At 39.1% G+C, this 113,388-nt stretch overlaps 2 protein-coding genes and 1 long non-coding RNA gene across 4 annotated transcripts; all 3 read left to right on the forward strand.

The window, feature by feature from the left end:
• The first annotated feature begins 31,773 nt into the window (after positions 1-31,773).
• PSMD14 (proteasome 26S subunit, non-ATPase 14) lies at positions 31,774-80,232 on the forward strand. The gene is made up of 12 exons (XM_054830321.1): positions 31,774-31,903; positions 37,069-37,159; positions 40,118-40,169; positions 54,908-54,979; positions 55,297-55,416; positions 56,520-56,590; positions 57,550-57,700; positions 70,286-70,393; positions 73,747-73,821; positions 76,118-76,243; positions 77,557-77,619; positions 79,811-80,232. The coding sequence occupies exons 3-12, from the start codon at positions 40,122-40,124 to the stop codon at positions 79,907-79,909; spliced, it is 933 nt and encodes a 310-aa protein (XP_054686296.1). The 5' UTR covers positions 31,774-31,903; positions 37,069-37,159; positions 40,118-40,121; the 3' UTR covers positions 79,910-80,232.
• Positions 80,233-84,401: 4,169 nt separating this feature from the next.
• Positions 84,402-92,085, forward strand: TBR1 (T-box brain transcription factor 1). 2 transcript variants are annotated; one of them, XM_054830170.1, is made up of 7 exons: positions 84,402-85,195; positions 85,599-85,753; positions 86,075-86,196; positions 86,552-86,710; positions 87,575-87,636; positions 89,751-89,868; positions 89,974-92,085. In XM_054830170.1, exons 1-7 carry the CDS (start codon positions 84,504-84,506, stop codon positions 90,592-90,594), a joined length of 1,929 nt encoding a protein of 642 aa, XP_054686145.1. In that variant the 5' UTR covers positions 84,402-84,503; the 3' UTR covers positions 90,595-92,085. The 2 variants fall into 2 exon arrangements, with proteins under 2 accessions (XP_054686145.1, XP_054686144.1); XM_054830169.1 differs by having other exon boundaries at positions 89,751-92,085.
• Positions 92,086-101,296: 9,211 nt separating this feature from the next.
• LOC129208267 (uncharacterized) lies at positions 101,297-109,273 on the forward strand. Its single transcript, XR_008577750.1, has 3 exons — positions 101,297-101,398; positions 104,658-104,821; positions 109,151-109,273. It is a non-coding gene; the product is annotated as an uncharacterized LOC129208267 (long non-coding RNA).
• The last annotated feature ends 4,115 nt before the right edge of the window (positions 109,274-113,388 follow it).

Here is a 113,388-nt window from a genome sequence, read left to right on the forward strand (position 1 = left end):
GCAAAACCGACTTGTCCTCTCAACCGTGAAATTCGAGCTCAGGAGCTCACGTTATTAAGAGCTGAACAAACTGCGAATCACCTTTAAAGAAAATAAAGTCATCTGTCCCCCGTTCCCCCCCCTCCCCTCCATGCACGGAGGCGTTTTCCTCCTGAGCTCTTCTGCTGGCAGGGAAGGGAGCCCTGCGCCGAGCCCCAGTCCCCGCGCTGGGCCACGCTTCTTTGTTGCTGGAGGCAGCTTGGCACCCCCGCTCCACCTGCAGAGCTGCGGCCTCCCCTGCAGCCGGGGCAGAGCGGGCAAGGCGGGGGCGGAGAAAATGGGGGGCGCACGGTTGTCCAAAGCTTCGTCCACCAGCAGAATCCATCCATCTCCCGCTATGAGAGCTCCTGCCCAGTGCGGCGTCTTAGCAAGCTGTTTAATTTTGTGTGCTTATAACTATTGCTGCCTGAGGGCGTCCAGATAGGCTCACCGATCAGACCACTGCGAGGGGCAGCAGTCTGGTTTTAAAATAAATAAATAAATCTCACACTAAGCTGTTGTGAGTGACTTGAAGTGGGAGGCGAGTGCGGTCCCCGAGTGGGCCCCACTCATGCAGCTTTCCTGGAGGAGGCTGCTGCTGCCAGCAGGGACATCTGCTTTATTACACTCACCAGAGGAGGCTCAGTATTCCTCCCCTCCGCTCCCCCTTCCACACAAGCTCAACTCAGCAGAGGAGGTTGAATCCAAATGGGAAGTGGGATTTCAATACTAATACTAATAATAATAATTCTGGAAGAAGGAAATGGAACTTGAGAGGAAAGCAAGCAGCAGGCTCGTGCCAAGGTGTACTACCAAATTCCTCCTCTACCAGGGGTAGCCCCGGGGCTGAAGCTGCTTTCCAGGCTCCCGCCGGGATTCGCTTGTCCTGCTGCCCCGCACTGACGGTACGTGGCGTGAACCCCCATGCTTACAGCCAGTATTCGCGGGAATTCTAGTTCTGACTTGAAAGCGAGGGAGCAAACGGCTCCCCTTTCGATTTGGGAGGTTTCTGAGGGGCATGCTGTGGTGTTACGGCTGCCTCAGCCTGGTGCAAGGGCTCAGTGCCGGCGGCCGGGTAGAACACATGTAGCTCCTCTGTCTCTCCGGCTAACTCGACAGCTGCTCGTAGCTCCAGTAATTAGACTGTCAGTGCTTGTTAGAGGAGAGAGAAACGCTTCTATGACAGATTCCACGAGTCCTCTGTTTTTTAAGATCTCACAGAAATCACCAGAGCATTAACTGAGATCTCTTATTTCTCTGGAATCAGAAGGGAAGAAGTTCCCTCTGCCATCTCGCACTCCAATCAGAGCTCTCCTCCGACTCCCATGAAACACAGTGAATTCACTCTAAGAGGCTCCGGAGAAGTTACCTTCCTTCCCTGCCTACCCGGGAGGAAGAGAGAGCTTCCTGGCCATGTGAACTTACTTTTAAAATCCCTTCCTCATACTGCTGAATTTAACTAAACGGATAACTCAATAGAAATGCAGTCTTTTCTCCATTAACTGAGCGGAGGAGTAACTCCACACACGATCCTTCCCCATCCGAGATAATATTAATTCAGAGGACGCTCAGGAGAGGCTGTTCCCCCGTTACGAACAAAAGCACTGGAGGATCAAGCCGAGATGCTCCTACCCCCACCCATGGTTCACTCAGCAGATGAGACTCAGAGGAGGCGATTTCTTTTCCTCCCTACCGTACATTCCCCTTTCCCCCGCAATCATACAAGGTTAACTCAACAGAGGAGTCTCAATCCAAATGGCAACTGGGATTGCATTTAAAAAAAAAAAAAAAAAAAACACCACACCACTGAAGGAAGGGGGAGAAAAAATCAGAAATAGGGAAAGAAAAGAGAAAAAGCAGCAGGCTGATTACGAGGTGTCAAAACTGCCAGGAGCAAGAAGGTGATAGCAATCAGGGGTGAGAAGAGTGCGCCATTCGTGCGGGGCAGCTAATTATCCGTCTCATTTGAGAAGAGCAGCATTCGAGGCAGCAGCGTTCGCCTGCTGAACGGTGACAGATTGGCGCGGAGGAGAGGGGAGGTGTTAAAACAATGGAGCCGGGCTTGCGAGCGCTGCTGCATGCTAATCAGCCCGGCCTCCTTCCTTCCTTCCTTCCTTCCCTCCTTCCCTCCCTCCCTCCGCCTGCCTGCCGCGATCCCTCCTTCTCGCTGGCCGCATGGCAAGCTCAACGCAATCAGGCCCCTCCGCAGCAGACAGCACCACACCTGCCATAGGTGGTAACCCAGAGAGAGTCCCGGTGGGACCGCGCGGCGGGGCGGGCAGCACCCGGGGGATCTGGCAGGCTGGCGGCTATCAGTGGTAGATTTCAGAACTCGCCCTTGGTGCCCAGGCTTCCAGGAGCCCGTCAGTATACGTCCTCGCAAGGGGCAGAGGCGAGGAGCTCTTTGTACAAGTCCTGTGGGTTCTTTATGCTGACATTCCGGCTCCCCCTTCCCCGCAAGAGGACAGACGATAGCCGGCAGCGCGGCAGTGTTCCCTAGTAAGAGACAACCTACCGCCGAAGACCCAGACCAGGCCCGCAAAGGTGAGGGAAATGCAGGGCTGTGCCAACTACTCATGGACGCCAGGGGCTCCGTTGCCCCCTTATCTCTGCAGAGTCACTAGACTCCGGAATGCTAAACATGTTGTAACCAAGTTGTACAGCCTCTCTTCTGCCGCTGCCTTTTGCCTCTCGGATTGCTTGGCCTTGCAAGCCTGAATGACCGCACGTACCCAGTTTGCACCCCGTGAGGAGGTACAAAAAGGGCTGGCCTTCCCTCGGACCAAGAACAACCGTTCCCATTTACAAACAGTGCAACAGGGTCTGCAGCGAGCGAGAAATGCTTTGCGTGGGATCACTCTGGCCCTAGCTTTCCCAGAAAGCCCACGCTCCAGGGCACTCGCAGGGCAAAGCCTAGCAGAGGAGCGTTAGCAGCCCAGCTACAGCGAGTGCTCCACTCTGCCAGGGAGAAGCAGAGGAATGAGCGTTGGAATGTTTACTCTCCAATATTTCTCAGTTTCCATTCCATCCTGCCCTGAAAGATTTCTGATTACTATACACTTCAAAATAGTATTTATTACAGATTTACATAATCTGTATGTTTTATGTTAAGGGAATAACACATTGATGCTGTACTACTGAAAGGAGTTAATCTAAACTATGTAGTGTCTGCTATAACAGAGTTCCAACTAAAACATATCCTTGTTTCCTGGCACTGAGAAGTAACACATATCCAGAAGGACACTGCCCGGCACGTTAGGTAAACTGCCAGGTGAAGCCATTGCTCAGCTCCTGAACCTTCACTGGGTTGTGGATCAGCACTCGGCAAAATTAAATGATATGCATCTCTGTGTAACCTCCCATTTAATTTAACAAGTGTTATTTCAAATAGCATGTGCCTGTTTTATGACAGGATTCATGCGGGTAAGCAAACACTGGAAGGGATTAAACTGGTTTAGGCCTGAGGTAAGCAGCATGATAACTCAGGTTGAATGCTATTTAAAGTAGATTTGAGTGCATGTATGGCTAGGCGGTAGTAATAGCGTTTAAATTTTGTTATTCTAAGTCTGTCGTTGAGTGTACTTGATGAGATTGTCCATGAGCATACAGATGGTGAGATTTTCATGCTTCTGTGGCATGCTGACATCTCAGGCTGTAAAAATAAATTCCCAGATCGCTGCAATACCTAAGAAGTAGAAAAATGCAGTCCACCTTAATGCTCAACATTCGAGTGCGTTATGTTTTAAGAGATTTTATAACACTAGATATACAAGTTTGTGCAAATCGGGAATATTGAATTAATGGATTTACAATATAAAGCAAAATTCAAGATAACCTCCGTGCCCCTTTTTTAAGGAGATTAATTTTTCTGTGCTTCTGAATTTAGAGATATGGGGGATGGAGACAAAAACTTGCCTTTCCTTCCTATTAGCTGTAATTTATTTTTTTTTAAACTGTGTAAAGGATGAAAGGAGGAACTGACTTTCCATTAGGTCAAGTTTACTTTACATTAAAAGATTCTTGGATTGTTTATTTATTTCACATAATTCTCCAAACTACTAACAAATTATGTCTATTTTGATGATTTATGCTACACTGAAAAGGTATTTGTGTGAAAGACGAATGCTGAGATATCTTCTCGACTATAATAATCACTTTTTTCCCTGCCTAAGAAGCCATAGTGTGGACTGATCCATGCATCAGCCCGTTCAGCCTGGAAACCAACACTGATATTGCTCATAAATAGCTGGGGTAGGGCACCCCTATTGGTTAATGTCTGGCCGCAGACAAGGTGCTGTGCTTATCAAGGTCCCTGAGCTGACCGAATTAAGAATTTTTAATAGATACATATAGCAGGGTGATATGGTGAAAATGAGCTAAAAGAAAAACATTTTGCAGCGACAAATACATACTTCAAAAAGGTTTAAAATATTCAATTGGTGAAAAAAATAACTACTTGTAAAAACGTGTGTATTTTCATTATGCTTAATTTGCCATTCAAAACAAGTTTTTCTTAATAAGCTCTATTGTTTCTATCTGTTTTGTGAAATGTAATACGTGTGAGACAGAAAGCAGACTCGGAATGTGAATGAGTTGTTTTCTCTTTCTTTCTTTCTTTCTTTCTTTCTTTCTATCCTTTTTAAAAATACGACTTTATTCATATTCACAGGCATCTTTAAGTTGAGAAAAGGATTAATGGAAGTGGCATGGCATTCCTGAGGTCATGATCTGAAAAGATGAAACACGAAATCTTATCTGCTAGTCTTTTCCTATATCTTATTTCTGTGCAATATAAAAGTCTCCCATAAGCAAAACACTCTGTGGTTAATAGTTATGTTTTCGCTCTCAGCAGTGACACAAGCTTTGTCAGGTTTTCGCTGTTTGCATAGTTCATGAAAATACTTTAATAAATGACTCGTTGTTTTTTAAAATCACCACACTATCACCCTAGTAAAAACATCTATATCCTCCCAATCCTGCAGTGTCAAAAAGTATAGTCTCTCAGGGCAAAAGGTTACGGAGCCTTCATAAAGGTTTCCCATCTGTCATCAAGCGCGACATCAAGCCCTCTAGGTGCTGTGAAAAATGATTTTCTCCGGAATTCTCCAGCCCAAAGATGCCATCCTCTTAATTACAAGCATTTGAGATCAGGAACGCCACTGAATTCTCTGGAGATTCACAGAAGATATGCAAAAATAATCTCTTCTCTTGCTTGCCTGCCAGGGCTTCTGTACCTGCCCACAAGCTAGTCGGCTCATTTGCTAGGTAATGATGGATGAACCAAGGCAGCCCGCACAGCTGCACTGCCACCCCTCCTGGCATTACTGATATGCTGCCATTGAAGTTGCTTCTTTATAATTGACCGTCAGCAAAGGCGTGACAAATAATGTTCTATTTATTTTTTTTATTGATTATCTGCCCTTCTCGCCATCACAAGGCTCCCGTACACGGGTTACTCACGCACATGGGATAACGGAATGAAACAAGTCGCTGAGATCGCGGACTGTGAGACTGTCAGAACATCCGCTTACAACAGGTGCCCTGAAAAAACACATAGACTGTTCCTGGGGTCAGTGTGCGTGCAAAAGAGTGCATGTACTGACGGGGTGCGGAGTCGAGTCTTTGCGTGACAAGACCGTGCCTGCACAGCAGAAACTGAGCCTCCGGTCGGGCGAGAATCCTATCTACAAATGTCCATTAGCACTTTTTCCAGGGGTGACAACCGGGTGAAAGGCCATTCGACCCATCAATTTATCAACAGTCGGGAGTTCGAGGTTTCTGTTGGGTTAAAGGGATTACTGTAGCTGTAGGAGGAGGTACAGAATGTGAAGTAAGCAGGAGAAAAATATCATTGTAGTCTTATGCAAGTTCTCTTCCAGTACAGAACCATACCAACGGAACTATCTGGCTTGAGTAATACTGTTCAAAGCGCACATAGACCTGGTGATGGATACGTCTGGAGAGCCTCTGATAGTGTTGTCAATTCGAGCAGTGTAGACTACATTTTTAATATGTGGAGACATGTACATAACTCCGGCCATAAGGGTGGGGGCGTAAAAAAGCCACGTCCAAGCTCAATAGGAGCACGGGAGAGAAACCTCGGGCTTCATGCCATCCGAGATGTGAAAGCCCACGGACACTCAGCAGCCAAAATCGCATATACTCATTTTTTTAATAGAGTTCTCATCCATGTGTCCATTTAACTGCAGTTGATACAGATCAAATAAGCTTGTTACTTATAGATTCCCAGTTGCCTCAAGTGATGCAAGACAGTAGCAACAGGAATATCCCTAATTAGAACGGATTCATCTGATTTCTTTATTCAGGGAGTTTAGTGTCCCTAAGTATTCAAAGAGTGATAAAAGCCTTCCAGAATAAAGTCGCCAGGTTTAGTCCTCCTTCTGCCTAGGGAACACGAACAACAGGTTTCCTTCTACCATTAAAACTTTGTATCATTTCTGAAATCTCCTTCAGCATACAATTCCTTTCTCCGAAGTTTTTATTTCATCTAATTTTGTGTATGTACACATACACATGCATTTCAGGCAAGACAAATCTGAGAAGAATACGTAGCTGGAAAGTAATACGAAATAGTCTATCAGTTGGTCATGAAAAGCTTTCTACGCCTTAGCGAGGTTTTAAGAATCGTCATTTTTAAATTTACTTTGTGTAATGATAACTTAGCATTATATGCCATGACTGCAATTCCAACTATTTGAAGACACGTGTAGTAATCCGTGAATGCGTCTTCTAAGAAAACAAAATACCGTAAGCTTTACAAATTCTTTTAAAGTTAGTTTAGTTTTACATGTGGTGTGGTTTTGGGGGGTTTGGGGTTTTTTGGTGGTGGTGGTTTGGGGGTTTTTTTTCCAATTATTTAAACGCGTGCGTCTTGCTCCTTCATATAAGTCTTACCGACCTAGGCACAAAAGAGGCAATATAAGCCATACCCGTATAGAGAACGCGATGCTATATACCTTGTGCGCTCGAAGTTTTACGCAAAGCTCTGTCGTGGCGGGCGTGTACGGGGATCGACAGTGAAGTGTGAAAAAAGACCAATATAGATCTTATTACCAGAAAGCCTAGAGTCATGCATTCCAGATCACAAGCCCATTAAAATGTAATGGGGGTAACTGCAGTAAGTATTTATAACCTAGCCTTGCTTTTTATTTCACCAGGAGTGCCAAGAAATGCCCGCCCGGCCCGAAGACGCTACAAACACCGAAAGAAAAGACAGTCCCTTCAGCCTTTTTCGACCCCACCGGCGATGGATGCAAGACCTGGAACGTAATGCGATTCTCAGAACTGTCAAACCGCTTATGGACTTCAAGGGAATCGCACGGCCAACAAATCCAGCTTCACTTTGATTTTAGTCAGTCTATCAAAGAGAAGAGATTACCAGAATGGCCCAACAGCAATTACCTAGCCCTTTGCGTGAGGGTAACAAGATTATAAGGATGATAAGACTCCCACAGCATTTCGGAAGGTCCATATTTCCCACTGGGCCTAAGTGACTTTTCCATTAAAGGGTGAAGAAAATGGCTATTATAAGAAAATGCCGGTGAAGAAAATGTTACTATATAACAGGCTGGTTGCATCTTTTGATGAAGAGTTTTTCGGAAATAACACCGAGAGTGGATTTACTGGCTTGCTGTCCTCAAAAACAGTCCTTTTCCTTTTGTGATGTTTCCAACAAGAAGCTAAGAGGGCATTAACTTTCTTTTAAACAAAAAGTTCGTGCCGTGTGTGGGTGTGTTTATGTTGGGAGGGGAAGTTTCTTTCTTTTAAAATAAAACTCTTCCTTGGACTTTTTTTTTTTTTTTTCCTTTTACGCCAGGGTGAAAGGGACACGTCCCCTTCTTTGTCTTCCGAAGAAATGGCAGAAAGTTCGAATCTTCTCGCTTTCTCTTCCCAAAATAAACGCCTTGTTACGATTAGATGTGTGGTGCCCTAAAAAAAATGAGCAACAGCTTCCAGGTCCAAGCATGCACAAAAAACCCATTCAAAATCTTTTTGAAGAAACAGACTTATCTCAACCTTTATATTTACAGTAGCAAAACTGCAGTAAAATACCGTTAAACTGGGATCTTAACGTTTTATTCAGTGGCATTTTCTTAGGTTAACTGTGTTCGCGATGATGAAATGCTGTGAGCAATAACGCAACTCCCATAGGGACCCGTGCCTGAGAGCGCTGGTGATTAGTTGAGCTGCCATGTCTAGTGTACCAGGGGCTGGGATGTACACTGGACTGACTTTACCGTCTTATTTAAATGTGATGATTTTCTCATTTGTTGCATTGTTTGTATTAATACGAATATCTTGTTATGTTTGTTTTGTCTCCTGGGAGCCAATAAAGCTGTGAAGTTTTTCTTTACACCAAATGCAGCTCTACGGGCGATCAATCAATGGGTAGTTTTTGGATAATCTGCGAGAGTGAGAAATCTAATAAAGCAAGCAACTAAAAAAGGAAAACAAAGTCTATTTTCTGTTAGGTTAGCTACGTCAGAAGTCAGGCTTTCCACCATGCCTTTATAAGATACTTAAACAGCTACATTTAACTACCAGGGCAGCACCTCGCTAAATTAACTCGCTGGCATATAAAGGAAAAAGTTTAGGCATCGTGACCTCGGCAGCAATGTGGGTGACTTTTACAATTAAATTTACTTTGACACTTGCATTTCTCCCCACCTCCTTCTCCGCAGTGATATATGAAAACACACTAAGGCGGAATAGGACCAGTCATGAAGTGAGAGAACAAATAAGTGAAATTTTCAAATTACTATTGCTTTGCTATACCAGGTATAATGTTAAGAAATAGGTAGACAAAGACGATGTAGTTAGCTTCTAGGTCGCAACAAGGTCCATAGGAAATCGCGCCATTTAATTTCAAGGCAGCAGTTCTCTTATCACAACAAAATGAATTATAAACAGATCAAAATAACAATCTGAATTATCTAGCATTAGTGGCTGAACTGAACAGCCCCAGATTACGTGATGAATTGTTAAATTGCAGTAGCATTGTTTTGGAATTGCTAATTAAAAAATAAGTAAACCCCCATGACTCTGGATATGACAACTGAAAATACCCACAAATTATTTAATAAATGAAGCGTCTAACAACTCTAACACTTCCTGCTCGCCTTGTTAATAAATGTAATTTGAGGTAGATTTAAAAAATCTCCCATCTAAACAGTGAATTCATTACGCGACGTTCAGATCTCCAGATGCCTATGGACTCCTCGGAATTAGGTGTTAAATAGACAAAAGTGAACCAAACTGCCTTTAAAAGCACAGCATGACCATGTAATTCTTTTTCCAGTTTGTGGTAAAAAATGATGAAACTTCTTTCCAAGTAGCTATCACCCAGATTTAGTGTGAAAAGTAGTGTAATTGTAATTCACGCCATCAGGGTCTATCACTGATAGACTATCAGCTGTTCTGTAGTTAGGAAGGCTTTCTTTTCAAATAGGAAAGCTGCCAAGTGCTCTGTGATACCTCCAGCAAGCTTATCGGATGGGAGATCGGAGCCAAAACAGCAGCTGCACACATATGCAAATTGGCAATTAATAGTATAACATTCTGGGGAGGATTTTTTTTTTTTTAATATAGGAAAGTATATCGGAGCTACCTTAATATTAACCTTAACAGTGACAGGGAACTTCCTGCCTGAGCGGCCAAAGAATAATTACCCTCTGGAGAGACTTTCACTCTATTACTTTCTTCCTTCACACAAAGATCAAAGCTTTGTTGTCCTGCCGAGTTTGTCTCCATCATGAAAGTTAACTTCAGGCGATAAAAAAAAGGGGATACCTTGTAGCTTCAGCTCTCGAAAGTAGGGAATCGTGGCAATTCGCGCTTCCCTCCGCCTCCTCTCCCCCCAAAATGAGAAAAAAAAATTGTTTTATAATTTTGTTTTAGTTTAGGATGCTTATCCTGTTCCCTGAAAAGATGTTGTGTGCATGGAACTCTTAGGACTGTGCATTTGTTATGGATACTCTAATCAACGACAAAGTAATTGAAAGGATTAGTTTTATATATTTTCCCCAGCCTGCTGCAGCAAACCAGCTTGCTTTATTTAGCCCAGCATGTATGAATACAAGACTCCCAATTAATGCAGTTGCTTGCTTTAGTCAGAACATTGCCTTTCAAAGGATCCTCACATGATCTTTTTCTTGTAATAGCAGGCTGGAGCTGGAAAAGCTTTACAAGGCTGCTGCATTTCACACCAGCCCGTCCCCAGCGCTTTCCCCAATGTCTGTCTGTCTCTTCTAGGACAGGCGTGGGGTGATTAGCTAATGTTTTCTATAATCTGTGAATCCTTAATAGTCTTATTTTCACGAATAAGGATCTCAGCGTGTTTAGGTTTAGGAAGAAAAAGCGGATTCACTACGAAGGCAGGGCAGGAAGTTTGCTCCTCTCCGGGGGCAGGTGCCTCAGGAAGGCATTTGCGTGGCACTGCTTGTGCTGTAGCCCGCCGTGCGGCGGGAGCTTGCCTGGGACCACCGCCACTTCTGCCGTCTTTTCCCGCTGTCACTTACACTCCCGTACTAATCCTTTCCCATTTTATTACTCAGTAATTGCATTTTTATTTGAAACACCTTTGTGTTCCTATACTTGAGTCATATTTCGGTTCCAAACAGAGGCTGTTTCGGGACGTGATACAGACGAGTAGCGAGGTGTCACCCTCCGACGCCGCTCGAATCCGCCGGCAGCGCGCAGCAGCGCAGCGCAGAGCAGAGCAGTGCAGACCGCAACAGCCTACCGCCGCACCGGCGGGCAGCCCCGGCGGGCGAACCAGCCCTGCGTTTCTGAACAGCATCTGCTACCACACAAGCCAAGGATTTTTCTGCATTACTCCATCCTCATTCACGCAATAGCCTTAAATCTGACTGCCCCTCTCCTCTACCTTCAAACAAGGCTTTCTCTACCCAGGTCCAACGGAGGCTTTCTAAGTAGCACCCGATAACTCAAAGAAAATATATTTTAGATTTGGAACATAATTCTTCACTGTCATCAAATCAATATCGCACACAAGTTACAGAAAAGTGGGGATATAAACAGATCCATACGTTCTGCTTTTCAGCTGGAACTAGAATATATATACATTTATCTTCACAGATCCTTAAAAAGCCACATCTTTGAGAGAGGCAATTTATCTTGAAATACCAGGGTCTCAAAGGCAGAATGATATGAATCCTCACCTAAAGTCGACTACAACAAAAGGAAGACTAGCTTGACCAAAATATTAATTCGACCCAGCACTCACAGGAAAATCTGTTTGTAGGATATACGACAAGCAGCATTTACATTCAGATGAGTTCCCCATCTCCATGTTTGTCTGGATTATTATTTGTGATGCCTTTTTTCAGATTGTGAACACTTTTTCAACACCTTTGTTGATCCACTCTTTTATTTTTTCCAGTGTTTCATAAACACATAGAACGTAACCGGTCTTTAAAAATGTTGTAATTTAAGTGTTTTAAAGTTTCATACTATTTACCCATGTCAGTATTGCAATGTTTATATAAAATATCATAGGATCTGATAATTTCTCCCATTAAAAAAATTGTTTTTCGAGTTTTAATTTGGACAAAGAATGGCCTTCAAGCCTTCTCATGAATATATCTACATGTGTATATATAAATAAAATATTTTGCTTTCACACAACTCCTTTGTTGCTTCTGTTCTAATGATGACATAAGTCTCCTTAATAACCTAAGTTTAAAGAATAGGCTTACATAATATTGAACATATAATCTCAAACAATGTAAGGCACAATCTAATAAAAATAATTCTGATGTTTACAGTTTCATGCAAATCATCTGTATCCAGGAAATTCAGAACAAAAATAATAGGATTATTTTCATGATTAAGGAGAATAGGGTTTGGGCCTTCATTCTCGGTTCCTTAATTAAAACTACATACCGGAAAACATGTGGTGCTATATAACTGCACACACTGCTTGGAGAGTTCTGTGACATCTGGAGATGTAGAACACAATCTCTCTCAACTTTGGGTATGGTTTCCATATAATTGTTACATAGGAACCTTTGCATCAGGTATAGGTATATATACAACTGTGCAAATAGTATATTCTTCTTTTTTCTTTTTTTTTTTTTTCTGAGCATTATGCTACTCAGACATTTTAATGTGTTCACTCATCCTGCTTTGGAAGATAACGTGGTGTTGTTTTTTTAAATTGTCTTCAGAGAAAATAAGGAAAAAAGGGGGTTTAGGGGTTTCTGGCCTATCTCCTAACAATTTTTAAATCTGTTGGTAAAGTTCAACCAAGTTTGACTGAGAAATATATATTAAAATATTGATTTTAAAAAAAAATGTTATGAATAAGAATAAACCTGTTAATACTAGGGGAAAAGGCACAAAGAAGCCAATTATTATTTCCTCTATTTGGCAGCAGTTGGTTGACCAAAAAAAATCTACATGAGCCTCTGGACCAGTTTCACCATATGATATCCGTTACCTAGCTGGCAGGCCAGAACTCCAAACTGGGGGTTATGGGAAAAGCCAGAAATATTCTGGGGATGTCCCATTAAAGGAACAGAGGATGTCTTGGACGTTCTAAGATATAGAGGCAATCTAAGTATTTCTTGGGATACTGAGGGGATGGGAGTAGAGTCAAGTAAAGGATATAGGGGGATATAGGAAACAGAACTATAATACATCAATTCTAATGTGAACAGCTTTACACTTTGAGTAGTCTATTTCATCATTGGACTCTTCTCCATGGTCCTGAGACAACAGATCAGAATGATAAATCACTCACAGTGAATTTCAGAACATTGTCCGTCAATCCAGTACCAATTTTTGTGTCGTAGAAAGCAATCCTTCAACTTTTACAGCAATACTTTGGGGCAGAAGATAATTGGATGTAGTTTTACAAATACATTCTCCTGACATTACTAAAAAGAAGCTGTGAACAGCGAAGGTTGAAGAAAACAAGTCAGTTAAATGTGATGGTAATAGAAGAGTCATAGTGCCACTAGGCTACCTATGTTGGTTATTACCATTTGATTCATGAAAACAATTAAAGGCTTTGTTTCCATCCTTTTGTTTTCCTTACAGTATTTAAGCATTTTAGTGATATGGAGTCTTCCAATGTTAAAAGGTGATGCTATATTGTTGGATTTGAAGGATGCGATTTGAAGATTGTAGACCAAATTGCTTATGAAAGTTCAAAATAAAAAGAAGGGAGAATTCCAGAAGAGAAGAGCGACAAGAAGATTCTCTAGAATATTGCCTCCTTGGAAGACAGAGTTGCTCCTCAATGAGAGAGAGTCAACTTCAGAACTGGATTTTTCTTGAGAAAGAAAGGAAGAACTATACAGGAAAGTAGTATAAGCTGGGACTGAATCAATATTCCTAGATAATATCTGCAAAACCTTAATAACCCTGGCTAATCCATGGCTATTCCAGCAACTGTAGCCATTCCACTGGAGATGTTTTTGCAAAAAGTGAAGAGATAAGAGCAGAGATTGATAACTTCCATATCCACGAGCTGGAGAAAGCAACGTGCCTATGGATATAAACTACTACAGAAAAAAAAGTCTTGTTCTGAATAGTACATAACTTAGATTACATTAAAAAAAATTACTTCACTTGGTTTAAAGAAGCAATTTAAAATATTATTCACTTATACAGAACATTTTCAACAATAATTCTGAGAAAATTTTGAATGTATAATTCAATATATAAACCCACATCATCCATACATACCTGACAATGAATCATCTCTTGAAGAGTAGAATATGGAAAATGAGGTAAAGGCATAATAAACATACAGTATTTAGTAACTGAAAGGCAGAGACAATATTGTATTAGTTTTAGGACTGCTACTGTATGTCTCTGCCAGATTTAAAGGGACAGTTCCCTAGACAGTATGAATAAAAAGGCCTATAAACATTTAATCTCAAGGAGACTTGAACTGATGGGGAAAGGTCACAATAGGAAAAAAACCACTTTTGTATGATCTGCAATGATCTGCTGGTGAGATGTTCACAATATATTGCTCACCAAGAAACCGAGCCCAAGAATTATTAAGTTTTTTGGTGAATAACTTTGAATAATTAATCCTTCTGAGAAAATCACAATCTGTTCACCAAGAGTTCATGAAAAAAACAAGGTGAATAATTCATTATGAATTATTTGACCAGTTTTAGCAATGAGATTCTAAATCTGTCTTATGGATATTAACCTCATTAGTACTATTTAGATACAATGCTTCAAGATAATTATAATGATGCAATACTGCACATCTAATATGACACAATTTAAGCTACTGAGTTTCTTTTTATAAATACTTTGGAAATAAGTCTTTGTTTATTATATTTTTAAAAGGCTCTGTGTAGCACTTTAGAAATACTGGTAGTCTTGGAACAATTAATGCAATAAGAGGACATTCTTACATAAGAAGAAGCCTTGATGGCAGACAGATCTAAATGTTTAAAATCTGCTGGGCTCTACTGCTATAACACATAGCTGAGTGACCAATTTTGTAGTAAGATGTTGTCACTCATGAATTTTAGGGAATTTGAGAGTATGTCTAATCCTGCACTGAGAAACAGAGCTTCCATGGATGTGAAAGAAATCAAGTTCAGATTCCCATTCTTAAATATTTACAAAACATTAATTATAATAATTACAAAACATTATTATAAAACAATTATTATGCAATAATTTAATAACTGCATGTTACAAGATTAATTTCAAACTGTTCCAACATGCCACATTTAAACTGCATTTAACTCATTACTACACTATTTCTGTTTAAATATAAACATGACATTGTTTTAAATTAAAAGCTAACATATTCTGTCAATCCCTAAGCAACACATAGCCAATTATCCAATTTCATTAGTTAAAGTTGCAGTTTCATGACACTTTGAACTGCTCTACATCAGAGCTGCTAGTATGCTTTCTGCCAAGTGTTTCTGCCTACTCCCTTGCATCAGCAGTAGTGTTCGGATGACGCTGTCCCCCCGCTGCCTTCCCACAGAGGTGAGTTGTTTCATGGCAGAATACTATTCAGGGTGCAGCTTGACAATACAACTAGGCTGGTCTAAAAACAAGTCCTTATCAAAAGAGATTATCTTGCTTCTTTTTTGTTCCTGAACCTGGCTGCATGTCTCCCTGGCATAGGTATTGATCTGACCCCATAGGGAAGCCAAAGAGACAGAAAACCAGTCTTATAAAATACACTTCTCTGGGTTAGTAGCAGGCCATTGAGCTACAAGAGGTTCAGTTTAAAGTCAGATGAATGAAGGTGCCAGTGAAAATGCTGGAGAAGAGCACAGCAAAGAGAGCTCAAGGGAAAGCAGTGGTAACATATGGACAAAAGTAGGGTTTGCAGCAATCAACATTTAGATTGGCTTCAGCTTCAGTGGAACCACAGCCTTGGATTTACTGTAAATAAGATCTAATTCTGAAGGAACTTCCTCAAAACAAACATAAGGCAAGTCATTCCATACTCCTCCCCCAACAAAAAAAACCAACTAGCACATCAATTACAGTGATAGTAATAGTAACTCACTTAATCTAATGTATTATCAGCCACTTGGCATACCACATGTGAGTGTACCAGTTGATTGTACTTGATGCTGAACTGAGTTTTACCTATGCAAGACTTAATCTGATCCTTCAAAGAATATTTTAAAAACATTTAATTGTAAATGTAATGCCATGCATTTTAAAGTGGTTTACTGTTTACTATTTGCAAATATACATCACATTACTTTGAAATGTCAGTAAAAGCCTTTTAAAAGAATAGCTCTTGCAGAAGAAGTTTTCCAGTTAAATAATTCTGAAAGTAATCCTCTATCAGGTGCTATGCTGTTAAAATCAGTTTATACATTATGAAACTATTTACTATATACTATTTATACATTTGTGAATATTTTCAGTACTACTTCTAAATTTGAATATAAAATCTGAAATTATGTAAAGAGATATAACTTCAAACTACTTTTCTTCTATGTACTGCTTTAAAACATATGCAATATATACACAGTAAATATGAAAGACAATCCACAGTTTCACAGTTAAAAATTGTACTAATAATTATTTCTATGAATACATAAAGCTAAAGTGTCATAGTAGCATGTCAGCAGAAGGCAAAAGTGTGTACAGGTGGGTTTTGGCTACATGGATCCTATTCACACCAATCGTTCAATTTCATACCAGCTCTAGGAATTTTCTTCTTATTAGTAGTTCAGTATTAGTTTTTTTATTTTTTGTGCATTTGAAACTGGAATTAAAGAGTGACTGATCTCTGCCAATTCCCTCAGCTGTGGCATTCAGAAATACAGTCTTCCAAATTTTATTTTTTTCTGCTCTGTATTAAAGAAGGAACTGATATTAAAAAATATAAAGCTGTAGCTTTATATCACTAATACCTATACAGCTATAGTTACTACCGCAGCTTACTATTTTTACTGGTTAGTCTAATGTTCATTCGTATGACACCATAATAATTCTGTAAGAATTCTATAAGAAAAAAATTATGAACCCACAAATCAGAAGATTATGGACAAGATTTCATAGAAACACAACATTTTAGAGTAACATGTAGTAAAAAAGCTACTAGTAGAAAACATGCATATGAGAGAAACATTAGCAAGATTCACATTCATCACTTCTTACTAACTAGTTTTCTCTAAGCAAATCTCCTACAACTACATCTCTTTGCAGAACTGATGGGTTGCTTGGTGGATATCTGTTGCTCTGCCCTACCAGAGAAGAACCTTTTAATCTTAAGGCTAGGTAAGTCTTTGAAAAGTTAGTTCTTTCTTGCTGTTGGATGGGTTCCTTGGCCATGAATAGAGATCAGAGTGAGATGAAAGGTCCACAGAAATAAGTAGCAAGCCTAGATGGATGGAAGTCACCCCTAAAACGGGGCACATCTTATTGCCTATCAGTGTGAAAGAAAGGGGATCTAAATTTCAAAAATATGACAGACAAGAAACTTGCTAAAACCATTTATTTAGATGAGAGTGTGAGATGGGACTTCCCACCAACTACCAACTCATTCTACTACAGCTTTAGTTTGCTAAGCTTTCAGCAGTTTGCTCTCATGATTTTACTGAAAATCTGTGTGATGGATTACACTGAGAATCTCAGCTTCCATTAAATCAAATCAAAACATGATTTTTCACACAAATAACTCAAAGCTTACTTGTAAAAAATATCCGTGATTTAATAGCACAAATATGACAGCAGTAAGAAGGAAAATGTATCCCTTTGTGGCACTTTCTCTAATCTCTCTCTGATATTCTATGATCTACATAAAGGTGCAGATGAAAATATCTTGGTTTCAGACTTACTTAATTACATTAAGCAGCCTGATCTTGATTTTTTGTAAAGCTTTGTGGTATCTTTTCAGACCTTGTGGTTGAATTACAGTATTCTGAATATTATTGTTCCAAAAGGATCACAATAATTATAAGGATAAGCAATTATTATATTTAGCCTCTTCTAGTTAATAATTCCAAATGCTCAAAATATATACATATCAAATTTTCTTTAAGTCCTTTAAGTGCAGGCAAACAGCCTTCTTCACTCTATTTAACCAGACATGTACTAAGAACTAAGATGTTATGTAATTTCCATAAAGTGTAGACAGTTCACAACAATGCCTATGGGTTGGGGTTTTTTTGAGTCCTGTGCTCCCTCTAACATATAGAATTTTTTAAAAAAGGATCAGGTAAATATGGGCAATATGTGCTGAGTAATCAAACTTGCAACTAATAAAATGCATTTACAGTTTTTAAGGAAAAAATATTATATCTGCATTTTATTATTTTAAAGGTTATTTATTTTTAATTAATTTATAAAGCAGCTATTTCAGTATCTATAAGCTGATTTATTTTGCAGTGCTTTAAAATGTCTGCTATGGAACTCAGAACAACATATAGCATTTAAAGGAGTGAGCTAAGAAATGCTGTTAACACAACATGCTAATATGATAGCAGGACTGAAAATTAGGACATGCTGCTCTCACCCTAGGAGAAGCTATCAGACTAGTTAGATTTTAGAGGGAAGCTATTTTCCTTCTGAAGACAGCAGCCTCCTTTTGTTCATGCCTCTGTTCTGTTCCTTAAAGCCATGGCTTGATCATGCATTCCAGTGTTCTGTTCTCTCAAAATAGCAATGTATCTCTTCTTCCAGCAATAGTCCTCTTTCTTCTTCCTCTTCTTGGAAAAGGTAAGATAAAATGGCTACAAATGGTCAGTAAGGAACTTAATCATCTTCAGATAGCTACAAATATGAGATTTCCATAAAGATTAATGGCAACAGCTGATCTGAGCAGCAAAACCAAGTCTTCTCCAGATAAAAGCTTTGTTCAGGCACTCCAGCTTTAGTTAAATAATACTATTTCATTGATTAAAAAAGAATAGAGACTTGAAGGCATATTTAAATTAAGCAACAGATAACATGAAGAAGTTCTTAGAGATATCTAATTAAATACATTTAATTTCTTCAGTCTACCCATCAAGTGCTCTCTATACCTTAAGAGTTTATATTCAAATATATATCTTAGATTCTCCAAATTTAAAGATATTCACTTCTCTCTCAACATATTATTTTTAACAACTTTGTTAGTATTTAGTTTAATATCACACAAGATGATTTGCTAGATAGTTCAGCAAAGAATTCCATAGCAGGTAAAAACTGTGAGATCATTCTTGCTCACCCTGCACTCGTGCAAGCAGAACTGCCTGCAATATAGTTTATAATTCATTGTCTAGTTTAAGTATGTCAAGTATTAGTGCTTTCATCCATCTTCTTTCAAGACTGAATACATAGTTTAATGAAACTAGGCCCTACTCTTTTAAAACTAAACATTTCAGTTTGAAAAGCAGCTACTGTGCAAGCAGCTGACTTAAAGAGAAAAATAGAAGGAAATTCTGGATCCATAATTCACCCTCCACCTTCCGACCCCACCAACCGCCATATTAGTGTGCCCCCACCAAAATACCAGCTTGTGTTTACAGTTTCGTTTCTCCTGATGGTGGATGGGCGCGTGTACACGCACTCGCTCTATGTGCACTCAATAGGATCATGATCTGGAGAGCTGAAAATGTAAACACAAGCTGGTATTGTGGTGTGACTAGCGGTTTGTGGTTTCTTTGTTTGAATATTTCAGAAATGGCACACTGGCCAGAACTAAAGAGGAGAAAAGCAGAGCTGCTATTTATATGAAAATTTGATGGTTCCAATATTCACGTTTCAGGTAGATAAAAAGGGCTACACAACTGGAATCTATTTTTCAATACTTTATTTTTTACACAGTTGACTACACTTCAGTGCAGGTATTCTGTTTTCAGGGATAGATAAAATATACTTTGCCCTTAATTTCACATAATGAGGAGTACCTTGCTTGTTTAGGTGCCCATTGAGCAATTTTTTACAGATTAGGATTGCTCTATTCATCCAAAGGTGTCCATAACCATGTGACTAAAGTAGGGAATATGGTTAAGCATTCACAGAACTAGCTCAGTTTAGGTGACTACAGCTCATTCTGGATCGTGAAGCTGGCCATTTTCCTTATTCAAGTTTAAACATGGATTCATATGTGGACCAAACATCCCAGGCAGAGCTACAAAATGGCATATCCATACAGTTATAAGAGCACAAGCTTAAATTGGTGTCATTTCAGAAATATTTTTTTTCTTTTTGCTTCACTGCCAGTAAATGAAGCAGAATGACTCTACAAAAAGACCATGAGTCCAAAACCTCATCCATTTTTTTCTAAGTATATCAGCCAGTCTTAATAAAAACTCTTAATATAAGCATTGTTTTGCTACTATTCTGAACATGGGAGGAAGGAGAGGGGAGGACTGAAATTCAGTTTATAAAATACTGGGTTATATCCTGTTATATTATCATATTATACTTTAAAACTTTTTTCTTAATAAGCCCATCAAAAGTATATAGTTGAAGTAAGGTATTTCATTTTTTTTCAATCATTTATGTTAATCAGAGTTGCAGACTAGTTCTAACACCTATACACATACTATACATGCTCATCACTGCAAATTTAAACAACAGCTGAAAGTACAATTTCAGAAAAGATTGAAAAAAGCAGAGTAGTCTTCTCAAAACAGTGAAAAAAGTCCAGAAATTCTATTGATATTAATGCAACAACTCTTTATTCAAGAAAGACGGACAGTTCTTCAACAAATACCAGTGTTGTGTTCCATATAAGAACAGCAGTATTATTCTTATAGTAACTCACAGCTCATGAAAAGAGCATCTAGTTTATAAATACTTACCAGTTCCATTTGATTGAAACATATCTGTCATATAAAAAGCAGGAAATTCTTTCTTAAAGTATGGAGCATTACCTTACACACAAAATCATACAATAATACCACTCATTTTTTCTCTTCAAACACTTTTCATATGTATTTTAGAAACATTTGATCACTTTACACAAACTGCACAACTGCAATGCCATCATAAGGTAGAACATCTTGCTCCTTTTTAATGCATTACTCTATATAAGCACCCTCACAAAGACAGCTTGTGAGCATTTCACAAATTATAATAATGGAACCACCTACATGTATATCAGTGCTGACAGATCTGGATCATCTTATTTTCACCTGCAGTAAGTTCAGACTCAGCTGAAAACTAAATTATACAATGAACAGCTTTGTTGTAGGAATATGCATGGCCTTATTTTCCACCAAAATTTGCAGAACAAACACATGCAGCTAGTATGGATATTTAATATCAATTGTAATAAATACTAATGATCTTGTGAACTAACTTTTTTTTTAATCCAAATCAAAGATAAAGTTCATTACTTCATTTTTTTACATACTGCACTATAGAGAAATGGTTTTGTCTATACCGAGGTACACCTGTTCAATAGCCATTATCTGCAGTAGTTTAACGTACAAAAAGGAAAACGTATCCAAAAAGACCTTAGTGCTGTTAGCTGATACTACTAATAGCATTACCATTGACTGCAGTATCATGAATTAGATGAAGAATTAACTAAAGGAGAATTTAGCATTCAGCTATTACACAAAATACCATAGAATTCTGATGACCATTTGTAGTCAGGACCTTTACTATATGCTGTTCTTAAATGTAGTGGCAGTTCTGGTCTAAAATAAGAGGACTACCAACTGAGCTGATAATGCCACTCTGGATTTCTGAGCTTTAAAGACCAATATAGACCAATAAGACCAAATACTGATCTTATACCTTGGGCATTGTAAAACAGTTTATGCCAGGATGGCTTGAGTCATATAGAACATATTCGTAACTCTTAAAAGGAAAAGAACACATTATTCACAGTATTTCCTTGTGTTTGAAGACCTATATTAACCATTTTGTCTAAAGAAATATAAACATATACTCCATGCAAACATGAAATAAATTTGTGTGCAATACGACATAATAATACATGCCTTCCCCTCCTACTGGCATCAGTCGATGTAAAATAAAATAAACCCACCATTCTTTAGTAAGCTTTATGAAACAGCATATTTAGCACTCTTAGCTGCTTCTACAAAAAAAGCACCCTGCTTATTCAACTGGCAAAATGACAAAGACCTCAAAAGGCAATAGATCTGTATGCCCAAATTTAGGCAGAGTGGATTCTTCCTCCTTAAAAATACCACTTCATTCAAAATATATAAGGTATAGATGCTTTCTCTGTCATAAGAAAGACTTCATATTATTTAAGGGTTTTTTTCTATTTGTATAATAAAAAATAATGCTAGAAGCAAGACAGAACAAAACCTATCTACATTATAACAGCACATAATTATAACAACACTTGAGTAAGAAAAACCTTACTCTACTTCATTCATGACATGAATGTAATCCACATCAGTCATGTATATCTGAAGCTAGTTTTAAATTACAAGGGAAGTATCAAAACTAGCTAGAATTTTACTGATAAGCAGTGTAGAAAATTGAACAAATTTTCAGGAAATGAAGAGCTGAAAGAAGCACCATAAAATTAAAAGGTCACGTTAATATTGTAAATAGCTCACCAACTTTAAGGTTGTTTGAAAACTAACTGCACTATCAAAGGTGTTTTCAAATAATTAGAAGCATGATTACTTTTCATACAGTGGGCAGCCTATTCTTACGCTTCAAAACAGTAAGGGTGGTTTGCATTTACAAATTTCTTTGTTACTTAAGTATTTGTGTGTGTAACAGTACCGGTCACACAAAAGTACAGATCTAGATTGGACAACATCCACACTATCAACATGATAAAAAGTTACAATAGCTTCAAATTGTTTTCCCAAAAACTAAAACCAGAAAACATTTCTTTAAAAATTGTGTCCTGTGCAGAGGGTCAGAAGACATGGTTTCAAAGACCTGGGGTCTATACCCAATTATGATGATTATTTGAACAGATTATACGGTAGTCTACATGTGATGACCGCTACTGGGGATTATTTTTCTGTTACTTACTTGAGAAACAAAACCATAAAAGATTGTATAGAGAAAATCTGAATGAACTGATTTTGAAAGTTTTTCCATGGAATGGAGATCCTTAAGGTTACTGTTTATACATACCATTAAGAATACATTTTGCCATCTTCCATTACAAAAGAACTAAGCTAGTTTACCTACCACTCATATAAAGAATATTAACTATTCGTGTATTACTACTATTACAAAATCCTAGATCTATTACCAAGAACAAAGTCAATGGGTAAAGTACAGCACAAAATTTGACCTTTAAAAATATTTGTAAAGTTTCTTATTTTCAAGAGAGAGAGACATATTTTGCTGAGTGGTTAATGAATTCAGATAGTGACCATTTGACCTGGGTTTTTGAAAGTAATTAGCAGCTCTGGTTACCTGAAAGATGGAGCTAAGATGAGCAGGCAGTTTTAAATCAGCATGTTTCTAATTAAAAATGATGTTATTTACAGTCACTCAATAGAAGTTGTAAGCATCTGTGCTCATAAAGAAATATGCAACAAAGGATTGATGATTTTTTTTAGAGGCTATCCACAGTTGTTGAAAACAGTAAGTGAAGGATGTTGAATATAAAAGGTAATTGTTAGCTAGATGAGATTATTGCTTTTGCTTAAACTAATTTTTCAAGTAACCTCGAAGTATGTCATTTACTTAATTTCTATATCCAAGTTTTGTGGAGAAGGGAAACTTCTTCCCAATACTAAGCATAAAACTAAGCTGAAAGGAGCAAATAATTATATTATCCTGTTGGACAAATGCTGAGAAGGATAATATGGAAAGGCCAATGAGAGAGAGTTTTAAGTATACCAATATCAGTCAAAAATCCGAAGCTCCTAAAATACACAAAAATACAATTGTAAGGGTCTGATGCCATGAGGCAGTTTCTAGGGACTATAATTACTGTAAGAAAAAGATTCTTGAGACTAACAATTGCATTTATTCCACCCAAAATTCCCTATTGCACACATGCCATATGAATCATCATAATATATTTCAGATATTTTAAACATTGTAATTTCACGACCTATATATGAAAACTACTCAAAGACTCCAAAGCATTTTTAAAGCACTGATGTTAACTTTGTGATCTGCAGACTATGGAAAAATAGTGGACTAACTTTCAGTTCTCAAACTCTGCTTCTAAAGCAATCTGTGAAAGGCAATTCAGAACAACAAGTTTACATATGTTAGTATAATCAACATGTATGACGTATCTAAAGTCCACTGAAATTTTTTATGCCTTCACAAGTCAAAAGAGATTGAAAACTACTGCCATATACTGATATAAATAGTTTGTTGAAATAAAACAAGAGCCAAAGCAAACTTTAAGGTTTGGGCTAGTATCAACAAAGTTTGAATATTAATGAAACCAGGTAGCAGATACTGAAGTCTTTTCTCGGGCTTCAGCAACTGGCCATTTACATCTGCGCATGAAGTTCTCTGGGCTATTAAACCAGTTACATTGGTTTAATTGGGTAGATAGAAAAATCTGTGGTCTCAACACAAGTTAAGATGTTTCTCTAGTATATTAATTCAAATCCATTATCTTAAAAAAGGCTCCAAAGCACAATTATATATTGTATATTGTATCACACTTTAACAACCCAGCAACTCAGATACCAGCAATAGAATAATTTTTAAAACTTAATGAATATCCATTTTTCATTGTTTTCAATATTTTTATTTAATTACAACAAGCTTTTGTATTTACTTTTGCTTCAAACATTCCGCTTATCTGTGTGATACTTTGCTTATCTGGATTTAGACTCATTTTTATCAGTAAAACAAAATATAATCATTTAGACAGTGCTGTGACGACTATCACTTTAATAGCAAGAATTAACAAGGGAGTCCTATTTACTCTTTTTTAGCAGAGTAACTAAATCTGATATAATAAAATAAAGTTTACATTTAATTAGACTATTCACAGAACAGATCAATTATGCCTTAAGTACCTGATACTGAGAGTTGCCTCATCAGTTCTCAGGAACTCAAAAGACAAATATGCAAATATTTTTTATAAAAAATAGTATGTGCAAGTGTAATATTTGCATTTACCTTCTCTTCAAGTCTTACTGTTTGATTATCTTAGCAAATGATTATCTGAAATGTATCACATTTTCCACATCCTACCTTTGCAGACAAAAGGCTTAGGTTCAATTTGTGCATGGACTGAACTCTGGACCTGGCATAAGATAGGAAAAAAAAAAAAAGTGCTTAGTAGTTCAAGCTAAAAGAAGCAGGACTCCCTAAATTAAGAAAAAAATCTGGAGGCATATGAAGAAAAAAAAAAAAAAGAAAAAAAAGCTGAAATTAGAAATCTGGGCAGTATTAAGAGTTTCTTCAGATAATTTCTACCATTGAGATTCAAACTGCCACCACATGGTCCCAAATATTTAGGTTTCCAAATACCAACTGTTACAACATATAATTAAAGACAGGTTATAGCCTTTAATCAACTGAATCAAGATAGTTAGTGAGATGAGATAAATTGCTGCTGTATTCATTTATGGCACACAGCCAATAACTAAAATAAGGATCTTGCCTTACCTGAATAGGTTATTGCCAATTGCAAGTACTCTGCCTATCCAAATTACATTTCTATCAATGTTTGTAAGGAGCTTGCCTATTCAGTACAACAAAATCCTGAAAAATTGTATTTCTGACAATTTGGGTACTACAAGAATGAAACAAACCTTTTCTATGTACTTCTAGTGTCTTTACTGTGATCAACACAGAGAACAAGACATGATCACAATTGTAGAAATTGTGCATAGTCAAGAAACAATTATGCTATATTTTATTTTCCTTTTCCTTCTACCAGTGCCTCCTATTACAAAAAGCTGAACTGACTGAAGTATGATGTATACGTTTAATCAATAAAATAGCTATTTTCTAAACCAATCGAGAAGCAAAAATATCCAAGTTTAGCTAGCTAGCTGTTTATAATTTGTATTATCTCAGAAAATTTCCAAACACAGTAAGCATGCATCACACTTTAATGTTTATAAGCATAGTAGAGAATTCTACTAAGGAGGACATGGAAGATGGAGTCAGGGCAATGAAGGGGCAAAATGCCATGGGGTGTAACTTGGTGGACTGCAAGAACTGAAACCATCCTAAAGAGAAGAGTCAACATGATCCGTTCAGTAGCTTGCATAACTCTGAAAAGGAAGACAATGTGGAAGTCACAATTTTGATGTGTAAATTAGATACATTATTTTGTATTTAGCTCTAGTTTCTATTTAAATAGAAAGTACAGGTTCTTTCACTTCCTAAGTAACAGTGTCAATCACAAATGATGAACAGAACCTTGATCGGTAGACACAACAAGACTTCAAATACCTTATTGTCTGCTATATCACTGTGATTATTAATGTAATCTCTACAGATTTAATTCATTTATAGAGAGTACTGTGGAATAAAGCTATGTTGCAATCCTTTGTTACTTTTGTGTCATCAGAGAATTTCCAAACTCTACAAATTGCATCCCTGTTTGTGAGGCAATTTCAAAGGAAAAAGTTCTGGCTGAGCAGAAAATCTGTTTTTATAGAATAGTATCATCCCTACCATCACTTTAATAAGTCATTATAATTACTTTCACTGTTGTCACCATCATTATGTCCTCCAGCAGTATAGTCGTGGATAGCTTTTCTTTAGCATATCTTTACAAGTTGAGTTGAAAGCAATCTATTTTCTGCAAAATGGCTTCTTTCATTGTATACAGGACACTGAACCTCTTGTGCGAGACCTTTTCACCATGTTGTGATTGATTTTACATCTATTGAAAACAAGTCTGGTCTCTGCCATTTGTTTACCCTTGTATTCTCTCTTTATGCTTTGGTATGCATTTTTAATTAGATACACTCCAGTTCTTTCACCACTAGCTAACACTTTTATTTGGGAAGCAGTCTTTACTAGCCCTGCAAATATCCGCTGTTCTTTGCAATGTCAAGTCCTTTTCTCACCTTGCTTTGACTTGGTTATCACTTATATCACAAGTAATTCATCCATCTGTTAACTGCTCCAATTCACATTACTTGGCTTTATTTTAAAGATCTTAACAATGGTCAATGGTCTCATCTGGCAGCTGGTTTCTTGTAAAAAATGTGCCTTTCCCAAGTGACATTCTTGTGAGGATCAAAATATTCACTGAATGGGTTTTATCTAGCAGTTTACAGGTCCCTCAGGCTCTCCATAGAACATATTGTATATACCCAGTGCTTTGGGCACGCCATGTGTAGCAATGTGAAGGACTTAACCTTCTTCAATTTGACTTCTCTCTTCTTCAGCTCTCTGCTATGTTTTCTTCCCATACTGTGGGTTAATTCTTGCCACAAAAAAAATTATGACACATATTATGCATCTACATGAATGTTTAAGTTTGGATCCAGAGTATGCCTTCAAAGCAAAACTCTCTGTTCTGGCACACTTTGGTGCTGCGGTTTGCCCTGTGAAGCTGTCTGGGAGTGCAGGAAGTGGATTCATTCATATGAAAAATTGTTGACCAGGAAAATGCTTAATACACTTTGGTTGCAAATGGGCATTCACTCTATGGGACTCAATTAGAGCTATCCAAAGTGAAAAATGCTGAAAGAAATATAGCGTGGTTGCCTGTTTGGTCCTACAGATTTGTTCCTACTAGCCTATACTACTTCCCAACACAGACATAGCCACAGAAGTGATTGAAATAATTTCTTGGCTCTCACTATCTGACACTGGCGAAAAGCATTATACCAGTTACACAGCACTTTTGTAAAGGAATGTTTCAAACAGCAGTAAAGGAAGTGTAAAATTTATTTTTATTGTGTCACAAATAAGGGGGAAAACTCTGACTGAATAAATAAAAAAATAAGAATCAGGTGGAACATCATTCCATCCCACAGTAATCCAGGAAAAAACCACAGTATGTCCACTTTACGTACCAACTTCTTCTTAATTTACAGTCTTCAATTTACAGTCTTCTACAGAGTTATTTAAATAATCTGTCTCTCACGGAGTAGCACCTTTGCAATTGCCAGGGACACAAACCCACTTCTCTGTTTCCTCATAAAAATTTTCCATAGACACCCCCAACACAAGCATTTCCAGCAAGACTGATTTTTTCTTGGCCTTATCGTCTCCAGATGGTTTGTAGATAGTTCTCACGCTCAGCCACCACTTTAAATAGACATAAAAAGACAAAAGTCCAGTTTCCTTTAGGACTGTATATGAAACTTGTATTGGCTGGCAAATCCTGAAACTTTCAATATAAACAAGATCTTTTGGCTCCAGTTGGGGAGGGGGGAGTATTACCACTCACTGCAGGGAATGTTTGCTTTCTTAATATTCTCTCCCTTCTAAACTGGGATGGATTATATCCAAATACATTGTTACCATTCTTCTCACCCAAATTCATCTGGGTTTATACCTGTCATACTTTAATGGGCAGGTCTATGTTCTAGAAGAGATGAAAATAGTTTTGTTTGCAGGTTTTCAATAATCATATGCTTCATGATTAATGAAGTCTCTTTCAAACCTCTAACAGCCTTCTGCAGCTGATTGTAGAATTGTTGAGAAGACTAAAAAAAGTAATCTCGCTCTTACATACTACCTTTAACTAATCTTGTAAAATTTTATTCATTGTCTGTGACAAGACCTGTTATTAGCCTGTATGTAGCAAAGAGTTGATCAGCCATTTTACAAGCTGTTAGGGCTGTCACAGAGGTCATCGTAAGCACTTCTAACTGTTTTGAATGCTTGCCAAGTATGACAGAAGAAACCATTTTCCCATATACAGGTTTGCCAAGACAGAGCTCCAGTCCATTCCCAGGGTAAAAGGCTGCAGTTTAAGAAACTGCTATTCCTCTGTTACTTTTTCAGTGTTTGACTACCAAATGTAGTTCTAAGGAAAAAAAACCACAAACAACAAACAAAAACCAAAAAACAATAGTGTGCTTGCTGCTTCTTATTCTACTATCCCCTCACAAGGATGAAGTCAGCTCTTGTACTCCCCAACGTCTATGCATTCCCTAAGCTCTGTTCTACATGCTTAAACATTGAAAATACAACTGTCCACAACCCTAATGTTTTGTCCAATCCAGTGCATCGTGTATTCTAATCCCAGGCTTTCTAAAATTGTATCTTTTGTTGTTTTTTTGTTTTTTGTTTAATATTATAACAAACTCCTGGAGACTTCCTTCTGTCCTAGCACAAAAAACATTCTGTCTATATATATGATTTGCAACAAAATTGTGGCGAATGTCTCAGTGTATTCCTTGTGTTCCACATACAAGTCTTCAATTTCATCACTCAGCTCTGTAAAATTAAACTCATTAATTACAGAGCTGCAGCAATATTGCTGCTTTAACCCAATCACAAACAGACATGGGGGAAAATCATATACCAGATAAGCCAGGAGTTAGGAAAAAATGGTGTGATGTCTTAGCAAGTCTGATCCCTGTTGACCGTTTTGCTACAAGCAAGGATGGGTTAGTGTAGGGGAAACTGGAAGAATGTAAGGGTCCAATCAATAGAAGTTTTTATCACTTATGACAACCATCCAAGTAATACAAAAGGGAACAAATCTTCAATCACTACAGCAAAACAATAAATAGAAATCTTCTATGGGTTAGCGCTGGTTAGACCAAAACAATGAGGGATTCAGTAGCATGCAAGAGAGTGCCCTTCAGATTAAATGACAATTTGGAAGTGTTTAACAACATATGGTCTCTTTTCTTTGACATATACGATTAAGAATATATCTTTTTTATATCAAAATATAAAATACCATCTGTCATAAGTACCAACTATGATACTGCCTCTATATATCCAATTAATTCACTATACTTTCTAATGTAAATATTTCTCCTATTTTCTCCTTTTTTTCTTCTTCTGTAACTATATTTATTTATAAAATTTCAATAAATGTATATATTAAAAAAGTCAATACTATGACTTGAAATGTAATTAGAAATAACAATGAAAGTCTGTTTCACTTTGTATTTCAAAGGAGAAGGGCCAAATCTTCACATGGTTTGAAATTACATGGCTTATTTAAGTCAGTAGGTATAGGTAAATTACAAAGATTTAACTATGTTGCTTTGCCTTATTATACACATTAACCCAGAGGAATAGTCACTTTTCATAAAGATTTTTGTTTCTTTCTTTTTTCAGAAGTGCAGAGCTCCTTAAAGACACATGACTGCAGAGTCAGAATCGAAACATAATGAGTATTTCTCATTACGATGAGAATTCCAGTGAACATGATGGAATAAAAGGATTGGTCTCAAAACCACAGTACAATAGTAGGAAAATACATAATGCATTTCAGTTAATGAATACTTCACGTCATTAATGTGATCTCAAAAAGAAAAAAAAAAGACAAAAGAACCTTTGACCACATAATTATTGTAATGATTTTTGAGAACATTAAATATGCAAAAGTCTCAAAATACAGTCTCAAGAGGAGACTAAGTTTTGCCAAGTTAAAACAAGAAAGAATGTAACAGCCTGTTGGAAGCAGGGTGCAAGTTTTCTTTTGTATGAGACAAACAGACATAGGTAAACATACACACACAAACACGCATAAATCCTGGCTCTTTTCTGAATAATTTGGCTGTGGGTGCAGCAATAAACTGCACTAATAGGTTTTGCATTAGTAACATGAAAAAGAAATGACTGATCCACAATAGAAACTACATTTTAAGCCTTTAGCTTTTTAAGAATCTTTTGGAAATTTTAACTCTTGCGACTTCCTCAGCCTAGTAAAGATTTGAAAAGGGATGGAAGAGACGGTTATAGGAATATTGTTTTTCAAAAGGATTGCCCCCCTTAAAAAAGGAGAATAGCAGGTATCATCGTAATTGTCTTTCTCTTGCTTTTGATTAATTTTACATTTCATCACAGTATAAAAACCTAAGACTTCCAAGTCTGCTAAAGTGTCATGGAAGAGGTGACTATATCTGTCTGAGGTTATTTCAGTAAAATTTATAACATAGTACCTTTTCATTTGCTTCCATATAGTTGTCTGTAAGCAGAAAATGCTGACTGACCATCTTCTAATATTACATTCTCGATCCTTAAAGGAGCTTTCAAAAACCACCACCATAATGCTCTTAGTCATTCATGGCGGAAACTTTATACACAATCCTAAGAAAGTGCTTTTATAGGTTCTTAAGTTGTCTGATACTTTCTAAAATATTTGTAAGATTTCAGTGACTAGATATTAATGAACTTCTAAACAACAGTATTGGTTTAGCCATAGTAAGTTCCTGAGGCACTGAGTTCCACATGTTCACATATTGTCTGAAAAAGTATTTCCTCAGCCTTGTATTTTCCTCCAATTTACAAAAGTTTTTGCTCTTATGTTAACATAAGGATAACAGAAATTCCACTTTGCTTCTCTGCATCATTCATCAGCATTTATGCTTTTATCTGATTACCTATTTGTTCTTTGTATGGCAAAAATTCTCACTTTCCCACTTCTGCTTATGCTGGTTTTATACATATGACCATTCTCATTACAATTCTTTAAATCCTCTTATTTTCTGTAACACTGTTTTTGAGAGGAGTACATGTGGTATAGTTCCTGTTACAGTAATCATTCTTTTACTGATTTGATGACACATTCGCTGATTCTTCTGCCATCCTATTGTCTAGTTATTTGAGTGCAGGTGCCATTTGGCTGCAATTTGATTTTGAGCAATGGACAAAGTTTGAGGGGTTTTTTTTCTTTTTTTTTTAGAGCAAAGCAGTTTAAGCGCTTCAGTTCAGCATATGCCACTTTCCACTCAGTGTCACTTAGAGACCGCATCCCTCTGAAGGTCTCTGCGCCCGAAAGCTCCAAGTAACTATGACAGCTATGGATTTGTTAGTGCACAATACAGCAAGCACAATGGACAAGGTGGATGCGACCACAGCATCCCGCTGCCTTGGGCTTCTCAGGCCCCTCCTCAGGGGCGGCCAAGCCCTCAGTGGCCTCAGGCCCAGGCCGGCCACAACTCGCCCTCTAGTCTCAGCGTCCCTGCGCCTGGCCTGCACGGTAGTGCCGGGGACCATCGCGGATGGCTGCGGCCTACGCGCCCTGACGACATCCGAGCGAAGCCTCGTTTTCCCCTCCGCTCATCAGAGGAAGGCCAACGGCGGCAGCTACCGCTCGCGCCGGGGCAGAAGACAGTTTAACGGCCACAGCTGCTCCCGGGCGCGAGCGCCAACCGCGGGCCCGCCGGCGGCACGCGCCGTTGCCAGGCGGGCCGCGTTGCTATGGCTCCCAGCCCCCCTCCCCGGGCTGCGGGACCGGAAGCCCCCGCCGCGTGCCCTTTGAACCGGGAAGTCGTTGCGGAGGCCTGGGCGGACTCGGTTTGAATGAAATCCGGCTGATTCACGGCGGCTCGGGCTGAGGCGGTGCGGCCGGGGAGGGCTCTGCGTGGAGGTGAGGGCCCGGCGGGACGGGCACCCTCGTCATAGGCATCTTCGGGGGCCCGGCGCGGCCCGTGGGGGCCTCGCTGCAGCGTGGGGCGGCCTCTGTGTGGCGGCGGCGGGGCCCACAGGGACTGGGCCTGAGCGCCGGGCAGGGAGGCGGGCGGTGGGGACGGGACCGGAGCTGTCCTCTCCCCGCGGGGGAGGGGTGGACGGGACAGGTCCGGTAGCCACGAAAGGGCAGTTTTCTGCCCGGGGGGCCAGGGCAGGGAACACGCTGGGCCCCGTGAGGTCGACGGTGCCTGCCCGCGTTTGTGCCGCTTGCGCCCGGAGAAAGTTTGGGCACTTTCGGGCAGCGGCGGTGCCGGGGCGGCGCGCCTGTACGCAGGCGGAGCGAGGCGGCCGAGCCCTGAGGAGCGGAGCGGGGGGGGGGCCCGTCGCTGGAGCGGGCCGCCTGGGCGTCGGCGCCTCACGGGCCCGGGGCGGTCCTGCCTCCGTCCCGACCGAGAGCAGCTGTCGTGTTTCTCTTCGGCAGCGCCTGGGTTGCCGCCGCTGGCCGGTGTCTCGGGGCGCCCAGTGTCCCAGGCGGAGCCTCTGAGCGCGAGTTTCTTCTGCGGGCAGCAGCGAGCTGCTTCCCATCGGAGAGGCTTCGCGGAATGAACCGCTGCCGCTTCTGCGGGGAAGCACTGCGAGGATCCCCAGCGGTGCGCGGCCCTCGTGGGAGAGGGAGGGGGAGGCGAAGGCAAAGCACTGGCCGGGTGCGTGAAGGAGAAGAAATTTTTAGTCCGTGTCAGGAAAGATGAAGCAGGATTAAGTAGAAAAGGAGCGATAATAAAAAATGATAGTGCTGTTTCTAGTATGCAACACACTTAAATATCGTTTTAAGAACAAATATATGTGATATAGTTGGATACTTGTAAACAGTTGTCAAATCTGAATGTGTGCTGATGTCATCTCTTGAAGTTGTACTTGCTTCCGGTACGCTGTAGAAAACCAGAAAAACAATAAGGATTGAGATTGACTTTAAAAAAATAAAAGTTTTATGTAAATGTATTTGAAAGCTGTGTGTAGCTGAAAAGGTACTAAACAAGCTGAAAAGTCTGTCAGGTTGGTATTAACGTTAAAGCTTGCACCCCCTGTGAGTCCAAGGTGTAGTGTATGCCCCGGATATAGGGAGTACACTTGGAAGAAGATTCTGCTGAGAAGAGCACTGTTTGTGAGCTTGTGTTATGAAAACAAGGAAAAGATCTGTGTTTGTGAAGAAATCCAGAAATTGGCTTGCAAATGATTTGCTTCTGAATCACTTACTGTGACTTTGAGCAACAAGGTTTTGTCCATAGCTAAATGGAAAATTTGTGTGCTATCAGCTGTTATAACATGCTACATCAGGGATATTCATTTGATATCTATGGTTAAGAAAAAGAAGTTAGACCATACTTCAAAATTAACATTGAATAATACCGAAATATAAATTAGCTTGTAAACTTTCTTGGAAATGAGTCAATCTTGATAGGCGTTATGGAGTGTATACTGATAGTAGCTACAACTATCTCCTGACATCTAGGATGATGGGAAAGGACAGGTAGTTAGGATGCCTTGAATAGTAGAAAACCTGTGTGATGAGTACTTGCTACTTGCTGGAGTTGGTGGCAGGGAATGGTTCCACAGCAGTTGTGCGTCTACCCCCCTTTCTACATATTTCAGAGAAGCTCATTCCTTTATATATAGCATAAAATGAAAATTAATTTTGTGGGTTTCTGTGATGGTGTGATTTGTTAATGAATTTTCCCTTACCTGTAAGTTTGTTGTGGATGTACTTAAGTATCTTTAGAGTAGTCTGCTTGGGTCTGGGTTACTTCAGTAACTCCAGCTGACCAATGAATGTAATAGAATTAGGTTTGCTGTACTTCTGGAAGTCAGAAAGCAGAGTCCAAGAAGCTAACCTGCATGCTTTCTAGTCCAGTGGAGGTCTATTGAGATTCAGGTCTTATATAGTCCAGAAACATTGAGTTTACAGAGCTGAGCACGTTATAGAAGCAAAGTAGTCATGTAGCTCTGGACTTGCGCTTCTGAGACCATATTCCTCCATGGTGTGGTTAATGTTTAGCTTTAATGAACAGATTACTGAGAACTAATGTAATTTTTTTCCCCTCTTTTCATACAAAATGTATAGGAAGATAGATTTCCTCCCGCCCTGTCGTCACATGTGAATTCTCTGTTCTGGTTCAAGTTTCTTTCATTCAGTGTTTGGTGACTACCTGCAGTGAGTTTTTGTTCTTTTCTTGGTGAAATGATGTTTCTCTGCAAGATGCAATTCCTCCCTTTGCAGCCATTTATCATCCCTAGTGAGGCTGAAATTGTTATAGTTGCAGCAAAAAACTTAAACCACTCTTTTAGGTGCTGTTAATAAAATTGTTAATCCATCTGTTATGTGGAACTTCTCAACAGGAGATCTGGAAGTGCTCATGCAAAGCTTAGTATGTAGTCTCAGGTGGAGAAACTGACTTACCAAAGATGAAATGATTTGCATGAAGTCACTCAGTGTACAAATTGTACAAAGTGTGGAGTATATTGCTGTCACCTGAGTCTAGCCTGATATCCTCCCCACTAATAGAGCAGTTTAGTAGTCAGTGTTTTCTCTTCTATGTATGTTGAAGCTAATTTTGATTTTTTTGATTTATTTTTTTTTTACTAACTCAAAAGCTGTCAACCCAGGAGAACCCTCTTTCTTTGAGGGATCACATCGTGGAGTGTTAATGCTAGATAAAAATAGTGCATCATAGTGTGAAACTCATGTGTCTCATGTAAAGAGATACAGTAATTTAAGACTGTGTTTCAAGACTGTCCATTTCAAAATACTTGCTTAAACATGCCAAGTATAAGCACAGTACCTATTGGTTTATACCTATGTGAATATATACATTTGTGCATAATGCATTTATATAATTTCATCTCTGTTACCTAAGGAAGAGTATTTTCATTATTAAAAGTCAGCATTCAAGTCAACATTTAAGTGACTTGAAAGTAGTAACCAACAACTGAATGGTGAACCAGAGCTCTCTAAATGGACCGCTATTACCAGTTATTACAGTTACCTAACAGTAGTATTATGAACAAATATTAGACATGGGCTTTTAAAGAATTTCTGTTTTCAAACCAGTTTTGAGATGTTCTGTGTATAGTTCTACTGTGTTATTAATAACCACAGGTTTCTCCCTTTTGAGACCAGGACAGTTAAAAGAAAATTGCAGTAATGGAGGTTTGGGTGTTTTAAATACCATCCTATGACCAAGATTTTTTTAGCTGAGGTGTTTCAATTATGGGCACACACAAGCAGAGAAGCTCCTTAACTTTTTTTTAAAGCCATCAGTGACTGCATTGATCTCAATGATGAGTGCATGTCATCCAAATCCTGCAGTGCACTGAAATGCAAGTTTATTATGATGATAACTGGCTTTCTGCAATTTTCTGATATAGAACTATTTGATACGTGTACTTGCTTCCATAAAGCTTCACTTTAAACAGAGACTTAGCTCTTCCTTGCAGACAGAAGGAAATATCAAAATACCTTTTTGCTGACTTTGGAAGGAAAGGAGATGAGATTTACTGTGAACTGTTTGTTTACTTGTCTGTGGCTTATATAAATCTGTAAGAATATGTGTATGTGTGTATATAGGGAAAAAAAAGCAGGTAAGTGTGTAATCAAAAATAGCCTTTTCACTTTGCAGCAGAGAGGGGAAGAATTCTCAGCTATAGGTTACCATGTTGTGTGCCTCCCCCAGGGAACTGACTAAGCCCACAGAGATCTATTTCTTCAGTATCCTTGTAGGAAGTGGGGAAGGGAATGCAAGATTCCTGGGTGGCCAGCTGGCCAAAAGTCAATTGGGTTGTAACTCTGAAGCCCGCTTGTGAGCTGGTTGCAGTTCTGTTGCAGCATGTGCTAATGTAACTGCTGGCTGTTGTGCTCCTGTCTCATCTGATCTCTCCTGGATCGTTTCCTTCTGCAAAGCTGGCAGGGATGTAGCAACTTTTCTTTTGACTTGTTAGTGGAATTCCACCCCAGCCTGTCAGCACTGAGAAACTCTGACTTGTTCTTTCTTCTCTAACTTTCCAGGAAGATTAACACATCTTCCTTTGCTTTTGTACTTCTTTGAGATAAGGTTCAGAATGGTATCTGTTAAATTACCTCAGTTACTAAAAAACCCCAACAAAACAAACAACCACCCCCAAACCCAAAGACATTCTTTGGGCAGCTTTAGCTTAAAGAATGATTTGACATAAATGTCTTCTGGAGTCTGAATTAGCATTAGATGCAATCAGCTCTTCCAAGACCTCTTTTTCTGTTATGCCAAGACAACTGTTTCAGGGATGCAGCGTGAATCCTCTGTGAGAAGTGAACAGGGTTAAAACCAACGTTTTTGTTAGCCTATCAGTTTACTGCAAGGCTGCGCAAATGGCTGTCCTGGCAGTACTGAGAAAGCAGCATCAAGTTGGTAAGCAGCAGCAGCAGCTTCCCCACTGCTCCTTATGTTAACATTGACATTGGAAAAAAATGTCTATCAAATCATGGCCACAGATCTGTTTTAAAACACTGCACTACAAATGATTGAGTGGATGCAATTAGTGGGCAGTGTTTTCTGGGAGGAGGATACTGTGACTTTTAACTCCTTTACTGAATGGGAAGCAGCCTTTCTCAACCTGAATTCAGGCAAACCTAAAGGCCCCTGACTTTCCCAGTCACACCAGCTGCTCTTGCAGAAATAAACAAAACTGTCTGTACCTGCAGATTGCTCTTTACCTTTGTGCTTAGGTCATCCTAGCTATGGCAAAATCTTCTAAAATAGTAATAAAGAACCTTACCTTCAGTTTCTAACAGCATTTTAAATTATTGATTGCTTTAAATTGCCTAAATGGGTTATTAAAACACTCTTCCATGTAATTTTGAGAAACTTGGAAACTTATTTCAGTGTTATGGATACTTGGGCAAGACATGGCATGTACCGCTTTCAACGATTATATGGTACAAGAAGAAGAAAATAAAACATTCTCTGGGTTATTCTTCAATGATGCTTTGTCCTTTTGTAGGTCATCAATGTAACAATTGTTTTTACGTATGCTACTGTTTCTAAATTTTACTGGTTTTTCTGTCCTTCCCCTCCTTTCTATTTCCTGCTATAGGAAGGAGACCTACAGGCATCATCTTCCTAGTCAAAAAGTGGGAGCTGCTGCTGCTGAGTTTGTTCTGCGGTCACCTCTTGCTGAGCACCAGGTTAGAAATGCATATTTGCTTTATTTGTAAATGGTAAAGTTATCTTAATTAAGATCTAAAAATTTTGTTTGAGCTGTTTTAAGGTTTACAAAAGCATTATTTCATAAACAGAATTTATGGCTGAAATAATATTTGGGCAAAGTGGAATAACAAAAATTAGAATTTGTTTTAATTTGGATCACTAACCTAAATTCTTCAGGTGTTTATACAGAGTAAACAAATATGTTTAGGTCTAAATACACTATAACCTACTAAAACACCTTCAGTTACAAATAAGAAAGTAAAGAATTAGTTGCCAAAACTCTAACCAATGTCAGGCCACAGAGCTAGTGAAATAATTTGCAGTGCATCTAGAACTGATTTGTGGAGACTTTCTGTGTGAGTTATTGCCTTGGGAATTTGAACATCTTCAGTTCAGTGGCTGGTCTGTGATAGTTAGATGGGAAATGTTTCATTGTCTTACAGAACTGGAGGGGTGTGATTTTTGGTGTTCCAAAACCTGGAAAGTTATGCCGATAAATAATTGGTTTGTGTAATTGGTCTAATCTGACTTTAATCCCACAAAATAAGCTTCTATAAATGATGTACTATGCTGGGTTAGAGGAATAAATTATGTAAATAAAATATTAATGAGCTAGAAATAACTATTGCTTTCCACTTGCTAAAGTGAAATGTAAATAGGTGTAAGATTTGTTATTCAATATTATTTCTTAAATGTACTTAGGTAATACACCTCATCAGCTTATGGAAATTGCTGTAGTTATAGGAAAGATGAGTTTTATGGTTACCAGTTGTTGAGACTGAGAGTTTCTTAAAATAAATGTACAATGATGATTGATTAAAATCATAATTTTAGTAGCTTAGATCTACTTCTCAGCTACTCTTCAGCCCTCATTAGTGTCATGAAAGATGAATCATTGTGGATTTCAATGGAGGAGTATCTACCACAGAGGGGTAAAATGAAGTGTAGTTGGCGTTAATTTGTACTCGTGACTGTTTTATTGAAGCCATTTACCATGTGCTTACATAATAGCTTTAAACAGCAACTTAACCTTTCCATGGAAATCCTACAACTTGATGTGGAATTTATTGTAGTTCAGGAGGGTAGAACACACTGCGTGTGCAGCTTTTGCCTGTAATAAAGAAGCTTGGTTTCAACGACTGAAAGGAAAAGCATAACCATTGACCCTTTAATAAACTCCTCTTTAATTCATATAGTGCCAAGGTAGCTTTAAGAAAGCATTTATTGTTAGTTGAGGCTGCAGTTGTTGAGTTTGCATGTTCCACAAAATCAAGGGAGTGAATCAAATGAAGCTAATAGCTTGCTAGTGCATCAAACTAGGAAAGAGAAATTAGCAAATAGAGCAAATGTTATTGATCCATGCATCTTAGATATTGTTATTTGAAATGGGTGAAATTCCATACGTGATCAAAGTAGGAGTTAGATAATCTTGTCTAGTGGTAGGTTCAAATGCTGCTTCTTTGTGTGTTAACAAGAAGCTTAAGATATTTGTTTTAAACTTAACTGAAATAAAGCCTGTTAGTGTCTAGCCAGTAAAAATATTAGCAAATTTTAGAAGGGATGAGATGACATTCACCTTCAACATAAAGACTTTTTATTTTTAATGTATAAAGGAAACCTATTTTCCAGAAGTTCAAAGTTCTTTTGCATAATTAATTTTAAAGGAAGGCTCTCAGATTAGTATTGTTAATGCAGTCTGTTGGAATTATGTATATAATTCTCTTGTGTAGTGTAACATTGATTTGGAGGATGAATGTATTTTGGATATATCATTACTTGCTGTACTGAATTGCTCTTATATCACCTGAACAGGGTTTGTTGTGTTGTATTAAAACTTGTGCAATTAAGGTCATAGTTTCTGATGCTTTACTTTGTATCTTCTAGGTCACAAATTAAATAAGCCAGTAAAAATTAGTGATTTCTGTAAGCCTGGGAAGTGACTTAAGTTGCTGAAAGCAGATGTTTAAAAAGTAATGTTCAGTAGGTTTTGTTTATTTTATCACTGAGTTTTGTATAAAGCTAAGAAGTTGGAAAAGCAAGTAAGCAAGATAAAGGTCTGTTACAGCTGGGATAGAACCCTTAATTAGATATCCACAATTAAATAGTAGGTTGCTTTTCAACAATAAAAAGTGAATAAAATGCAGAGAAAGAAACATCAGTGTAATTTATTTTAGTTGGGCACCTTAACAATTCTTGGAGATCACTCCTTTCAAAGCTGCAAGATAAAAAAGCTTTTTTTTTTTAAAAAAAAAAGTAACAAGTTAGTTACATTGGTTGGAATAATCTTGCACTAAAGCAGTGGCACATGCAGCACTGGAAATGTATGAAACGACTGTACTGTCACTAGTGTTCTAACTATATACACATTAAATGTTTACTTTACAGTATTTCTTTTAGTGTAATGAGTTCATTAAAAAAAAAAGCTTTTGATGCTAATTCAGAGATCCATAATCTGCTCAGTGTCTTTCACATGTAGTTTTGATGATAACTGACAAGCTGTAAGTTAATTAGTGCAGAACTTACTAATGAGGATGCTAAAATCCTTACTTTCACATTTTTATTGATGCTTTCTGAACGAATTGGAGTAAACTTGATTGTATATCTAATATGTTTTAGGCACTTCCTGGATGTAGGTGCAACAAAAATCCTTCAATTAGTTGAATAATAAGAAAGTTTTGAAAAGTTTGACAAGAGTGCTCATCTTCAGAAATGGGGATAACCCAAAACCAAAGCAATAAAACAAGGTCTGTTAATTAGCATGGAAGACAGCTTCTTGAATTAATATGTGGTGTTAATTAACAGGAAGTCTGATGTTGTGTTGTAATTACCACCAATATTTTTGACATACTGAGTGACTGAAGGTGAATTGTATAGATAGCAATTTAGTAAACACTTCAGAGCTTGGGACCATTTTTCCTTTGTTTCTGTTTTTCTAGAAATATGGATAGACTTCTGCGACTTGGAGGAGGTATGCCTGGGCTGGGACAGGTTAGTACATAGCTTGTCAATATCTTCTCTTTAACATTAATCAAGTCTGGAATATTCCTTTTATTATATTTAAAAACAGCATTGAAAAAAACACAGTTCATAGTAATAATCTCTGACTCTGGAGATGCTATGTAGGTGTATGCAAATCATTGTTATAGCCTGACTGGGGTTCTTTGTCAGTATGAACTCTGGTGTTGGCACTGAGTTTACAGAATGTTTATAAACCTTTCATTTTGTGTCTGAACACTTTAAAGTTTGGATCGAGAAGCATTGGAAACACAGAATAAAACTTTAAAAAATCAGTTTCCAATAATACGGATTTTCAGAACATGAAGATTGTTCTAAATGGCTGAGCATACCCACTTGCTCCTTCATAAATGATATTTTTCAGTCCTTGGACAACATCGTGATGGGCATTATAAGATACTGAAGTATATGTAAATTTCAGGGGGTAATTTGAGTTGAATTTATCACTTGCAGGTAGTAGTAGCCACTTATATGTGTGTTATATTGTGTCTTCTCTTGTTCACTGTTGTCCTCACTTCTGTAACTCTACTCTCAGCAAAAAGGCCTCCCTGGCAGCTGTCTTGTTCCAATGGGAGACCTACACACATTGTATGGCTTCTCCTACCACTACAGCAAGTCCTAGTGCTTTTTACTTTGGTCAGCTGGTATGGCCAGCAGTCTACAAAAATAAAACCAAGCTGATCTTATTACATTGTTCTGATCTACTGTGGATACAGGAAAAAAATAATTAGGAACTTCTTTGTCTGAGGCTTGTAGCAAGAATTATTTCCTTAAGGAAAGGGTTCCAGTGTGATTTCCTTTTCAGTCTTGGCTGGTTGCAGTAGCTGGCCTTTCTCTGCTTTCATCATCTGCCTCCAGGGCTCTGTTCTAAATTGAGAATCCAAGTCTTGTTCTTCTGGAGGAATCAGTTCTGTTTGTCTTAGGTTTCATGATGTGTGTGTGAGTTTGCTTCTGGGATGATTGGAATTGCTAAACCCACAGCTTCTTTTGGTTGTGTGTAGTGTGTTTGTGTCCAGTGTAACTAGGAAAGGAGTGGTTTAGCGCTAAAGCATTTGGTTAAATATTCTAAGCTGATTTACAGCCTCTAGGTGTTTTGCCAAATAAGCTGTAACTTTTGGTGCATAATTTTTTTCCTTTTTATAGCTAAAATTCTATTCACGCTCTCTTAGTGAATCTTCAAGCAGCCCTCAGTTATTTTTAGTTTCACTTTCTTAAACAGTTATTTCTCTTGTTCCTCTGAGCTGCCAGCCTGCTTCATGACTCTTCATTTTTTTTAACATCTGCGCAGTCTAATCACTCAAGCTTTCACTTCTTAGTCCTCTCTGAACTTGACGCATATCAAAGCTGTTTTTCAAATTTACAGTTAACTCTCTGCTGCTTTCTGAATTTCTCAGCTTTAACTTAAAGCTTGCTAGAAAATTGTGGCAGACAATAGGACATAACATTCAGAAGCAGCTCGCTCAACTCCTCTGGCAGCTTTGGCCTGCAAAGCTGCTCTGTGTTTGTTTAAATATGGAATTGTCTCTTAAATGAATTGATGAGTATGTATTGGATAAAAAAAAACAAGCTGAATTGCTGTGTATGCAAGTTGCTGCTTGCACTGGTTATCTTGACTACTTTTGTAGTCTTTTGGTTTATTGAATCAGCAGGAAGGCTTTTCAAAAAGAATAATTTTATGTCCTTAAAATACAGTGTTGCAGTGGGCTTTGAAAGATCACTTCTGAATATTGATCGGTAATTAAAATTGAGACATAATCCAGAGTGAATCAGATGACTTTGAGGTGGAAGAGAGAAGTCAGGTCTTGGACATGCTTTGTCCTGCTAGAAAGCAAAATTATTACCATTTGTTTGCACTGGAGCATTTTAAATAACTGTACAATGCTCTTTGGTTTTCTTATTGCTGTGTTACAGTTGCTCTGGCTTTGGAGGTTTTGCTTTTAAGGTTGAACATAGTAAAAATATCTGTTGAGCAGGTCATTCTTGCTAACGTAAGAATCATCTGTGTGTATAGTCTCATCAAGAGAGAAGCATTTTCAAAGTAATTTTATAACACAATTTGGGAATTTTTTTTCTTGTAGCTAGGAGTTTGCTTAGGAAGAGGACTGCATCACATAAGGTCTGCCAATAGTCAGTTTGATTTGCTTTGTAACTGATGTTCAAGTAACAGCAAATGCTTGGTCAGCACAGTTCCTATTTGATCTCTGCCAAGGAATTCTTTGTCACTGACTTGCCTTAGCTTCTTCAACAGCAGTTACTTGGCTCTATCCCCTTGGTAAAACCACCTCTTCTGATTATTTTCTTGCTTGTTTGTTTTTCTTCATTTCCAAACTCCAATTGTTGTCCCAAGTGCTCTTTGTATTCATGTTTTTACAACTTTTCAAGTCTTGTATTCCATTTGAAAATTGCTTTCAGTGAATTAATGGTTCTTCTCTTCTTACTAGCTCCTTCAGCGTGCTATTGAGTGGCTGATTGGCCTTCAATGTTGAACTGTCCAGAGGTGGTGGGTGCTAAATTCCATTGACCCTAAGCCTGTTTTCATATGGCTAACTAAGATCACTTCCTTAAAGATTTGTTTAAGTGATATTTCAGCAATAAATTTTCCCTCCTTGTGGCTTAGAAAGCAATTTTCTCTCTTTTCGTCTTAGATGGACAAAGGACTGTCTTCATGGGGTGGGAGGTGGACAAAAGAGGAGGGAAGAGAATCCAATAGCTTTTGGCATCACATAAGCCATCCACAGTATTTTCTGGCAGTGAACTTGGTCATTAACTTTGTTCTTTGTGTGGGAAGGAAGGTACTGGTGTTTAGTTTTGAACTTGATACTAGAAATAAGACCACCTTTGCTACACTGCTTCATGCAGAAGTAGGTTTGTGTACAATACCATGCCTGGTATTGTAGGCATTTGAATTAGTGCTCTCATGATATATGCATAAGAAGAATGAGTGATTGAAGCTTTTTAAAAAAATATGTGGTGTAACAGTTAAAGTTTGAAAATGTTATGGTTTCCCAAACAAAATGCTTATTACTTTAATTTCCCTTCTGTAGTTCATGGGAGTTCAGATTTTGGCAGTGTCCTTGTTTTCCTTCTCTTGTGTCATCTCCTCTCTTCTTCATACTGCTCCTTGTTGAGTTGGTTTGGGTTTTTTTAGTTATCATCCCTTTCCTGGTTCATTCTTTTCTGTCTCTCCTTGTTTATCCTCCTGGAATACTACCTACCACATAATTTCACTAGTGATTTAATACTTCACTTTGCATTGTACATTTGCTGCAGACAAATTAACAGGCTTTGTGGGGTACGTAAAAAGCATTCTACTTATGTAGCAGGCAGGAATTTGGAGCAACACTCCTCTTCATTTTGTACGCTGAATTATTGTTTGCTAGTGAAATCAGTTCCACATATGCCTCTACTAGGCAGTCCTACTGGATACTATTTAAGAGTGTGAGCAAATTAAGTGCATTTTTAGCAGACCTCTCTCCCCAGTGCTTTGAGAACAATAATCAAGCTATACAAGTTCTTGTGCATGCTAACACATCCTGTCTATTTTTCTGAATCCAGATGTGATAGAAAGCAGTGACATAATTAATGACACTTTTTTAAAATGCTGTTGAAATAATTTTTCATTACTTGATGGGTTTTTGAAAATATTAATTTACATTGCTCTGTTGGTGCAGACAACTGTTCTAGTGAATAAATGGAAAATTAAACTGATTCTGTATTTCTGAATTAGCATATTTGATGGCAGAGGGGAAGGGAAAAATCCAAATGAGAAGGGAGGGAGAGAGAGTGACCTGTGTCTTATAAGGAGTGTTTACACCTTGACTTGGAATATAGAAAATAGAAGTGCAGATAGCTATTTTATTTGAATAATGGATTTGCCAATTAGCCATCAAGTGCTTCCATCTGTGAAACAGTTGATCAGATGGGTTAGCTGGGATGTTTCCAGATTAGGGCATTGTAAATGGCACTTGAAAACTGTCACTTTGATTATGAGGTTTCAAGCATTGCAGTGCTTGATGCTGTGGAACCTTTTTCCCCTCATATTATCATGGTTTTTTTAGAACATGCTGATCCCATTTAGTAAATTTATGGCACCGTGGGAACTTGGGAGACCTGCCACTGATCTAAAGTTCTGTTTCATTTGCTGATCTAGCCAGGATGGTTATTAGAAAAGAGCACTACTGGCTCAGTGTTCTGTGGGGCTTCAGAATTAAGAGTTGGTGATCTAGCAGGCAAAGGAGGGTCAGGGTCAGTGTAGATCATTCCCGATTAACAATTAAAGTTTCCTTGAGTTACTTCATTAAGCTGGTCTGTCTCTTGAAGTAAATGATGTGTTATAGCTGGCTAATCTGCATCCTAGATTCCCTATGGAAAAAAAACCCAAAACAACCACAACAACAACAACAATCTCAAAACCAAACCCAAACAAACACCCCCATCCCTCCCCTGAAAAAAACCCCCTGAAGTCCCAAAAACCCATCCAGAAAAAACCCAACACCTTAACATCATATTGAAAACTCTTTTGGTTAATTGATTCTTGAAACAGGTTGGGTTTTAGTTTGAAGGGTGCAAATGTCTTGAATGTAATGAAGTACTTTTTCTTTTGGAAAGTTGTAGAGTGTTTTGGCATCTCTGTATCTGTTGCACCTGCATGACTTTTTCCTTCCGGTGTCTCCTGGGTGTATATGCTTTATGTGGTTTTAATTGTGTGGATACACTATAGTCTGATTCTGACATGTATTTGAAGCTTCAGATACTCCTTTTGAGAATACTCTGCCAGGGAATAAATCTGAATTATAGCTCTTAAAATTGTGCATCATTTTTGTGCCATTGCTTCTGAGACATTTTCCAGCAAAGTTCTCAAGTGTTAAGAATGTTAGTATTTCTATAATTCCAATATACCTCCCAGTAGATAAGACCCATTTAAAGAGTGGAAAAATTTTCTCAGTGACAAACGCTTTTCATCCATTAAAAACATCCAACATCAACTCCCATAAAAAGTTCAAAAGACTTAATTGATTGCCTATGTTATCTCCTGTAGAAAGTCTCAGTGTCAGTTTATATATCCAAAATATAGGATTTTGTTTTAAGGAGGAAAAAAACCCTTAGATATAGGAAACTCTGCTGGTTTACTTTCATTGGCTGGGGTGAGTATTTTATTGCATTGGTTAGTGATTTAATACAGGGCTGTTAGTTGAAAGCTTCACATCAAATTTAGGGTACCAGTGTGACCTGGGTCTGCTTACACTGGAGATGATGATAGCTTCATGAGTAGTGTAGGCTTACTTGAAAGTTCTTGGGGATTGCTACAGGCTGGGTATAGCCTGTTTCCTACATTTGAAACATGGTTGAGTGATTGTAATGTGATATATATCCAAAAGTGCTAATGGGAGAGGGAGAGAGAAATGTGCTAGAATTGGTTCAGGAGCAGCCATATGATTGTACTTAGGACACAGTGCATACTTTGTGTTATAAAAACTGCCTTAAAGTATGATGGGCTGCACTTCAGTCTTACCTTACGTACGAATCACAGACAGACACAAAACTAAAAATAACAAAGCTAGTGGATTGTGCCTGAGCATTACGAGTTTCCTCTGATCTACTCTTCCTATAAACTCTGGAGACCATTTTTAGCTGCCTCCTCTTGGCCTCAGATCTTAAACTTCCTTATTTCTAATAATTAGGCAATTATCTTCTCCCTTCTTAATTTAATTGCCAGTGTAGTCCAGCTGACTTTCCCCAGAAAAGGCAAAAGAGCTTAGACAAGGAAATGAGTGTAGCCATAATGAGAAAGAATGGAGGGAAAGGACTAAACAAGAGCAGACATCTTTGTGCCTTTTGCATTACACCTGCTCACTTGTAATATTCCTTTCTGTAAGCAGGAAACAGCCCCCTTAGTGATTCATTTAATTTATTTCTCTTAGAAATTTTCTTCTTTCTGAAATCCCATGCTATTGAACATTAAGTTGCAATGCTACTGTGCAGCACCTTTGAACAAGGGCTTCTGTTTTCTTCTCGAGGTGTAGAAGAGTCCTCTTCAGTTTTCCCTGGAAGTTTGAAGTGGTGTTCTTGCATTAATAGTGGTTCTGATGGGGTTTTTTGTTTTGTTTTTAAAAAGTGTTCCAAACAACTAACCTTCCTACGTATTGCCACTGAGTCTCCCAGTTCACCTGGTTGTGTCCAGAGGACCAGCAGACCAGCTCTTCACAACAGAGAGCCTGTAGGCGTATAGAACTCAGTGCATTCTATTATTTATTGAGTAAATCCTGTTTAACTGCTCTGCTGCACAAGGCATACTTTAGGGCAACCTCAGACAGCACCTGCTGAGAGCTACCTTGCCTCCTTGGCAGAACTGTTTCTGGAATAAGGTAATTAAAAATCTGCATTAGAGCAAGACTTCTGGAGCAGACAAAAATCTACAAATGCTGACTTGTTATCTGCCTTGAGGCTCTCGCTTCTCAATCCCAATACCCTCTGTTAATGGCAATAGGAATAGATTACAGTTTCGTCCTGGGTTTATTCTGGAGTGAAACTGACCTTTGTATTTTCTGGATTTCCCCCCTCCCCGCCCCCCAGTAGCTTGAGGTTGTGAAAAATAGTTCTTCAAAAATGTATACAGTGTTACTGAGAATTTGTTTTGTGTCCCTGATCTTGTGGCTTTTCGCTAACCATAATGTCATAAAATCATAGAATGGTTTGGATTGGAAGGGACCTTTAAAGGTCATCTAGTCCAAATTGTCCTTATGCTCGATAATAAGGAATATTAGCTGCTGTGATGCAGCATACCTTCCCTTGCTTTTTTGTGTGGCTCATTGAATTTGGAGATTGTATGGGGTAAAGAGAGAGAGGAAATGCTAGAACCAGGAAAGTTTACACTTAAGCGGCCATTTTATGTAACAGTTGTGTTGGGAACATTGCAGAAAGTCTGACTATTGCAAATTGCATCAAGGTGATATATGTAAATAACTTTATATCATGAACACATGTTTATATTAGGTAATAAATATTTATTTCTAATAAAAAATAGACTAATTAGAATTACTTTCTGTAAAGTACATTGTAGTAAAATTAAACTTATCTGACCTCAAAATAAATTCAACTAGCATTATTTGATGCTGAATTCTGGTAATCTATTTTTTTTCTTTAGTAAGTTTTAAACCTCAGTCTTCAAGAATATTTTCAATTGTACTATTGGAAAACAGGAGTGCTGGGTTTTGTAAAAGACTTTTTAAAATATTGTCAGTTTGGGGCAATTAGATGAGCAAACTACATTACATTCTACAGGTATATGGGAAATCCTGCATGTGCAGTTGGTGGATTACTATACCTCTTCCATGAAACTGTTAGTAGTGCAAGAGGGATCACTGATAGATGGATAGGATAGAAACCACCTAAACTTTGCTGGCTTCCTTTCTTTCTTAAACTAAAATTCTGACCAGGTTCTCTGTGGAGTGTCCCAGTCAATGAGAGATTACGTTTGTTTGAAGTTCTGCTTAATTTAAAAAGAGAAAAGCCACAGAAACACAAAACCCAAACAAACAAAAAAGCTAAGTAGTAAAGTTTTGGCTTTGCATTGAAGAGGTGTTTGCAAACTGATGATCCCAAACCATTTAACCAACTGCTTAAAGCTATACAAAGTTCTGTGTTCTGTAATTTTCTTTTTTGAAGAGGAGGGGACATGGAAAATGTTCTACATTTCAAGTCCATCTATATTGCTGTTGATGGAGGTCTGTTGTAAAAGTGAACCTGGATAAACTTTTTTAGGAGACAGGATTTTGTAAAACATATTGAGGCAGGTTTTTTTAATCTAGCCTGTTAAAAATATCTGCAAAAAACCCCCCTTAATTTGAAGTAGCAATTGATGCCATAATATTTCCCTAGTATCCCTACTCCATTTTGGAGGCTATGAAACTAAACATATTACTACAATTTCTATTTCATCTGACATATGGTGTAACAAGACAATGTGATCCTTTCAGAAATCTAGGCTGTTTGTTGAGACTTATGGTATTTCGTGGTCTGTTATGTATGCTTGATTATAATTGGTATAAAAATGGGCCTAAACATACAAACTGTTTAGACATAATGCTAGCTTCAAAATGTAATCCTGTTGATGTGGAACTAACTGTAAAATTGTGTGTGTACTAGCTTGAAAACTGCAATAAAATTTCAAATTGCTACTAATTAGTGTGTGATTCACAGTGCGAAGTAATATATATTTCCCTTTTTATGAACTCATGATTTTTTCAAATTTTTTTATGGACTGGATCATTTTCTCTGTCTTGAGTGATCACATTAACTTCCCATACTGCAGAAATGCAATACATGGCTTCTGGGGCTTGTCATGACAATGTTGCTAAAACCATTGAGATCCAGGAATATGGCTTACTCCCTTCGCCACTTCCACTGATGGAATACGAGTTGGTATTTTCTGTAAGTGCATTGTCTCAGTACAGGAAAAACTGCTCCACAATCACAATTTTGTTTAGATTTTTCAGCTTAGCAAAGTGTAAAAAGCACTACTCTGATCTAAGAGATCTTATATTCTTTATGTCAATATAGCATCAGGTTACACCACTTACTGACAAAGGGTAAGTAGAGAAGAGCAGTGGTACCCTGGTGAACTTCTGAGGTGTTTATATTATCACTAATACCTCTGCTGCCTCTGCATGCTTGCTCCAGTTTTTGTCCTCTCTGCGGGTAGCATTCTGTAATTTTTTTTTTCCCTGTACCAAGCTATACACCCACCGTTGGATTTACCTCCACAAAACGGTAGTTTTAAGCTCACTTTAGGTGCCTCATCTTTCCATGCATCCTTTAATATGATAAATCATTATTTTACAATGATTGTCATTGCGTTATTACCCCAGTTGCCCTTCTCCCTACTTACCTACATAATGAATGTCATGATTTTCTGAAACACTTGCTTTGAAGGAGGTAGAGAAGGGAAGTGAAGACAAAGTAGGGGGGGTGTGAATACTTTTTTAAATTCCGAAGTAATGCAAGTTTTTTCAGTCTTGGGTTTTTTTTAGTTAATCTTTCTCAATTGTCTTTAGATATAACAGCTGAAAATATGTACTGAAAGGGTTAAGCCAGCATGAAAGAATTCATTTCCACTTTAATGACCTAGCCTTGCTGGGTTAGGACGATGGGGAACATGCTTCTGACTTGTACTCCTATTGCCAATTAACACCTCCTATAACAGGTTGCCTCAGCTAGTCATTGAAGCAGAGGCAGTAGAAATAGTTTACATGCAGCTTGTTTTTCACACTAGTTGTTTAATACTCACAAAATTAAACTATTAAAAGGTTCTTTCTTACCTTACTGGGAAAGAAATAAACACTACAGCGGTCAGTGTTCGCTTGTGTGTCCTGTGTTCACGTTTAAATTGTTCCAATTGTAAAAATAAAAAAAAATGATTGTAGCAGTTATTATATTTTACATAGAAATACATTGTTTGGTGCAATAAAGCTAAGATTTGCTCTACAGCACTTTAGTTCACTGCCTTTTTTTATTACAGTTGCCCCTGCAAATCTGAGTTTCTTTGTTGAAACAGCTATGATGTATTTCAAAATCATCTTTCGTGCTATTAGTGTGACACCAGAGCAGTGTTTAAGATCCATTGAAACAATAGAAAGCGTCTTCTCAGATGCTCATGTAATTAATCAAGTCCATTTTCTATACCTATTTGAATAAATGTAAAATAGTACAAATAAAGAGCAGTGCTCTAAAATGACACTTTAGTTCACATTTAATCAGCAGGTATTTTAATAACATAATAAAATTGGCTAAATAATTGATACCAGTTCACACTAAGAGAAAGGTGGAGTAATATACCTAAAAGTGTTAACAAATTTGCTAAAAGGCCGGAGTAGATAACACTTCAAGGCGTTAGTTTTTATCCTGTTAGAATGGCAAATGCCTTTAACACTTCGTCAACAAGGGCTGCCCAAGTAAAGGGCTGCTTTTTATATTGGATCATCTCTTTAACTGTTTGAAACAAAAAACCAGTATCGTGCATAATTTAATATTACAATGTAATCTTCTGTTCATAACTTGAACATGATAATTTTTTCAGTAGATTTGTAATGGAAAAAGAAAAAAAATAATTAGTAGTGGTAACTTAATTTTATCAATTACTATTGAAATTGGGATTCTGCCATTCCAAACAAAAACAAAACCAGAGTTTGGTTGGGTTTTATGAGATAGCTGGCTGTCAGGCAGCTCATTTCACTGACTGACAGCATGCATAGTTGATTCAGAAGAAACTTTCATTTTCAGTAAGTAGCACAATAACAATATTTTTAGAACAGATTTTGAATTTTAATTACTGTATCCAGCTTATAAAGGAATGATTGGGAAAAAGAACGTTCAATATTCCTTGCAGTTTTCAAATCCCATTTTTCTGCAGTTCCCCAAGAAATTATCCAGTAAAGCTGTGGGCAGGCAGAATGAAGGCAGTATTCATGTTTTGCGGTGAGATGGACAGTCTTACAAAACTGTATGCAGTGGGAGAACTGTCTGACCTTCTTTGAACACCATAATGTAACCAAAAATGCCAGCAGATCTTTTGCATTGCAGATACAATTGCTTTCTTGTTTGGGTTTCTGACACTAGTTAATTTAATTTGGTACTCTGCTTCATAAGGATGGTGCTCCTTTGTTAAAGTTGGCAGGCAGTGAAGTTTATGAACAGTGATAATAGCACATGCTGTGGAGGGTCAGCGTAAAATACTTTGCCTCCATGTAGAGATTAGCTAATAAAGTCTTTCCTCCTCTTTGCTTCATGAAAGAAATGCGTAAACTTGTGTGGAAGACTAGCAGAAACAGGCCAAAGAAATCTCAAAACATGTAACCCGTAGCTAGCTCCCACATACTGTGTAACTAGCACGCAGGCACTGCTGCTGTTGCTCCAAGGCTGTGTTAGATTATCAGCCATTTGTGGAAAAGGAAGTGGTTAGAGTAAATTGGTTCCAGTTTTCAAATGGCATCATCTAAAGCCAAGTAAACTACTTGGAAGACCCAAGATCTATTCTCTTAGTTTTATCTGTAAAATCTGTAAAAGTTTTTGGTTAAGAATTTGATGAACTTTGGGGTTTATAATTTTCTGTAGAAAGGTAAGTGTGTGCTTGTAGTATTTTATGTGCCAATGTATCTTTGGTAGGAAAATAATGTGAAACTAAATCTGTTGCGAAGGTAGACTCTGGACAGGTTTTGACCTATGGATCCTTTTCTCCTCAAAATTTCTGCATTGGTACATCAGAATAACTCTTGAGTAGTTCATTCTATATTCAAAACAAAGGAAGGAATATTAACATGAAAATTAATATACATAATTGGTAGAGTGCAATGAATTGTTTCCTTTTCCTCATAATTAGTAATTACAATCTATAAGGAGACCAGAGCAGACTGAAAGGAGATAGTGAGGTCTTCACAAAAGAAGCATCTGTGACCAAGGAAGTACTTGGCCTGTGCTGTATTTTAGAGGGAGACTGAAAATTACTAAACCTACATTGTATTTGCATTGTATACTACCATTATCTAATTTTTAAGAGTTCAGGTAAATTGATTGAACTGCATGATAACAGTGGAGGCAAATCTTTTAATATTTTTACTATCTCAGGCATGTGCTTGAAGTGAAACAGTAATGTTTGCAGTTAATATCTCATAATGCTGTGGCTTAAAAAAAAAAAATGCTAAGCAAGTTGATTTACACCAATGAAGCATTCCTTTATGAATTAGCAACGTTTTCTCTGCTGAAAATGAATTGTTGGCTATGGGTGCTGGCAGGAGAATTTTAACGTAAGTTTTGAAAACTTTATCTCATAGACTGCCTAAAGGATTGATAAAGTATAATATTAAATATCCTCTCTTCTGGACCATCACCAAGGTAAACAAGCATCTGAAAGCTCCAAGGAGTATAGAAATAATAAAAGAAGGAAAGATTAGGAATGAGTACAGTAGGGTAACACCCTGCTTTTAGTTCCTACTTAAATTAAAAGTAATTTAGTTGCCTTGTTACAGAAACAAAATGTAATAATATTTGTCTCCTCCCTACAGGTGTTGAATCTACTGACTGATTTTAAATAAATTTTAAAATGGGAAAAGTTATGAAGAATAATTAACTCTTACAATTTGTGAACACAGGTGTCTACATAGGGGACAGAGATGTGATTAATGCCTCGGCTGCAGGAAGGGTGTCAGTGTGATCTGCCGTCTTAACAGACATTAGAGATTCCATCTAGGAGAGCCATAGTCTGTGGAATAAACTTCAGTTCAAGCTCCTGATTTTTGAGAAGCTAGTCTCAATCAAACATCAACATCAGCCTTCCAGAAATCACAAAACTATTTATGCTAGTTTGGGGGAGATTTTTTAAATACTATTCTTTATTTTAAAAAAATACTGCATGGTGTAATAGGATGCTTGCTTACAGTGGAATGTTAAAAGCAATCTGGGACAAATATAGAATTTGTATGGTGATCACAGCATGGATGTTTCGGTTCTTCCTAAAGCAGAACGTTACTGTGTTTGTACTTTTACCCTCAGTTCAGACTCTCTCTGGTCTAGAACTAGTAGAAAATTGGAAGAGCGCTTTATGTGTGAAGAAAGAGGTTGTTATCAAACTGCTAAGTTTTGGGGTTTTTTTAATTGAAACCCAACTCATCTGTGCTTTATTCTTAGAGGTGATTAAGTGGTGGAAATTAGTCTTTGCTTTCCAAAGTATTAAGATTTCTAAGTGAAAAGATGATTTAGAATAGACTTAACACAGGAGAGATACAGTTAAGAAAGTAAACTTACATGTTTACAGAGAAAAAAACCATAGTAACAGTATCAGAGAATGGTTGGGCATTTGAAGCTTCGTCAGTCAAACAATATAGTTGTGGTAAGTTTGGAATAAGTGATTGAGGTGCCCTGTGCTTCTGGTCGTGTGAAATATTCTGAAGAACCGCTCATAGAGTTTTTTGTCGTAAGCGTTACAGGGACACTTCTCCACTGGAGCATCTCACTGTTGGGCTAGGGCTAGCCAGGGAAATACTTGATGAAGAAGTGGAATTGATTAAAAATGGACCTTTGGTGAGAATATTACAGAATGTGAAAAGTTAAACCTGCTGGAAGATTGCTGATGGAAAGGCCAAACTGACAGAAGAATTAGCAATGAGTAGTAAGAAGTGAGGGAAAGCAAGTATCAAGAGGTCATGGTCAGCAGCATCAAAGGTGGAAATACAGGTTTGAAGGTGTTAGGGAGCAGTTGTGGTTGACAGATCTGTGCGTGTATGAGTTTCAAAATATAAAGATTGGATTCAAAATACAAAGAGTGGATCTGGAACTAATGGAGAAGAATTCATTGATATTGGCGGGGGGGAACCCAACTGAATTTTCTTACTCTTGAAAGCATTCTGAAGACTAGATGATGTTTTTCTGTGTGTGTAAAAGTGAAAGTATGCAGAAAGGATGATTACTATACGAATTTAATATACTGACTACTTAAGTTCCTGGTTTTATCTTCAGGAGGTGATGGCTTGTGTCGATCACTGTGTCTTCTCTTTGATGTCATGTGGACACATGTTGTACTGAATTTTTCTACTTTAAGTGAAAAGTCAAGAATTTACTAAAAAAAAATCCTTTTTTTGCCCAATTTTGCCTATAACTGTGGAATCAAAGTTCTAAATCTACAAAATGTTTCTGTAAAGGCACCATTTTTTTCCTCCTTTAAGTTAATGCTGAGTATCTTTTTTTTCTACCCTATTCCATAGTTGCTTTGTTGCCCTTCTAAGTTTACATCACTTAATGCAGAAGTAACCTTTCGTCTTCTCAGTGGAAATTTGTTGTACGCAATTTGGTAATAAAGTAATGAATAAAGTACTGTTAATTGGCTGTAATGAGATACGCTGATACGGAAATATAAGCTCAATATGTCTCTTGCTCCTCGAGAAAGGGACATTTAGACTGCTGCCTCCTGTGTTTTTCATTTTCAACAGTACACAGAACCTGTTTCAACCAATCATTCACACCTGGGACAGTTGTGCTAATTTTTGAATAACTACTCATAAGGCAAAGAGCAAAGTATTTTGTTCACAGCTTTTCCACCTAGGGATCGGAGGTCCGTTTTTTCTCTCACTGAACCGGTGTATCTGCAAAGTACTCCCATAGCCTTTATCTGCAAGTCCTCTTTAGCTGAAAGCTGATGAAGCAAAGGGAAATTGCTGTTTGTGTTGGTGCCAGTTAATCATGCTAGCCCAGCAGCATTTACATTCACACCACTGTAAGAAACACATAGTTAATTGGAGAACTGGCCATGTTTTACAGCTGACGAAGGTTAGCATTGCGGCAAGGCTGACAAATGGAAACTTATCTGACTCTTAGCCTGTATGTCTTGTAACAGGTTTGTACCCAGTGCAATACTTGCCAGTTTTTTATTTGACTGATTCTGATAAGATTGCTCTTTAGATTGGTATTGTTTTGGGGTGGGGAGAGACAGGGGATGATGGCTGGGTGACTTGTATTACAAAATAGGTTAGGGAAGGAAGGTGCTGTAAAGAAGTGTTTGGGGCTTGGATGTGCTTTTTTTTGTTTTGTTAATAACTGCATCTAACACAAAGTCACAATTATATATGCATTTTTCTGTAAGTTCTGTAATATGGAAAACAAAAGAAAATGTTTAGAAACTGCAGAATAACAATGGTGGAGAAAATAATTATTTATTCTTTCCATAGGGGCCACCAACAGATGCTCCTGCGGTCGACACAGCGGAACAGGTTTATATCTCTTCCCTTGCACTGCTGAAAGTAAGTGTTCTGTGTGTGCTGCATCTGTGTGTAGTGCTGGAGATAGAGCACCTGGCACCTATCCAAGTTTTATGGACTTGTGCTCCTTAGGTGCTGGTCAGACTAATTTTTAAAAGAAATTAATACTGTTTGGAACACTCAGAGCAAGAAATTGGTTCTCTTGTTGGCTCCATTTTTACTATTTTATAGTTCCTTACAGTTTCCAAAAGTGCTACAAGTTGCAAATTACCTGTAGATGAACAAAGGCTGAAAGAACTATCCCAAGTCAAACTCGAACATGCTGTTAAACATACAGTGTCGTTTGGTCTTAATTCCAGATGTTGAAGCATGGTCGTGCTGGTGTCCCTATGGAAGTTATGGGTCTGATGCTCGGGGAATTTGTTGATGATTACACTGTGAGAGTGATTGATGTTTTTGCAATGCCACAGTCCGGAACGGTGAGTTCTTTGCAGCTAGACCTTGATAATTTTGTTTGCTTGGGTTTTTTTCATTATGGTAAATATTTTTAAAAGCTTTTCCTACTTTATCTTTTTTTTTTTTTTTTTCAATCTTAAGGTGTAACCTACTAGGTATAATTCAAACATGTCTAATGGATTTCAGGGTTTCATTATATTAGTTAAAACAGATTTTTATTTGTTTATTTTTTAGCAAAGACTAGTACATAAGTGTGTATATCAATATATAGAGATAGGTCTTTACGTATGTATAAATATATTGGTATAACATCATTTAGAAGATTTACTAATTGATAACTTTAAGAGCTCATATATTATGAGCTAGAGGAAGGATTAAAAATGTGAAAGGTTTGATTAGAAGTATATCAAGCTCTTAATTGTGATGGTGCTAGATATATTTCAAACGTGCTCTCTTTGACAGATCTTACAAGGGCATGTCTCTTAAATGATATTTTTGTGGTGTGAAAAAAATTATGTATTTTAATTTTGAATACAAATATTCATGTTATGAAGATATATTTTAAAGAGATGATGAGCCAATGGATATAATTGGAATTTATGATGTTTTTTTGTGTAACTCGAATGAAATATTCTTCTTAAAAGAAGACGGATCCCTTTGTAACTCAGAGCTGCACATCAATGAAATTTTCAAATTCTTTTGTCTTGAGCTTATTCTATGCATGTGCATAGTATAAGTAGAATCTGCAAAAAGCCGTTATGTGATATTTATCTTGAATAAAACCTGTAGAGCTGAACATGTGAGAAACAACAGGCCATAGTTTGCAGAACAAAAAGAGGAGAAAAAGATTAATTCCTATGCCTATTTAATTATGTTTACTCGTAGTAGAGATTACTTAAATAGCAATTCAAAATCTTCTTTCAGCATTTAAAAAATCACATTGAAATACATTTATAAAAATTGTATTTTAAATTTAAGGGTGTTCTATCAAGTAGTTCTCATGTAGTCAGGTTACCCTTTTAAACAGATGCTTATGAATGGTGTTTAAATTTTTGTTTGTAACAAGTTAAAAGATAATATTGCTTTATGTACAACTATTACAATTTTTGCCTGTCTTCTGCATCAGGGTGTCAGTGTGGAAGCAGTTGATCCTGTGTTTCAAGCAAAAATGTTGGATATGCTGAAACAGACGGGAAGGTAAGTCACCCTAAAGAGAGCTGACAGTAACAAGTACTCCCTGCATGTTGTTTAGAAGAAACAGCTGGCTTTCCGCAAAACTAGTGGTCTAAGGGCTATTAATAATGTTTAAAAGAAATAATTGTCCCAGGAATTGGGTGAGTAGCGTAGGATGTAATTCAGTCCGCCTCATGGGTTTCAATTGCCAGGAGATTGTCACTCATGTTAAACCTCCAGCTTTGATTATTGCACAGGAAGATTAAATGTTGCTCAGTTTAGTATAGGCAGTTACTAGACAGTACCTGCTTAAAAGATTGATTTTTTAAATTTCTTTTAATTAAGATAAAAAATTACAAAGTGCTAGCTTATTTATGAGCAATTTTGATGTTAGGGAAAATAATTTTGTAAAAGAACCTAGTATTTAAATAAATTTTTATTTCACTCCTACCTCTCAACAGTTGTCGTCTGCTTGCTCAAATTCTTTTACTGTGGGAAAAACTTCAAAATTAATGTTAGCAAAAGGCTCAGCAGCTGAACAGAACAGTGCAAATTGCTTTTTGACTGAGTTCCTAGTTCTACTGCTGGTTTAATTGATATTTAATCCTTTCCCACCGTTGGTTCCCGTTGTCCATGTCTGAAATGGACTTTCTGCCGTGAAAATTCAACCCTCGACGCCAAGGAGTTAAAGAGTAGATATTTACTCAAGTGCTGAAAGGGTAAAAACTGGTTCAGGGAAGGTGTGGTAACAGGGTGAAAAACTGAAAGCATGATATACTCTGCTAATGCGCATCCCTTAATGATAGCCCTCTTTTATTGCATTTATTCATGTCCATGTTTTCATTGTACTATGATGAGTAATTCAAATATTTCTAATCGTGTTTTTTTCACAGCTCATCCTAATTTATGCCCTGACACATTACTATTTCTTCTTGTGTTACGTGTTTTTATTTTTAAGAATCTCGATGTCCTCTTTGTTTCAGACCTGAGATGGTAGTTGGTTGGTATCATAGTCACCCTGGCTTTGGCTGTTGGTTGTCTGGTGTAGATATCAATACTCAGCAGAGCTTTGAAGCCTTATCAGAACGAGCTGTTGCTGTGGTGGTGGATCCCATTCAGAGTGTAAAAGGAAAGGTATAGTAGGCTTGCTTTTTTTTTTTAAAGATACTTTGGTAAAATTTAATATAGAAGCACTGTAAATGTGTAAGTTTTTGATTTTTTGGAGGCCCATTCTGCGTTAAAAAATAAAAATTAAAAAAAATTTCTCGCTGTAAATGAAAAGATATTTTTTAGTTTGTTCTGCATCTTACATCAGTAGTCCTTAAACAGGCTGGAGTCTTTGATATTGTCAGTATACATAACCAATCATAATCCTTCCCTAATATCTTGCTATTCAGGTGTCACTCCACATGTTTGCAACTAATAATCCAAGTATACATTGTTTCAGATACTACATTTTAGTCACAAAATCTAAGATCAATTACTAACAGATTGGAATAGGTTCAGCCCCTTAACGTGGGCACTAACCAAGAAGGCATTGATTTATAGGCATTGCATAAGATGGCTTCTGGTATCATTTCTATTCCAAATGTTTTGGGCAATAAAACTTTGCAAAAGACTTAGTGTCAAGCATTTGAGTTTTTGAGAAGTGTGCAGATAAATGATTAAGTATGTTAAATGATTATGAAAAGAGATTAACTTGCAAAGCATATTGGGTTATAGTTGTCCTTTGTTGAAATCTCTTTTGTTCTTGTTTAGTTCTCTTTTTATTTCTTTCTAGCCCCATATGCCATTTTCCTATTTCCTGCCTCATGACAGCAGGGAGCAGCTCTATTATCACCTTCACAGAGCTGTCTGCAAATGTGAGAGGCAATTCGATTTTGCTCAACCACAGGGAGAGTGGATTAGAAAAACTACAGAACGTACAGAAATTGGCTAGGTGGTTTACTGCTTTAAAATACTGCTGAGGTGTTTTGTTTGAGCATGCACTCCCATTGTATTGTAGAATAATTATTGAAATGCGTCATGGTATATATATGATGATATTAATGTAAATTTATAAATATTTAAAAAGTAAGTGTTCCTCTTCTGTAAAGCTGTCGTATTATGTTTCCTGTGAGACAGATCATATTAAAGCTACCAAACAATTCCACTAAGGGTTCCCTTAATTTCATAATAGAATATTCTGAAGCTATAGTTGTTTTTTCAGTTGGGTCTTTTTAAATCTGATTTTCATAGCAAATTTATTTATATAACAGGCAATTGAAAAATTAATAGCTTCTGGTTGTCTGGAAATTATTAGACATCTGAATCAATTTTGCTCCCTTTTGAATTGCATAAAGAGTAGAAGAAAATTGATGTAGTTTTTGTGGAAAAATAAAAGATGCAGTAGAATATTTAAATAACCCTGAGTTACTTTTTCTAGAACTTTTTCCTTTTCCTTTTTCTTATTTTCCCACTCCAATAGAAATATTAAAACAGGATTCTTTTTATTTTGTCAAAATATAATTTTTGGGACTATGCTAGTGATTAATTTAGACCTCACTAGCTATTAAATCCATTAAAGAGAAAAGCCTCCCAGTAAGTCACACTACTGTTACACCACACTTGCTCACTAAGTGCCTTTTTTTTTTTTAATATTTTTTTGCCACTGTTATTTGACTCAGATGTCATCTTTGAGGGTCTTTGTTCTCTTCAAGAAAATAATCTTCGGCATATTTATTTTGAATGTGAATAAATTTTTGTCCATCTAAACATTTCAGGAATTTTTGTCCATCTCAACATTTCTCAAGTACCGCTCTTGTGGCATTGTTGCCAGTACTTGAGATCACTGGAAGTCTTGTAATGTTTGTTTCATACATGTCTAGCTGCTACAGTCAGATTAAATTACATTCTCAGGTTTCACATTTAAAAAAAAGTTTACATCTGTCATGTTTCTGGCAAGTGCATCCTTAAAAGCTTAGAAATAGAAAGAATCCCCCAAATTATGAGTGCCACTTCTAATTAATTTCTTGATGTTGGGGGGCAGGATTGGGCTACAGACTGTGTATGATCCTGGTTGGCGAGATCACTTATATTAAAATGTATTTCGATTTTAAACGAACTGAGAGAAGAACAGATATATTAGAGCTCAAGGGGATTTCTTAAGTCAGGTTTAACTGCTTCACGTGCATGGCTGCCTTAGTATGGTGTCCAGTGCCTCTTTGTATGTTAGACCACTCGAGCTAAGCCTATTTCAGGGAAGTACCTACTTTTTTCCTCAGTACAGCAAAAGAACAACTGCTTGCAGAGGTCATGTTACTGGTGTAATAGCCACTATTTTTGGGCTTTTGCTCGTGTATGTAGCTCTGTGAATCCGAGATCATTACTCGTTATACCTTTTAGTAGCATAACTGTGGCAAAAAATTAAAGTGATCATGTGGCATAGAAGATTTTAATATGGTGTGTTTTGACTGAGATATATTTAAAAGCAAATTCCAAACACATCAGCTAATTTTAAACCCACCTCAGGGCAGGTCCATGCCCATATAAATTGCTACGGCTTATAGTCAGCGAAGCAGTCATGGTTGTGCTAGTGAAGAATAACCGGGGCAGAGGTTATTTTCATGTGTCAGGAAGTTGAAATGAATTCTGATGAGGAGCCTCAGGTTCACCTTGACTAGCTAAAGCATTAAAAAGCAGTTTGCCCTGTCACTGGTAGAAAGTGAAAACTTGTTAAGTTCTTTGTTAGCTGTCCTCGTCTGGATACATGTGTTCCAAACACCTAGTAGGACAGGGTTATATGATTGCAATGTTAAGATAAGAATACATATAATTCTTATCAGTTGAAAAAATGAAGTAATTTTATGTCGTCTTAAAGCCAGTGAGCAAAAAATAAAAGCCATAAAAAATCCTTATATAAAAATAAACCTCTGTAGATTAAATGCCCGCTGCTTTAATGACCATTTTAGGGCTGGGGTATTATCACATAAATATAGTAGGACACAAGAATCATAGAATATCCTGAGTTGGAAGGGACCCATAAGGATCATCGAGTCCAACTCCTGGCTCCACACAGGACTAGCCAAATCAGAGCATATGACCGAGACAGTCATCCAGATGCTTCTTGAACTCAGTCAAGCTTGGTGCTGTGACCACTACCCTGGGGACCCTGGGAGAAGGACAAGTAATTCTAAATACTGATCTTATTACTTCTTACTACTTTACCTACATATTCCTGAACGCGCAGTATGCCGTTTCATGACTGTGTACCATATATTGTGATTTTTTAGGCTAACAGTGTTCTAGCTGTCTGTAAAATAAACTCACAGCAGATCAGTGAATTTTAACAGAAGGTCAATGTTAGCAGAACCCAGAGAGAAAAAGGTTTATGTTTTGGCTTTTTTTTTTTTTGTAATTGATTACTGAGAATGAAGTCAAAGTAATCATGCTGAAATACGGCCAGTGGGGCAACCTGGCTAGCTGTTGCTTCATCTTGTACTCACTAATAAACCTTTCTTTTACCCCCTCCAGTTTTCCAGTCTGTGCAATGGAAGTTGTAATACATATTTAGAATATTCTACAGCAGCAGCAATTTCATTAAAGATCTGGAATAAAGCTAAATATTGACATTTCATATTTATTTCCAACATACATTTTGAAACGTCTGTACAGAGAACTATATACCTTTGCCAAATGTTAAAAATAAATTTTTTTTTTGGACCTTAACTTAGCAGCTGTTCTTCACCTCTTAGGGAAAATATAACTACACTAAACCCACTGTAACATAGTGTGTTCAGTTCTGCAAGCATTATCTTATTGTGTTGGTCATGTATGTTAAATTAAGAAAAAAGTGGTGTTTTCTTTTTTATTATAAAAAAGTCACTATTTAAAATGGATTGTTTTTCCGAGACAGTTCATTGGTTTCTCTTGATTAATAATTGTTGGCATAAGGATTGGTAAAATATCCAAAATTGTCAGAAGTCCATTTTGTACATCTAAGAAGTTTGTTGGTGTTTGTGGTGTATTAGTAGGATATGTAGCAAAATCTCTCATTCGTACAGCAAAATTTCATGTCAGTTATACTGTAATTTTTCCTAGCAATGCTCTGCCAGAATTATTTGTAGGAAGATCTGTTGGTTTATGGCAAAAATCTTTTTCTTAATTGTTTGCCGAGGAAAAGACTTGTCTTTGCAATAACTTTTTATAAGTTCTACTTTGCCTGTTAATCACCTCCTGACAGATATGCTGTGTATCTTAATCTTGTGCTTATACCATATCCTGCTACTTTCATGAAAGAGGATTTCGCTATGGTATTTTATCCTTATCTTAATCTCATTCAGAGGGTACAAGGAGAAAAAAAAACACCCAACAAACGTACATTTGGGTAGCCAGCTAAATAAAAAAAAAAAAAATTTCCAGTTGTAAATGATCTCAGGAGATCATCTAGTCCAACTTTGCACAAAACACAGTGTCAACGTTGAGTTCAGACCAGCTCGCTTAAGGTTTTGTCCACTTGAGTCTTGAGATGCAACAGCCTCATGGGAATACCTGTTCAAATACTTTTATTATTCTGGCAGTTATTTTTTTTCCCTTGTGTACAGAGAACAGCTCCCCATTTCAGTTTATTACTACTGTCTCATGCTACATATATCATTGAAGAACGTCGTTCTGTGGTCTGAGTAACTTCTTCTGGAATTGGAAGGTTTGATACTTCAAAGCGTAGCCAGAATATGGGCTATAGTCTAAAACCATTTTGGTCAAGCAGTTTCTTTTCAGTGGAAGTCATAAATTGCTTTCTTTTGCTGAATTTCTGAGATCTTTAGAATGTTATTCTAAAAGGAGTAACAAATGTGATGAACTTTATCTTTTTTAAAGAGTGCAAAAAAATTTCTTATCACGCTCCTAGAAGTCCCAAAGAGGGACAATTATAGTGTATGTTTTAAAAAAAAAAAAAAGTCCTAAAATAGCTATTATCTGAAGAAAGATGCTGGGTTTATCTTCCTTGTACAAATGAACAGCTGAGAAGGGAGCTTAGCTGAGTTGCTGCTGAAGGTCCATAGCACAGTTGTTGTTGTCCAAAGTCAGGGTCATCTTGAGCAAGGTGAAGGTCGCAAAGTCCTTTTGAGCTGTTAACAAAGAAAAATAAGATCTTTAAATATTCAAATTTCCATTTAGGATTATAAAACATTCTAGGCCTTTTGTAAAAGTGTGGTAGCTCAAATACTGTACTTTGAAATTTTGTAGTATTCCAGCATGGTTTTAATTCTTACTGGGCTAATGAGATTTTGTCCATTTTTCAAAATGAACAAAATTTTTGTAGGCACAGGATAAAATTCCACCATGAAACCAACAGATCATGTGGTTAAACAGAGGTTTATTTTTCATTTGTTGGATGACCTGTTCTGGCAACCTCTTCCATAAAATACTCTTCTTCCTCTTTTTTTTTTTTTCCCATTGGTACTTCTAAATCTAGGTGACAACCTGTGTGTAATTAGTCATGTATGAGAGCAATATGGTTTTGTTAATACCTGATTTCAGTTTTTAACTCTTCAGGGTAATAGATGTTTACTTTGTTGAGTGCTGACCATAAGAATAGCAATTTGCAAATAGTTTTGATCTCTTCTGCTACTTTTACGTTCCAGTTTAGATTAAATTTTCCATACACTGCACTATCTCAACTTGGTGACATATGTGGGGAAAGGCAGGTGAACTCCTTTTCTGAGACAGTTTGTGTTGCAAATCCTCCAAACTTATCACGACAAATAGGTATTTTGAATGGGTTTATGACTTGGTAATTACTTGATAGTCTAAAAGAGTGAAACCAAATGCAGACAGATACTCTTCTGAATGTTGGAATTACCATCTAGCCTCAAGAATTTTCTCCAGCTGAACGTAAGTCCTACACTAGTTTTCTGAAAGATTGCATGTTATCAGTCCTCCACTCTTTGATAAAAGAGTGCTATTATTTTGCCTTTGAACCTGTCCTTTCCCTTTGGTTGAATTAACCACAGGATTGGAGGAGATGGTGACTGTTTTTTAAGAAGGCAGAAAAAAAAGCAATCCTTAAATTAAGATGTGTGGAGAGACTAGTATAATGCCTGAAATTTGAAATTTAAAATAGTCCACTAAGAATTAAGTTTGTGAGAACTTTAAGTAGATTGGAGCCACCTAACAAGATGTTTTTTTTATACACCCAACTCCCCCTCCCCACTTCGTGCATTTGTCTTTATAACCTTTACCTTAATAAATCTTCCCTAGACAAAAGTGAATTTAACAATCATTAGGTACAGCTTGAAAGTATTAAATAAAAACAACTAAACAAAACAGTAAATTGGCTGTATTGTCACTACTGCTTTGGAGGCATGTCTGTTTATTGTGAATTATTAGAGGATAATATTTTGCAAGAAAAAATATTTTCAAATGTGATACCTACAATTTTGTGTCAGAATCTTTTATACCTGGAACGACTTTCATTATTAGAACTGGACTTGCTAACAGTTCTCAATTGTAAGGGGAAAAATTCTAAAATAGAGAAGATAACTTTACAGTGTGTAATTCTGAAATTTCAAGGGTACATTTCTGTACATTTTGTACAACGTCTAGTACATTTAGAAACTCATACAGTACTGTGGTTCAGTACGTTGACTGAACAGAGCATTTGGTGCAGTAACCTGCATATCAGAGATGGAAACATCCTAATTTGATCTAGGCAAGAACTGAATTTCGATAGGAGCCTGATTTGGAGAGTAAGGAAGTAGATACATTTGTGCTGGGTTCGATTACTGTTGATTCAATAAAGATTGATGCTCTTTTTCCTGAAGAAGCACATTTGTAAGAGATGAATTGCATCTGCACTGCAGCATAGGCCACTCTGTTTTCAGTTCAGAATGTGTTTTTCTGAACCTAGGCGTAAACTACAAAATATCGTACTGTTTTATTACTGCCGGTGTACTGCTGTTTTGTTACTGTTTTGTTTGAAAACCGAAATTTTTTTACAGTAGTTGCACATATTCAGAATGACATATTTTGCATATTTTAATTCCTAATTTTTTTTAATGGGATGCCAAACCTGTTAATATCAATGCTGGTGTTCTAAAATTGTTATGCAACGTGCTTTGGACTTGCTGTGATTTAAGTGATGTATATTTACCTACTAAACCATTTACATAGGTTACTTCAGTTCATGCCCTTCCTTAAAACAAAAAAAGTTCCAAGAAGACTTTTTGCTGAAAAGTATTAAATGTTTAATTTCCTTTTGCCATGGTGGATATAGAATAGTCCATTTATCTTCATTAAGGCATATAGCTTTAAAACTTGTGGCTTTGCTATTTGGGAGTTACGGATGCATGCCCTCACTTGTCAAGATAAATGTATTATACTGTAGTTCTCTCCCCTCCCAGTATGGATATTCAAGTTGTACTGCGGGTTTGACCACAAGTAAGCAATTCTCTAAGGATAGAGAAGGAAAATGTACATACTCCTAGGAATATATTTTCCAGAGCTAAAATTGACATTTTATAAATAATTTCCATGTTGCAAACTTCAGACTCACAATCACAGCAATTCAGTGATATGCATTTGGCATGAGTCAGTTTCAGTTCTTAGTGCTTTTCATTGGAAATGGCATAAAAAGTAAGATTTCTTTGAATTTTTTATGTTGTGGGCTTACAGGGGACAGAAGATGTTCTTCAGTTGTAGTTGTCTAACAGTGCATGGCAGCATAAATAACGAAATGGTCATAAACCTGAGCTGCACTTCTCAGGTCACATGTTCCACTTCATTTTTAAAGAATCTAGAAACAAACTAAGCAGTTGATAACAGGTCAGTTGCAGGTGATAAAAGAGAGTTTAGATGGGACATTACTTCTTTTTCCACACCTGGCATAACCATATTATATCCTTTGCAGAGTTGTCTTTAAGCACTGACTGGTATGTTTGTTCATAAACATATGGCATAAACAATACATCACTATTTGAATTCCAAGGACACAATACATTTTTAAAGATAGTCACCATATGTCGTAGATTCTTCACTGGAAAAAATATTGATGTTAGATTTATTTATTTTATTTAAACAAAAAAAGGCTGACTTATTTCTAACTAAAGTTTAACAGTAAAATATTGTTTTGCAAAACAGGGCTGTCTCAGTATTGTTTGTAGATTTGATATTGGAGGCATTTAATAGAATCAAGTGTGTAAAGTGAAATTCTCTTATTTATTTTTACATACTCCATGAAGTTATGAAGATTGTTTTAGAAAAAGTCGTAATATATATAAATGGCATTCACACCCTCAGAAGCAGCTAAAATAAGTCTGGCCACTAAGCATCCTAAATTTTATTCAAGCCATTATTTCTAATAACTATGTGCCGAATAGAAAAGGCCAGATTTTTATCTAGTTAGCAATTGAGGAGTCCAGCGCTTGTCCTAGATTGTGAATAACTATGAATCATATTAATTATAGCTATCCTCAAATTTATTAAGTACACTGAAGATAATTGTAAATTTTGTTTCTAAAAATATGTTATGCAGGCTCGACTGTGGGTTGTTGACCCCAGGGAAATGCTTAAAAAATGCCATATAGTTATTGTTTTTTAGATTATTATGCTTTTTGAAGCTAAGACAGATGTACAAAAAGATGCAGTTTTTATTTTGTATTGGCAGCTTCCAAATATTTAGTATCTATTTCCAAGAGCTGCAATTAGTAAAGCATCCATGGTACTGAAATCCACACATCCCACAAGCTAATTATATTTGCAAGGTCAGATTGAATACATATTTTCAGAAAAATAAAGGGTTATATAAATGTGTCTTCTACTTGGCTGTTATATCACAGTTTGTTGATCTGGAGTATAATGTGTACAATTCACAAATTTGTCTGATAACAGAAAGTGGTGTGTGATTGTGTTTATTTTACTAACCAGTATATTCACAGCAATCACTTCCAAATATCTCTCCAGTAAAGATGTGTTAATTACAAAACAGACAAGGTCTTCTATTATATTAAAGCTACTAACAAGAAGACAGCAGGAATCACACATGTAAATAGCATCATCAACCCCTATTTTAGTCCTCTGTTTTGATCTGTGAGTTGCGCATAGACCAAAGGTGCTATTAAAGACTCAGTATATGAAATAGGCAGCATTATATGAACAAAATTTATTCAACAAGAAAACAGACCTTTAACATGAATTTAACAAGCCTGAGAAATTATAAACTCTCATATGCTGCAGATTCATGCAGTGATAATAAACAAAAAAGGAAAGTAAGAGGTTTCCTTAAGCTAGCCAAACTGCTAATGGTTTTGTTATAAGCTGTCTGCTGTTGAAATGACCTCTGAAAAGTCTGAAGACACTTGTACTAGGAAAAAATTAAATGGTCAGAGTGCTGAAAGAGTTGCACTGTGGAAATGCATTAAAAAAAATAAATCTACCTTGATATTTCTGGAAAAGATCCCAATGGCATAGACTTTTGTTTAACTTTTTATGTCTTTACAGAAAGGGAATTTATCATGAAACTTGGAAATTGTAGTTTTTACTAAAGCAGTGCATATTGCAGTAGGTAATTTAAGTACAATGAAAGCTTAATATTTTGCACGAGAAATACTGACTTCTTACAACAAAAATCTAAGTAACTGAGTGGGGGTTTGTGCTGCTTTTAATTAATCCTTAGAGGTTCTTTGTTCAAAATACTGTGTCTAAAGTTTCCATCATACAATACGGTGTGACCATGTTGCTGTCATCTGATTGCATCATGCTGTACTTCAAAATACACAAACGTAGAGAAGAGACTTCAGCTTGCGCACACCTCCAAGTGCTCACCGGGGCTTTTATCTTGAATCTTACTGTGGCATAATTAACACCTACTTTACCCATTGCTCATTAGTACACTGGACATTAATGAGTCTATTTTGCTGTAATCCTCGAAAGGAGGTACTGATTTGTGCTCACTGTGAAAAAAGCAATTGCATTTCATAGAAATGAATATGTAGGATTTATTGTTGTATTTATGTTTTTATTGCGTATTAGGTCTAAATTTAGCCTCCAGGTTGTTGAGCATGTTATTTTCTTTAAGATGGTTGCTATAGTGATAGCAGCAAATTCCTTTAATCTTAGTGTAGTTAAAGTATTTAGTTACCATTGGTCGTCACAGTGCAGCTGAGACGAGAAATATCATTCACACACGTACTTTTTGCACCCCTCTGAGATTGTAGAAATTGGAATTTTATCCCTTTTGGAAGCTTAATATTTCTGATTTGTGATTTTAATACTTCATCCCGCTTTCTGTTAGATTGATATTTGTTCTAATTAGGAATGAAATGCAAGTATTTCCTTCAGGAGGACAGATAGAGCTGGCAGTCCTTTCCCATGCAGGTAGTACCTGAAACATAACAAAAATTACTGCTGGTCACAATTAAGATGCTAGAGTAATATTCAGTATCACTCAGAAATATTTTAACATCTAGTTCTCATATCTTAATGTAAAATTTATCCAACCGTAACCTTGAGAACACCAACTGAAATGTGGGATTTATTATCAAAACCAAGTTTAATCAGTGTTTTTTTGGAGGGGGGGCTTTCTTTTTATTTTACATGACTCGAGTCCCAAAACAAATCCATGCTGAAGAATGCCATTTGTTCTTGGATAAGGTCAACATTGTCTGGTGAAGTTCTTTGGTTAAATTCAAATCTAGAAGCATGGCTGTTAGTAAGTTATAAAGCAGCTCCTTGTGATTATAGTATACTGCCAAGTTCATGTTTCTTCCTCCTCAGGGTATATTTTTACTTGCTTGGGTTTTTTTCCTGTTATCTAGCTAGTCTCTGGAGAACCTGTGGTGTGGAATTTTTTTGCTTTGCTTGACTTTTTAATTTATGCTGCCTGCTTGTTATGGTTGGGCATTTCCAGGTGTTCATAAATTAGAGCATCTGGTTAAAATGGAACATAAATATATACAAAAGCTTGATGCAAGTGTTTTGAGATACAGAATATCTGATAGTGATAAAAAGGGAAAAAATGAGAATTAAGCGTTTTTATAATGTAATTACTTTTTTGTAGCATTAGTATCAGATTACATGCTTCTGCTGCGTATTAAATCTGATTTGTGTTTTGGTTTTATTATTGTTCAGAAAAAAAAATCACTGTTAACTCACTTTAATTGGGTCACAACCTAACATTTTTAATAAAGAAGATTTTTTTGGGGACATTTTCTGCATGCAGTTTAGCACATGACATGTGCAGATGGATCTGACCAGTCAGCTGAGAGTCCAGGCAATAGCCCTTAGTGGCACTGAGTCACTCAATACAGCTGAAATAGTTGGGTCTCAAAAGTAAATACAACAGGTGATAACTTACTTGGCTTTTTCAGTTTACACTTTCATAATTTTTTATTCCTATGAATACTTGCAAATTAATTTTATTTCCAGGTGAATGACCTCAATATTTATATTGTACTCCTAATAAATTGCATATGTGTTTACTTACATTTATTTGTGTAAATGGAGAGGAAAATGCTAGAACAAGGTGGGAAACTCTATGCAGCTTTCTGTGCAGACTTTCAGTGACAGTGGTTGATTTCTTGTTTGTTCAACATAAAAGATTTGGTTGAGGTCTAATTCCTCAGAATATCAAATCAGCCGGATAAATGCATCTGTTGTTGTCCAACCCTTAGTATGGAGGGGAAGACAATAAAAATGGTTGTAGAAAAGCTGTTAAAATGAGATTTAAACTATTTAGTTTAACGAACTAGAACAACACTTCAAGCGTATGCAGACACAATGCCTGCAAAGTATGCCTGGTACTATTCCTGTGGCTGTACAAGGCTGTATGCGCACTGGTCCAGTTAAAAGACTGGGGCCTAACCAAGAAATCTTACTTGGCAATTATGCATCTGTAATGGCGATTACCCAGTAAGAGTGGGTTTGTGTGTATTGTTGGTATGTTCTCAGTTTTGTTTCACCTCACAGAGGTGGTGGATGGGGTGTGGAGTTTATTGCACGGGGCCATGAACTCCTATTTCCAAAGATTTTCATAGACAAATTCAGCACAGGACAGAATAAAAATCAGTGATGGTTTTACTTTATTTGCAATGAAATAGCACTGAGTACTACCTACCATGTACCTTTAAATCATAAATGACCTTGGTTTTCTTTTACTCTATTTTTTACTCCTGAGCATGACACTGACAAGGACTTTTTAATCCATCAGACAGTTTATAGACCCTTTCGTAGTCACAAGAAGCAAAAAGCATCTGACTAGAAGGGAATACATGGGACAAGTTCCTTGCTGGCTATAATTTTGTTGTCATTTCAAGTATTGTGGTAGTATAATTGATGTGACAGGACTGGGCTTTAGACTTGGTCCCTTAGCTTGTGCTCACTTTCAGTTTTAGTCTCTCTCTGTCACTCATTTTGATTGGATAGGATTTAGGTGACAAACATATGCATACCTTTGAAGCTTAGAGTAAGTGTACATAAAAATTCAATGTTATATGATGATATCATGTATATAAAACTTACAGCTCCGTGGAAAAGGTAATAATTGGTGTCACCTTACAATACAAGGTAGTGTAGTGTGCTGATAGCATAGCCAGCAGGAGGCTCTTTTTTATTAATATTATAATTAAATGATTTTCTGGATAAAGGCCAAAAACAGATGAGAGTTGATTGTGTCTTGTCCACTGTTGCTTGGTACTATTAGCTGTATTTTCTAAAAAGAATTGACTTGACATCTTGTTTTTACAGGTTGTTATTGATGCCTTCAGATTGATCAATGCTAATATGATGGTCTTGGGACATGAACCAAGACAAACAACTTCAAATCTGGGTCACTTAAACAAGCCGTCTATCCAGGTAAACCCAGTGTTGATAGTAATGTAAATGGCAAGATTTATTCAGCAGTTTTGGGGAAAGGTACCTAAAACCAGTAAGCTACAAATTGTTTATTGTTCTCTCTGTAGCATTTTTCTGCATGCATTTATAATTGATGTGATTTATCAATGGAGTTACATATGTGAAGGGTTTAAAATTGAGCCCTAAATTAGCTACCTATGTGTGAATGCATGTGTAAGTATATACCGCAAAGGTTAAGTTACAGATTTATGGAAATGCAAACTTTTAAAAATGACAATTGATGTCATATCATCTGATGCAAGATAGGTACTAGTTTTCAGTACTGCAATTTAGAAACTGCTGCTTATTAACATCTTGGCTTTCCTAAAGATAAATTATTCTGAAGCAAATTATGAAAAAAGTTCCTTCTTCATTAATAATCTTGTCTTTCTACTGTATGCTTATATAGGTTCTTGCTTAATATGTAATCTAGAATTAACCTTGTCTTGTGTCTTAGGTAATAAATCTCTGATTTTTGTAATGCAGTAATTTGCTGAAAAAATAGTGGAGTAGGAGGTTCAATGGATGAATAAGATGTTTGATCAGCTTCAACTGTAATGTTTCTTTTGCGTATGTTGTCTTATATTTCTTTGCAAGTGTTTGTGAAAAATATTCAGAATTTGATTTCTGAAGTTGACTTTTGGTAGTAAGACAAAAATGTTGGTCTTCAATGAAGCAAACCTTTATTTTCAGAAATAGCTTCTGTCCTGAAACAGATATCCTCTGGAGTGATTAATGCTTTTATCTGCATCATTCTTCTGCCTCAATGTTTCTTTTGTTTTTTCTCTCCAGAAAACCTTTTTCCCTTACTATGCATTCTAAAAGGCATGTGTGTTTGCAACCATGAAGCTTAATTCCTGCTCTTTTAATCCATTACTTGAACAATAAAAGTAATATTTGCTAGATAAACATCCAAGAAAAAGACGGTACACTAGTCATAGTAGAACTGAAATGAGGGCTAAACTTCTGCTGTGAGAGCGCCGTCCTTTGGGGGTTACTAGATCACCATACCCTATCTTTCAAAAGATTGATTGTTTTTTATTACTAATGCATTGAAACCCTTTGCTATTTATAAAAATGCTAGCCAAAAAAATCAGTCAATTAAAGAGTGTCTGCTTCCGGAGGGTGCTGTATTTTACTTTTGATTTTTGAATCAGTAAAACCTGTGAATTGTAATGAGTATGAAATAAGCAGCTAATACTCTTGATTGGGTATAGGCAAGCCCATGCTTGCATGTTTCAGGGTTTTTCTAACTGGGCTTTTCTGGACCGTGTGTAATGATCTCCCTTGTAAACCCCTGTAGTATTGTTCAACTTCATTATCTGAAGATCGCTTTTGCTACAGCATGGCATATTTGGGCCATGGGAGTTCGGGGTTTCTGTTGTTAGAGTGGGTATTTTTTGTTGTGTTGTTTTTTTGCAAGTTGGCAGTGAGCTGTTGCAAAGGTCACTGTTCAACTAAAAATCATAGTTTCAAGTGATACTCTGTTCTTAAAACTGCAAGGGTACTTGCAGTGTTGCTTTGCTTTTATTCCAAGGGTATGAATAAAATTCTGATCTAGTTGAGGTCAACAGCAAACTTAATATTGATTTCAGCTGGGCTAGAAACAGACATTCCTTAAAATCTCAGTAATAAGAATAGTATGTGGCTTGACTTCATTCCTTTTTTTGTGTGGTTTTTCTTGTGTTCCCTTACCGACAGCGTTTTTACGTGCTCTTTGTGCATCTAATTTGTAAGGCTTGTTGGAATGGTGGTTTCCATTTGAAACAAAACACACAAAGAACAAGCTTTGCTTTAATGTGTTTTCTGGGTTTTAATTTAACCTGTTGCAGTGGCTAAACTACAACTACTGTTCAGGTTTGAAGCAGAACAGTTGTTCACCTTTTACGTTTGTCTGCTCTTTTATGGAGTGATTTCAGAAGGGGGGAAGAAAGAAGAGAGGATGGGGGGGAAGGCAAAAATGTTTGTCAAATTTTAGGAGCTTTAGAAAACTCCCTGAATATCTACAATTGATTTTAAACACAATCCCCAAACCCTCATGTGCAATCATTTTGAGTGGGGTAAGAAAATGGCGGTGGAAACTACTTATTGCTAATAGTTTCAACCATAAATTACTTTATGATAAAACCTGTATCTTACAATTTTAATTATAATAAGTGGCACAAGTAATGGTTACCTGTAACTGCTGGTTCTCATAAATATAACCATTCATTTAGTTTTGTATCTTTGTATATGTGTTTGCAAAAGAAATCTTTTTAAAATGTATATATGGGAACATTTTCAGCTTTCATACAGATAATTTTGGAGTGCTGAAATATTAAGTTGCATAAGATGCAAATACACATTCATTCTGTAGAGCTCTAAAGAAAATATTTAAACCTAAATAAGTAGAATGATTGAAACACAAATATTTACCACTAGTTCTGCATATTTTATGTATGATTTATCATATCTCATTTCTAAATGTGTACTTTATATGTAAAATTTTATTTGAAAAATAGACAATTTTAGTTGTGATGAGCATTTATCATAGAATTTTTTAACCCTCCCACTCCCAAATATTAATCCAAGTCACCCTTAAGTCATAAATGTAAAAAAAATTGTATGTAATGCATACGAGCAGAACGGCCAATACATGTGTATAGGTGTCACTTAACCTAATCTCAGTCAATCAGATTGTGACATACAAGTTTAAGGACAATTTTGCAAAGGGCATGATTATAATGAGAAAGGCACTTCCCCCCCCCCTTCAAAGTTAAAAAAGAAAATTAGGTTTTAATATCCAAGGTTAATTTGATGCACATAGTCTAACCGATACCTGATGTGTTTAATCAGTGCTTCCGCTACTCTTTTTTTGTATTGTACCTTAGAGAATGAACTTGGGAATGTTGGCAGGGGTTGTAAGTAAATAGATAGCCAACATTCTTTTGTTTGTAACAGAAAGAGCCTTATATTTTAGTAAAAGCAATAACCAAATTTATTGAGTGAGGAAGGATTTGAGAGAAATATGTTTGTGCATATGTATCGGTCAAATGTTTGCAGGCAGTTACCACTTCTTCCTATGTTAGTTGTTACTGTGTGAAAAGATCCGTGGTTTAGAAATGGAAAGTATAACTGTTAACAAATGCTAAAAGAGAAATAGGAACAGATATATTTACTTGATACCTACCTGTAGTCTCTGTGTATTTCGTGGTTTTTCTTTTATTTAAGTGATGTTTGAAGATGGCTGTATTTAAATGAACTCTTCCCTTCTAATATTTCTTCATTTCAATGCTGGATAATTTTTTATGCAAACTCTTCCCTGAATTTTACAGGCACTAATTCATGGACTAAACAGACATTACTATTCCATCACCATCAACTACAGGAAGAATGAATTAGAACAGAAGGTAACTGGTTTAGCTTTTATTCAGAGGACAGAGAACACTGAGCAAACTGTTTAAGATTTGTGGCAATATTCTGATTTCAACTGCTGATACTTTCAGTGGTTGTTTTAACTCTCCTGGATTAGATGGCTTCTCTTCCAGGAAGCACTTAGATGTGTAGTGATGATGATGAAACCTTCCAAAACCACATTCTCATATTCATATAAATAGTTTGACAACATTTTTGTCCACATGTTTTATGGAAAATCCTCATGCTGTACTCTGCACCTAACAGGTTTGTGCAAATTTTCAAGTTTTCAGTGATGAAGCTGAAAGACATATTAGCTGCCTTAGGTTTGCACAGGCTGGAATTCCTGGAGCTAGAAGACCATATTTTCTAAAATGGAATTTTATAACCAAGCGATCTCAGGTTTTTATTGGCTATAATCACTTTGACAGAAGGTGCTTCCAGTTGTTACGAATGGAGCTCCACAAGACTTCACTGAATATCAGGAAGCAGTGATGTCCTGCATTTACAGAACAAATATTGTCAGTTACTTTCTTATCAAACTTCCTTAGTTACAAGTAAAATCTAGCCTGACAGTTTCAGCCAGGAAAACAAACAGACAAAAAGAAAAAAGCTTTATCATCTACAGAATTTAATTCTCGAAAAGCCAGATTCTGTCCTCAGTTATGCCTATGTACATTCATGGCCTTGTTAGGGTTATAAATTGATCTCAGAGTTGGAGTTTATGATGAAACGGTCAGAATAGTTTTTTCACTTAATTTTGACTTTTAGAGAGCTAGAAGTAATAAAAAAGCCCGCAATTTTGAATAATGGAAGAGTATCCATGCAAATCAGGGAGTTGAAAAGAATTTATGAACTGCATAACCGTTTTTAGGACATTAGCAGTCTTTCAAGACTTCACTGTTGCTGAGAAGAGCAACTGACTCAACAAAGCCAGCTCCCAGAGATGTCTGTGAAGCTTCCAAGGGTTATTGTTTCCATTCAAATATAACAGTGTGGCTGATCCAGTCTTTTCTGAAGTTCCAAGCGTGTATTTTCTTTAATGGCTTTACATATGTAAGCTACTACCTTTGTAAGTAGGAGAATAGTCTTGACCAAGTTAGGGAAACTTTAATTGGTGAGGCAGCAGCTATCTCCACGGATCTTTCATAAAGCAGGTTCATACGTATCTCAACCCCCCCTCATGCGGTGGTGGTGATCTGTTATCTCCATCTGTAGTAAGAAGAGTACATGCTTCATGTCTTAGATGAGGAGCCCATCACACCAAACCATAATTTTAAAACCCAGATAGCCTAGCTAAACTGTCCATATGCAGTTTGCCTACAACTCCTTCTGTCAGTAACTAAGATCTTGCTAATACAAATTGTGAAACAAACTTTCAACTCAGTTCATACGTTCCAAACCCAGGTTTCTTTGGAAGCTGTACATAGGATGAAACAGGCACTTTTATTCAGGTGACAGCAATTACAGAGCTTACGGGTTCTCAAAGATGTCTGTAGTAAATCTTCGCAAATTGAGGGCAAGCTGAAACTGCTGAAAGGGTCCTCCCTACAATCCTTAAGCGTGCAGAAGACCCACAAAATATGCTTGCTTTATTTGTGAAAAACAGGAAATTGCCTTTCTAGCTATTCCTTCACTCTTTCAGGAATGACATCAGTGTCCAGGAAAACATTTCAGATATTTCTAATCGTGCCCACATTTATCACTGTCAAAACCCTGCATCACTTTATCATGTTGTTTTTAGAGCCGGTTACTTTGTAGGAGGACAAATGCACACAGGTCATGCTTTGGTTGCTTTTGAAGTTCACTTCATCTTAACTGTGGTAGCTGCTTGCATACAGTTCAGGATAATCAGTGAAGCCTAAATAACTACTTCTTACATTTAATCTAAGCATTAAAATATCTTTCAGCTTCGTCAGAGGCCAGAAGCTTCAACCATTCCTAATTTGGCAGCTCAAATATTCACCTGTTAGCTGTCCTACAGTGCAATTGTGCATTCTCAACCTACAGCAAAACCTAAAAATTACAAAAGAAAAACATCAATGTGACCCTAGTTTCCATGCCTCGTTTCCATATTTAGGGTTCCAGAAGTTTAATGTTTAAAAACTTACACAAAATCTATCATCTGCTGTAGCAGAATAGTTGATTATTGTATTTCCTGTATTTAAACATTGCATGATCAATAATTTTTTATTACATTCTTACTATTATAAATTGTTTTTCTGTCAGAGATATTCATAGTATTATGAATGTATTTTATGATGAATGCTCTAAAGAGGTTTTGTTTTGCAGATGTTGCTAAATTTGCATAAGAAGAGTTGGATGGAAGGTTTGACACTTCAGGACTACAGTGAACATTGCAAACTCAATGAAACAGTAGTGAAGGAGATGTTAGAATTAGCTAAGAATTATAACAAGGTATTCATGTCCCATAATGATAGTATAACTGTAGCTGTGTTTATGAAGTAAAGAAATTTATTACTTCATTTAGAAGAAAGCAGTTGATTATCACAAGCTTTATTCAGAATGACTTGTAAAGGACTAGATTATAAGAACAAAATAATTGTTGCAGGAACTCTTTTGGACTCCGGTGGTTATTTGATTTATATAATCTGTTTTTAGCAAAGAGTTTCTTGGGATTTGGTTAAATGAGGCAGAAGTGTGGCTTTATGGCCTTGTGGAGACTGTCTTTCTTATTAATCAAGTATGTATCATTTCTATGTGAAGTTGCCTATTAGCTCTTCAGGCTTTGCCACCTGACTTTTTGCTCTAAACTCGCAAAGCATTTAATTACATGCTTTGCTTTGAGATGTGAGTAATTGCATCAATTTTGTATTTTTACTTAGTGAAGAGAATATAAGATTCCTTTAGATCAAAATTAGCAGCTGATTGTATTCTTCATCCCTTCAAGGACTGCTTGACCAGTATAGCAGAATAAAGGTTATTTATCTGTATCATTCCAGTAGATAGATAGTAAGTATTTAGAACACATTCTAGAGCCCCATTCAACATTCTTTATCTAAATAAAGAATTTATTATTGGTGTTGTAAGAAAGAGGAATCACAGTTATTCGTACTGTTTTAATACTGGCGCTTAGACTTAGAAATATTTTTTATAAATACTGGATCTCAACAACCACTCTGGGTAGTAAGCATATCAGTCATTTTTTGATGAGTGCTATTTTTTTGACTTCTTAGAAGTCCTTAAAAACAAAATTCAACATTACATTCACTAGTTAAGTTAGTGGATTTACTTCATAAAGACACTGTGTTTGAAGGCAACAGAGCATTATAAAAACGTGTTAAAATAAGTGACTTTAAACAGTATAAAAAAATCTACTGAGATCAAACCTCCAGTTGTTGAAACAATGTAGGTAATATTATTTTTGGTTCTGCTTTACTAGTTTAACTCTCTTTAGTTATCTTTAACTATTGATACTGCTCATTTAAGATTTTTGCTTAAAAACAGATTTGTGACTATCTGACAATAAAACCATTCATGAGTATTTGCCTTGATCTTTTGCACTAACACTTAGTAATTAAAACCACGTCTGCTGAAAAGCTGAAGTACCTTTCCTTTTGACTTTCTGAAATGTGTTGCTGTTTGATTTTTTCTTTTTTTTCTTTTTTTTTTTTTTTTTGAGAAAGAGAATTATATTTTGAGAGTCTTGTGGCTTGGGGAAAAAGTAAATGAAATCTGAAACACTGACCTTTTCTGTGTTTCTTTCACAGGCTGTTGAAGAAGAAGATAAGATGACACCTGAACAGCTGGCAATAAAAAATGTTGGCAAGCAGGTGAGGTGTGATGAATTAGAGTGAGGTGGAATGATATGCTTCGTTCATTCTAAATATTAAGTTTTTTACATGTGCGTAGGTGATTTTAGTTCTACGTGCAAGATATTCTCAACACTCCAAAAAATGAATTTATTTTTGTTGAAGATTGTTGTGTAAGGAGCAAGGCTTTTGACTATAGGTAATCAGCAGAATATCTGCAAGTCGTGTTCTACATGCATTTGTATTACATGCTGAGGAGCAGTGTTGAGATCTGGTAGTTTTGTGCGTTTTTTCTTTTTTTTTTTAACTTCTTTTCAAGAAGAGGCATAAAGATATCCAAGTCTGAGTCAGAGAGGCCAAAACTGTGAAGACTTAAAAACATAGAAATAATTGAAAAAAGTTGGGAGTGTTGTTTATACGTTATCATGGCTAAAAAGCCAGCTCACCCCTATCCTCAGTTCACGAACACGCTGTCTGTGCTTAGCTCCAATACACACGTGTGCAAGTCAGCTGCGTTGTTTTGCGTTGCTGTTGAAGGAAAACAGTTCAGGCCCATAGCTGAAACTGAAAACACCCACATAATTCATTCTGTCCTTCTGCAATATCAGGATATAATCTCTTTATAGAAGACTCGACAGAAAACTATTTCTACATTTGATTTCAGTATAAAGGTTGAGGAAATGTGCTTTGATGAGGGAGAGAACAGCAAAACAAGTTTGTAAGAGGTTGTGTTCAAATTCAAGAAGGGCAATGGAAACAAGATATAGCTTTAAAAATATCCAGTGTGTCCTTAAAGAACCAGTATTTATTGTATTGCTAGTAGCAGTAGAAGAATTGAAAGGATTCTGGACTGCTCTTACGTGTCAGCTTCTAGTAGCAATGTCATAACACATCTGCACTATTGTTCAGTCACTTGTGTATTTCTGTAGCATTCAGAACAATGGAGTTTATGCACACCTACACATACATAAATATATACATGAAATAAAACATGTAAAAAGGGTTGTATTTTAAGGGTTATGATGCCATCTCAAACAGAACTTGAGCTTCACTAGTTGTTTAAATCATTACACATATGTGGAAAAAAAATCTATTTTGATACAGCTATTTAAAAAGAAAATATTTTTTTCCTGATAGAATTATTAAGTTTTCTTTAAATTACAAAATGGTTCAGTTAAGTAATTTCCGTGTGGGTTTTTTATGCGACTTATATAAAAAGCTTTGGAAACAAACAACTGCTCACAATAGGGATTTTATTAGGTTGCATAATTTGCTAGGAGCAGAGATAATATTGGAGAGCTATATGATCTTTGAAAATGAGTTATTTAAGAAGGATGGCTTACACAGATTTTCTAGTACACTTTTATGTAAACTTAGGTTCATTAGAATTTTGACAATAGTTTTTTTAAAAGTTAAAATTCCCACACGATTGTCTTCCGTATTTTAATTTATTTACGCACCAGAATGCTGCAGTAATACTACAGTAAAGTTTAGAGATATTTTTTAAATGTGCCTGATAATTTTTCAGTATTTGGACATTAATTGCTTAATCTCAATTCTGAAACTGAAGAAGTGCATGAGTGTGTGTTTCAACCAGAAATAATCTTATTGTTCTATGCAGATGCCCACAAATGCCCACATCAATTGAGTAATAGTGTGTGTGGATGTGTATTTTCAGAACACTACTCAGGCTTAACATTGAATTTTTCAGAACATTTGAACATACCATTGTGCTTTTTTTTTTTATGGGTATAAATATGCTAATTTTCTTGCAGTCAACACAACTATTCAAAGACTGTTAGATCATGCTTGAGTCTTTACAGGATTAGAACACACATTTGGACAAAGATCTGAAAACAAATTGCAATGTACCAGAACTAAGATTAAAATATTGGCCTTAGTGAGATGCATAGTAAATTCCACATATTGTGTGTTGTCCTTAAAACTCACAGCTGTCATGGTTACTCTTCAGATGCTGGATAGAAATTTACTTCCTAAACCTATCGTCAACTTATCTGAGTGATAGTACGGACTAATAAAATCTTATTGATGGAAATTCAATCATTTGCTACATCTTGTTAGAATGGAAAATTTAGGAGTGTTACTGGCCTGTGTTCCTTAAGTTGTGATCATCTAAAATAGACTTGAAGTAAATGAAATCCTTCAGAGATGTGTTTCAGTCATTTTTTTCATGGCATCCTTTGTATTTCAGGACCCCAAACGTCATTTAGAAGAGCATGTGGATGTGCTGATGACCTCAAACATTGTCCAGTGTTTAGCTGCTATGTTGGATACAGTTGTATTTAAATAACCGATTTACTGTTTGTGATGCTTTCTGTGTATATTTGTTTATTGTTTCTAATACTCACAAAACAGAGACTGTTGAGGCTATATTTGATTAAACAGAGACATCTGACTTCATTTGCAATGTAAGTGCAGCACTATAACACCTTTCAGTCTCTAATTGTGCAGTTGCTTCAGTTTCTTTGTGTCAGGGTCTTTACAGATTCCAAAGCATTCAAGAACATAATGTGGGCAAAACTGTATTACGTTTTCATTTAATATTTGGGGGGAAAATCAGTAGTACATATATATTTTGATTGCTGCAACATAATAAAAATACACTTACAAACCTATCTTAAGTTCTGGAAGGCCTTTTTTGAGAAAGGATGGCAGGAATTAACAGCGTAGGAAAAGTGTTGGTAAAGGTTTATTTCTACCCGCTGTAAAACTACTGAGATACTAATTGCTAGGACAGCAAAAATCCACTAATGAAATTTGGCTCCCATTGATTACCAGATACTCTCATTGAGATTAAATAAAAAAATAAAAATAAATAAATTGTAGTAGGGCTGAATTCTGAGGATGTACAAAAAACAAAATGCTGAAAATTCCCCTGCCAGCTCCCTTTCAGTATTACTCAAACCCTAATATCCACAGAAGACAATTGACCTTAAGAAAATGAATTCAGTTATGCTGATAACTGAATCACACAACTCTCACAAGTGGTGTCATAAATAGCAGTGTTCTGAGAATAAACATTAAAGTGATAGAGGCTGTTCTAGGTTATATGAACCCTCCCTCCTGCAAAAGAGAACGTACACAAGATGTCCATATATATAAATATATGGAAAGAGTCCCAACTGGAATATGACATTTAAAACTGTTTCCAGTGACTAGAGAGGGAAACACTTGCAGGAAGGCAGGTGGGTCGGCTGCGTGGTTTTAAGCAGGCAGAGCCAAATAACTGGGTTTGGGGAGTGACTTTAGGTTTTGGGCAGGGGGCTGGTTGGGGTTTTTTGTTTGTTTTTTAAATATTGAACGGTATTTAGGCTGATTTGATTCTTTTGTCTGAGCAGAAGTGTTCTCTTTGTGTCACTCGCAATATTTTTTTTTACTGCTTTTTTTTTAAATATACAGCAACAATTGTGGCAGACAAATATTTTAAAACTAGATACATCTTTCTGTGTTGAAGATGAATTTTTAAATTTATTTGATTTCTTAGTTGCATAGTAAAGAAATAGCCCATAAAATTATCTTATTTTCCACTTTATGACCAGTAATTTTCTATTTACTTATTCATTAACATTCAGAGGTTTTTCTTTTGTTTAGAATTTCTTATTTAGGCCTCTTAATTTAATTTACTATTTTAGAATAACTCTCTCTCTCAAAGTATATTTAGCATGCACTTACTTCAGAGGGAAACATGCAGATTTTTGCAGCTGCCCTCCTTATGGCCTTCCCTCTGCCCCCACAGTAGGCAGCAGAATATCAGACTAGGGAAACGGAGACATACGAAACCACATTTGCCTGCATGTAGTTAAATTGAAGTGCTTTCTGGTGATGCGCACTAAAAACCTGCGTATCGCTAAGGAGGGCTGAATTTGGGCCTTGCCGTTGTCTGATGTGTATGTACTGCTGCAGCCCAGGGTGAGATGGGGCAGGAGCTGATCGGGGGACCTGCCCCGTCTGCTGGCGGGGCTCTGCATCCTTGCTGCTCTCTACTCCCACACGCACGTGTAACACCACGAGGGAGGGAGACATAGTTTGGCAGGTCGCGGGTAACATGGCACTGCAGAACAGGAGAGAAGCTCTTGCAGTGCTGCAGTGTATACGTGCTTGAAAGGCCGGTGGAAGCAGGGAGCTAAACTAGTGAGTCTTGCATATTCTAAATTAATTTTGACAAACATACATCTTGCAGAGGGTGGCTGAAGGGAGTCTGTTGGATCTGCGGCTCTCCTGTAGTGTGAGCTTGTGCTGCGGTACCCTGCTTTGTATCCACTCCTCAGTTTGACTTGGAGGCACAATTTTCCATTTACTAAGATGTTTCATGAATAATCAAAAGGGTATTTTTCGGGGCCTCTTTCCTGATTTTTGTCCAGTGCTCTAGGAGCTACGTGGAGGATTTGGAAGAACGTGTGCATGCCGTAACCTGAAACGCAGCAGCCTATATATACCGTCTTGGATGAAGAAAGAGGTTTTTCAAGCAGCCACCTTCTGAGCCTCCAGCCGCAATGGAGCAGACCTTCATTAGCAGCTTGACCCCTCGTCACCTGTCACCACGAAGGACGGGCATATTGTATTAGCAAATCTCTTTCCTTCTTTCTATGACGATTCTATAACACCACCTGCCATTGCATATCCCCCTATTACACCAGTTTAGGAGTTGTGCACTGAAGATTTTTGGCATATATTAGCACTTCCATGTGATTGGCAGTGTACCACTGAATTCATTGCTGCTCCGCATCTATATGGGTGTAGCTTCGTAATTCAGGGCAGCATTTCTCAGGGTTCTGTCTGCATTTTGACCCATCTCCTGCCTATCTCAGTCCATTATGTTTCCCTTGGTTTCAAGCAGGGTAAGAGAAGGGTGAGCACACTGGTGAAACTGGTGAAACAAATGTCAGAAATGGTGGTTAGAACTGCTACTAATAAAACTATATTCTTAGCACTGAAAGGAGAAGGTGTAGTGTGGAAAGTTGCATGTACCGTACCACCCGTCTGCGAGTAAAACGCTGAACTGCTTGCTCTTTGTTCCATAAATTATTTTATTAGAATAATTTCATTTCAGAGAGTGTGCGTATACTGGCTTCTATGAAACTAAACTAGCTCACAGTTCAGCAACAGAAAAATAAATGGCCATGGGATTTGAGAGCGTTGAAATATGCATTCTGACAAGTCATCCTGGTTCTAGTCTTCTCTGGATTTGAGTTTGCAAAGTTTCAGCCTGGCTTCAGATGATTATATGCTGGTCTTGGTTCTATTATGCGATAGTCCAGGCTGTGTTAACTGTCAGTGGAATTTGAAGCCGGCTGCTGATGTCACCTGGAAAGAGACATGGTCTGTAAAATACCTGAAGTCCAAAGCGCTAAGGGGAAAATACTAAGAAAAATGGAACGGGAGCTCCTCCCCGGGCAAACAAACGGTGCTTTTAAAAACTCCCAGCCTTGCCTAGGAAGGGAAATTGCGACTGATGCTCGGTAGGGACGGGGTGGCGAGCGAGTCCCCTGAACTCCTCGGGCGCATCTTCACGCCTTGGACGGTCCCGCTTTCAGTGAGCCTGAGGCTCGCACGGACACGCTGCGGGACCCGCCGGCCGGTGCCTCCCGCAAACGGGGGTTCCCCAGGGGCGGGCGGGCGACCGCAGCTCCCGCCCCGGCCGCCCGCCGCGCCGCGCTCAGCCCCCGCGGGTGCGCACGCCCGGGCTCGGGGCCGGAGCTCGGCCGGGCCCGCGGCTCTTGCGGAGAGGCCCCTGGGCAGAGGGTGCCGGCAGCTCCTGCTGCACCACCGCCGTGGTTTGGGCTTCTCCGCTCCCGTCCGAAGCATGCCGGCCGTGCCGGGCCGCGGCAGCCGTCAGGCGAGGCAGCGGCTCATGACAAATGTATTACAAAAGATCTCTCCCCTCCTAGCGCTGCCTGTGGGACTGAGTCACTGAGGGAAAGCAGGCATCGAGTGGAAAGAAATCCGGAGCCGGATGGGTAGATGGATGCCTTCCACGCTGTTTTGCTGATAATCTCCGGCATTACGGCTCCCGGATAAAATATTTATTTACTAAAGAACCCGTAAACATCTCGGCAAATACATTAGGGCACTTCGGCTGCGCGGCTTATGATTATTTCAGAACTTAAAAGAGATAATACGCGGCCGCTGTCAGCGGGGACGGAGGGTGTATTTTCCCCCGCGAAGCAAGCACGGGTGGGAAGGGGTGGGGGCGTCGCGCCGGGCGGGGGGTCGCACACGGGAGCTGGGGGAGAGGGGCTGCGCGCTCCCCAAGGGGGGGGCAAATTGCGGGGGTGAGCTGAGGGCAGCGGCCGCCCAGCCCGGCGCTGCCCCTCGCAGCCGGTCCCCGAAGCCCCCAGCACCCGGTCTCCTCCCCGACACACAAAGGCGGGGGACACGCGCACAATATTTGGGGAAACGCAGGGGTTTTGATTTATTTTCCAGCCGTAGTAAAAAAAAAAAAATGCTGGAAAGGTCACATAATAATGAGCTCTTACAGCAAACACACTCTTCCCTTCCCCCTTCTTTCTATCTCACAATAAAATCATCTCCTTCAATTTGCCATGATCGTCGCGACCAGGAGCCAGGTGATTATCCTAATTAATGTCTATCTAATTAAATTACTGTCAGCGGTTAACCAATGGCAGAAGCCGTTTCATCCTCTCCACAAGCAGCAAGATCAAAAGTGAGTCTTTCCTGATTGCTGCATAGTGTCAATTGGCCAATCTCTTCTCCCAGGGAAGGGAGAAAAAAAAAAAAAAAAAAAAAGTAAATCAAACGTTTGGGAAGCATTTGGTGGATGAAGTGCTTTCTGTCTAGTGAGGGTCCCAGGATGTCTAGCTTCTGATACTAAGGAGCCCTTTCAGATCCAGGGACTGAAGGGTTATTACTGTGGTGCTAGAGCTATGCAGCTGGAGCATTGTCTTTCTCCCTCTATCATGCTCTCCAAGAAATTTCTCAATGTGAGCAGCAGTTACCCACATGCAGGCGGATCTGAGCTTGCCTTGCATGATCATCCCATTATCTCGACCACTGACAACCTGGAGAGAAGTTCACCTTTGAAAAAAATTACCAGGGGGATGACGAATCAGTCAGATACAGACAATTTTCCTGACTCCAAGGACACACCAGGGGACGTCCAGAGAAATAAACTCTCTCCCGTCTTGGACGGGGTCTCTGAGCTTCGTCACAGTTTCGATGGATCTGCTGCAGATCGCTATCTGCTCTCTCAGTCCAGCCAGCCCCAGTCTGCTGCCTCTGCTCCTAGTACCATGTTCCCTTACCCCAGCCAGCATGGACCTGCTCACCCAGCCTTCTCCATCGCCAGCCCCAGCCGCTACATGGCTCACCATCCTGTGATCACCAACGGAGCTTATAACAGCCTCCTGTCCAACTCTTCTCCACAAGGCTACCCCACGGCGGGCTACCCTTACCCCCAGCAGTATGGCCATTCCTACCAAGGGGCACCTTTCTACCAGTTCTCCTCCACCCAGCCGGGGCTAGTTCCCGGCAAAGCTCAGGTCTACCTGTGCAACAGGCCACTCTGGCTGAAATTTCACCGGCACCAGACGGAGATGATCATCACGAAGCAGGGGAGGTAAGCCACCGCGCGGACCCTCGCCGGGTGTCGGGGCTGAGCCGCCGGGCTGCGCCAGGGGAGCCGCCCGGAGCCTTCGCCTCCCCGGGGGAGCCGCCCGCCGCCGGGGCCGCTGTGCCGGGAGCGCCGGTACCTGCTTGCGCCTGCCTGCGCGGTGCCGGTCCCCGCCGGGGCAGCCCTGCCGGCCTCCCCGCAGGTCCCCACGCCCGCTGTCCTCATCCCTTCCCCGCGGAAAGCTCGACGTTTCGGGGAGGGAGTTTCTTTTGATTTTTTATTTCCCGGTCGTTACCGGGAGCCGTGAGGATAAAGCACAACGGGCTGGTTCCTCCGCGTGTGCCTGTCGCTGCCGGTGGCTTGCTTTCCTTCTTCCCCCCCTTTTTTTTTTCCTTTCCTTTTTTTATAGGCGCATGTTCCCTTTCCTAAGTTTTAATATTTCTGGTCTCGACCCCACGGCTCACTACAATATTTTTGTGGATGTAATTTTGGCGGATCCCAACCACTGGAGATTTCAGGGAGGCAAATGGGTTCCTTGCGGCAAGGCGGACACCAATGTACAAGGCAAGTTCCTCCAATTAACACTTTTCCCCACACATATGTAGGTGAGAATGATTAATTAAAGCCTTTGTGGACTGGCTCTGGCGACTTCTTAAACGAGAATGGGCCAATGATGCTTTTTTAAAAAAAGAAGGGTGGAGGAGAAAGTAAAAGGTGTTCGGAAAAGGCTGGTTTAATCTTTCTCGGTTAAAACGAAGGGAGTTTCGGCAGTAAAATACTGCTAAGTTTAACGGGGTCCTTCGACCTCGTGTGCTGCTGCAGTGGCAGAACCGGTGTATACGCGAGAACTGTGATGTGGTTGTGGTTTTTTGTTGTTTTGCTTAGGAAACCGGGTGTACATGCACCCCGACTCCCCCAACACGGGAGCCCACTGGATGCGCCAGGAAATCTCCTTTGGGAAACTAAAACTTACAAACAATAAAGGAGCATCAAACAACAACGGGCAGGTCAGTGGGGGAAACGCAGACGCTCCGCCAGACTTATTTTTATTGCTTTAGGCAGAATCCTGCAGTTTCCGAAAAGATGCATGGTTTTTGTAGACCGTGTCGTTAGATGAAAATAAAAGGCGGGTGGTGGGAAAAACCTCCCGTTTGTTTCGCCACGGGCCTCGTCGATCCCGAGCGTGTTGCCTATGCTGACACCGCTGCCCGGTGTGGCCGCAGCCGTCCCGGGGAGGCGGCGGGGGGGTCCCGGGGAGGTGCACCGCGCCTCGCCGCCCGCGGGCATCGCTCTCCGCGTCCTTCTCGCTCTAATTTCCTCCTCTTCCCGCGGCCCCCTCCCTCCTCTTCCTCTGCCTGACAGATGGTGGTTTTGCAGTCCCTCCACAAGTACCAGCCCCGCTTGCATGTGGTGGAGGTGAACGAAGACGGGACGGAGGATACCAACCAGCCGGGCAGAGTGCAGACCTTCACCTTCCCCGAGACCCAGTTCATAGCGGTCACCGCCTACCAAAACACCGATGTAAAGAGCTCCCCGGTTTATCCCGCTCGCGGTCGCCCGCTCTCCCCGCAGGGCACCCCGCCGAGGCCGGCCTGGCCGCTGCGCTCCCTCCCCCGGGTCTCCGGCGCCGGGCGATGGGGCTCCCTCTCTCCCCTTTTGTGCCATTCGAGGCTGGCGAGCCCCGAGCGCGGCCGGAGCCCCCCGCGCCGCTCCTCGTTTGCCCCGGGAGCCCGCAGCGGCGCTGCCCTCCCCGCCAGGCCGGGCAGAAATCCTGCCGGCGGCAGTGCCGCTCCGCCGGGAGCTGGGCGTTTATCCACGGCGTCTATCTTCCAGTCGGAAACGGCTCAGTTAGCTGTTAAGCTGTTAGCTTTAAGCTTTAAGTCTGCAAAGATCAATTAACAACCTCATTGATTGCGCCGGGGGTGACGGAGCAACTTCCTCAAATTAAAAGCTCGTTAATGCCTGGCTACGTTTCGCAGTGGTCTGGCTTTGCTACAGACTGGTGCCCCCTTTTCCAAATGACATATGTTCAGTCCACATTCTTGCTTTAATTATTTAGCTCGATGCAAATGTAAACTCTTAGCTACCGTTCTGCGGTACGTTTTGCCTAATTTCTGGATTTAAATATATTCATACCCATGCAGTAGGAATACTGACACGTCTCAATACATGGGGTTAAATATTAAATTTTATCGTACTTTTTACAATAAAGTACATCTTAAAATTAGACTGTGATATCTATAAGCAGGCCAAAGCTTTATTTTTCACGTTTTAAAGGCAATTTGATCGACTAGAGTAAAGCTTGATCCTTTTAAAAATGTGTTGGCTGCAATAGGGTATATTTTTCAGGCTTTCACAACGTGCGCTCTGATCCTCTTTCCCTAGATCACACAGCTGAAAATAGACCACAACCCTTTCGCAAAAGGCTTCCGAGACAATTATGACACGTAAGTAAACCGAATTTTTATTACCCTTCTGCCGGCTGCACACACATGTCAAAGGAAGCTTTAGGATGCGGGCTGGCTTCATTTCACACTGAAATGTGTAATGTCAGGCTTTTCCAGAGCCCTCCGGGAGGGAGGCACCCGCAAGCTCCCCCGGCGGGGCAGCGGAGGGGCTGTCCCCGCGGCTGGGCTCCGCGCAGCCCTGCGCAGCTTGCGGCCACCTCCGCGCCCGGGGGCCGCGCTGCCCGCACCTGAGCCCGCATCTCGCTTTGGCACTTGCGGCGGTTTTGTTGTTGGATTTTCCTGGCACGTATCTTTGCGCCCCTTTCCAAGTTTCCGTTTCATTTGCGCGCAAGGGCTCCGAAAGCAGCACCCGAGGAACCCGGGCTCAGTCCCCGAGCAACCCGTTGGATTTGCGTAATCCCGGGGTCCGCAGAGCCGGTGTCCGGAGGAAAATTTCTGCGTCTCGTTTTGTTCTTCTCTGGGGTTGGATTTTTTTTTTTCCCTCTTCCTTCTGGGTGGAGCTAAAGCCTCCGAAGTTTTAATCGCGGTTTGTCCCCGTGCTGCCCCTGCCCGTCCGTCTCGGGTCCGCCTGTTCCCAGGCACAGCCGTTTGACCTGCCCCGCCGCGGGACCTGCGGCTGGTGCCGTCCCGAGTGCGGCTCCGGGGGGGGGGCATCAGCCCCCGACCCGCCTCCGCCGCCTTCCCCGGCCCTCGGAACCGAATGGGGATATCCCAGCCCGGCAGGCGCTGACGGCCGCGGCTTCCCCCGGCCCGGGGCACGGCCCACCCGGCGTCCCCCTGCCCAGCCCGGGCCAGCGAGAGGTGGCGGGCAGAAGGGCGACCCGCACGCCCCGGGGTGGCGGGCGGCTTCGGAACTCGCCTGCCCCGCTGCAAGCTCCGGGTCCGCGGGACGGGACTGCGGCTCTGAGACGGGAAACCCCCTTTTCCCTCTCTAAACTGCGGAGGGGAGCGGCCTCCCTTGGAGCGCTTAAGCCCGCGCGTATCTTCCACGCCTGCTTAAGCCTCCCTCAGCGGTTCAGCATCCTCCAGCAGCGGGATTTCAGTCCAAGGGTGGAAACGACGGCGAGGCCTGAACTAGTTAGAGAACGGCCCGGGGCCGAGCACCGGCTCCTCTCGGGCAGCGGCTTGTGGTGCGGCCGCTCTCCCCCACGGGCGGGGGTCGCGGCGGCTGTGGCGGGGAAGCCGGGCCGCCGCCGGGAGGGGGACGGCGGTCCCTGATGCCACCGAGGGCGGCAGCCGCGCCTGCCCGCTCTGCGAGGAAGATGCGCGGCCTTTAGAAAGGCTGCGTGGCCTTCGCCCCCAGCCACAAGTGCTTTTCTCTTTCTAATAGGAAAAAAACTTTATAGGGCGTCGCTTGAAAGGAGACGGGGGGAGGGGGAAGCTTCAATGTTGTCTAGCACGTTGAATTTGTTTAAGGGCCAAGTTTATTTTGGATAAGAAATTCCAGGAGGCGTGGAGGGTTAATTAAAGCACAGTTTTAGCCTGAATTAAATACAGATAGTAGTTATTCATCCATTAAAGTTTTTATAATCGCAAATTGCAGCCCAGCATGGGAGAATTATATATAGGCCACGCAGGGAACACTGGATGCGTCTGGTTTTACATTTCCTACAGTAGGTGTTTAAAGATTAGCTTAATTTAAACTCCGTAAAATGTTGATGGTTCGTCTGTGACTCCCAATAATAAGTGTTAAACAGCCGATATAATTCCGTAGTCTGCCATTCATGCCGTTCGCGGCAAATGACCGGGTTGCCTGTTGCGCATATGGCGGGACCGGTCAATGTGTCACCGCGCAGGATTTCACGCCGTTGGGATGCCGGGCTCGGACCGGAGCAAGAGATCTCAATGAACAGCCAACCGGTTCCGAAAGATTTGCTCTCCGTGCTTCCCCCCCTCCCCCGTTAAGGCCCTCAGCGCGTCTGGCGCCGGAGGCCGAGCCCGGGGAGGGAGTGCAGGCCCCCGGGCAGAGCAGGAGCGCGCTGCGGAGGCCGCCGTCCCGTCCCTCCCCCGAGGGCTGCGGCCGGCCGGGTGCCGCACCGAGGAGGGCGCCGGGCTACGGCGGACACCCAGCTCTCTCCCCTTCTCTTGGGCAGGATCTACACGGGCTGCGACATGGACCGGCTGACGCCTTCCCCCAACGACTCGCCCCGCTCGCAGATTGTGCCCGGGGCCCGCTACGCCATGGCCGGCTCCTTCCTCCAGGACCAGTTCGTGAGTAACTACGCCAAGTCCCGCTTCCACCCCGGGGCAGGAGCCGGCCCGGGGCCCGGCGCCGACCGCAGCGTGCCCCACACCAACGGGCTGCTCTCCCCACAGCAAGCCGAGGACCCGGGGGCCCCCTCGCCGCAGCGCTGGTTCGTCGCCCCCGCCAACAACCGCCTCGACTTCGCCGCCTCCGCCTACGACACGGCCACCGACTTCGCCGGCAACGCGGCCACGCTGCTTTCCTACGCGGCCGCCGGCGTCAAGGCGCTGCCGCTGCAGGCGGCCGGCTGCGCCGGGCGGCCGCTGGGCTACTACGCCGACCCCTCGGGCTGGGGGGCCCGCAGCCCCCCGCAGTACTGCAGCAAGTCGGGCTCCGTGCTCTCCTGCTGGCCCAACAGCGCGGCGGCGGCGCGCATGGCCGCCGGCAACCCCTACCTGGGGGAGGAGGCGGAGAGCCTGGCCCCCGAGCGGTCCCCCTTGCCGGGCGCCGAGGACTCCAAGCCCAAAGATTTGTCCGACTCCAGCTGGATCGAGACGCCGTCGTCCATTAAGTCCATCGACTCCACCGATTCTGGGATTTACGAGCAGGCCAAAAGGAGGCGGATCTCCCCCTCGGACACCCCGGTGTCCGAGAGCTCCTCGCCCCTCAAGAGCGAGGTGCTCACCCAGCGGGACTGCGAAAAGACCTGCGCCAAGGACATCGGCTACTACGGCTTCTACTCGCACAGCTAGGCGCGGCCCGCCCGGCCCTGCCGTCCTTTTGCACAATAACTCCTCCGCGTTAGCGCACTGACCCCCGCCCCTAGCTGCCCCATCCGTACCCCCGGCCCCGGCCCGGCAGGCAGGCAGGGAGGCAGAGCCGCGGCTGCCGCCGCACCCCCGCCCCGCTCCCCGCCCGGCCCGGCGGCGCCCCAGGGACGCGGGACGCACCGCCGCTCCGAAACCCACTGATAAGTAGGATGCTTAGACTCTCTCAAACCGTACAGCGCTTCCTTCCTTTTACGACGGATGGATACTAGGGGATAATAGTAATAGTGGGGGAAAAGAGCCTGTGAAATGCCTGTACATAGTATTTAATTTATTGTAACCAACTACTTTTCTTTGGTTCTGTTTCTTATTTGTTTGGAATTTTTTTTTTGTTTTCATTGTTAAGATCCTGTTTAAATTTCTTTACCCACCCGCCTTTGCTCCCTCTTCCCCTGTCCCTCCCCAGGTAAACACTCTTTGTAAACGCCTCTGGAAATGTAGAGTGGTCCATAGCTGTAGCAGCGAGTAATGGGTTTCTCACTTTCTCTGCAATTCCTCGCATGAAATAATTATGCTGTGCCCTGGGCTAACACAGCTAAGGAATAGCTGAGCTTTCCCTTCAAAAGAACAGAAATACGTCTCGTAGGAAAGTCGATTAAAGTAGCATGACGCCTTCCAAAAGCAAAATTAACTGCCTCTGTATTTTTCTTTAAAAGGAGTAGCTCGACATCAGCAATATTATTATTTTTGTGGTATTCCCCCCCCCGCCCCCAAGTGCCAAATCCATTACTGGTCCCTGCAGGTGCCAAATACGCTGACAAACTCTTTTCAAATTTCTTTGCAGTTTTCCCCTCTTTCTTTATATTGCTGTAAATCTTTGTAATGAATAATCTTAAAAAAAAAAAAAGAAAAAAAAGATATAGACGACTGAATTGTTGGTAACCATAGTGTAGTCCAGTGAAGATGAATTGTGAGTTGTATATTTTACTGCATTTAGTTTTGGAATTGACTTTTTCATAAAGTAGCTATCCGAGATCTGACTTCCTGGGGAATAAAATGCACATCGAAAGTAAGAGCGATCTTTCCTGTGAACCTCTTATTATATTAATTAAGGAGAAACAATAGCCCTCCAGGTCTCCCCCCCCGGCGAAGCAGAATAGTAAGTCTTCGAATTTTGAGTAGCAAATCTATACAATTAACGCATTTTTATATGGAAAAGAAAAACAATTACAAACTGAAATATGCATCAGGCTAAATATTCAGTCTAGATTACACTCGACGGGGAAATTTCCTAATAGAAATTCAGGGTCATAAACGTGTGTATATTTTTGACTCTTCTGTAAATCGAATGTTGTGATTTTTATATTTGTTCTGTTACGTCTGTGGAACTGAATAATTTATACCAGTACATGCTCCATTGAGAAATGTTTCGGTTTTTGCCCGTTTGTATCGTCTGTGTATAACAAATAAAATAAACCTGGCAAAACGTTAACGTCGTGTCGGAAAGCACTTTGCCGTTTTTCCAAGTAGGTGAGGCCAAGGGGAAGGCTCTCGGGGCGGGAGTCCCGCCGCTTCCCCTCCCTGCCGGAGATGCCCTCTCGCCCGGCGTTTCTCTTTTTATTTGGGAGGGAGGTGAGCGTAGGGGAGAGTGCGGTAGCCAAGCATGGAGGTTTGCAATCGGAGAAAGAGATGAAACCCCCGTCGGGTTTGAGAGGTTTATAATTATCGCCCCCCCCCCCCGTCTTTGACGCTTAAAAACCCCGAAAGCATCTTGCAGGCGGGAGAGGTGCTTGGCGGTGGTGGCGGGGCCGCCTCTGCTGGCGGAGCAGAGGCGAGGAGCGCAGCGTAGCCCCCGCCCCGGGGAGGCGAGGGGAGGCTGCGGGCGGGTATCCCGCCCGCAGCATCCCCTCGCCTCCCCGGGGCGGGGGCTACGCTGTCAGAGCCCCCGCGGTGTTCAGCAAGTTGTCCGGCCTGGTCTCCCGGGGCGGGCGCCCTTTCGGAGGAGTAGCCTTCCCCGCTGCGCGGCCTGCCGCGGAAATGGAGGGCTCCTCTGCTGCTTTTCCGCTCCCGCGGTACCACCTCTCCCTCTGCCGACCTTCTAGGGATGCTGCCCCCCCCCAAAAAAAAAAAAAAAAAAAACAAAACCCAAAACAAGAAACACCTGCCTGTAGGCTTTAGGAAAGGCGCCATCCCCCCGCACCTGCCTGGGTTGGGGTGCGTAGATGCTTGGGGTAAAAGGCCAGTTTTATTCTTGGTTCCTCAGCGGGGGAAGCGCGGGTGCGGAGCCGCGACGGGGATTTTGTCCTGTCACGGTATTGACGGGGGGCGACCCGAGCAGCCCAGGTGTATCAGCCCTCGCCTTCCCCCGCCCCAAGGTGCGGGGCTCTACCTAAGCCGGGCTCCTGCGCCCCTAACGCCTCCAACGGCTGCAGCGACTCGCGCTGGGCCGCGCGCCGGGGGCGCGGAGGGGAGCGCGGGCTGCGCGGCCGCGAGCCTGTGGTGACGGCCTCAGAGGGCAGCGGGAAACGGCGCCGGCCCCACGGCTGTCGTCGGGCTCACGGTACTGCCCCCGGGGCGGCGGTGGGGCAACACCCCGCCCGGAGAGGGGCCGTGGGGGGCTGTGCCCCTCCGGCATAGTCGGGCGGCGCGGGGCGCCAGGCGGGAGAGGGCCCCTCGGGGAAGCGCGGGCAGCCGGGGCGGCAGGGGGTGCGCGGAACTCCCCGGTCGCCTCGCACCGAGCGGCGGAGGCCGCGGAGCCGCACGCGGCCCCTCGCCCATCGCCCGTGCCTCTCCGCCCTCCGCGGGCCTCCGGCTGCCCCCACAGCGGCGCGGCGAGGGGCTGTCCCGGCGTCCGCCCCGGGGCTTCCTGGACCCGGGGGAACAAGGCTCCAAAAAATTACATGTTTTCGGTCCTCCCTCCCCCTCTCGGGCAGCAAAAGCGGCCCTTCCCTCCCCTCTGCCGCTGCCTGTCCGCTGCGTTGCCCCCTGAGAGGGCAAAGCGACTGGACCGAGGAGACGCAGCGGCGTTCCCAGGCGGGGAGCCTGGCAGGCAGCGCCGAGGGGAGCCCGCTGCCGCCCGCCTCCCCGCTGCAGCGGCGGAGTGCAGGGGGCTCCTGCCGGAGCACCAGTCACCGCAGGCAGCCCGCTTGTCAAAAATCATTTTGCTAGCGTTTATTTAGTGGGGGTTATCCAGTGGGTCTGGAATAAATACGTAACGTGTGACAGATCTGAACAAAATCCTTTCCCGTACGTGAGTGGTTAATGTTATTCCATAACTATTTCGACAGGATAATTCCATAACTATTTCTACGAGAGATTGGAAGAGATAAGGGCTGCAGAAGTAAAAAAGGCTATTTCCTGTCGGTAGGTCACTTTATTACTATTACAATTTTTAAGATGATTATTATTGGAGGTGCACCTGTGTATCTGCTAAACATATGTTTACTGACACATTAAAATGTTTGCGTTCACCTCGGATCGAACATGCAGGTTTTGTCCCTGTTTATGTAAATTATAGCATACTTGCACTGCGCTCAGTTTAGTCGAAGCAAAATCCCGTGTATGAATTGGTTAGACCAGCAACTAATTGCATGAATTTTACGTGAAGTATAATTTATATTATTATTCTAGGCATGCTGAACGGGCTTTTAATTTAATTATTCTGTAAAGTAATCTATTCAATTGCCCTTTCTTTGCTTTATTTGATATAACACAAAATCAAGCTCCGAAAGAGACGATCTGTAGAAAGTAATTCAAAGTTCTATTGGTAATACTTTCTACGATGTTTCACATTAATACTATATCAAATGTAATACAGCGTTTTACACTCTGCAGATTTTGCACGAGTACGCTATGCATATTTGATGACACATTGCATATTTTAACAAGGTTTTTAATGACTGATTGAAATGTTTGCTAAGATATTTTTTAAGAGCTGGAGGAGAAATGGTTGTGGAAAATGTGTGTAATAGAATAGTGATAAGGATGGGAGGATTTTGATTGACAGTATGAGGAAGCAGATGGATGACTAGGTAGGTCAGAGGTAAAGATGCCTTTGACAGCTTTTTAAGTTCCTTTGGCCATTTTGGTCCAATGAATCATGCAAAACATGTGTACATTACCAAACTGATGTCTCTGCATCGTTTACTGTTGGAATCCTCATCTTTTCAAACCCACCCTAACCTTCTTTCATCACCACTTGACGTGCTATGTCTAAACTAGATTGCAAGATCCTAAGAAGGCAAGAATCTGTCTTGTATTACTTGTCAGAAAAAAAAAAAAAAAGAAAAAAAAAATCATGTAAACCTATGGAGCTAGAAGAACAACCGCGACAGATTGGCAGAATAGGCGTAAGGTGGGACACGTTCTTCTTAATTTTCGCTGTCTGGTCATCACTCCCCTCCCCTAGGTAGTGCTCAAGGGAGATGTGGTGAACAATTATTTTTTTTTTTCCCCCAACTGGCATAAATCTGAATTTTCATAAGTCTGATAAGAGACCTAATTGCATAATTTTCCTTATAACATTATGCAGTGAGTGCTGTTGCTATAGTTAAAATGGTTTTCTTCGCAGTCTGTGTTTTCAGGTGCTTTGTATGTCCCTCGCAAATTACTTTGTCAGCTGGAAATGCTCTGATTTATCCCTGTAAAAGGTTACTGTTTTTGGAAATCTTATTTAAATTACATAGGACAGTTTTAAAATCGCTGTGATACAAAAAAAGAATGTGTGTGTATGGGGAAAAGCAGAAAAAAGGATTTTGCATGAAAGTATGCTTTCCAGGTACTGTTTCTGTGCATAATGGACACAAGTTTTCATTTTAAGTATTAAAACTTGTCATGAACGTGGTCTGCAGTGGGGAATGTGTCACTTGCTAAGATACGGGGGCAAAGTCAAAGAAAAAAAATTGAAATAGCGGAGTGATAAGTAGACGGAAGGCAGCAGACCGTTTGCGTTCAGTACCCTGTTCTTCCCAGCTAAATAGATGCAATATATTCGTGGTAGGTCTAGAGAGCCACACAGCTTAGTGATAACATTTCATGCATTTATCAGAATGCATATTAATCTGGGAATGCACAAACAAAAGCACTGCTTATTTCAGAATGTGATCATTTGAACACTGTCCATTTGTTTAAGTATGTATCTCTGAAAAAAAAATTGGTTGAAATGTATGTATATATAACTCTCTTGAATTTTTGAGCATATGTAATATTTTCCTTCTTACAGATGTAGAATAATCATTAATTCATAAAGATCCAAGGCTGCCGTTACTGATTAGATATAACTTTTGGCCTTATAAAATATATTATGCAATAAAATCTGTGATGTTTTATTCATCCTATCACTGCAATTTGTCATAGTTGCAGTGTTTCTAACACTAAGGGGCTGATATGAGCATGAATGATCTTGTTGGTCTTAAGTTGACTTTTTAGGTCAATTTGATTTTATTTTTTTTTTAAACTGAAGGCAGAATGGATGAAAACTTCAGGTACATTACTTCTGTGTAAAACTATCTATACTATTACATTGATATTAACAAGCATTTATTTCTTAAGCTTTAAGTAAGAAACAGCTGGTAATGACTTTGAATCTGTTTTAAGAGACATTTTAGGTAAAATGTTGATAGCTTGTAAATGTGTATTCCTGCCTTAGTCTCTGATCGTGCATGCAAGTTCATATGTGTGAACAACGTAAAGTAAGAGGTCAGTCCTACAAAGAGTATTCACTTGTCTAAAAATTCACAGACATAAATGTTTTCAGGATCAAGGCCTTTTTCAATAATTGTGATAGTCGTGTACCTTGAAGTGACTGACTGATTTAGAATACACTTAATAATTTGATTTTTTTAATACAGTAGAAACACTGCATTGATGAGTTACCAAAGCACATCATACAAGCTCCCACTTCAATCATTTATAATATCTTATTTTTTGCCTGTTTTGGTAATTTTGTGTGTTTTTTTTTTTTTTTTTTTTAAGTGATGGCACTGACACATAATTTAAAATTTCTAAAAGTCACATCTTAATTTCTATGGGCTGTGCTATGGAACTCATTTTTGTAAGTAGGCTTCTTCCTTGAATTATATTTAGTTACGCATTGACTGCTTTTGTTTATCCAAGAAACAGATAATATTGGTCTGAGACTGAAGGGTGAGAGAGCAACACCAATATTTTGAGCTAAGAGAAATTTTAGGTTGCTGAAAGGTGTCCTAGTTTAGACAGAGACACCCACCCACCAAGAATTAAACTGAAATCATAAATGTAAACCAACAAATGCTTTTGGTGATTGATCAACGCCCTGGTTACAGCTTATTTACCTTTGTGGAAATGTTTGCTGAAGGGGAGGTGTTATGTATCGGGAGTCGACTACAACTAGACTGTCACATCTCCATCTTCCACAGACCCCCTGCCAGAGACACTGAGGAAATATGGTGGTTGCTCTCTGGCCCTGGGGAAAGTCGGGGCTCACCCCATTTCATCTGGGAATCCCACCCGAGGACCTGGCAGCAGGACCTCCTGTCTTGCCTGTTGCTCTGTGATCGGTGCCTACATTTGACTAAATTAGATCTGTGGTGCAATAACACGGAGAAATAACTGCTCCCCACGCTATATCCCCTTTCAGCAAACCCTTAAAGCATCTCCCCCCTCCCTGTGTTGCCACCGCCTTACCACTATACTTCTAAAGTGTGATGGTTTTGTACATAGGTATTACTTTAAGCTTGGTGTAAGCTCTCTTCTGACAGCTCAGTTTACTCTTGCATTAGGAGAAGGGAGCATTTCAGTTGAATTAGGTGCAAGGTATTGAATATGAGGTAAAGGGTTTTGCTTTCTGTTGACAGTTGCTGAATTTCCTATGGAAACCACCATGCAAAAGTGATGAGGTGTAGGAACATTTTTCAAAAGTCTCTAAGTGGTTTAGTAGCCCATGTTTAGAAATGATGAAAATCTCACTGAAAAATCTCCAGTGCTTGCAGTTCTAAATGATTTCCACACTTTTTCCAGTTTTGTTCTTGAGCATGTTATTGAGCAGTTATTTCAGATATTCATTGAGGACGGGTATTTGTTGCAGAGTTGGGGTCAGAATAGTGTGGATTAAATCCTCAACTGATGTACAATTATGTCATTTCATTGGCTTCAGTGGTTCAATACTGATTTGTATCATGATTGTTTCCTCTTGTAGTTTAGATACTATCCAAAGCAGGTGCTGTTTGATGGAATGAATAGGGCCAAGTATTAATTTGATATATGTATTTGTTTCTCCTGTGTTTAAAATAATTACAAAAACATCAACAGATATCTTAGTGTACTTACATTTTTATTTCTCTCTGTTTAGATTATAAGAATAATTGAAGCTTCACTTTTGCTTATTGTCAAGGTTAATTTTGATGCTTTCATTGTATTCATAATTGAATCAAAACCAGCTTGCTTGGTGTGTGTTATACAAAAATTTGTCCCTTTTTAGGGGCAATATTTAGGCCAACTGTATTCTTTCAATATAAAAGAAATGTTCAGAATTTGAATGGAAGGAAATTAATCATATTTTCAATCCTTCTTATATGTGTCTGAGATTTTGTAATGCCCAAATCTTTTTCATGTTCTTTGCAGTCTTATCTAGTGTAGCTCTTTTTTTTTTTTCTTCCTTTGTGTTAAATACTATAAAACCCCTCTGATGTTAACATTTGGTAGTGTATTTTTAAGGATTTCAGTGTTTCAGTTGTTTTGTTTCCATATGTTGTTCACTTATAACTTCTCTCTGATCATTGATATAAATGAAAATTATTTAAAAAATGGGTTTTTTTAATAGCAAACGGATTCATTTGTATAAGTAGGTGTAAACTAATGTGAAGTATAATGACAGAAATGAAAAACAGGCCTTTAAAAATTAACATAAAAAATTACTGTAACAACATGCGGATGTAGGTTTGCTTCAGGAATGTATTTCCCTGTTCACCATTTAGACGGATGTAACCTGAAAGGCCAAACTCCACGGCAGTCCATTAGCAGTATATGCTTATTTTCCAAATACGTCATAACTGGAGAAACAACACAAATAATTGTCCTGTGACAGTGTAAAGTTTAGCATATACATGCACATAAGTCTTTGCAGGATCAGGGCCTCAGTCTGTTTTGCTTTAACAGCATTATCTGTTGTGGGGTTCAGGGTGGTTTTTTCCCCTTGGTAATTAAAATGCAGTTCTGTCAGTGTGGTCACATTTCCCAGCTGCAGAGCGACAAGGGTAATGCCTGTGCTAAATACACACTGTGCTAAACAGTAATTATATTTAATTTTGACTTTATTTTGATATCTACTGCTGCCTCAGGAAAAGGATCCAGGAGATTTTAAGTGTAGTTCTGTGTACCCAGCCCTTTTCACGAGGCTTGGTTTGCTGTCAGTTCAGCTCTCTGAAGTCACTCGGATGGTGATGGTGCTATTGCATGGGAAAGGCTGCCAGGCTGGTGGGTGCAAGAGCAGGACAGCAGGAAGCTGGTGATCCCTTTCTCAGGCAGGTAGGTATGAGATGGGCTTATCTATAACCTGAAACCTGCCCTCAGAGAGTTGTTTAGGATAATGCATGCATCGCCGTATATCTGGGTGATGAAGTGGCAGAGCTCCAAGCTGATGCACATCCACCAGTAGTCCCCAAGTAGCCTCCAGTCTCTTCCCGTGGTAGATCTCCAAAGCATCCCCTGAGCTCCAGCCTCTGCCTTGCTCTCCTCCATCCTTTTCCATACTCAGGGGAGCACTTCACTGGCTCCTGGCTTGTTCTGTTTTGAGCTTCAGTGTGTAGACGAGCGTTCTCTCCTTTAACTCCTTCTGTGGAGGATCCTTGAACAAGGAAAGCCTTGCTCAGGTTAGTGAGAGGACGAGATCCATGGAAGGCTCTCTTTTGTACCCAGACTTTTAAATTTACATTTACATACAGTTTCTTGTGATTGTAAAGGGTTTAACTCATTTAAAACATTTAACATGACACATTTTATAAGAATTTATAATGTAAATATTCTTAGCATTTGTAGTTGCATAACCAGGGTGTCTGTTTCTGAGGTTTTTGTTAAGTAGCATGTAACAGGTGAACTCCTAGTTTTATGGGTGTTGTGTTATAATTTATGGGGCCTCTGCTGATCTAAGCTTGATTCTTTATAGCTTTTAATTTATTTTTTTTAACAATTTAACACCATTTTCCAAAAGACTCCTGGCCAGAGGATATCTTAAAATAACCTGCTTAAAATTTATTTTTTATAAAAATACTTAGACTTGTAACAAATTCTAGTCCATTCTGTACTTGCAAGAATAACTACGTCATGTGTAGCCAATACAGATTTAATCTATAGGATTAAATGTTGTTTTAAATAATGTTATTTCTGAATAATAGGAGAATATTCTAAAACCAATATGCATTTTTTCTGGGTTACACAAGCACACTGTTTTGCCTAAGAAATCCCGAGTTCTATGCTTTTTTGTTTGTTTGTTTATTTTTCACATAAAAGTAGCCAGTATAATGCAGCTTTAGCCCATCTTCTGTATTTTTCCACATCGTGGTGTCCTATTTTTCATCAGATTTAGGAGCAACTCAGCTAGTGCTTTTATTCTACACAATTACATTTTTCTTCCATTTTTTGTGTAATATTAGATTATTATTATATTTTCAATATCCTTTGCAAAGTTTCATCTTGAATTACAGTGTCTGCAGTGACAGACCACAGCTTGTCTGAGACTGGGAAGATTTTTCTTGAACATCTCCATCATCAGACTATGGTGTGTGTATGTCAGTTTTACCGAAAGCTTGGATAGGGTATCAGCTGTCATTGAATGTTGTCTAGATTTATATTCTAGCTGTAAACTACACAACTGTGTGAAGATTAGCCTCTGCAATCTAGGAGATGCATCTTCTAAATTCTTCCTCACGGCTGTTACTAGTGGCTTTGTTTCTGACAGTTTCTAATTTTCTGTACATAATAAAATAAATTATTTTGCACGTATATGCTAAAGCTAGAGGCTGTTTTTTGACTGTGCATGCTACAATTAGTTATGTAAATAGCAGCATATGCTACAAGTTTCCAATGCTTACCCTGCCTTTATAGAAGTGTTGGCTCAGGCTCTGCTTTGAAGTTAGTTGGCAGAGGTGTTCGGTGCTCCGTGGCTCCAGCTCTAAAGACAATGCTTTCTTCATCAGTTCCCTCTTGTGTTTAGTATTTTAGCCTATAGTACCTCTTTGTATACCTAGGCCAATACATGACTTGATTGCACTGGGGATTTTGGTAGTTCGACTTTTAAGCTTCTCCACGTTTTTCTTGATTCATATATAGAGGTATACTGGTAATTGCAGGTGTGCTGTTGGACACCTCCTGTTTCCCTACATCAGTCAATCTTCCCCCTATCCCACTTAGGTTATTTCTTTAAGTTTGAACTTGTGTTTCTGCCTAATGATTTCTAAACCAGCCCTTTCCAGAGATTTTGGGGGTATATAGTCAAGTTATGTTATTATTTATTCCCATATGAAAAACTTATTATTGCAATATCTTCAATATCATCAAATATTTCTGTGTCTTTTTGCAAAATACTTCAGCTGCAGAGTGTGATCCAAAAGATAGGTTGGTAAAGCAGCAAATTCCAAGTGGTGTTTTAAAAGCGCTCACATACAAATTGGTTTGTCTTTCATCTTTTCCTAGAAGATCCCACTGCAGCCCTGATCAAGCACCCAGTGTGGAGCAGCTTTTGGCACTTTGTTTTTCAGCAGGACTTCTGAATCTTAAACCACAAGCTTCCATAGTCTGAGTCAGAGAAACCAGACAGGTTTGTTAAAGCTTACTACCTATTACTTTTATGCTAGCTCCTTGTATAGGGGGGGCATTCTTTAAAGATAATTTCGGTTAGGAGTTTTTTACGTTGTGGCACCTACTAATGCAGGGTATTTGTTGTATATGCAAGATCCTCCAGAATTCACTAATAAAGTTAACTTATATCTTAGGTTAACTCTGTGCTGTTACTTTTGAGAATCATGTATTATTTGTACCTATGTGATAACACCTTACTGCTGAGGGAATATGATAGTAAAGCTGCAATGTAATAGTAAACAGGAGCTTAATGGCTGCCATGAGATTGAATTTAGATGCTGTGAAAAGCCTCTGGAAAAAATAATTCAGACAAAACTCAAGTAAAAGTCAAAGACCCTGTTGTGGATTGACCAAAAAAGTCCTTGGATATTTTGAAGACTAGTTGATACGCTCATTTCTAAGGAGTAATTAGTTCAGAGTCTGCTGGGTGCATAAGACTAAAAATAAAATATGCTGAGCGAATATACGTCTTCACAGATGAGGAAAGTTCCTAAATCTAAGACAGCAAAATAATGAAATTCTTTTTTTTAAAAAAGGAGCTGGCATAGTCTGAAAGGTGGGAAAGAAAATCCTGTAGCACAGTGTAATTGATATGCTGTGTTGGTAGAAACAGAACTGCAAAAGGAGAAACCAATCATAGGTAGTACAAGCAACAGTCTTCCGTCAAAATCCTTCATCTGTTGTCTTCTAACACAATCATTAACAAGCAGTTACGTGTATGGGACCTTTTATTTTACAGAAGGACAAGGGTTACTTTTTGAGCTGGAAGATTTTAATTCCCGCATATTGCTAAATAGCGCATGCATTAGGCTTCTCTTTGGATACAGAGGTTTGTTAGCATGCACCTTCTATTTCTTCGTACCTAAAGTATTCACGTCTTCATATTTCTGAATGTGTATGGTGGCTCATGAAAGAGTAAATTCCAGTGGCAAAGTGACCTGTTGGTCTAATAGCTACTTTAACTAAGATGTTGGTAATTCTTAAAATTACTTTTTTAGCACTTTTTCTTCAACTTAAGTTTATCTTTTAAAACTCATTCCATTAGACATGTGTAACATCTATGCATAGGCAAATACTTAGAAACCAACTATAATTATGCTAATCATATTATTGATAAGGTAAATGATAAATGTAGAAGCAAGTAGGTTAATTTGGCCTGATCAATGGCTTAAAATGATGCTTTTGTATGTAATTTTTTTTCTTTGAAAGTAAACTTATTCTCCAAATATATTTAAAATGTTAATAAACTATTAAATGAACAAGTAACACTATATTCAACATTTTTACACCATTTCTACAGTGGGTAAAATTGTAGTATAAAGTTGGTGTATACTCGATAACAATTTACATGTTTATTTTACCATCTGGTAAATGTGTAAACGATATTTTGAGAAGCACATTTCAAATTCACTTTAACAACTTATCCCCGACAATATGTATCCTATCTCATGTACTGACTGGAAGGATTTTGAAAACCTCTCAGAGAGAAATGCAGTAACAAAACATATTATTTTTTTTAGTGATGCTTAAGATCAAGCTTAGCGTCAAGTTGGAGGTCTTTCACTATTTAGGAAGGATTTTGGTACGTTAGAGGTGTCAAAGAGAGATTTCAGTCTATTTTACACACCACAGTATAAAGATATCATATCATCTTCCCTAAAGAAACCATAGGGTGCATAGGTAGTAATAACAAAACAAATACAGTTTGCTATGTTGTTGTATAACTGTATTGTATCCTTTCCAGGGGGTTTGAATTTGCTGTCTCTTGTGTCTAAATATGGGAAGCTCATTATTAGAAGTGTTACAATGAACCCCAAGTGGATTGCTTTTCTCGTGTACTTTAACAGCACTTTGACACTGCAGCCTTCTGCCTTTTTATTTTAGTCTTCTGTTTATTGGTCTCTCTGGATTAAATTGCAAGCACTTTCTTAAATATAACAAACTAGAGAATATTCTGTTGTAGCTCAGCTTTTATTCACCCTTTCCTAGCTGTTACCAATCTTAACTGGAAAAAAAAAAAAAGACTTCCTTTTCTCCTTCCCCAACCAGAATAAAATTTAAAAAACCCTGCCCTGAAAGCGAGTCTGCCTGGAGAACACCTCCACACTAATTACCATCTGGCCAATCTGCAAATGAGGTTTGAGAGCAGATTTCAAATGTAGGCTCCAGCTAGTGTGTGCCTTGTATTAGTCCATTAGTGTTTATTAAGAGATTTGAACGCATTTAGGCAACTAGAGAGCTGGCAGGTACCTTAACTTTTGGAAATCCAATCAGGCATCTATTTGTTCCTTCCAGAGTCTAAATGGCTTTGACCTGGTACCTGATCGGCAACACTCCTCTACAGTTCGTGGCAGCCAGTTTTGCTTGAGTATAGATTTTAAAATGGGTAATGGTTTTCAAACACCTTTTAAAATGCATTGGTGAAAAAAATTGTATAAAATTACTTGTACAAATTCTAGTTAACTCCTGTATCAAAGTTAATGTACAACATCCATTTATTTTTGTTTATGTGCTATATCAGCATGTGGGGAGAAAACCTTGCTTAGTACAGAGTCAAATCCAGTACTGATCTTGAGTAACTGGAGAAACCTGTGACCTGCTCTGACTTCATGTGTGCACCTAAAAACAAATTTTAGTCCGGTAATAATAATAAAAACAGGCTGTTATTAAACAGCAACTTTAAACTGAAAAAATATTTGTATTTTTGCAAGTTAATTAAGCACACTGCATTTAACATTGCTGTTTTGTTTTGTTTAGATATTAAATGCATTTCACTAATGAATTTCAGGTTTAGCAGCTATTTTCTCTTCCTCTTCCCTTACAGAGATTACACAGGACCTTTCCTGTTTGTAAATCAGCTCAATCAAAGATGATACATTTCTTAGCAGACTGTTAAAGAAATAATTTTGCTTTTCACCTGTCTTCCCTTTGCTGGCTTCTCGTTTTGTCTCATCTCTGTGAAAAGTGCTGTCAACCTTATGTAAACAATAATTTATTATTTTGCTTTTAATGATTAAAAAACCAACCCAGAAACTCTTTCAGCAAAAGAGCAGTAGTTGTTTAGGACACCTGCTGTTAGAAAAGATCTTCCTACAGGAGCTAATTAGTTCATAGGTAAAGTTCCAACTGAGAGCACCTAGGAACATGCGGAACTGAATCCAAGTTTTGTAGCACCACTAGCAGTTTTTAATATGTACTGAAAATGTCTTCCTCTTTAGATTGGCTGCTGTATCTATACTGCAGAAGCAGATGTTCAAGAAATTACTCTGAGACTTAAAATGGTGTTTAATTGGAATCACCTGGAAAAAAATGGGCAACACTTGGAAAATCTACTTGATGATAGAGATTTGAGAAGGCTTCTTGAAACAATACAGGTTTGAAGGTAGGTGCTTAATAGACTAGGCCTTGAATACAGAGTAGCATTGCCTTTATTGTTTTGTATTAGAATTTCAATATAGCAATTTTTTTCAATGGAAAATATTTTTTTTCTCTACCTATTTACTGTCAAACATGGTGCTTGCAACCAGGAATGCCAACACCAGGAAGGAATCTGCCCCTTACACCCCGTGATCACGATTATCACAGTGGATTCCAAGAATAAGGTCTCTTGGCTTGCAAAATGTAAGCTGTTTCCCTTTAAGTGAAGAATATCCAAGCCCATTTAAGAAAGATTAATAAAAAATGACCTTCAAAAAAGTGAGTTAAAATGATATATTTAGTTCTTGCACTGTGCATAACTGGTGCTCATTGGCCTCAGAAGCTTTGCCCCTCCCCATGTGCTTCCGTGTGTCTGCTTATTTCCAAAAATTGTAAATATCAAACTATGTATTCAGTGGTCTAACTTTTTAAATAAAATTTTAAAATTAAATGTGACATTTTTATAGATTTTGATATTGACTAAAATGGACCTTTTAAAGTGACATAAATACATAAATGGAGATTGATAAATTTATTTCAGACTACCATATGGGAAAGCTGATTACAAGGGCATGTGGAGCACAAAGCCAATTAAAGATATTCTTACTTCTTACTGTGGACCATTGCCACCTTCCTCATATCCCTGGAAGTTAAACTGAATAGCATTTATGAAAAATATTAAGCTAAAGGTATCATCATAAATTCTCTCTTTATGTAGTCCTGTTCTCTATTGACAGTTAGATTTGCATCAAAGAACATGACACCAGTGACTTGCTGGCAGCTTAAGTAATTGGGGAAAAAAGTGGTTATTCATACGGAAACAGGAGTTGGCTCATTACAGCCAATCACCTGAATAGCAAATGGTATGGCTGCCAATAGATGGAGAAAAAGGCAAGTCTAGTGGAAAATAGGAGCATTTAAAGGCCAAGAAAAGACATATGGTCTGTCTATGCTTGCCTTATACGCCTGGAAATTATAAATTAAGCTACAATATAGCCCACCACCTTAATGTGAAAATTCTCCATTTCTTGCCATCTTAATCTTGAGAAATTTAGCAGATTTGGCTACTGATACTGACTTTGGCTTTTGTGTCAGCATTTAAGTTCTATATAAAGATAATAGCTGAATTGATTGTTGTCTAATATTTGATTCTGTTATGGCCATAAAGGATGTGCTTTTGAAATAAATTCTCTTTCACAGCAATTGTAAATGTGGATCTGTGCATCTGTTACAGATGTCCATATTTTCATAAGGGTAGGCAAAAGAAGGAAGGGAATCATTCTTGGCAGCTACTTCTTATCAGGTAGTCCTGTGATGATATGAAATTATTTGTGTTTTCAAGAACAGAAAATAGTTTAATGGCTATCCCTCTCATTTACTGTTAGTTGTAGTCATAATTTTAATGTATTGTGCTAATGCTCTGCTTTACTCTTTCAGGTATATTGTAGTATTCCTGTAATGAAATAAGAGTAAAAGTCCAAATTGGTCTGTAAGTTTCAAAAACATTGGGCTTGTTGAGGTGGCTATCTGACTACCTTTCTGGTAAAGCATTAGTATAAATTGAGAATACAAAGTCTTTAAAAATGTGCTTGTATAGACACATTTCACTTGAGAGACCAAGTTCTTGAACATCTGAGGGCAATTTGAGTTTTAAAAAGATTTTATGTGGCCTCAAGACTGTGAAGGTTTATAGCCTTATAACCTTTTTCTTCATGAGCTTTGTTTTTGTTGTGTTGGGGTTTTTTTAATAGATTCCTTATTCTAAGCCATCCCATGATACATAGTCATGTGAAGAACAGATGCTGAATTCTGCCCTTTTTTTAATGCCATGCTCTGAAACTCCGATGATTTTTCCTTTTCAGTTAGAAATACTGATTAAAATAACCAAGATGGGTCTCTGACATAAGCTTCCTGGCCCTTACTTCTTCATTTTATGTACCTGAAAGAGTTACTAAAGCTGTTATTTCTGGTTTGCATTCATGGGCTCTGAAAATACAGCATATTTTACATATTCCAAAATTTCTCTGATTGTGGCTGAAAAAGATGGGAATTCCTTTTCAGTCTGTAAATAATTTCTGACTTCATTGTAGTGCTATAGGAAAAATGAAGCTTAAAATTTTGGTTTGAAGCAAACTTTGGATTTAATGGAGGAACAGTGGATAGCAAAAGGGTGTATTATAACTAACATGCATTTAAAATTTGACATGTGATAGATGTTGTGAAAACCATGGAATTTGGAGCTACATAAAAATGTATATATGCTTATCTGAAGTAATTACATCTATAGAGTTTCTAACTGGGTCCAGTGACATAGTACACTTGCAGTTCTTTCCTTACCCTTGCCAATGTGAGGTCCTTTCACAAGTACTTCTGTTCTCCTCTTTCCTACTGTTTCTTTGCGGGTGAGTGACCTGCTGGCTTCATTTCCGTGTCTCATTTCAGCACGGGCACAATCAGATCATCCCAACTGGTGACCCTTCTGACAAGGAGCTGCAGAAATGAAGTTACTTTATCCACTTTGAATCTGACACGTGTCCCACAGGATTATTTTGGGATTTCTGAGGTGCAGGGCAGAGAGAAGTAAATGTTTGCACAATTCTGAAAAAATGCTGCTAAGAAAAGTTCTTATGAAAATACTGTTTTATTCTGGGATCATCCTGCATTTAAAGTAGTACAAACTTTTATTTCAAGAAGTTCCATCTTGGTGACCTTTTGCATTCAGATCCAAAAATCGCCCCATAACTCTTCAATAAACCTTTACCAGGTAAGACTAGCCTAGGTAACAAGGGCCTTTTCCCACCAGTATACACTGGCATCACTCACTTACTGTAGCTCCAATTAATGGTAGTAGAAGTTACACTTGTAAATTCCCCCACGCATTAATGAGCGAACAGACCCCCTCCGTTTAGTTATCCATCTTCCAGTTACCTGGCACTTTCCCCATCTCTTGTGAGATCTCAAATATTTAATTAAAGCCTTTCCTTTTTTTTTTTTTTTTGTTTCTTTTTTTTCTCCCCCCACTCTCCTTCATTCAGTTTGTTGAGTTGTAATTCTTGTTGGCCTGGTGCCTTGGCAACATTCAGCACTTCTAATTGCCTGTATAGTCTGGCCTAGTCATGGAGCCTTTTAACTTTCATTCAGGCTTCCAGCAATATCAGCCTCACTGGTCACAAGCTTCCCACTCAGGTTCCGTTCACAGCCCTTTCGCTGATTACTTGTTATGTATTTAAAGAGCTCCATACTGTTTATTTCATTTCCTATTTGAGATAGTCTATTTGCTTCATTTTTTTCTATGCTAATTTAATTTTAAACATATAGGGCTGTCTTCCTGGTCAAACAAGCCAGAATTTTGCATCCATATGTTACATTAAATAATAATACAACAAATAATAGTCAGTGCTTTCTACTTCTATAATGTCTACCATTCAACACTCTCAAAGCATTCTTATTTTACAAGTGGTAAAATGGTGTCAAGAGACATGAACTACTTGTTAAACATTATGTATGACATCTGTTACAGAGCCATACATAGGATTGAGTAGTTTGGTTTTCACTAATAGCAGTTAGTCTAATAATTGCAATATGCTATAGGAATTAGTAGGTTAAAATATGCTTTGACTGAATGGGCTGTACCCTTATAGAGATATGTATTGTAGAGACTTTTGTTCTTGAATATCACCTTTATTGGTATATAAGACAGGATGGACAGTGGGATCCACTGGATATTCATGTGGACTCTGTAAAGGTTAGTAACCCCTGTAATTATAATTCATGTTGGGTTTAGAGTTGTTATTATTATTAATTAGAAATAGACTGTCTTTAGCATCATTATTATCAATCACAAATAGCCTGGTGCATTTTTGTCTCATTTTGTTTTCGTTGTGAAGACCTAGCATTGCCACTTCCCTAGATTTCAGCAAACCTCTGGTTTACTGTGGCTACAATAACTTGTTTATGTCTCTGCAGAGATAATATGCTAATGTTATGACCTATGCTAATGTAATCTGAATGTGTCCTCTTTCAATGTCAAACAGCATACAGAGGTTGATTGGAAATGGTCACTACAATTTTTGGTTTTTAAGGTTGCCCATGCCCAGCAGCTAATCACGGCTTTATGCTGCAACGGCTACCAGGACCTCATCCACGACCAAGGTCCCATTCCTTTGTAAGATCACTCTGCAGGAGTCAATAGCTGATCTTTAATGCTTGTGTCTGGCTTTTAGGATGTGAATGCTTATATTCAATGTTATATTCTTAAAGGAAAATATTACATACACGTGTTCTTCTTCCCAAGGTCAGACAGCAGAATGCAAGGGCAAAGAAGAACCAATGTGACTGTATTGGTAGCATATGTGAGCAGAGGCCAAGCAAGTAAAAAGGAGGAGAATTCACTGCTAGCTGGGGAAGCTTCCTGAACATGGTGGTAAGCATGGTGAAATGATCTTTTATGGTTTTTAGGCGTGAAATTAGTTTAACTTCTGTGGTGATACAAGGATTACTAGGGACTGCGTAGGAATAACAAGGTGGACTGTAAAGCTAGCAGCTGAGGTATGTGGAAGTACAAGGTTATACAATATCCTTGAAAGAAAGATCTTAAAATGGAATCTGGTTGTTTTCTTAAGAACAACTCAAACTGTGATCATGTCTGAAAAGCAACAATATAAAAAACAGTTGCTACAAATACAGGATTTCATTTGTAAAATAAATGTATGTCCAATTATTTTTATATTGTTCCTTGTTTGACCAGTGCGTATTCTGAGCTCAGTGTTATGCATAACTTGGTGCCCATGGATGCATTTGGCCTTCTCTTGGATGAGGGCTGTGTGGGCTTTTGAACAATAGTCTGCCAAGCAATGTATCATGAATCCTAATTGTTTTAGAAAACAGTTGTTCTTTTTCTTCAGCAAATACTGTTTTATCCACATTATTAGCATAGATATGTACAGTCGTTTTGAGAATCACTCTCGGTTTGAAGAATTCTAATGCTTCATACAGTGATTATGCAAAAGTCTCATGTATAAGCAATACCGATGTTACTGGAAGTGCCTCATACAGAGTCCAAATATAGCAGATCAAATCAAAACTGTGCTACATCTTAAGCAACTGTTGACCCATTTCCATATCAAATTGGTTTCTGTCATAGAAGAATTTGCTTTTTCTTTTAGAGATATTTACTTCTGCTGTGCTAGCTCAAGTACAGTAACAGCACATTTTATTCTAAGGTCATTTAATTGGTCAATTGGTTTTCAACTTTGTTTATTAACAACTTTCTATTTGAGAAACTGTCATAATGAAAGGCTTGTTCCTGCTCTGTAATATGTGAACATGCCACTGGCTCCTGTAAAATCAGTCGCCATGATTCAGCACACACAGAGAGCCGGTGCTAGGTGCTAAGCCATGTGCAGGATGCCTCCCAGTTGGCTTGATAAGCTCAGTCCTGAATATCTAACTTAAATACACTGTGGGGGGGAAATTCTATTTTAAAGATTTCATTTTGTCCCTTGTTTATCCTACCTTTTTTTTTGGGGGGGGGAACAGCAGAATTAATAGACTGTGGTATATCAGTACAATTTCAGAGATGGCTATAAATATGTAGAGTAGGAAGAAGGTGAGTTGTTAGCGGTGTAACTTGTTTGTGTCACTTTGTTAGAACATTAGCAGTATCTTAATATAGCTTTCTTTTTTGGCTTCTAATGCTACATTCGTTCCTCCGGGGAGGGGCCGGGGAAGAGGCGCTGCTGCCGGTTTGCTGCCGCGAGCTGCCGGGCCCTCCCGCGCCTGCCGGAGCCTCCCGGGCGGCGCTGCGCCCCCTAGCGGGGCTCGCCGCCCCAGCCCTGCTCCGGCCGCCGCCCTGCCTGGCGCGGCCGCGCAATCGCAGCCGGCGGCCGATAGTCAACCTCAGCCCCAAGTCGTGTTTTAAAGCGGGGTTTATTTCTCGCACAAAAAAATCCTATAGCCCAGGCAGCAGGCCAGCTGGGACCGCAGTGGGCCTGCCAGTGCCTGTGCTCGAAATAATCTCTTATGTTGCATGCTATCAAGCCACGCCTGCAGAATTAATTACGTAATGTCAACGATAGTTGAACGTTCTGACTTCAACATTTCAAATAAATTTGCTTTTTTCCAGTGGCTGGTATTTGTTTTGGTTTTTATGTGTGCTGTTGTCTAAGCACCATTCACAGTATAAATGTTACAGGAAATCATATTATTTGAAGAAGAATTGTAATAGATTGTTTAGGTGATTTTGATACCTTAACAGCAGTTCTGTGGTCAGGTCACACATTTGTTTTTTGCCATCAGTGACTATACAGATGATTCAAATCTACAAGAATGTAATTTGTAAACTGGGTATATTTGTACTTTTGCAGTCTTTCCTTTGAAAAATGGATTCTAGTCACTTGGGAGAGCAGCACTGTTAACATCAGAGTTTTCACTAAAAGCTAAATGTCTTTTCTGAGGACATGGTTTTACATGCCACCTCCCAAAAGACGTTTCTGATCTCTGTTAGCAGAAGCTACTCTTTCCTCCCCAAACTCAAAATTGGTATGTCAAATGTAGAAACAACAAACATGCATGGTTTTACACCTCATGCCAAAGACGATGCCTTTGGAAAGCACAGCTGCTTCCATTACAGTGCCAGGGCAGGGTACAATATTAGCTGACAGGCATGGGAATCTTTTGGCAGAACTAGCCTTATTCACACCCTGTGAGCAGGCAGGTTACAGCCTGGAGTTCCTTGTCCTCAGTGGTGCTGAGCTCTGTGTCCTCCACCTCTGGGTGTAGAGGACCTCCAGGAGCATGGGGCTGTTCAGGGACTGGTGACCCATGAAACAAACTGCCTGTCCTGACAATAATCTTCAATGGAACATTTTTACATCAGAGAATGCATATTTTTTGAAAATGGCATATTTAAGGCAGATAGTTTGTTTGAAGAAGCAAGAAAAGTCAAGAAATGTAGCTGATTCCCAGAAGGTTCCTTGCAGCCTGGTATTCCAGCTTCCAGCTTTTTGGCAACCCATGTATCAGGCTGATCTAACTACTGGACAGTTTCAGATCCTCCCTGTCTTATTGATAAACCTCCTAAGGCTGAAGGACACAAGTTTCTTGTTGCCTTGCTCCTGGTGGCATCCTCGAAACTGTGAGGCTTTGAAGTTACTGTCAAGCCAGGGCTTATCATCTCCTAGTTTTTCAGAGTAAGTTGCCTATTATAATTCCCTCCACCAGTGATTATCGGGACTGTTTTAACTGTCAATGGCTGTGATTAATTAAATTATTGTAACTGTAGTTTTACAATGCCAGAGAAGCAAAACCTGCCTTTGTAATAATGTGTTAGGTTGTCTCTGCCTGCAGACTGTGCTAGATGTATTTGAGAATTTTATGGCAAATACTGGCTACAGGAAGCCTGAGTCTAGGCTTCGTTATCAAGCCTTTCATGTCTGTGAATTCCAAATCTATCTGAAAGGAGAGAAGGCAAAACAAAAGCCTTTCTTAAATCTAAGTGGTATTGTCCAACTGGAATCCTGCTACACATCATCAGATACAAATGTTTTTAGTGAACTCCTGAAATTGATAGTTTTTTTGAAATGTTCCACTGCACTTGGCAAAATGAGAAAAAAACCCCCATGTAATCGAAAATTTCTTTGGAATAAAGAAAACATAGCTGCTATTAGCATTTATCTTCGTATATGATAAAAACTATTTGTATTCAGGTTTGGTGATGATGCAACTTTGAGTCATTCTTAAATTAGACATAGGTCTGAATCACAGCTAAACAAGTCACTTTTTTTTTTTCCTTCAAGGATCTTCAGCCTGGCTTTGTTCAATGAAACTGAATATGCCACATTAGAGCACAAGCAGATGATTACCAACAATGTTTATTGATGCTACCACTAAGAGAAAATGGCAGACTGATATAAAATAAAGAGACTTAGCAGATGGGATATTGGCATTTGAATTGGTTAAAATAGATTACTGATTTTACCCCAAACCTGCCCTTTTATGAACACTACGGTATTGTTGCGTGTTGAAGAACTGTAAATCATATTTATCCTTAAAAAATTAATTCCCGTTGCAGACCCAGACTATTTATTATTACATATGCACAGAATATTTTATTATCAGGGAAATCTAAAACAGTGATTCCTTGTTAGAGCTCCTGTCAGCACTGACTTTAGACATAAGCTGCTAGCATAGAAAGTTAGATTAAAAGAAACATTTACTGTTTCTAGTCATCCCTATTAATATAAAAACAGCAAAACCAGATCTGCAAATATAATTAAACACATAGTTCTAATAGAAATCAGTGGGAATTAGAAGCAATATCAAATAGCCTGCCTTTCATTATGGCAGTCACCCTGTGACTGAGCGGTGCTGAGAACTACATGAGCCCGAAGAGGGATTCAGAAAGCCCAGCTAAGGGCTGTGACCTGCCTCGACTCTGTTATAAACAAAATGCAGATGTAGAATAGGCCTAAGGTAGGTGTAAAAACTTAGTGGAGTTTAGGCTTTCTGAATCTGGCTCTCAGTGTCTAAATA

Source organism: Grus americana, chromosome 6 (assembly GCF_028858705.1).
Source record: "Grus americana isolate bGruAme1 chromosome 6, bGruAme1.mat, whole genome shotgun sequence".
In the NCBI taxonomy this organism is placed as follows: domain Eukaryota; kingdom Metazoa; phylum Chordata; class Aves; order Gruiformes; family Gruidae; genus Grus; species Grus americana.

Bases quoted from the DNA above. Each gene is read 5' to 3' on its own strand.
- PSMD14 (XM_054830321.1), top strand. From the start codon at position 40,122: ATGGATAGACTTCTGCGACTTGGAGGAGGTATGCCTGGGCTGGGACAG. The intron at 57,701-70,285 runs GTATAGTAGGCT...TTGTTTTTACAG, and splicing joins TTCAGAGTGTAAAAGGAAAG to GTTGTTATTGATGCCTTCAG. The intron at 76,244-77,556 runs GTATTCATGTCC...TTTCTTTCACAG, and splicing joins TAGCTAAGAATTATAACAAG to GCTGTTGAAGAAGAAGATAA.
- TBR1 (XM_054830169.1), top strand. From the start codon at position 84,504: ATGCAGCTGGAGCATTGTCTTTCTCCCTCTATCATGCTCTCCAAGAAA. The intron at 86,197-86,551 runs GTCAGTGGGGGA...TCTGCCTGACAG, and splicing joins CATCAAACAACAACGGGCAG to ATGGTGGTTTTGCAGTCCCT. The intron at 86,711-87,574 runs GTAAAGAGCTCC...CTCTTTCCCTAG, and splicing joins CCGCCTACCAAAACACCGAT to ATCACACAGCTGAAAATAGA.